This window comes from Rhipicephalus microplus, chromosome X (assembly GCF_043290135.1).
Source record: "Rhipicephalus microplus isolate Deutch F79 chromosome X, USDA_Rmic, whole genome shotgun sequence".
Lineage (NCBI taxonomy): Eukaryota > Metazoa > Arthropoda > Arachnida > Ixodida > Ixodidae > Rhipicephalus > Rhipicephalus microplus.
The window spans coordinates 381,196,615-381,340,793 of NC_134710.1; the positions used below are offsets into that span (position 1 = coordinate 381,196,615).

General features: G+C 46.1%; 1 protein-coding gene and 1 long non-coding RNA gene across 2 annotated transcripts; one reads left to right on the top strand and one right to left on the bottom strand.

Moving 5' to 3' along the window:
* Window positions 1-215: 215 nt before the first annotated feature.
* On the bottom strand, window positions 216-63,007 carry LOC119161043 (uncharacterized). Its single transcript, XM_037413366.2, has 5 exons — window positions 62,859-63,007; window positions 50,573-50,634; window positions 38,767-38,874; window positions 5,499-5,609; window positions 216-429 (listed from the first exon to the last, which is right to left on the bottom strand). The coding sequence occupies exons 1-5, from the start codon at window positions 62,942-62,944 to the stop codon at window positions 296-298; spliced, it is 501 nt and encodes a 166-aa protein (XP_037269263.1). The 5' UTR covers window positions 62,945-63,007; the 3' UTR covers window positions 216-295.
* Window positions 63,008-64,442: 1,435 nt separating this feature from the next.
* On the top strand, window positions 64,443-104,895 carry LOC119162290 (uncharacterized). The gene is made up of 4 exons (XR_005108533.2): window positions 64,443-64,636; window positions 72,749-72,797; window positions 104,034-104,139; window positions 104,276-104,895. It is a non-coding gene; the product is annotated as an uncharacterized LOC119162290 (long non-coding RNA).
* Window positions 104,896-144,179: the final 39,284 nt, after the last annotated feature.

Genomic DNA, 144,179 nt, shown 5'->3' on the forward strand with positions numbered 1-144,179 from the left:
AAAGGGGCTGAAACTGACAACTTTACACGCACTGCTGCAGTAACCTCTAGATCGAAATTGAGATGTTAAACAGATGTGAAAATATGTCGCGTCTTCTCCATGGAAAAATCCAAAATTTACAGTGTTTTTTGCGATACCTAGAATGAGTTTCATATATTTGACAGTACTGTGAAATTTTTGGGAGCCTGCTAGAAGACAGCCAGGTATTTGCATTTTCACGTTCTTTATTCATCACGCAAGAAACCATTGACACTTATGGCTCCTCCTCCACCTTTTATTGGTGTTTACTCCGTTTCTATAGTGGTGGCGCCGATCTGCAGATACAATCCCCGTTCACGCATCTCGCCCTGACTGACCAACGATAGGCATCCTCTTCAGTCCACCTTAGCTCTCTCTTGCACGATTCTATGCACTGCGCGTAGAAGCACCCTGAAAGAAAAAAAAATATGGAAGCTTGTACTACCATCTCCCTTGTATGCATGAACGAAAATTCGCTTTTATGCGGGAACTCGTGTTTGTGTTTTTACTGTGTTTGTTCAGGGAGTGGGGGGGGCAGTAACGGGAGGAGGCCGGTATTCCAAAGGCAGAGGGTGCCACCTTGGCACCACTCCAGCTAAAGTATAACTAGTTACACGCAGTTTATGGCACGCGCCAAGCAGTGTTGTCTTGAGGCTCAATATAAAATGTTGTCTTGATGTAGTAGAAAAAATAACGTCCTCCCGTATAACCTGCACCACCTAACTTCATCAAAATTGCGAATGATTCACAAGTTCATCTTAGAGGCAAAAAAACAACGTGCTCAATGAAGACCGCAGTTCCTCTTTTGCAGACAAGTTACCCTGCTTTACGCTGCATTCATGCCTAGAATTCTACGAAAATCAACTCAGCAAAGCCGTCAACTTCAAGAAGACTCGCCGGCGTTCTTAAAGAAGACTCCACTGTCGACCTCATGTCATATGGATTTGATTCTGCTGCTGCGTGATCATGCGTGTCATGTATGTTTGTAAGCACACTCTACGTGCCCTTCAAAAAAAAGGCAAGGCAAGACAAACCTGGGGTGCGTTATGTCTCATGGCAGTGTGTAATGTGCAGCTTCATTCTGATTCGTCGTAACGTTATCGTACAATACCCGTACGACCACTGAACAGCATAACAACGCGTATGTCATGTATTGCATTATTTTCTAATTGGATTCACACAGCTTTTGCTGAACGTTTTTTTCCACGTTAGTGAGGGTATATGCACATCCTGGCGCAATTCTGTATTCTTTGTTAATAAGTCATTACATTCGTACTGTCGCCACCTTGTCTAATATTAGGACCATTTATAACACTCTTCTTTGTTTTTTCTGTGGTGTTTTGTACATGACTATAAGTCAATGAAAAGGCTTGTTTTGTTTTCTACTGCAGACTTCTCCACCGTCTCTGCTTCAGGTCAGAACAACCAACCGGCTTTCATACTCCTTTGATGACTTTGCAACGACGATAAACTTGCGATGGCTGTAACCTCAATTTTCACAAAATTGAGGGAACAGTAAATAGAAGCAGCAAGGGTCGTTTACTGATAGCCTTTATTCTTTAGGTGTTAATCACCGCAGTTATTCATAGAAGTAGGTAGGGTAAGCTCACAGACATACAGTTTTTGAAAGCCAGGTGTGTTTTTTACTAATAAACAGGAAAACTACTGGTTTGTCTCTTCGCTAAGCTGTTGTTGCCAGACTCTCTGCTATCGTAAAAAATGTCACCATGTCCTGCACTTTTATATGTGTTGTGTGTGAGGGAATTGGCTTTTGGAGCAATTATGATTGCTCAATAAGCAATAAGTAAGGAGATGCACAATAAGCAACAAGATGTTTCGACGTTGTCCGACCGCAGTGAATTTACGCCTTGGAATCGGCATTACTGCTTGCACTGAACTTCAACACTTCGCATGCTTTTCGGCATGTTCTGGTGGCTTTTAAGCATCTTTACACGTCTACAAATCACAATCACAAAGGCTTGTACCGTAAATCTACTGTCAATGCGAAAAGTTTCTAGAAGAGTTCCACATTGTGTCGCCGCCTTCTGTGAAAAGACGTAAGTAATAAATGGGTGGAATACAACGATCATTATGCCTTTTTCAAAAATCTAGAATAAATGTACCACAACTATTAATTCTTAGATTCGTTCAAGAAAAGGCGTAAACACATTATCACTTACAATTATTTTCGCATAAGTCATCATGAGGGCAACATTGCTACCCATAGTGGTGATAAATGCTGGAATTTTAAACCCCAATATCCTTACGAGGGATGTCGTAGCGGAGAACTTCAGAAGTTTTGTCTATCTGAGCCATTATGCAGGATCAGTGGAGTTGCGCTAAACTCGCGAATTCCCAAGTGGTCGAGACAGAGCCTTATGAATGAGCGAACACTACGAAAAAGTCAAATTCACTCTTCAGCACGCTGCGTTTATTTAGTTACGATGAAAAGGATCACCCAGTCGAGCACATTGACTAAGTTCGGTGGTGTTTTCAAACCAGAGGCATTTTCTTTCATTTGTTTTTCGTTCCACTTAGTGCACAAGTGCACTCATGCAATGAAAGGGTCAGAAACTTTTTGTGGTGATATTTTTTAGAGGCATGGGGTGTTTATGTATACTTTGAAGCTTTCAATGCCTGCACAGAATATGTTTTAAAATAATCAGCATGGTGGCTTCTGAGATTAGCACCGGCCGACCGTCTTAAAACATCACGACCGCAGCTAAATCGGAGGCCACGTGTTCGTCATAATGCTCAGCCGGCACATAGCCGGCGTCATAATGCTCATTCAGCACGCTGCTCAGCCAGTGCGCCTCGTCTTTGTTGCCATGGCCCGATAGCACCTGAGCACGTGCGGCTGGCTCGTTAGCTATTAAGGGCGAAGCTCCTACAGCCGGCGGTCTGTCCCTTCTAGCTCGTGGTACTTGACCGCTCAGTTCGATGACCCACTCAGCAGGGGCGGACGGAAAGAGGGACAGATGATTCACGGTTTACAAATAAAACCCTCCGAAGCTTCGCTTCTCTGCTCATCATTCATTCCGTGGATACGATTTGGTTTTTTTTGGCTTGGTGGTATGCTTGGCTAGGTAGGCAAGGACATGATATGAGCAAGCTAATTACGCCTAGTCATAGTAAGGCTGAGACGATTACGCTACGTCCTAAGAAGACCGTGCTAATGAAGCCACGTAAAGCTAGACCCAGGATTACTTAGGCATGCTCGTGGATGAGCTGACTAAACTATGCTAATTAACGCGGCGTTCACCAAGAGCATGCTAAGTAGAACCCTAATTATTAACGCTTACTAATCTGGTGGTAATTAGTGTCGTCCTAATCAGTATTACGTTCAATAGCTCCATACTGATCATGGCGTTGCTAATTGCGATCATGAGGATTGCCTAATAATTGAAGCCTAACAATGAAGACAAGACAGCTGAGTGTAACTGTCGTTAAGCATCAGCCTAATAATACAATAAAATTAGGGTAGTGCTGATATAGTCCTCACTTCGTAGTCGACAACGCACATGAGTTGTCGACCATTAGGTTCTTTAGCTTTTTAAGTACAGGACGTACTTAAAAACCTACAATATCATGTATTGTTCACAAGATCCTCTATTGTTCCAGCCTTGCACAAGTAGTGTAGGATCACCAAATTATTTTATAGGCAAAGAAGCTGCCGCGTAGCGTTCACTGCATAAAAATGCTTGACAGTCACACAGGCATCATCACAGTCCCGAGCTGAACTCGGGCCTTCTCAAAATCAACGAGTTTATATCCGAGTTCACGCATCAATCAGTTTGATTGAAAGACGGCCGCGGCGAAGATCCGGTACGCCCACCACGTTTACTCTTGCCGAGAAGCGCTACTCACGTTGAGCAGCATGATTAATTTATCAGCTTCATTGCGCATACTAGGCACACACGTACGCAGAAGTGAAAATGATATCACCACGTGGCTACGATGTCTCGCATTCAATTTCACCACGCTCACGACGTATTCAATCACAGTGGCGTTGCTGCCATGATGCGAGTGCTCCTAGTGACTACCTGGCCGTATATTCATCTGCAATATTTCATTGAAGTGAAATCAACAGCACGAGAGTGCTGCGTGTGCACCCTTGCTGTCTTCGAAAGTGAAATTTACATGCTATAGGTGGAACGAAAGAATATCTACGAAAGAAGACAGACGCCCACGAACACTCCAGTCGGGGGCACGTGTTGAGTTGGCAAAAAGATAGCGCGACAATCACGCTCACTTCGCTGCGCTGTTAAAATGTTTGACAACCGCCGGAAATGTCCCACATGCATTTCCATAGCCGCGCGCATTCCTGCAGCCATTTTTATCAACGGTGCTATCACGTGCTCCTCACTGCCTTCTTGCCATGGCCGCCGCAGAGCCAGCTCGGAGCCCACTCGTCTGCCCGAGAAGCTCGGGCAATCTTGCATAGCACCCTTGGTATTTTTAGCGTGCCACTATATCTAGGTAAATGGGTCTCTCACATTTGTCTGCCTTGAATTTCGGCCACCACAGCCGTGTTTTCATCCTGCGACTTTTGTGTCAGCATTTGAGCGCCGGCCCCACCATGGTGGGCATTCTTATTGATATTGTCATCACCAAAAGTAAGAAACACAACACCATGCTGTGGCTTGGCATATTAAATGGTGGCTGATAAAAAATCTCAGCAGTTCAGTTCAACCTGAAAGCTGTAAAAGTGCGGTGTTGGGACGTGCTTACCATTCGGCAACGATGGCGTTCAAAACGTGCACCCTGCTGGGCAGCTCCGAAGTGACAGGTACGACGACACATTTACTTCTTCACTTTTTTAACCCCTCCCCCCTCTTGGCAAAAAAGAAAACCTCGGTTTATGGCGCTGTGGCACCTTCTACCATCCTTTGTTACCTCACCCTAACCGCTTCCCAACCCCTTGCTATACTGCACTATAAAAGGCTATGCTGATGTTTCCTCCTCCTCTTGACTCTCCTCCTCACCATTTTTTCTCTTTTCCACCCCTCAATAGCTTTACTATACTACACACGGGTATAAAATGCTCTACTCTTCCTCTTCTCTATCCTCTCTTCCCTCGCACCATTCCTCCTCATTCTCACTTATGTTTACCAGCCGTTGCTAACTACACGTGATTATGGTCGGTTATTCTATGCTTTATCTTTCTCCTTCATCTTGAAATAGATATTTTTCGTAGTAGCAGTGATTGTGGGTCAGCTTTTTTCTGGATCGCATATCATTTTCCTTTGTTTTTGCAATGTATGAGTGCTGTTTTCAAGGCAAATATTTCTTACAAGAAACAGGACTGCAGCGTTTTTTAAAGCATGCGGCACAATAGGAAGGTTGGCTTAGAATACATATAACATACATACACTGTTACATATACACTGTTACAACGTTACGCAGATTTTTCAAAAAAAAATAGAAGCAGTAGAAGAACAAACAGGACAACTCAGTTGACATGCTTGTTGCGTACTTACTATTTTTCCAGTCGCAGTGGCAATCTTCTCTCTGGCATATCGCCTTCAGGCCAAACTTACGCGTGTCTTTTCTTTTTCTGCACTCACGGATGCACCTCCTGAGAGTGCACGCTGTCAAGGGTTTGGTGAAAGAGACAGAATTCAAATTTTGATTTTTTTGTGCAACATATATATAGTTCCAAGGAACACCGTCTGTTTCAAGCACAACTTCTACTTGTTCAAAGGCGACACTCGCGCTAAAGCCACCTTTCCGACTTTACAATCAAGACCTCGGATAAATAGGTACGCATCGTTGTTCAAAACTCATAAAAGAGAAACCCATGCATACGAAGAAAGTGCAGGTAACGGCATATTTATAGCAAGTAATTCCAAGAATATTCAGGTATATAAAATAACAAGTACCTCCAACGGCATGAATTGCACATACGAAGACATTAATATGTGAGTATGCCGGAGATAATATTGCAGGTGGCCGCAGTAGGAACAGCAAAGACAGAATGACGATAGCACGACACCTCAAGAATGATTGCGAAAATTTATATAATTTGACGGCTGGCGATAACGGAAGCTTAAGGCAAATCTCGTACTTGCAAAGAATTATGTCTCGTAGACCTATCCAGGAGTGACACGTCGTAAAAATTGTGCGAAGACTTGCGTTGACTTAGCACGATTGTATGGTATGATACGTTTACTGTGATTTCCTTGCTCCTTTTTATAATAAATTTATGGGAATTTCTTGAAGCCTGATATATAATAATGTGCACCTTTCCTTGGCCTCTTAGGCTCCAAATGGAGGCAGCGTGATGAGGCCCCCCCAAAAAAGTTGTGAAACTTGATATTTGGTGCACTTGTGCGTTTACGGAGAGCGATTCTTTATATTCTTGCAATGCTAAGCGGGAATACTGAAGAGATGAGGTTCTTCAGGTGAAGCGTAGCGTGTTACCAACAACAAAAAGGTGCAGTCACATCGCAGATTACATACTATGGCCATTTTTAGCAGAGCCTGTGTGCATGTCACCAACACTCTAAACAAGAAAAATAAAACGTTGAGACTTGCTGTTACTTAATTGACAAATTGAATAGAGCACTAAAGACAGAAATCACGGTTTCACTAGAAGTACAAAACTTTCATTGGTAGCGTTACCAACATCGACGGGGTCACACGGTGAAGGAAGATTGGTGATTGATATGTGGGGTTCAACGCCCCAAAACCACCATATGACTATGAGAGACGCCGTAGTAGAGGGCTCCAAAAATTTCGACGACTTGGGGTTCTTTAACGTGCACCCAAATCTGAGCACACGGGCCTACATCATTTCCGCCTCCATCGGAATTGCAGCCACCGCAGTTAGGATTCTATTCCGGGACCTGCGCTTTAGCAGCCGACTACCTTAGCCACTAGACCTCCACGCGGGGCACCGTGAAGGAAGAAGGGGTTGGGTGTGATCTTGTGCGCCGTGGCAGCAAGGCGGCTGTGAGGGGTGCAGAAAATAAAGAAAACGTTAGTTGTCATTTGCCTTCGGCGCTATTGAAGAAGGTGTCGACCCATTTCTTCTGTGTTCTCTGCTAATTGGTGTCACGGCCCCGATAGACAATACGGCTATAATTTAGAGACGTAATAGCCAAGACATCTATTGCCGCACCAGCTTTTGCGAATGCTGTTTGGTCTCCAGAAGGCCGCTCAGTCATTTCAACGTTTCATTGACGCAGTCACGCGCAATCTACCCTCCATCTTCGTCTACCTCGACGACTTCTGGGTGGCCAGTAATTGTAGAACAGCATTTATAAGAGCTTTGCTGTTTGCTACAACGACAATCTGACAACAGCATTGTCATCAACGTCTCGAAAAACGAGTATGTTGTCTTTTAATTGGTCTCTCGGGGACATCACTTTGACGTTGGTGGCATCCACCCACTTCTATTTGAAATCTGAGCTGTCCAGAGGTTCACTAGGCCCATAATAATTATGAAGTTGCGGCGATTTCTCAGCATGGTTAACATTTACCGCCAATTTTCAAGAACTGTGTAAATGTAGTGGTGCCTCTGGACCATCTGCTTACCCACAAAAACACGACGTACTTGCTCCCTTAAGAAACCACTGCCCAAAACGCGTTCATCAAGATCAAGGGTGCGTTGCCAACGTTGTCTTTTTGCCCATCTCATATTCCACGGTTCTTTAGCCCTCATGAGTGACGTGTCTAACACACCCGTGGGAGCGGTTCTCCAGCAGCGTGTTGAAGACTCATCACAACCCCTAGCCTCCTTTTGCAGGAAAATCAGCCACACAAAAGCTCGATACAGCACCTTCTGTCAAGAGTTATACAGTTTGGTATTCACCTGGCTATTCGACACTTTCGCCTTGTCGAATATTGGTCAATCACAATTCTCACGGACCACAACCCGTTGACGTATGCGCTTTGCAGAGAGTCGACGATGCATACGCCACGAGAAATATGCCATCTCTGTTTATGTTGGAATTTCCCACTGATATCCGACACGTCAGCGGCAATTAGAAAATACTTGCTGACACTCTCAGCTGGGTGTACGCCGTGATATCACAGGCAAATCCTGCGTCACTCGACGTGCAGACGCTCGCAGCACACCAAGCTTTCTGCAAACCTTCTACAGGCACAGCCACACCCTTCATACTTAGGCGCTGCGCAAGCATCTCATTCATTTGTTGCACCAGCTCGCGTACCCTGTCATTCGTTCCTTGCAATGCCTTGTTTCATCACACTATGTGTGACCCCCGATGTACGCAGATGCGCACGATTTGGTACGTGCACGCACACTCGGTAAACGTGCCAAAATTCACAGGTACCCTAATCTTCAAACACAGTAGTTTATGCAGCCTGTACGCAGCCTGAAGATTGTTTCGACCTTCCCATGTTGACATAGTCGGACCACAATCACCGTGTGATAGATTTCGCTACCTGCTCACAACTGTCATGAGAGTTACGCGTTGGCCTGAAGCCACTCCGCTTCTAGACAGCTCTGGAGCAACGGTCGTGGTAGAATGCGTCAAAACATGACTTGCGTGTTTCGGATGCCCAACCAAGGTAGTGACTGACAGAGGATAGCAACTTGAGTATGCCCTCTTCCACGAGCTCCAGGGTTTGCTTGGCACGCATCGCCTTCTCACCGCCACCTAGCATCCCCAGGCTAGTGACCTCATGGAACGCTTCCATCGAAAACACAAGGCACCACTGATTGCCCATGGCCCACCATCGCAATGTCTTCAACACCTGTCACTAGAATTTCTGGGTATCCGGTGCGCCTTGAAATAGGACGTCGGGTGCTCGAGCGTACGGCTCATCTTCAGTACTCCGCTCCACTTTCCTAGTGACTACTCCTCAGAGCCGCCGTCGGCAGCGCTGTCTACTCACGAGTATGTCCACATTCTTCGAGAACTCTTCCGAGATCCCAAACTCTGTCTGACCCGTCATTTACGAGAACCCCACACCATGCATTTTTACATGCGACTTGACCACTGTACCCGTGTTTTCATGTGCTTTGCACCCATTCGACTTGCTTTCCGTCCACATCACCTCAGGCCTTTCCGGTACTGCAGAAACAAGTGTAGACATATTTCGTGAATGCTCACGGGAAACTGCAAATCATCGCATTGGAGTGCCTGAAACCGGACTACTGTGAGATGGCTCCAACAGTAACATGACGAAATCAATTATACATGTCGACGTTGCCGTGAGTGCGAACACTGCTTACGTCCTCATAGTTTCCTGCCAGTGCTTAAATCTTACGCAGACCACGCTGCCATATTCGCAACTTTCAACTACGGTGGCGCCGCCACATGGCGAGCGGTGAAAGCCGTGTTGCGGTGATGGAACGAAAACTTGTTTGGCGACAACGTGCCAGAAGTGCCTCGTCGTCGTTGTGTCCCGCAACTTCTTGTGTGTGCGGGAACTGAAGTGCGATATATTTTGTTAGTGAAACGTTGCAGAACCTTTCAGCTTCAATATTGGGTGAATAATACAAGATAAATTGCTTGTGGGGTGGGCTTCAAGGCTCAAACTGCACCGTGAAAGATGTCATTTGCGTGTTTGATTTTATTTTCGCCTGAAGATGGAAAAAACAATGAGTTATCAAGCTATACATGTGAAACTTCTAACTTACTGTGGTTTTCAGCGAGCATTTGAAATCGGATGACTTTTGGGATGGAACAAAGTTGTTCAGATTTTATTTACCAAAAACACGACCTGATAAGACACGCTGTAGTGGGAACGTCGGCATTTATTTTCGCCTCTTGGGGTTTCTTAAAGTGCTCCTAATCTAAGCCCATGGACGTTCTTTTCTATTTAGCCCTATCGAAATACCGCTGCCATGGCCGGAAATTGAGCCCACCGAACTCAACATCCAGTTTTGATGGCACTCAAATACAGTTTCGATGGTACTCTAAGGCACTCAAGTGCAGACCCGCAAGTGGCGGGATATAATCCCGGTCATGGCGGCCGCATTTTCGATGGAGGTGGAAATGCCTGAGGCTCATGCTATGCGCTTATATTTCGGTGCACGTTAAAGAATCGCAGATGGTCGAAATTTCTGGATGCCTCCTCTACGGCGTATTTTATAATCATATGTAGGTTCTGGGACGTTCAGCCACAGCTAATGATATGATCAATCCTTAACTAACAGTTGAGCCGTCATGCTTTTGGGGGTCTAAAATAACACAGTTAATACTACTATGCTTTCGCGTGCGAAAATCACTCTAACACAGCTCGCCGCAACTGAGACATGCGAGCAGCGGCTGGGCAGACACCGCTGCCGTCCGTAATCGAGCAGAAGCCTGTCTGGAGCGCTCAAAGTTCAGCAACGTGATAAATATTTCTAGTCTTATGCCTGCGTAGAGATACACTAGCAGTTTTCTCCACAACATTAGTATGAAGATCGACGCAAAGTAAGTCGGTTGGGCGAGATGGCCTGCGGTGTCTCTTGTTTACCTGCAAAATGCCCAAGCATCGTGATTCCCGATCTCGCTCGTAGCTTGTAAGCCGGCGTTGTTTTGAATTAGGGACATACTGGAGCACAAGTTTAACGGGTTAAGGATATGTTTGTGTAATGAAACATTTGTAACCAATCTTCACTGGCAATAAACCAGCATCCTCGGTCATAATGATAACAGTGGTAAAGAAATGACCGGCAGCACAAGCGGCCCTCGTCACCTGTCTCCCGTGTTGTTTACCCTTGTCGATATACGGCCGCGCAATCGCTGGACCGAGTGGATGACAAAAATCTGCCGAGCTTAACGCACGTGATCCGGCAATGAAGTGCGACAGAACGTCACCAACTCTGCTGCTATATATACACGAACGCGTCGGACGTTGAATCCGTAAAAAGATCATACCGCGTGTCCCACACTTCATGCACTCTAGCATGAGCTGCGTCCTTCATCGAAATATAAATGCAACAGAAAATTATCCTATCTTAAAGCGGTGGCAACCATGCAGTGAGAAAACCTGTGACGAAGGCGCCGCGCAGGCAGGGGATCACCCCATCGACAGCTATTTTGGTTTTCTTGTGGCGCCCTCTATATAGTCCCTGAAAGTTGCGAATAGGGGGATGAGCTATGTAGCATTACCGAAAACGATGGTTGGTGGTTTGCTTGGCCCTTAGGGGCCTAGCGCATTCCACCACGAGGGATCGATCAAGTATGGTATCTTAAAAATCAAACTGTTTCACAAGCCGAATACGCATCGCAAGGTGAAGGAAGAGGTCGGGCGTGATTTCTTACGGTGCGAAACAAGGCTGTTGTGAGGGGCGTAGAAAATAAAGAAAACGCTGGTGGCGTTTTCACTTCACTGCTAAAAGATGGGTCGAGTTCTTTATTATGTGCTCTCAGATTGTTATTCTCCCTCTCTGCCTTTCCCTCCTACTCACTGTGATTTCTCTTTTTACCCCTTGCAGAATTATAAGCTACATGTCTATGCAATGTATGACATAGCACGTGTTTTTATGCTCTTATGTGTTGTCCTCATCACACAGTTTTAACTTGTCTGCTGAACTTGTGAACCAACTTGCAACTAATAGGCGCAACAACGCACCGCTTCCTGCTTGTGGGTGCTTCTAAGTTCTGGTGGGTTGTCTTTTTTGAGCTCTTAATAGTTATATCCTGAAAAACACTGCGCCAACTAGAACTCGGCTTTGACATTTCCGCTGTTGAGTGCTACAGTGAAGGAATACTGCTACTGAAAGAGAGAAGCGGTTTTCGTGCAGTCTTGTCTCAGTGGGAAGTGGTGAGAGCACACTATGTAGAAGGTCATACGGGTCGTTTACTTATGTTTGCCAGATAGAGCACCGTCGGAACTTGGGACCATGTTCGAAAGGTCATTGCTCACACTTGCTGCTTTAGCGACTCAGCAACTTTCTTTTGGTGTCCATGCTTCTTAGCCCGAATAAAGAAGGATGGGTGATTTCGTCTTAGCTTCAGCCATGCTCGTTGCCCCCGCCCACACGCTTTCACGAGTAGGTGGAACATACAGTGCGTGATGCGACGTCATCAATTACTGTTTTAACCAACATGGGGCCCACCACAACAACAAAGGCAAAAGACCGTAGACCGTGTGTATATAGATGCTATCGCAGTAGGACTATTGTTCTTTAGAATTTTCGCGAAAATAAAAATGATGTACTGGTGCTCTTGTTTTGACCGGTACTTTATACATATAAGCTTGGTATTCGAAAGTAGAAAGCACATTTATTTTCAAGGAAGTTATACAAGGCAATTAGTCCAATAGTGCAGCTTAATACAATATGATCCAACTATTTGGACGTGTTTGCTTATAAAGAAAAATTACGACAGCCGCATTGTCGTCAAACATTTGTTAGGCAGCACCGTAGATTCCGGGTTGCAAGCAAAATTCAACCATTAGACTTTAATGCCATCGAAAACACGGGAAGGGGAAGTTTTGCGAATGACTTCTTCGTTTCCAAATATCGTTTACTTGCGCGATGTGAATTTAGTTACCCGGATTTTAGCTATTCGTTTCTGCAAAGGTAAGCGGGCACATTCCTGGGGAAAGGATACAATGCGATCACCCGTTTTCAAGAAATAAATATTCGAATGGTGCTGCTGTTCTCCCTCTCTCTCTTTTATATATATATATATATATATATATAAATATATATATATATATATATATATATATATATATATATATATATATATATATATATATATATATATATATATATACGACACGTTCGTTGTGGTATGTGACAAACGAGCGCTCAAAAAAGCGCGCGCCTCCCAATTTTGGTGACGCGACGATACCGCGCGACACATCGTCGCCCTCTGAAGACGGCGTTAAAGAAGAAAACGAACATCAGAGGACTCCTCGGGCGTGCCAACCCTCCCCCTCGGACGCGCTGATGCGCTGATGAACCGCCTTGCATCGGTGGGCGAGAGATCATTAGAAAAATCTCGATGACTCGTGGTGATGCAGAGTTGCGTCACGTGTCACGGATGGTTTTTGAAACGCCTGGACCTTTCCCCAACCATCTTTTAGCATCGCGCCGGCGTTACGATTCAAACTTTCTGGAACCCAGCGCGGAACGTATTTTAAGCGAGCAGCGGAGAGTGGTGATCAGCAGATGAAGACAGGGCATTGGATGAAGGTAGTTTTGCGCAAGTGTGCGTAGGGCTGTCCCGCCGTTGGGCGAATGATTTTGTCATCGGTGACAAAGCAGGTGATAAAGAGTGTTCCCACCCGAAGGGTGAAGGCTTGTGCTACAAGCAGAAGAAGAGTGTGTGTCTACCCCCAGAGAGCGAAGACGTGTCCTATCATTGCAGCGCGTGAGACGCCGATGTGTTACCGGCGAAGAAGTTTGGTGATTGGAGAGCGGACATTTGAAAATGCGAAGTTTGCTTTAAGAGAAACTTGGGGGCAGCGGATTGACAACAGCGCTGGACTTTGAGTGAGTGGTTCATGGAAGAGTATAATTCAAACTTTGTTTCATGAACTTTTGACTGAATAAGTTTACGAACTTTTTAGCCTTTAAGTGTCTTGGTTGTTTGATGCATGTGATTGCAATGTAGCGCGTATTGTTGTTCGGGTCTATTGTTTCGAGTGTAGCTGATTTTATTGTGTATTCCGTTGTTTGATAGGTGACATATATTGAGTTGAACTATTACCGAGTCTACATATTTGTGTATCGTTTGATCTGCCATATTTGAGAATATACTTCTCTTTTGTTTATCGAAATTGGGCTCTGACTCGTTCTTTGGATCATAGCGGGCACCCGCTGGCGCGCCGACTAGGACCACTTCAAAATAGTCCTTGCTTTCGTGCTGTAGTTCGGGGAAACGATACTTCAGCCCTTTGAATTAGCCCACCGATCACCTCCCAAAATAACGGTATCAGTGACATGGTTACTGCTGTGCACGAGGTCGGCATTTCTGTGAGATCGGCGCTACCGTGACAGGCAGTCATTACTGCCTCCACAAAAAAATAATCGTCTCACAACATTCAGTGGAGGCTTCAGCAATCCCTACCTTGAAGCTGAAGCTGCGCAACCACACGTCGCCAGCTGCTTCAACTGCTGCCATGACTGGCAGTGCCCACCATAAGTTCTATACCACCGCGGCTTTTAACTCCATCGGCGCCATTCAGCGTTGCCGCGACCCTTCCATCTTCAGCAGATTAGGTGAGACCTCCGTGGACGAGTGCCATTCAGCCTATGAGTGTGCTAGTGGGGCGAACAACTGAGATTACCCGGGGAAGCTCTGTTTTATCATCCTGTACCTCTCTGACGTGGCCAAGCTTTGGCTTCAAGATCACGAGCGTGACATCTCCACTTGGCCCAATTTCAAGAAAGCGATCCCAGAGGACTTTGGTCACCCAACCTTACGGAAACTGCACGCTGAGCAACGCCTCCGCAGCGCACTCAAATGCCCGGTGAGATGTTCAAGAGCTACATCGAGGATGTAGTGAGCCTTTGCTCACGCGTCAATGCTTTCGTTAGTTAAGAAAACAAAGTAAAGCGACGAAGACGAGGCAATTCAGATGCTCCTGGTGCAAAATATTGCTTTTGTTTTAGACGCCGTCACTCTTTGCCAAAGTTTTGATGAGCTGCGTCCACAAAGGTTCCTTCCGCGTAGCGCTCTCGCTGCTGCCGTACCACTTTCGAGCCTCACACAAGCTCCCATCCTCTCGTCCGATGCATCACAATCAACCCAAATCAAAGACTTCATTCAGAAGAAGGTAACTCAACAGCTTTACGTGCTGCCTCTAAGCGGCCGACCCCGACACACTGGCGCACCACTGGCTGATAACATCAGGAGTGGTGCGCCGCAAGAGTGATCATTGCTGCGTCATTGCTGCGTGCACCGCAAGAGTGGTCATTGAAGAGATTTTATACGTTGTAGAAGTCTTCACGCTTTCTTCATGCTCCCATGAGATCATCCTCGGTTGCGACGTCTTGTTGCAACATCGTGCCATCATAGACTGTGCCGTAGGTGAAGTTGCGCTTTTCTCATTTTCTAGATCTGTGTTGCCAGATGTTGTGACGAGTGATACCGCCGAGCTCACGAGCAACTTGTCGAACCCATGCCTTTCACCCAGCCCTCTCTGCCTGTGGCTGCCCCACTAACCCAGCCATCTGTGCTTGTGGCCACACCTCTGACCTTTGCAGTGGATTCGCGGTGTCAACTCCTCCGCCGAAATTGGTCTTCCCGGACGCAATGCACCAGCGAACAGACCAGCCTTTTGCATCGCCGTCAATGCCAACTCGGAGTCATTATGTCCAGAACCACTGGCTCACGCGCGACAAATTTCCTTTGGCTAGTCACCTGACACACTACTGGAACCGTCGCATGCCGCCCGCCCACCTAGCTACTGCATCACCCAGATACGGCTACTCACACGCTGCTGAAGATCACAATCCACATCTTAGCTGCGACTTTTCGCCTCCTCTGCGATGACAATTTTGTAACCATCGTTCCCCGTCACCACGTCGTCGCTCGCCTTCACCCTTCCGTAGTTCGCAGACCTCTCGCATGACAGACTAGTTGCTGCAGTTCCACTGGCATGAACTGCCAGCTTCGCGGCTTCAACAAGGCCTGCAAAGTCATCGTGCAATTTACTGGACGTTTTTCCGCAGGCACGAACTGCCAGCTTCGCGACTTCCACAAGGCCATCACAGTCATCATGCAATTTATTGGACGTTATATTTGAAGGAATTCGCGCAATAGCACTTATTGATTCTGGGGCTGTAGTTTCAGTCACAGACGAGAAACTTTGTAGAAAACAGCTGAAGGGGGAACTCCGTTTTAAGGCATTTTACTGCGCACTGCAAGTACACAGCATGTAGCATTGCGTGCTGCGTGCACCGCAAGAGTGGTCATTGAAGAGATTTTATACGTTGTAGAAGTCTTCACGCTTTCTTTGTGCTCCCATGAGATCAACCTCGGTTGCGACGTCTTGTTGCAACATCGTGCCATCATGGACTTTGCCGTAGTTGAAGTGGCGCTTTTCTCATTTTCTAGATCTGTGTTGCCAGATAATAGCGCCGAGCTTACCGTCGAGCTCACCGCTATACTTTACACGAATGTACCACCCGAAATGTCTGTTCTTGTGGCTGTATATTGCTCTGATGCGGTGCACGCTGATACAGACACAGATTCTGGAAACTCCTGATGATAAACTCTGTTACCAGCTCGATGCCCTTACGTCTTCAGAGTCCTGTAAGTCACCAACGACGTCAGTGCCCTCGTCAGGCGTTATTGAACTGAGTTAGACGCCGATCTGCCAAGTACATACCACCACCAAGTCCGCACGCTCCTTCAAAATTTTCAGTCAGTGTTTGATTACGACTAACCGTCTTTGAGACGTACGTCGAGTATTACTCAGAGCATCTACACAGGTTTCCATCCCATGTAGATGCTTCCTACGCTAGCGCCCAATACCGCGTGCCGGCTACAGAATGACGAGTAATTATCGAGCAAGTTGACGATATGCTGCAGCGTGGCGTCATCCGCCCCTTCCACAGTGCCTGGGCGTCTCCCGTGGTATTGGTACGCAAGAAAGACGGGTCAATACACGTCTGTGTAAATTATCGCCGGCTCAGTAAGCTCACACGCAAGGCTGTCTACGCGATTCTCGAATAGATGATGCCCGCGACTGCTTGCAGGGTGCGGAGTGCTTCTCATCTGTGGATCTTTGCTCCAGCTATTGGTAAGTACCCACGGCTCCAAATGACTGAGAAAAGACAGATTTAGTCACGCCGGACGGCTTGTACGACTATACCGTCATGCCTTTCGGCCTTTGCGACGTGCCATCTACCTTAGAGCGCATGATGGATACCATCTTTCGCAACTACAAGCGGAAAACATGCCCGTGGTATCTCGATAATACTTCCATGTTTTCGACCAATTTTGCAGCGCATTTCGTTCGCTTGGGTGAGATAATGACCTGCCTCTCTTCTGCCGGCACTCAACTGAACATCAGAATGTGCCGTTTTGCTGCCCGCAAGTTAAAAATGTCAGGACATGTTGTATCAAAGGATGGTGTCCTTCCTGACCCTGCCAAGCTTCGAGTGGTCACAGATTTCCTATAGCCCACAGCGCTTCAGGCATTCCATAGTTTCATAAGGCTCTTCTCTTACTTTCGACGATTTGTGCGCCATTCAGCAGGCATCATAGCCACATTGACGAATGTGCTTATCGGAAGCAACGACATTGTCACGTGGTCAAGCTCGTGTGACCAAGCTTTTGAATAACTACGGTGCCTACTAACCTCCCCACCGAACGAAACCTCTGTCATAATTACCCCCAAGTGCCTACCGAGATACATACGGACGCCAGCGGCATCGACTTTGGTGATATCCCAGAGCAGTGGAAAGACGGCTACGATGAGGACGTTGTGGCGAATGCCGGTCGCACAATAACGAAGGCAGAAAGAAACTACTCTGTCACAGAAAAGGAATGTTTTGTCATCAAATGGGCTCTCATCAAATTTTGTCCTACCCACATTGTCGCCCTTTCGACGTAGTTACTGATCACCACGCTCTTTGCTTGATGTCTTCGTTAAAAGATCAGTGAGGCCACTTCAAGCGTTGGGCGCTTCGCTTTCAAGAACGCGACATCCACGTTTTCTACAGATCAGGCAAGAAGCACTCTGACGCCGATGCGCTTTCCCGATCGCCGATACCTTTCAATGTCGCTTTCACATCAATGTCCTTACCATATCTGTCACCAAAATAACGTAGCCAACAAGCCAGTAGAGCAGCGCCAAAATCCCACCCTTTTAGCTATACTGAACATCCTCCAGGATCAAACCACCACACTATCCCGTACGCTTTGTCGCCAAGCTTCTAACTTTGCTGCGCACGATAGTGTCTTTTACCGGCGAAAGTCCCCCGATGGTCGCCAGTGGCTACTCGAGATTTCCCGGCGCATGTGCTTTGAAATATGTGAAAATGTCTATGCTTCTCCTCATAGCGGTCATGCCGGTGTGCTGAAAACATATACTAGGCTACGGCAACACTTCTACTGGGCCGGAATGTATGACTTGATGCGCCAGTACGTTGGCGCCTGCATGACATGTCAGCGATGAAAAGTTCCCCAGCAGCCTTCTGCCAAATTGCAACCATTGCCCTTTCCGGCTTGTCCTTTTGACCGAGCCGGCATACGCCTATATGGCCCACTTCCCTGCAGCTCTTAGGGTAACCAACCAGTCATCCTAAGAGTCGATTATCTGACGCGCTACGGCGAGAACGCAGCATTTCGGGCCCCTACAGCACGCGAACTCGCGTTTTTCATTTTGCGGAACTTCATACTTCACCATGGAGCACCACAAAAACTGATTAGTGACCGAGGGCGTGTGTTCCTTTCCAAATTATTACAAGCCCTTGCTGTGGCATGCAGCATCTTTCACCACAAGTCAACATCATACCATCTGCAAACTAACGGCTTGGCGGAGAGGTTCAAACGCACTCTCGGCGACATGTTGACTGTGTACGTAATCTCGGAACATAGCAACTGGCACGCTGCTTTGCCGTTCGTAACCTAACCTTACAACACCGCCATAAAAGCTACCTCTGGCTTTTCGTCATTCATTGCGCTCTACGAGACAGCACCCTCTAGCAACATGGATATAATACTTTCGTACCAACCCGACACATCCCGAGTACCCGAGGGTGTCTGAAGTGGCCAATTACGCAAAGGAGTGTAGGCAGCTTGCTCGCACACTTACAAGCGCTGCCCAAGGTCGCTAAAATCTCGGGAATGACAGCGACGTTGCTACACAATATTTTGCGACTGGTTCGCTCGTCTGGTTGTCCGTCTAACCAGACAGCCCCGCACATTCAACGAAGTTTGTAGTCCGTTATGATAGCCCCTACTGCATAATTGGCCACACGCCCTCAGTCAACTACGTTTTTGAACCTGTAACGCCAACCCACAACTTAAGGCATCGTGGTTGTGACACGGTGCATGTTAGCCTGCTCAAGGTATATTATGACCCTTTATTCCTACGAGCGCCTTATTCACCATGATGGCTCATCTTCAATCGCGGGGGCCATTGTTGGGTATGTTTGTTGGGAAACTGATGAGAATATTTATTTCCCAACAGTTTCAAGAAGCGTCCTCCCTTCTTCAGGGGATGAAATAATATCTAACCCATACCTTGACGAAGAGAACTAGCCCATCAATATATATATATATATATATATATATATATATATATATATATATATATATATATATATATATATATATATATATATATATATATATATATATATATATATATATGTTTGCAGAACTCTTCAAAGTACTCCCTTGTATAACGCCCCATTTGTTATCGCTTCGCCTTATTATTGAAGTCACCTTAGAAGCCACTCACGAGAACCCCTTTCAGCGAGTACGCTGAAGATACGCCAAATCAAGGCCGTTACAGTGGCTTGAGCAGCACTGCCACACCAATTTCGGCATGCAACTTGAAACCAGGCAATATGATGTGATTCCTTCTTTATTTCACAAGCAAGGTGTTCTCACAAGAGATTCCCACAGACTTCTTAAAGGGGCCTAGAAACACTTTTTCAATAACCATTAAATGAATTTAGTGGAAGATCTTATTGCCTCATGAATTCAACACCGCCAAGAGATTAAGAATCTTTCCAGTGCATGCTTAGTTACAAAGATTTGTCGCATGCTGCTATTGCATTTTCTTTTCTCTCATCCCAATGAAAGCGCTACAGCCTATACCGAGAGGGGTGGCAAGGGCACAGAAACTTCATCACCCACGCCTGGTGACCTCGAGAACGTTTTTCTTTTTTTCCTCGAAGGCGTAGCTTTTTCAGCGTGATAGTGCGCGCACGCGTGGACAATTCGCGGCCTCCCGTGGCGGACTGTGTTGCGACCGAGCACGCTATGCTCAAATTAGCCAATGGCTGATAGATGGGCTTGCTACGTATAATTTTTGAGAGTATTCTGTCATTTTTGGAGATAAGAGAAATGAATTTTTAGGTGAATTCGATAATTTATTCTGATTTTCAGGCCGCGTGCTGCGGTGTAATATTTGGCTAGCGTGTTGTCGGGAGTCAATACTATCGATCGGCAGTGTTTTCTGACCAAGCTAAAAAATGTAATACACGGCTTCTTTAACATAAAATTGTTTTATGCTGGGTCACTGATATGACGTTCTACGATATATGCTAACACATTGCAAAGAATAAAAACAAGAAGCAGTTTTATAGCCGGGCCTCGCACCTATTACATCTCGCTCCGCAGCACGTGACGCAGAACCACTCCGCCATGGAGCGTAACTTGTTCAGCTTGCTGACTGCGAGCCATTTATGAGCACCACATACTTTTGGCAGCTCTCAGAGCTCAACAACTTTAGCGTGTTTTTATCATCAGTAGCGAGATATTGGAAGAAGAGCCCGTTGGGTGCGCTGTCAAGGTCATCGCTCCACGCGTTTCGAGGCGAGAGCCCCTCCACAGGTTGTGCGCTTTCATCTCTTGGTTTGGGCACGTTCTACTTCTCGCACTTGCACCACAAGTTCTTTGTAGTTACATGGGTTAAAAGGGCAACGAAGGTAACTTCACTTGCTGCCACGACCGCGTTTACGCGAAGTAAGATTTCTGGACAGGTCGCACTCGTTCTGTCTATATTAGTGCGTTCGTTTCGTGCATCTTTTTTGTGTTTAAGCAGTGCACTTTTAGTGCCGAGTTGTGGCAGTTGTTAGTCTGTGCTCGTCCCTTGTACGGCAATTTCGTGCGCGCTTTCTGGTTGACCTGCCTGCTCCAAATTTCAAGCTGCTTGGTTTTCTCGGTGTGAGATTAAAATTCGTTGCTGTAGCGTTCATTCCTTCACCCTTGTGGCGAAAGCGTCCATAATTCTTTCTCAACTTCCTCTTGAACACACGTTTCGCTTTTGTGTTATGCCGATTATTAGGCAAAAAGATCAGCCACATTTTAAAGATGTGAAGCGTCTTATGGTTGAGCACTATCCAGTGTGCGACGTTACCACCCTTAGAGTGTATGTGCGTTCCTTACCTTCTCTCCTCGCTTACGCTCCCCCTCCCACCTCACAACGCCGACGCCAGCAGCGTAGCCTACACTCCAAGCCGAAAAGAACTAAAGTGGGGAATTCCATCGGTCCTGCTCCAGTTACACTAACTGTTGAACTGTCTTGACGAATGCAAAACAAATGGCGACCTTGTACAAGTGGGGTATATTTTATGTTCATTGCAATTTATTCAACACTGAAGAACGAAGTATATTGATATTCCAACACCCCCCAAATATATATATATATATATGTATATATATATATATATATATATATATATATATATATGTATATATATATATATATATATATGTATATATATATATATATATATAAATATATATATATATGTATATATATATATGTATATATATATATATATATATATATATATATATATATATATATATATATATATATATATATATATATATATATATATATATATATATATATATATATATATATATATTATATATACTTTAAGGCAAAACTACCCAAAAGACCCGCCGCGGTGGTCTAGTGGCGAAGGTACTCGGCTGATGACCCTCAGGTCAAGGGTTCGAATCCCGGCTGCGGCGGCTGCATCTCCGATGGAGGCGGAAATGAAGGAGGCCCATGTGCTCAGATTTGGGTGCACGTTAAAGAACCCCTAGTGGTCTAAATTTCCGGAGCCCTCCACTACGGCGTCTCTCAGAATCATATGGTGGTTTTGGGACGTTAAACCCCACGTATCAATCAAAACTACCCAAAAGAAGAGTAAAACAGCCCAATAGGCGCACGCGATGAACGGATAGACCGTTGAGGAGCAACCACAAAGGGAAAAGTGGAGCGCGAAACCAAGAGATGAACCGTCCGGGCATTGCAGGCAGCGCGAAAAGCATTGCCAAGGTGACCATTCCTCCTTCTCCACAGAACACATGTCGTTCTCCTCTGCTGGGTCAGTCTTTCCCCGTATTTTGCCGGCGGCGGTTGCGCAGCGGCGTGCTCGGAGTGCTCGACCACGACCACCTACATTCGACGATCTAAGAACTACGACGTGGTGCTTGTGTGTACGCTTGGATGAGCATGGGCTGCTGCATTAGCGTTTTGCTGCACCCATGAACTTTGGAGCAAGCCTCGACAGGTCACCACGCCACGCTATACATCTCTGGCTTCAAGATAGTAACGACCAACACACGACAGCAACAGTTGGGAAGGCCAATATGGCAGCCGAGAAGAACAGGCCTATCGGATATATACTTCAATTTGACTTAGGGCAGAAAACAGCGCTGGATTCTGAGGCAAGTAGGTTATCATACTTCATTCTACTCTACTTGTCGTGTGTGCGATACGGATCGCGCTTGCCGGCAACGTGCTCGGTCGTGTTGCATATTGCATGCACGAAATGGATCGCGAAGGTCAGCTTCGGCGTCTGCATTTTGCCTGTGCTTTGCGACCAAGGAGGTTATACTTAGAACTTCTGGAGTGGCGGTCCCGCATACCCGCCCATGTATCGAAGTGAAGCCGCGGAAACCCGTCGGCGGCCATATTGCTCAGGGCAGAAGGAGGCAGCGACTGCCTTGTGCCGCCGTTGTGCCCCGTACGCTTGCAGCCGTGCCTTCTGTAATAGCAATGAAAGGGCCGCTTTATTTTTCTTAGGACGCGAGGGAACTTTGAAACGACTAATATACATCCTATTTATTTTTTTCTTGACACTTACACTGAGAGTTAAAGATGATGCGATAGGATATCAGTTTGTATTATATGTTTACACTGTTGTCTCACGGCAGAAGTACCGCTCGAGATGATGCAACGAAAATAAAATTTAAGAGCGGGAGAAGTTGTAGAATGCTAGCTGGAGACGAAAACAAAAATATGAAACCAATAACGCAATAAAGGAAACTGAAGGTTCACGGTACAACCATATTTATTCACTTGTCCACATTCAGCACCACGGTTACCGGCCGCGGCGGCCACTTTTCTAATGGAGGCGAAAAGCGAAAACGAGATTTCGGCGCAGGTTAATGATCCCCAGATGGTGAAAATTAATCCGGAGCCCTCCACTACGGCAAGGCTCATTGCCTGCAATGCGTCGGCCCGTTAAACCCTACTGTTAGTCACATTCAGCACCAGATGCATTTGACTAAACCAAACGTTAAATCTTCCAGCAAAAAATTAAAATTCTGACTAAAAGAACAAATGCATCAAACACTAACAGTGAGCTAAATTAAATAGAAAAACACATCAATCAAGTTCTCGCACTTAGAGATTTTTGAAAATAATCTCTCTTGTTAGGAGTGTGCGCACGTTTTTGTTACAGTTCTCCTGGTTCATTCTCCTAGAAATGTGATGAAGTCTTGTTCTGATGTACACGCTGGCAATTTTCTTTGATAAGCTATATATATGGTTATCAAGGGGGTCACAGTTCAGCAGGTGGGGCTCCAGCTGCGCGAACAATGCTTTTTCAAACACTGCAGTCATCACATGTACCAAAAAGGCTATCTGAGCTAGTATTAAGGGATTTCAAATTCTTGCATTCATGCTGTAGTACTCGCAGTCCCTTTTCTGCAATACTGCAGATCTCTAAGACGTCCTTGGATGGTGCGACAAGTCCACCTCTGTTTTTTGCTCTGACAAGGTCTGGTTCTTCGCTTGATTCCAGCGCAGCACAGCACTCCTCACAATTCGTGACAGACCGCACCTTGCGAGCCACAAATCCCGCTATATACGGCACAACAGCACTCGTCACCGCTGAAAGGCTCTGGGGGAGATCCACACGATGAGTGTAGTCATGTTCATCATCCACAGGCTCCAGAAGCGACGACCTCCTGTGTGACGTAACTGCTGTTGGTGACTCGGCAAGGCTGACAGCACTGGACATGTTTAGGATAGACACCACATCTCGGCAGCAGTTCCCAGCGTCAGACGATGTTACCTCTGTGTAGAAGAGGAGGCGCTTATAGGCGGCTCTGAACTGGCAGGCTGTGGGGTTGTTGTTGTATCCCCCCTTTCCCCTCACACAACCAAAAAACGTTTCCAAATGGTCTTGCGACATCTTGTGCGTCAACAGATACTTCAAAATTTTCGTGGCCACAAGGGCATCGAAAAGGGCAGTGACACTTCGAATGCAAATGATGAGGCCAACAAACCTAGTTTTTTTCAGTCCATCTATCACTGGTCGCCCACTTGCATCCTTCAGCCCCCTAATATACTCCTCGGCTTCGTGGAAGAACGATTTCCAAGAAGCTGCATTCTGCTGCCGCAGTGGGGCTTTGAATGATCGCGCCAGAGGGTTCCTCGAGTTCAGAATATCGAAGAGGCGATCAAAGATTCGAATGAACTCCGCTGTTGCGTGGGCACCTTGAAACTGGGGAAGCTTCAGTTTATACTCGCAGAAGTCCAGTGCATCAGCAACAGATGAGCTAAGGGTCTGCACAGCCAGTCGAACCTTCATTTTTTGCTTTGCCCACTCCAGATGAACTTTCGTCAGCTTGTTTCCAAGGTGCAAGCCCTCTTTTTGTTGCAAGGCCTCAAGAGCTTCAATGTATGACCACTTCATTTTGCGCCCTTGAATATCAGTGAGGTGGTTTACTGATCCCAAGCAGTTACGCACAAGCTTGATCGTGTGGCAGGCATCTAGAATCACAAATACTTTGCTTGGGCAATCTTCTAAGCACTGGAATGAGGTGTTAAATCCCGGAGAACGACAGCGGAGATCAGCACCAAGAAAACTGGCCATTGAAAAGTTCGAGGCCGCTCCATCAAAAGTCAGTGATGCTGCTATGACACCTGCTGAAGTCACGCGCGAGATACACTCTTTCGTTAGCTGCGCTCTTTCAGAACCAGAGAGAGAATCAATGAAAAAATACCCAAGGGGCACCTTCAGCCTCATATTGAGTGCCACCAGCATGAAAACACAGGCATTCGTTGCTTCTGGGAGGCTGTCATCTGGCATTTCCATGCCCAAGTCGACATATCCGAAAACTTTGTTGCCCACAAGTTGGACATGTTTTTAATAGACATGTCGTCAACCATTATGGCAGCGACCAGTGGCTCATCTCTTCCTTGCACTATGTTCTTGATAAACTCGAATGATTCTGACGTGAAGCCAGGATCACCATTCACTGCCTTGTACCATTCGCGAAGAGTTCGCTGGTTTGGCAAAGCATTGTTAAACTTAGCTCGCACATAATCATAAGCCCTTGGCGAATAATAGTGAAGCGTCAGTGCAAATGCTCTTAATTCTGGGGGGTATTTGTTCGTCTTTTCATGAGTTCTCTTGAGAAGCTGCTGGATATCCGGAGAAAATGACGCTTGGAAAACCTCCAACCCTTTTTCCGACAAAAGGTTCTGCTCCTTTAGCTGCTCAATCAAATCCTGAGAAGCATCAATGCGTTTTGAAAGTCTTCGTTTCTTCTGGTGCAACGTCTTGACCTTCTTTTTCAGCTGCTGTACCTCTTTCGCCGATTCATGCACTTTCTGCTTGTACCACTCCTTCGGGGGGGGGGGGGGGGAAGTTTGCAGGGGGGAGACTTCGGCAGCTTCATCCAAAACAGGCTCCTGAGGCGAAGGCATCTCCCGACTTTTTGGAGGAGCTCGTTTTCTCTTCTCCTACGCAAAAAGAGGAATAACGCGACAGCGTCAGAAATTTAGGCATTTAGAGCGAATGCGCAACTAAATATTAGAAACTGAAAATCCCAGAGATGCGGAGCTAACGCTACAATAACTACATTTGGTAAACGAAGAGCTCACGAAGCGTACTCACTGGCTTTTGTAGGTGCGCTGGAAACGCTGCAAACTTGGTAGGGATGCTACCAGCTCGTAGTCTCGTTGTTTGCCCTGTTCTATCGAAGCAGTCTGCTTCAAAGTGCGTTGAACACAAGACGTCATTCTTCTTCGGAGTCCAACCTTCTCGCCTCACAGCGCGCTCCCATGCACTGCGCAATTCGCAGTCTTTGGGAAACCTGCAAAGCACAAAAATGTTTCACAGTGTCTCCATGGCACCCGGACGTAAATGGGAAATGCTTGTACGCGCGAAGGCATTCGTAATCGCAAAAATATGCGAGGGAAAGCGAGCGAGCAAAGCACGCTACTTACACGTGAAAAGTTATCCCCGGTGTTTGCTTCACGCGATTTGCGCAGCCAAATGCTGCGCAAGAGCCCACCATCGTCTTCAGAAGAGGTCACAGTCGTCTGCCACAGCGGCCTCATTCGATTAGAGGCACCGCACTCAAGAAAAACAACGGAGAGGCCGCACGCACATGCACGCGTTACAATGCGTTCGACCGCTTTCTGCCCTGAGCAATATGGCGGCGCGTGGCGTCAGCCGCGGAGCCCCTCCGCCACTCCAGAAAGTTTAGTATAACCTCCTTGTTTGCGACCGCCTGAGAATTGGCTGCCATTGCCGTCGGCCTCCCGTACGCTCACTCATCGAGTGGTCGCCTGTCTTTGCGGCCGCGATGAGCTCCGTGCTGACGATATCGGGCTGAGAGCTCGTCGCTGTGTTGGGAGTCGTCGAAAACACGTTGCGGGTTCTCGTAAAGAGCTTGGTTGTAGTATGTCGCGCGCTGTATGTGCACCAGCACGGGCTGGCGGGGCTTTCGCTAGCGTCGGAACTCACTGAAAATTGCTCACCATTACAGCTGGCTTCCCCGTCAGTCGGTCGCAAGCAGCTTGGTGCAGTCCGTTGGCCGCAGCAGCGATTTCGCGTTTGCGCGCTGCACTCACTCGAGTTTGTGGAAAAGGGCGGCATTGCCATCGATATCTTCGGTGCTAGCTCCAAACAAGCTCGGTGCTGTTCGTGGCGGCGGCCAAGCATACGCTCGCCCTCCTGTTGGAAGTTCGCTGGCAACAGACACTCCGCGTGCAGTGCCGTGTTTGGTCTCGTGTTCGCTTGCTCGAGCTGAACGACGTCACTCGCTTAGGACTCGCGGACTTGTTAGCGGCACGGTGGTTCGCGGAGTTGTGACTGCGGCCGCCGCTTCTAAGCTGTTGCGCTACGGGGATCAAAATGAGTCTTTGACGATGTGTGACATCACGGTGAAATTATCAGCATGTCATATCTCGCATATGTTTTCATTTCACCTTGCACGTATTTCTCATATGCATTTGTATTCATCCTGTTATCACGTGTGATTGACTATTTTACATACTTATTGTGCAGCCATGGGCATACACCGTGCTGAAGACTGTGTGATGGCGTGTGCAATGCCCGTCATCCATCTCTTTCGTCAGAGCAGCTTCAGTAGGACTGTGCGAGATGTGAAGGTGAAGTTATTTGTGTGTCAAATTTTAACGCTTGTTTTTATAATAACGTGAACTTACTTGTCATATGCGTGCATCTTCATCTTCTGTGACGTGTGCCTAACTATTTTTACTATACTATTGTACGTGCAGCCGTGGGAACACAACAGGCAGAAGGCTGCATGCGCTGGCGTCTGCAATGCCTGTCATCTATCGCTTCAGTCGGAGGAGCCCCCGAAGGAGTGAACAAGATTTGACAACGAGACTGGACTTGTACACTTCACCATGAATTCACTTAAAATAATGGGAAAACTTCATGTGTATGTAGAAAAATGAAAGATTTCGATGTCTCACTTTTGTCTTTCGTTGTTGCCGTGACTGTGAAAGCAGTTACACATAAGTGGCTAACTACTTTTTTCGCGTGTTCTTTTCTGCGAAATTTGTTGGTCACTGCGCACAAAACGGACGAAAAAAGTATTCGGCCAGGCGGAAATAAACAAAAAACATTGTTTGAACTGGGGACAAAAAGTTCATCACATTGGAGTACTTGAGTGGATCAACCGTTCATCCGGCAAGGTGAAACTGTGAGGACTAACGATTGTCCGGTAAGGTGTAAATGTGGGGGTTAACAGTTGCTCTATAAGGTGCAAATATGAGGACTAAATGTTAGTCCTTTAGGGTGAACTGTGGGACTAACGGTTAGTCAATAAGGTGTAAATGTGAGGACTAAATATTAGACCCTTCTGTGAACTAACTGTTAGACCCGGTGCCATTAGTCCTTAAAGGGAATAATTGCTGTGGCAGCCACATTTGTCCCCAAACGGACGAACCACATAGGCTTTTAACACCCTTTTGCCTTAGAGTGTTCAGTGCAACTTTTTGGCAATTAGAATCAGCGTCAACGCTCCCGCCCGCGTAGGCGTTAGCGCGCGCTGCTTCGCATTTCTACGTGGTTCACTTTAGCAAGAGAAGGTGTAACTATTTTTCATAAGGAGATCCTTCATCACAAGCCGATGAACAGCTGTTTTAGAAATTTTACGCTCCTTCAATATCATGCGAACTTTTTGTCATTGGTCATTATCCAATACTTGACGAACTTTTTGCAACGAATATTCTGTGAATGGCTTCGATAGAAGTTTAGAGTGCTGCTTCTTGTTGAACGACTTTGGCGTAACGCTTGGGTGACATCAAAGTGTGTCTTTGTTTCATTGCATCCTCACCGTGGGCTTTCTGAAGCGTTTGGAGCGTCCGCATCCTATTTTCTTTGTTTCACACAAAACTTCGATGCCTAACACTGTTCAAATACTCGTAAGTTCTCTGTTCAATGGCTTGAGCTGCCTCAAAGACTACTCGTGGGTAACTGAAATAGAATTTGTTTTGAAGCCTATCTCCCTCACTAACTTCTGCATACGAATAGCCACCCGCCAGATGGCACTGCCGGTAAAGGAATCAAACTTTTGGGATCCCCTTCCACTGAACTTCTTAAGAAGTAGTTGTGGTGGCCGATACACGCCTAGTGGTGGCCTTGGGGGTGGAAGGGGGGAGGGTGAGATTGTGCAGCTGCCGGGGCATCAGAATCAGCGGGTATAAAAAAGTGAATACATACATAAACGTAGGTAAAAACGACTGTTGACGAGGTAAGGTGACGGTCTTTGCGTACGTGATAGGTGCAGTGACTGGAGGTGGTTCATGGGCAGGATTAATAGCTTCAGTACTGCTCATGCATGAACTCGCGGGGCATAGGGGCCAAGTTGCCTGGTTCGCCGGATACGCTGGACATTAGAGAGAGTTGACAATCGTTCTCAGAACGGATGAAGTCGCAGACTTTCAAGAGAGTGTGAGCGTCATACCTACCATGCCATGGCTGAACAGAGAGGCGTCCGGTGCCCAGGGATGTTGTATTTGAAGACGTTGCCTGTGCACCTCGTTGTAACTTTCACATACTTTGGTAACTTCAATGACAGTGCGAAGACTATTATATATAGCATCATTTAGAAAGCGCCGTCCTTAACATTTTTATCTTCTCTTCTTCTGACATGGACGTGTTTAACCGATTGGAAAGGATGTCCTAAATGTAGTAGGATAAATTTTTACCAGGTTTTTGGGATCGAGTACAAAAGCGTTGTTCAGTACGGTGTCTGCATACTTCGGGCCATTGGATATTCTGGGTGAAGCTTCTTTTGGACATGATCACGTAAGAAGGTCCGTTTTGTGGTTTATAACCCACAGCAAGGCCCCGCCTGACACAGGGATTGAGACGTAGCGAACTTAGCTTCGTTGTCCCATTTGTTGTGGACACACACCACTCATACGGGGAAATCAAATCATCAACGTCCATGTAGTCCAAGGCCGAGAAAACAGGGGGATCTCGCAGAAGCAAGGAACCAGTGCACAGTACCGTTGGCAGTGCTGCAGGAGGGGATGGAGGAGTTGGGCTTGCGTCGTTGAGCATGATGGATGATAGAATGTGATTCTGAAGGTCCAGGGTGATTAAAACAGAGGAGCCTTCTGCACTTCTTAAGGAATTTATTGGCTGAAGATGCTGGAGAATGGGTTGTGGTGAGTAGCGTTCTGCCAAGCGCCGCAACCACGAGCTCATGCTGATGGGTGGGGCAGAGGCACAGAGCACTGCAACGGAAGCCACTCTTCTTCACTTCAAATATATATATATATATGAGATTACCTTTAGGAGCCGCAAGCTTATAAGTATAAAGTAGATGCGCTGTCACATGACAACTTGTTTATTCAGCCAAAATTTCGATGGCAGCTCCGTCTTTTTCAAGACATGATAATATTTACACATATTCATGCCTTCTCATAGCATCTCGAGACAGGAGGAAAGGACACAGAAGAAAAAATTGTTAACAACAAACGAAAAGAAAAAAAGCAGGAAGAAACGTTAGAAAGAAGCAACACATGGCGGGATTGGGAAGGAACAGGAACTCAACAGAGTAAGGCGAACGTAAACGAGGTATGCCATCTTTGTCAACAATACCTCCCAAACACCCACCCTTCCCCCAAGTGGACAATTTGACCACCATTTCTGGATATCACCTTCCGGTGCAATCGGCTGGTGGCTTGCCCTTCTTTGAAGTTTAGGACAAATCGGTGGGGAGAGCTTAGGTGCTTCAGTGCATGTTTGTGGCGTCGAAAGATATAAAAGAGACGGTAATTTAAGCGCCGCTATCAATATTAATCATGTTCATTGGCTCCTCTCAATGAAGTTAAAGAAAAACAAGAAAAAAGAGAAAAAATAAAAGGAAAAAGAAAGAGAAGGAAAAAAGGGGAACTGTACGACCACTTATTGGTGCGTTCGGGCTCTGCTTGAAGCGGAAAAACCATTTCTCTATTGTCAGATGTATGTGCTAAAGGCTTTGTTAGGGGGAAATATTATTGTTGTATTGGGAAGCTATGGGCAAAGTACTGATTAGGGGGGGGGGGGGGGCGTTTGCGTTTTTTAGTGATCGTAACGCTGACAGAGTGCCTGGGTGTTCATTTGTTCTGTTTTTCTGTAGAATTTGTAGACAAAGTAAGATTGTTGTTGTTCCCGTTCTCTGATTGTTGGAAAATAGCTTTCCAATAGTGTAACTTCGATGTCATCAAAGCTGTGGTCTTTTAATGTACTGTGCTTTGAAAGTGGAAGGCCTGGCAGGGAACGTACATGTGCCCAATGCTTGTTGAATCTAATTCTAAATGAACTGTCTGTCTGACCACATATTGTATGTTACATACACCATATTCCAGAACGTATACGACGTTATCCGAGTCACATTCCAGTACACCTCTTATCCTGTGCTTAAAGTCCGAGCGGGTGCTTTCCGCCACTTTCGTTGTCTGCATGTGTTTGCATACTTTGCATCTGCTTTTTCCGCAAGGGCGACACCGTGTTTCAGGTTTCACACCTATATTATTTTATCAAATGATCCCTCACACTTTTCGGCCACCGGTATACCACACAAGGAGGAGAAGTGAAAACTTGGATAGTCGCACGCTCTGTTCGAATATGGTAAAGTTTTTTCTTAGGAACTTGTTGATGTTAGGTGAGTTGCTCGTGAAAGATAATAGCAAATTTGTGTTACGGTGCTGGTCGGCATCTTTTTGGTGGTGTAGAAGAGTGTGGCAAGCCCGATTTCCCGCTATGTGATGGCGTTATGAATGATAGCTGACGGGTATTTTTGATGAAGGAATACTTCCCGCTTAGGTGTGCTGTTTTTGTGGAAGTCTTCAGTGCGGGAGCAGATTCGTCGGGATCTGTGTGCTTGGGAATAGGGAATGCTGGTCTTGCAGTGTCGCGGGTGGCAGCTTTTGAAGTGCAGGTATTGTTGCCTGTGTGTATGTTTTCTGTATACGATAGTTACCCACGCACCATCGTCCATTCGAATAAGTACATCAAGAAAACCTAATACAGCATTGGAGTAGGAGTGTGTAAAATAAATGCTAAATAAAAGTGTACTTGGTTAAATGCCTGTATGAATTTCAGCAGCAAGTTTTCCGAATGTGTACGAATCAAGAATATATTGTCAACCTACCATTCATAGAATAATGGTTGGATATCATAAGGTGAAATAAATTTAGACTCTATATGGTGCATGAATATGTTAGCCTTGTTTGGGGCCATGCTTGTACCCATTGCCATTCCGTTGATTTGAAGGTAGTACCCATTGTTAAATTCAAAGCTGCTCAATTCGAGTACCATCTCGTTAAGATTTCAATTACTTTTTGCTTGGATATGCGATAGGGTTGTGGGTGGCATACGATTCAACAAGTGCGCTTACGCCATCCTCATGTAGGTTATTTGTGTAGAGTGAATTAACACCCAATGTTAGGAGGAATGCCCCTTTTGGAATTTTCACGTCCGGTATTTTCCGAAGGAAATGGTTTGTGTCACGCAAAAAGGACTCATGTGTGGGTGGCATGTCTTTGATTAAACAGTCACTATAACTGGAAATGGGTTCCATTAACGTTCCGGTGCCTGATATAATGAGTCTGCCAGGGTTTCCCTCATGAATCTTCAGCAGCATGTAAAAACGACCAGGCGCCAAATGTACCATAGAAAGTGCCTTTGACGCTTTGAATCAATGGCGCCTTCACGCGTAAGATCCTCTAGGGTTGTTACAATGATCTTTTTGGGCCCGGTGGTTGGGTCTGTGTCGAGGTGTTTGTTGAATTGTTTGTCATTTAGTTGTCACCTGTCTTCCTCGATGTAGTCCAATCTATTCAGAACAACAATCGCGCGTCCCTTGTCTGATGGTTTAATCACGAGATCTTCGCGCTTGCTCAACGCGAGTAGTGCCTCTCTTTCTTTCCTTGTTATGTTATTCATACTTGGTTTATGCACCTTGTACGCATGTATTACATCTTTCTGAACCACGTCTATATATAGACACAGATGTCAATCTCTGTTGGCGTCTGGGGTTCATTGGCGTCCGATTACCCCACGAAGTAGTGGGTTGTCTTTTCGGGGTTAATTGAAAAATATTCCTCCAATCGTAAATTTCGTGCTAAGTCGTCTAGGTCTTTTATAAGCGTGAATTCATCGTACTTTTTATTGCCAGAGCAGAATGTAAATCCACGTGATAGTACACCAAGTTCTTCGTTGCTGTGTTCTTTATCAGAAAAGGTAATAACGCTAGGTTCTTAAGAATGTGGTGGCCAATCTTTCTGAATGTGAGGTGGCTTGGTATTTTTTATGTAAGCAGCAGTGGGCATAGCTTGTGGGGAGACATTGTCCCACACAAATTTCTTTCTCTTAAGTTTTTCTATTTCCTCCGTTTTTTTTGTGCTCAAATACAGCGAACTTTTTAGCCTCCCTTTCCGAAAGAGAAAAGTTATTTCTTATATACCGTTCCTTCTCTGTGAGTGCGTTCAGAGTCTTTCTACAGTGTTCAATGGGGACAAATGGGGACCCACCGATTTGGCGTAAACTTCAAAGGAGGGCAAGCCACCAGCGGATTGGACCGGAAGGTGAAACACAGAAGCGGTGGTCAAAATGTCCGCTTGGGGGAAGGGTGGCTGCTTCGGAGGTATACTCCTGACAAAAATGGCATTGCTCGTTTACGTTTGCCTCACTTTGTTGAGTTCCTGTTTCTTCGAGATCCCGCCATGTCCCTCTTGTTTTTTTCTAACGTTTCCTTCTCCTACTTGTTTTTTGTTGTTGTTAATATTTTTTTCCTCTGTCCCCTTCCCTCCTGTTCTGAGAAGCTATAAGAAGACACGAAAATGTGTAAATATTATTATGCTTTGAAAAAGACGGGGCTCCCGTCAAAACGTCCGGGGAATAAACAAGTTGTTGTGCAAAAGTGCATCTTCGTTTATACTTATGACCTTGCGGCAACCCAAGTTGTTCTTCTGCATATAAGCTTTATCACAAATGCATGTTGCCCGGGCTTTTCGCAAACAACTGACATGGAGGTTTCCGATCCACAGAGTCTCAATCCCAATTATCAGCGGTTTGCAACTCAAGTACGTTCATGAGCACTCTGATTGGGCCAACCCTCATTCCGCTGCCTTCATCTGCCAGCCTGGCGCATACATTGGCGGCATCAATGAGCTATCGGACTTCGTCTCTAAAGGTATCTCTCACCCTACTCAGCCATCTTAACTAATGACCTGGCCACCACGGTCGCCCCTACAGCATTCGACTGCTACGTGACCCTTCTAGACCACATCCGGCATGAAAGACCCGACATCACTATGATGTTTACCACCTTAGTGCTTCCACGAACCCCCATTAGATGACTTCACCGACACAACTAGCGTGTGGTGAGGAGATTCAATTTCGAGGCTTGTGTCATCAGAGAGAGGGTGTCTTTTAGGTGAACCATAGGATCGACGCGCTCCCGCCATGGACTGTGCTCGCGGCCGATGGTCTCCACCCGAGCTTCGCCGGAGCGTCCCTAATAGCGTGGAACATCTACAACCTGCTCCTCGACCTACGGTGGCCCTACATCCACAACTGATTGGACCGCGCACCACAGCCGGAGGCGTATCAGCTTCGGGATACGCCATCCTATTTCAGGCTTCCGGCATGACCCTTCCAGTCACACCTGTCGAGGCGGCGAAGGGCAGAAAGAGAACCAGGCGGCCCCACAAACAGCCGCTACTTTTTCTACTGGCCAGCAGATCCCGTCGAGACACCCATCACAGAGTGCGCGACCACCATCACGCGTACCACATCCCTCGACGCTGCCTACGAGACACACCCCGAAAAATGCGACGAAGGTTAATCCGGGCCAACAACGCCAGCCAGCTGTACCCCAATCAACAGCATTCAGTGGCCAGAATCAACCATCCCCAAGCAGCAAAAATCAGCAGCCAACATTAGCCAAGAGCAACCAGCTGCAGCCAACAGCAGTCGCCTACAGGCTATCTCGTCACGGGAGGCACAACAGGATGGAGCTCCAACCCAAACCAGGTACGACCTTCGGGTACCTTGTGATTCAACTCACCGCGTCTGTGCAAAGTGACTTACGGGCTGTGCGAATAGGCAAACACCATCCGCTTCAGATGAACTAGGCCACAGAACAGGTCCAAATTTTCTTAAACTTAGAGAAGTTGTTGACAAACAAATACAGCATGAACTTCACGCGCGTAGGCTCGAAAAGTATATACCGGCGGGTACGGCTCCGAAGGGGCTGCGCTTGTCGCTAACACCACTGACGCATAATTTTGCCAAAGGGGAAATGAAACAGCGGAACAAAATTCTCGATCACGCCACACAGGAGCTAACTAAAGTCACCATTGAACATTGTCAACGCCTCCTTTATTAAGATGGCTGAAGAATGGCTCGTGTTGCCAGTGGAGACGTTCTGCCTCACTTTTGTGCAAGTGCCGTGCAGTGGCGCTCGAGACCCACACTATTATCATGGTGTATTTTACTTGTTGCCCCTAGGGGCGCGTCACTCGAGAGTTATTCGAGATCTGCAACCGTACATGAATATTTCGGAGGCTATGGAAAATGTAGAGTTTTGCACCATCCGGCACAGGTGATGCTAAAGACCGAGAGTATTCAAAAATGAAGGAGGGAGATGGTGTGGCAGCTGTTTTTGTTCTCACGCGGCACGGCAGGCATCCAAATAGAGCAGACGTTGACACTGTACAAAGACTCTGAACACACTGACAGAGGAGGAGGGGTATATAAGAAATAACTTTCGTGTTTCGGAGTGGGAGGCTAAAGAGCTCGCCGTATTTGAGCACAAAAAACGGAGAAAATAGAAAAACTTGAAAGAAAAAAAATTACGCATTTATATATTACAAAACGCAAGAAACAAAAAAAAATACAAAAAGCACTCCTGTGTGCGTAATCGAACGTGGAACCTCTGCGTCCTGAAAGCGAGGCGTTAACCACTGAGCCACCCTCCGGAGAACGTTGGGCACCATTCGAACGGCAATCTGTCATATCTACCACTTACGGCTGCTGTGTTTTCGGCATTACCAGAAAGAACGCGCAACAAGCGCAGGTCGCCACATCACGCAGCGGCGCCTGCTCTAATCTCCTACGCGTACTTTGCCTGGCTTAGAAAAGGGGAGCGACGCTCCCTTACGCGGCCTAATCTCGCGGTGGAGAGGAGGGGAGGATCATACGCCTTGGCTGGACTCAGGCTTTACGTGGAACGATTCTACTGTAGTTACCGTGCGCACAAAAGCTACTTCAATCAATGCAGTCTTCATTCGCGAAAAGCACGCGCTTTTCAGGCTCAGCGAAGTAAGAAATGAGACACTTAATCGCGTGCATCCGTACTTGTGAGTACGTCTCGTGCGTAATATTTGTACGAATAAACGCAGACCACGTTTCGATATTCTTTCCAATCTGTGCGTGACCTTTCAAATTGTTGCTATCGCGTTCATTGGTTCGCCTTTGCTGTAAAGCTGTGACTTTTTTGGTTCCCAGCCAATAATGGCTCATATTGCTTCACAATAACTGTAGAAGGCAAATAAGTGTTGAAAAATGGCGTGTGAAATATTTGATGGCCAAGCGAAATGTTGATGAGAGAATGCTTTGACTTTTCAGTCTATACTAAGTGTTCACTATAGGTTCGTACTACCTATGCAAGTGATATCAAATTTTAAAGGACCTTGTTGCACCCTTCACATGCTAAGCAATATGTGGGAAAAATTTCATGCTCATTGCACTACCAGAACTAACGAAAACATGATGTCAGAACTCAAAAAGTTGCCCAGAAATGGTCTTGAGAAAAAATTTATAAATGTGTGTGATAGCTCATCTATGAAGATGCATTTTTGAAGATTACTTCTTCAGTCATCAGAACTCGGCAATTATGGTTATTTTGAACAAGTGGCTTTAGTGAACCCTCCATCTGAAATGCAACGACAAGCAGCCAGGTGAAAATTTCCACAAGATAGACATTGAGGTTCTTTTAGTTTTATTCACCTTGTGCTCTTTGAATGCTACATCTTCAAGTTTACTTACATTTTGTTTTTGTCGTAAAAGTACAGAAAATAAACTTGGGAAAAACAAATATAAAACGAAAATACGTATTTCCGAAAAAAAAAACGCGCTTTTTGATTCGCATCTACGTTATACTTTACAGTCACACATATGCTCCTCTTGTAGAGCTATAAATGAGCTTCTCCGGTGCGTTCCGGCTGTCGGCAAATAATGCAAGGTGGGTAGAAGGGGGTGTTAGAGTGCGCGTAATCACAACGCCTCCCTCATCAACGGGCGCTTTCAGCATGCTTTCAGTTTCTCTGCGGTGGCTTGAACCGCACGTTCCTCTCAAACGAAGTAGTTTTATGACAAGAAGCCAGTGCTGCCAGATTACTGCAATTATACTATAACGGCCCACATAAACTTATTTCCCTTCAGCGTTATTACAGAAATGCGGGCATAATAATATTTTGAAGCATATTTTAGTGCTTTAACAGCTAATTAAGCCTCGCAATTAGCAACTCCGGAAAGCGCTACGTGCACTGGCAACGTTGGTTGAAAAAAAAAAGATGGCTGCGCTGAACAGGGTCAACGCGGCACTTTTGCGTGGCGCTGTGCTGAAGTTTCTTGATTTTGGCGTCGCATCATCGTGGTTCAACGAAGGCTAAAGGGTGCTGGCCGTGGACCGCCTCATTTTCATGAGCATGAAGGATTTCACTGCCAAAGCAGCGGAAATAGTTATGCTGTGCGCGCAAAAATCGAACCTTTTTGGTGAAGCGCATAAGATATAAAGTACCTGTCTAGCGAGCCCGAGGTTGAAGAAGGCAACTGCTCTAGTGCAGCAGGCCTCTCCTAAAGATGCTAGCACTTTTGCGCTGCGTAAATTGCTACACTGCTACAGACAAGGCCTTGGCAGTTTTCTAGGTAACTACGTGGTGACTGGTGCTGCCGATCACATGTATCCCATTCAGTTTCATTGTCACGTCCAAAGCTGAATACGCTTGGCGCTCATTTGATTACAGAGCGTATATAGCTATACCTGCAGTAGATTGACATAAGGCAAATCGTTGTTTAGATTGTAATAAGAGTACTCTTTTCTTTTTATACGCCGATCCAGGTTACGAGGTTTACAAGGGATAACGCCATGTGCTTCCGAACACTCGCTTGTTCGTATTGGCAGTAGTTGATATTCGAGGCAGATGAATTCACACACTACGCAGGCTACGAATGCAGAAACAGGATATACACACCCAAAAACATACACGCATGCTACGCACGCGCGGCCTTTGCGCATGTGTTTGTGCTTGTATATAGACACATGTGAAATCAAAAATAATTGGAGGGAAGGCTACATCATCCTAAAGCACTAAGATTTGCGTAGAGAACAAGCATGCGCGAGAAATACATTCACACACGTAACGCCACAAGTTTCCTAAAGCACTCGCTTATACTATAAAATAAACTATACTCCACGCTTAGAGATGCCCTAATATTGATAAGTACACACACACGCTAAGTTACAGGGAACAGACCGAGAAGAATTAGGTGGTCGCTTGCGAACTGATTAAAAAAAGCTACCGCAATGTCCGTCACCTTCTTTCCAATGCGTAGGCTTCTGATTTTCGCCGTTCTCCATCGCGCGTCGTCTGCATTCTTCAAGAATGATACATTGTCATGTTTACACCACAATTCCATGTTTTCTGCACATAGCAATGGTCTTTGGTTATCACTTTCTTCTTCTTCAGGCTCGCGCGTGTGGCATGCGAAAACAAAAGAACTATAAGGTCGTTTCTCAAGGCGCGCAACGTCATCACATATATCCTTTCAAGGTTGACCCTTTTATCGCTGTTTCCAGGCGCGGTCACAAGGTGGCCAGCGCTCACTTGAAGTTGTGATTTACAGTTTAAAAAAATTTTAAACTACACTTATATTTGGAACACTATTAATGACATCTGAAGCTTACGTTCTTGATTGGCTCGAGCACTATACATTTGTACACTACAAATCTAGAGGAACAAATTTTGATGGTTCAGTGACTGTATTCTCTATCCAATATTTAGCTCAAACTTTCTGTGCTGCATCATGAGATTACTGAAGAATAATGAATAAAATTAGGATCATCTTACGTATTTTGAACTGACAAATGCATGTGAAGTAGTGGCACTGTCCTTTAACGTCATAGGAGTCTCTGTGGTTATCGTAGCATCTTTGTTGGCAGTCCTCGAATCTGCACTCTGTGAAAGAAAAAGAAAAAAAAGTCTGTGAATACACATAAGCGTAAATCTCTACTCATGTGAAATGCGGAGCCTGTTTAGCACGCGGCAAAAGCTCTGTCTCTTTCACAGGCATTTACTGATGTCTGAACATTCGCTCCTTGAACACCATCCGGACACCCGATAATTTAATTGGCAAAAAATTCGCATGTTATCCACCCGACTCCCTGCAATTCAGGCCACACGAAGGCTCCCATTGTTATTATTTTGTGACAGAAGGCATTAGATTATACAATACAAATATAAGTGTCCGGTAGAGTTTGCGCTAAATATTCCATAAGGCGCTTATCATGTCGAATGTTTACAAATTCAGCGTCACTGCGCTCCCACTTTTGTGCAGTGTGTAGTATGAAGAAGAGCAAAAAATACTAGTTTCGCAACCTTCACAGTAGATTCTCGCAGCTGTAAACCGCAATCAGCATACCAATAGAATGAGAGTTAACAAAACGAGCATAACCAACTTTATGAAATGATATTCAAGGACATTTTTCAATCAAGAAAATGGAGACAAGAGGAGCCAAGTATGTGCTTGAATGAGTTACTAAATAGACCCTTTCAATAAATACGCCACCTGAGGGTGAGCATTTCGCCAGTTTCACTTCGCAAAGGAGCGTGAGATGGCTAGCGCCATCATGAAGGCATGGAGAGCGAGCGGTCAAATGAGTGAGTGCTGTGATGTTTGTGTTTTCGGCTAGTTCTCCGTGTTATTCGCTGCAATCGCACCGTTTTCTAGCTTGAACGAGCTCCTAGCACCCTCCCATAAGCTTTCTGAGCTCCTTCCACTGCACTATGGGCAATATTTTGTACCCTTCAACGGATTCGACGAGCAGCTTGGCTTGTTAAGAGGGGCACTGCATGGATACAGCCTGCAAGAGACTCTCACCGGCGTGCCCTCCCGACATGGTGCGCGTCCTGCAGGAACGCAAGAGGTGCCTGTGTGCGCTGCAAGAAACTCTCATCAGTGTCGCTAGGACACACAGCCTGCGTCGTCTGCGGCAGTGCCCTCACAATGGCGGTGGACTGCAGTTCTCGTCCGCGGCGCTAGGGGCACCCTTTTTCTAAAAGGGTCCATACCATCCTTTTTCTTCTTTCTTTCTTTCTTTCTTTCTTTCTTTCTTTCTTTCTTTCTTTCTTTCTTTCTTTCTTTCTTTCTTTCTTTCTTTGTTTCTTTCTTTCTTTCTTTCTTTCTTTCTTTCTTTCTTTCTTTCGCATTGCTTACTGCGCTATGCTTCTTCCTCAATGCCGAGAATCGGAGTTTCATCTACGTGCTTAGTAGAAGAGCACTTTAGTTGTTACAGGTAGCAACGAGAGTGATGCATTCATGTCCACAAATTAATAAAATGTGGTAACGAAACATGCCAAATCACCGTGATACATAGCATATTGTCGTAACATAAATGGCTAAATGGCTCATCGCCAACGAAGACCCGATAGATTGAAGAAAACCCGGGGTTGAACGTCCCAAATGCACCATATATAGATTAAGAGAGACTCCATAGTGGAGGGCTCCGGAAAGTTCAACCACCTGGCCTTCTTTGACGGGCAATGAAATCTGAGCACACAGGCTTACAGCATTTTCACCTGCACAGAAAATGAAGCCGCCACCTTCGGGATTCGATCCCGCCATTTGTGGGTCAGCAACTTGACCACAGCCGTGGGGTGAGGCCACGATAGAGAAAGCATCAAATATGGCAAACAGTACGTACAAATACGCATGTGGCCGTTGCACCTTCGATGGCAGCGCATTTTTGTACGTACGTGAGTGCCATGTTTTCGCGTACGTTCATGCCGCTACCAAGTTAACTTACTCACGACAAGCTTTACTTGTGAATTTTCAAGACATATAACTTAAATTTACATCAGAGAGCGGCAAGAGAGTGCTTCAATTTATTAGTATAATTGGACGTTGCGGCTACAACTGAGCGAAATACAGAGGTTAACTTATATTCTTACTTCAAGCGTGACAATCACATTTCACTTCAACAGATCTACCGATGACGGAGTGCATTGCTATTTGAACCGAACAATGCTCGTTGTTGATGGCTGTGATTTTTTTTAGGTGAAATGCTGTCAAGTGTTTGATTTTTATTCACGCAAACACACATACACAATTATCTAGACCAATGACAGCCAGGGAAGGCTAGTTTCTAGTCGAGTGCAAAGAATCAAACAGAGGTCAGTTGCAGAGTTTTAGCAAGATGGTATTCAATAACATCACAAATAAAGCAAACGTTATATTATTCATAAACAAAGTTCTTCTTAATGTAAACCTAGCCAGTGAATAAAAGCTTGTTAGATATTCTGGTACGCAATAAAAAACATTTATAGGACTGTGATATTTTCTGTGTTGTTTTAACCCTCTAGTGATAAAATTATCCAGGGGCGCTGTGCAGGATCAGCCGAGTTCTGTCAAGCTCGGGATATTCCCAAGCTCTGGAGACATCCCCTTATAAACGAGCCAACAGGACAAAAAAAAGCCAAATCCATACCCTGAGCACACTACGTTTCATTGGTTACGATGGGACTAGTCCACGTCAAGGACGGTCGACAAAGGTGGGCGGTGTTTTCAAATCAGAGGTATTTTCTTTGATTTGTTTGTCGTTCTACTGAGTGCAGAAGTGCACCCATGCAACAAACTTTTCGTGGTGATATTTGTTACAGGCAGGGGTGTTTAAATTTATTTTGAAGCTTTTAATGCCTGCCCAAAGTCTGTTTAAGAATAATCGCCACGGTGGCCTTGGAGATCAGCAAGAGCCGAGCGTCTTACAACATCGCGACCGCACCTAAATCTGAGGAACCGTGTCGGTCTGTACATTCTAGCGAGGTCACATTTCAGCCTTTACATTACCGAGGCCACGTGTCAGCCTGTACAGTGCTCAACTCGGCTGTCTATAACGACAGAGCATCGCGCGCAAGACAGCACGAGTAACATCTGTGGTCAAAAATACGCCACATCTGAGCATGTGCGGCACCAATGATGTACCTGCCCTGCAGTTTTCACCCTTCTTTATCTCCGCAGCCGCGATGGCTGCTTTGGTCGTCGAAGCGCTGTAAACATTACAAAATGGAAGTAAAGCAACAACAAAAAAATCCTCGATTCGTGATATCATATCACAGTGACAACGGTTTTACTTCGTCTTTCTTTCTTATTTTGTTTTTTTTTTGCTTTTTCGCGGAATTGCTCAGAGCGCTTTCGACAGTCAAAGCGGTTGTTGAGTCCATAGCAATAAACAGCGATCAGTATTGCGAGGCAGGCACATCACTGGCGGGGCGCACGTTCTGATGTGGCGTATTTGCGACTTCAGAGGTCGCCTGTGGTGTTTCCCGTACGATGCTCCGTCGTTATAGGCAGCCGAGTTGAGAACTGTACATTCCAGCGCGCTGCTAGGCCAGTGCGCGCCATCTTTGTCGTCATCACGCGCTAGCACCCGGGCATGTGCGGCCGGTGATTTAGCTATTTGGATGGATCATACACTTCGCTAGTTACGCAATTACATGCTGTAACAAAGCTAATTACGCCAAGCCATGGTTAGGTCAAGGTACCTACACCTCATTTTAGGAAGACCGTGCTGATGATACCATGTAAAGCTGGAACCAGGCTAACTGAAGCATGCAAGCTGATGAGCTAACTTATGATCATCAGCCTGACTACGTCCACTGCATGACAAAGGCCTTACCCATGTTCCGCCAGCTAACTCGGTCCTGTGCTTGAGGCGGACAATTTATACCACAAACTTGTTAATCTCATCTGCCCACCAAATCTTCTGTATCCTCCTAACCCACTTGCCTTCTATGAACATCCAGTTGGTTACCCTTAATGACCAGTGCTTATCCTGACTACGCGCTACATGCCCGGCCCATGTCCATTTACTCTTCTTGATTTCAACTATGATATCCTTAACCCCCGTTTGTTTCCTAATTCACTCTGCTCTCTTCTTGTGTCTTAAGGTTACACCTACCATTTTTCTTTCCATTGCTCGCTGCGTCATCCTCAATTTAAGCTGAATCCTCTTTGTAAGTCTTCAGGTTTCTGCTCCATAGCTAAGTACCGGCAAGATACAGCTGTTATATACCTTCCTCTTGAGGGATAGTGGCAATCTACCTGTCATATTTTGAGAGTGCCTGCCAAATGTGCTCCACCCCATTTCTATTCTTCTAGTTACTTCAATCTTGTGGTTCGGCTACGCAGTTATTACCTGCCCTAAGTAGACATAATCTTTTACAACTTGAAGTGCACTATTACCTATCTCAAAGCGCTGCTCCCTTCCGAGGTTTTTGTACATTACTTTCGTTTTCTGCAGAATAATTTTAAGACCCACGTTTCTGCTCTCTTTGTCTAACTCCGCAATCAATAAATGCGATTTGTTCCCTGAGTTACTTAGCAATGCTATGTCATCGGCGAAACGCAGGTTACTAAGGTACTCGCCATTAACTCTTATCCCTTACTGTTACCATTCTAGGCCTCTGAAGACCTCCTGCAAGAACGCCGTAAATAGCATTGAGGAGATTGTATCTCCCTGCCTTACGCCATTATTGATTGGTATTTTGTTGCTTTCTTTGTGAAGCACTGTGATAGCAGTTGATCCCCTGTAGATCTCTTCTAAGACGCTTATATATACTTCATAGACGCCCTGATTCTGCAGTGTCTGCATGACTGGTGATATTTCTACTGAATCAAACGCCTTCTCGTAATCTATGAAGGCTATGTATCGTGGTTGGCTGTATTCTGAGTATTATACAATTCTGATTTAGGGTATGAATGTGGTCGATTATTGAGTAGACTGTTTGAAATCTTGCTTGTTCCTTTGGTTGATTGAATTCTAATGTTTTCTTAACTCTGTTAGCAATTACCTTTGTTAATAGTTTGTATACTATGGAGAGCAAGCTGATCGGCCTGTAATTATGCAAGTGCTTCTCATCTCCTTTCTTATGTATAAGGATGATGTTAGCATTCTTCCAAGACTCTGGTACTCTTCCCGTCAGGAGACACTTCGTAAACAGGGTGGCTAGTTTTTAACACAATCTGTCCTCCATATTTCAGAAGATATGATGTAACCTGATCGTCACCAGCAGCTTTGCCTCTTTGCATGCTCTCCAAGGCTTTTCCGACTTCTTCTATCACTACTAGTGGGGTGTCATCTGGGTTACTGCTAGTTCTTATAGTATTAAGGTCGTGGTTGTCCCGCCAAGTACCGATGCCATAATCTCATACTGCCTGGTCTCCAGCCTGCTTCTTCCATACTTTTGTTTTAAGTCTCCCATCAGTATAGTAAACTGCGTTTTACCTTACTCATTGCTGATTCCACGTCTTCATAGAAGTTTTTAACTGAAGTGTCATCATGACTGGATGTTGGTGCGTAAGGCTGTACCACCTTCAACTTGTATCTTTTATTTATTTAATTACGCTGCCTACCACTCTTTCATTAAAGGTATAGTATTCCTCTATGTTGCCAGCTTTGTTTCTGTGAATTAGGAACCCTACTCCCAGTTTTCTTTTCTCAGCCAAGCCCTAATAGGAAAAGACGTGCCCATTCTGTAGCACCGTATAGGCCTAATCTGTCCTCCTAACCTCACTTAGCCCTATTGTACCCCATTTAACACTCTCTAGCTCCTTGAATAGTACAGCTAGACTTGTCTCACTTGATAAGGTTCTAGCGTTAAACGTTGCCAAGTTCAGGTTCCAATGGCGGCCTGTCCGGATGCAGAAATTCTAAGGACCCTGTGCTGCGTTGCAGATCTGACCACCACCATTGTCAGTTGCTTCGAAGCTGCTGGGGACTGATGGCCGTGAAGTAATTGACGTATGCATGTTAGAGGTAGTGGCCAGATACTGCACAAGGATGGCCAATCCTTCTCTGGTGAGGGAGCCCGTTCCCTGTGATGATTACCGGTGAGGCCGCACCCCAGACCTCCTAATGCAGTTCCATCACCACGCGCATTTTTTTATCCGGTTGGGAACTGCGTGGCACCGGGATTAGAACCACGGATCTTATGTTTGCGAGGCGGATGCTCTAACGACCAGACGCTATAAACGCCAGAGGAGAGCTACTAATAGAATTCGCAGGTCGCAATAATTTACGGCTTTTGAATACCTTCAACCGAAAACAAGGAAGCCGCATGTCCACATGCGGTAGGAAATCACTAGTCCACCTAGACTTTATAATGACTTTATAAATGCAATTTTAATGAGTGCATACCCAGGCATCGTGCAGAATAAGGAAGTGGTTGATTGATTGATATGTGGGGTTTAACGTCCCAAAATGGAAGTGGTTGGCTAGGCACGATGTAGTGACCATTGAATGGTACGGTCTCGAATTCGCCTAGACTTGAAGAAGAAACGACAGAAACTGATACGCGAGAAGCCATTGAATGAGCTAGCACTGAGGGTAAAGTACAGGAATTCAAAGTCTCGCTTCAAAACAGGTACTCAGCTCTTAGTGAGGAAACCAACCTCAGCGTAGATACAATGAATGATAATCTAACGAGTATCCTTATGGAGTTTGCACTGAAAGTTGGAGGCAGGGTAGTTAGACAGGACACTGACAATCTTTCCCAGGAAGCGGAGAATCTCATTAAGAAATGTCAAATCATGAAAGTCTCAAGTACAACAGACAAAATAGAAGTGACAGAGCTTTCGAAGTTGTATAATAGGCGTAAGTTATGCGATGTAAGAAGGTATAACAGGGAGAGAATTGAACACGCTCTGAAAAACCGAGGAAGCGTCAAAGCAGTGAAGAAACAACTTGGGATGGGCGAAAATATGATGCATTCAGTAAGGGACAAAGAAGGCAAAATAACTACCAATGTGGATAGGATTGTTAAAATAGTGGAGGAGTTTGACAGAGATCTGTACAGTAGCCGGAACAACCATGACCTTGATACTATAAGAACTAGCAGTAACCCAGATAACACCCCGCCAGTAATGATAGAAGTCAGAAAAGCTTCGAGGAGCATGGAAAGAGGCAACCCTGCTGGTGAGAATCAGGTAACATCAGATCTGCTGAAATATGGAGGACTTATTGTGTTAGCAAAACTAGCCACCCTGTTAACAAGGTGTATCTTGACGGGAAGATTACCAGAGTCTTGGAAGAATGGTAACATCATCTTAATACATAAAAGAGGAGATGACAAGAACTTGAAGAATTACTGGCCGATCAGCTTGCTCTCTGTAGTACACAAGCTATTTACAAAGGTAATTGCTAACATAGTAAAGAAAATATTAGATTTCAATCAACCACAGGAACAAGCACAATTTTGAACAGGCTACTCAACAATCAACCACATTCATACTGTCATTCAGGTAATAGAGAAATAGTTGCAAAAGACAATGTCTACTTAGGACAGGTAATAGCCGCGGAGCCGAACCATGAGACAGAAGTAACTAGAAGAATAAGAATGGGGTGAAGCACATTTGGCAAGCACTCTCAAATGATGACTGGTAGATTACCGCTATACCTCAAGAGGAAGGTATATAACAGCTGTATCTTGCCTGTACTTAGCTACGGAGCAGAAATCTGGAGCCTTACAAAAAGGATTCAGCTTAAATTAAGGACGACGCAGCGAGCAATGGAAAAAAAAAATGGTAGGTGTAACCTTAAGAGACAAGAAGAGAACAGAGTGGATTAGGGAACAAACGGGGGATGGGGATATCATAGTTGAAATCAAGAAGAGGAAATGAACATGAGCCGGGCATGTAGCACGTAGACAGGATAACCGCTGGTAATTATGGGTAACCAACTGGATTCCCTGAGAAAGCAAGCGGTTAAGGGGGAGACAGAAGGTTAGGTGGGCAGATGAGATTAAGAAGTTCGCGGGTATATATTGGCAGCAGCAAGCACAGGACTGGGTTAGGTGGCGGAACATGGGAGAGGCCTTTGCACTACAGTTGACGTATTCAGGCTGATGATGATGATGTCCCGGCTACTGTACAGGTCTTTGTAAAACTCCTCCGCTATTTTAGCCATCCTACCTATATTGGTTGTTATTTTGCCTTCTTTGTTTTTAGTGCCTACATCAGATTTTTGCCTATCCCAAGTTTCCTCTCCGCTGCTTGGACGCTTCCTGCATTTTTCAGAGTGAGTTCAATTCTCTCCATGTTATACCTCTTTTTTATCGCATAGCTTACGCTTATTAATCAACTTCGAAAGCTTTGCCAGTTCTATTTTGTCTGTTGTACTTGAGACTTTCATGCTTTGACGCTTCCTTATGAGAAGAAGCTTTCCTGAGAAAGCTTGTACTGTCTTGTTTAACTACCGTGCTTCCAACTTCCACTGCACACTACTTAATGATACTCGTCAGATGATCATTTATTGTATCTACGCTAAGGTTGGTTTCCTCAATAGGAGACGAGTACCTGTTTTGAAGGGAGACTCTGAATTCCTATACCTTCCCTCTCAGTACTAGCTCATTGTTTGGCTTCTTGCGTATCAGTTTCTGTCGTTAGTTCTTCAAGTCTAGGCGAATTGAAGACCGTATCATTCTATGGTCACTGCATCGTACCTTGCCAACCACTTCCTTATCCTGCACGATGCTTGGGTGTGCACTCATTATAAATTGTATTTATAAAGTCATAATAAAGTCTATGTGTACTTGTGGTTTCCTACCGCATGTGCACATGCGGTTTCCTCGTTTTCGGTAGAAGGTATTCAAAATCCGTAAATTATTGCGTTCTGCGAATTCTACTAGTAGCTCTCCTCTTGCTTTTATAGCTTCAGGTGGTTAGAGCATCCGCCTCGCACGCATAAGTTCCATGGTTTCAATCCCGGTGCCACGCAGTTCCCAACCGGATAAAAAAATCCGCGTGGTGATGGAACTGCATTAGGAGTAACATGAAACGCACCGCTTATAAAAGCACCTGAAAGAGGTATTTATCCTAATAGAAAAAGCACAAATATTATCCTAAAACGTTTTCTTGCATCTTCGCCAGAGCGTGTGTCACATGTAGCGATGTCTTAGTTTGAAGCTCTGTGTGGGATTCGTTGTGCTATCTCCATTGTAATTGGAGAACGGAAGAGTGTGCGCTCGTTCCGTAAGTGGTGACAGTGAAGATGTTTATGGTTATGATCGCGATAAAATATGTCTGGTGTAATTAAAAACACACTATGGACGCAGGTGCTATCGCGGACGATACCTTTTCTAGTTTCTGTGCATTTTGTGTTTTTTTGTGGTTGACCAACAGCCAGGGCAAATCTTTGGTCACGTTATATATCAAGGGGATCACCTGGCCGCCAGAAGTGAACTACTATAGCACATAATCTGACACAAGAGATGACTGCATGATGGCACCCTTGATCACTCTTTTGTCGACGGTGTGAGCCTTGATAGTGCCTTGAAACCCGCTGGGAGCCTTGATAGTGCATATGTTCAGTCAATGCACGAAATGAACAACAGCTACAGAAGAGAGACACTATGTTTGCGCATCAGTAGTCCCTTCTACGGGTGTGTTGTCTATTTTGCACATCACACTATTAGATGCCAGCATCTGCGTCTGATGCGCGAGACAGACGGTGCGATTTTTCATTCGATGTGGCTTTCGGTGCTATATGGATCAAAAAAATAGATGGGTGCTTCGTAATCTCTGTGGTGGTGATTTTGTTTGCCTGCTGACAACCCACTGGATGATATGCGGGATTTAACTTTCCAAAACGATCGTATGAATATGAAAGACGTTGTGATGGAGGGTTCCGAAAATTTCGACCACCTGTGGTTCTTTAACGTGCAACCAAGTCTGAGCACACGGGCCGACAGGATTTTCACCCGCTGGTTACTCGTAAAGATATAGACGTCGTAGATGTAACTCTTTTACTTTAGGTCTCTCTACTTCATGTGGCATTATTTTCTAATGCCACATGGCCGAATACTTTTTCCTTTAATTGAACAAGGAGCGGCATGCTAAAAGTAACAAAGGTGCAATCAAGATAAAATTCAAGACAATCAGTGGCCAGAACATAGCTGATTTTTTGTCACTTCTGGAGTTTTTTTTTTATTCCACCCATGCTACTTTTGAGAATCAGGTCTTGTTAAACGAAAGGGTGTATGTAGTTGGTCGAGCGTGAAGCTTATACTAGCTGATTATTTCTTGGCGAACATTGATCGTGACCTGATGTGCTGTCCACGAATCCCGGCTGCGGCGGCTGCATTTACGATGGAGGCGCAATGTTGTAGGCCCATGTGCTCAGATTTCGTGTGCACGTTAAGAACCTCAGGTAGTCGAAATTTCCGGAGCCGTCCACTGTATCTCTCATAATCCTATGATGGTTTTGGGACGTTAAACCCCCCCTATCAATGAATGAATGATGTTCTGTATGTACCATGGTATTACACTTTAATTTTTTACATGCTTAGATTACTACGTGATTATTCTTAAAGAAGGACCTGGTTCGACACTCACTAGTTTAGTGCAAGATGTTTTAGCAACCTCTGGAAGACACGGGAGAAGTATGACCTTCACGTTCGTACTGCCTGACAGGAATAAAATTTAGTTTCTGTATATAAAATTATCTGGCACCAGATCATGTGTGCTTGAAGTACTCGCTGCGAGCAAGAAAAGAACTGTAATTGTACAATCCTGCACTTTGCAAAACCAGTCAATGAACAATTCGCATGTTCTTTTTGAAGCGAGGCTTGGAAAAGGAAAAGTCCCGTGTGCGCCTGCTTAATGACAGAATAAACAATTAGGTTGCCAGGTTCGTGAATGCTGGTTTCCATTCGGCAGTCATAGTTGCTGCAGCGGAATATCCCCTGCAGAGCTTCAAGGCTAGTGCAACTCAAGGTGGCCAAGATGGTAAAAAAAAGTTGACCGGTGGCTTTGCCTTATAATCATAGGGAGTCTTACAACCTGAAGAATGTTGCCAGTCGCCGCGGTGTGCCGGTGGTGTTTTCTTAACTGCGCAAGCTGGCCTCACTATGCCCCCGTATCACCTCTGGAAATAGGAGCGTGCCAAATCGCACTAAGAGACACGCCACTCAATTCGTCGACTACTCGACGGAGTTAGTATATTAAATCCCTCTGACATGCGGGAAAGTGTACCCCGTCAAGCGGGTTGGTGTATAAATAAGAGACTAAGGGAACGCCAACTTCTGATGAAGCACGGACCAGGATCTAATCTGCCTCTCACTGCGGCTCATTATCGTCGGCTGCCCATGGTACACCATACCAGCCTTTGCCGGTGATAACGAAAATCTCGAGGTGTAGTCAAGACTAGTTGGCACGTGAACTTACCAAGGCTTACTTCATCACGAAAAAAAAAGAATATACATTTACGCCAGTGACACCTCCATAAAATTGTACGATAATGAAAGCAGGTTTCTCGAAAGCGCCTATATGAATTTGTTTTTGGTGTCATATATATATGCGTTTTCATTCTATTAAAATCCAGTCGCCAGTCTGCACCCATCATCGTTCACTTCCTCGTCCATGTTTCCTTTGCGCGGTACTTTTTTTAAAATAAAAATACAGTGCGAAGCAGGCCTGATAACGCTGTCAGACTCAACTTTCGAAGGCTAAGCTGAAACGTCTTTCAAGTATCTGGTTCCTCTATTTTTTAGAGAAAAACAATACAGACCGATATTTTCGCGTACGTATTTTATGAACAGTACTCAGACTATTGCCGCGGGTTGTGAATGGCAGCATCGTTTCTTGTAAGGTCAATATACTTACCTTCGCTGAGGGTAATATTCTGGTAATTCGGGGGAAATGTGACTACAGCCGTTGTGCGACCCCTGCGCAAGATCATAGAAATAAATGGTAAGGTTTCGTGTTAGTATATGCCAAGTAATACAACTGTGTTGTTCATGGTAGCACAACACTCACTCATGAATTCACATGCAGCAAAACAGTCGTCAAAACCAAATTACAACCCATGCTCGATAACTACCATTACTTCATCAGACTAAAAACACAAGAAAGTCACAGGGTGCCTTACGCGAAGTACAACACATGCTCGATAACTACCACTACTTCATCAGACTAAAAACACAAGAAAGTCACAGGGTGCCTTACGCGAAGTACGGCTCTGTCATTAGAAGCCCCAACAATAAGGATAAGCTTTGGGCCAGCCGGGAAGCTGGCAATGTGGCAGTAAGACTTACCCGGTCCGCCACAACATGGGAGATGCCCACCGCGCGCAATTAGACAGTAAATCGCTTGGCGAACCACCCAAAATGTCTTACGTCTCTTCTCTTTCAAAGGGAATAGCTTTTCTTGGGATACTTAAAAACAGAAATTTTGGTCTTTCTGTTCCACGGTTTATCAACTCGGTTTCCAACTCAGCACAAACAAGGTTTCCAACTCAGCACATCATAGCATGCATGACCAATAATCGCTTTATTGAACTGTGCACCACTTTAAATATCATTTACAAACATGAGTGGTCAATCTGAAAGGTGATTTACGGTAACACTGAAGGATCCCACTGTTTCGCCCACTCGTCATGATTCACTTCTTGGATATGCCGTTTTTTTCGCACCACTCGTTTTAATGGTAGCATCACCGATGGTTGCTTTTCGTGTTTGACCATGCGTCCAGGGCTTCCGCCTCACAGCGTATACATCATAGGGACCCCTGCATGGACGATGTCTTTCAGTGTACTCATGTAGAATGAGCAAAAATTATGCATAACTTGCATGGAGAAGTTTCTTGAAAAAAAAAACGAGGAGTTATCATAACTTTTCACAGCTAAAACTGTTACGAGATGAAAACAGCCTACTTTAGTGCAGCAGTGGTCCACCGCTAACATTCCTGGTGTTCATAACCGCTATCACATGAAATAAGAAAAAGACGCTAGGCCTACCGGAAGACGCAATGCAGTCACAGCGAAAGCTGGAATGTTTTTATGTTGTGAATTCTTTTGGTATTTTAGGTAGCCTTTCAAGGTACCTATTATGCCATAACTCATAAATTCTTTGAAGTATAAAAGCCCCCACATGACATCATTTTTCATTCTGCTGAGAAACTTGCCACCACTTACCCATAAGTCAGGTATTATATGTGCCTTGTTAAGGCTTTGGTTGGCGCCGCCGCGGGAGTCTAGTGGCTAAGGTACTCGGCTGCTGACCCGTAGGTCGCTGGATTGAATCCCGGCTGCGGCGGCTGCATTTCCGATGGAGTCGGAAATGTTGTAGGCCCATGGGCTCAGATTTGGGTGCACGTTAAAGAACCCCAGGTGGTAAAAATTTCCGGAGCCCTCCACTACGGCGTCTCTCATAATCATATGGTGGTTTTGGGATGTTGAACACCACAAAATCAATCAAGACTGTGGTTCACGACGCTGAAAAATTATGGCTTAGCACTTTTAATGGGTGGGAAGTATTAGCTGACCTACTCATTACCGTATTCGCATGGTGTGACGCTTCGTTTTCATTTTACTCTACTACAGCAATATAACACATACGGTAACGCAATTTTTTACTCGACATGATATCTGTGTAGGGCCTTTTAGCAAGGAAATTTAAAGCACCGGCATTCCTTTGTGATATACTAAAGCCCTTAAATCTTCGTAAAGTACTGACACACGTGGAAAACAGTGTGCTTCTTCTCTTTTCTCTCTTCTATTTCCTCTCCGAGGCACATGCCATGTTGATACTGGCCAACAGCCGCCACTTGGGACAACGCAGAGCGCTCACTTGTTTAGTCAATCTTGACTGCCATCTTGTTGTATAAGTGTAGACTTGCTGGTGTACAGCGTATCTTGAATGTGTAAGCACCTGTTATTTGGTGTGGTTATCCTGTGAAATATGTTTCACACAAGACCAATGTCGCTGTTGGTTTTATTGCTGCATGGTGTGTTTTTGATGCCAGAACAAGTCTAGCGAAAGCAAAAAAGTCATTGATTATACTACTGGCAAGCGCAAAGAAGGACGACGAAAGATTTAGTTACACAAAATTAGAACTTCGGGCCGACATTTTCTGCTCGCCTTTGCGAGATAAGTTGCGGGTCTCTCACAATGAATATACGTTGACGTTCATGTGATTCAATGCCTACCCAAACGCCGTAGCCATGCCACAATTCTTTGTGTGGTGCGACGCCATCTCTCATACACACTTTATTGCTTCTTGTGTGGGGTCCTAACTTCATTTCGGAGGGGGGGGGGGGATAACATTAAGTGGTTACGTTTTCTGCTTGACGTGATGCACCGACTTCTTCAAGTTAGTCGTACTGGCTTGTGAACCTGTACATAATGCTTGCAAAATTACGATTGATAATGTTATTGCGAAACTTCAAAGATTCAGCACAGCTATTTTGAATAAAGAAAGCAGGAGTGCAAAGCCTCACATTAAGAACAGTACTCTTTGTTTCTTTTTGTTGCGTGCTAGTTTATTTATGAGCAAAAAACTTTTATTAGATCATGTGCGTTCGTCTAACAGTCAGATGATTTGCCATACGAAGGTAGCTCTGCAAAGCGTACATGCCCAACCAAGTCGCAGGGTGCGGTGACCATTGAGGAACCTCACGTCTGCGTGCTATTTCGCGTGGTTTACGTGCTACTTCGCATGAAGGTGTACATGCGCTAGTGGAGCTCACCGGAATAATTCGTTTACGGTGGCCCGCTAGTCGTTTCGTTCGCTTTCACGTTCATTAGGCACTATAGTGCGTCTGTCATATACGTCCTATTTACGCTTTTGCGCAGTATTACCGGTGCTTCAAATCCCCTAAGAAAACAACTGACGCTTTGATTTGATATGCGTTGTTTAACGTCCCGAAACCACCATATGTATATAAGAGACGCCGTAGTAGAGGGCTCCAGAAATTTCTACTTTTTTGGTTTCTTAAGCGTGCACCCAAATCTGAGCAAACGTGCCTACAGCATTTTCACCTTCATCGAAAGTGCAGCCACCGCAGCCGGGATTGGATCCAGCAGCTTTATGGTCAGCAGCCGAGTACCTTAGCCACTAGACCACAGCGGCGGGGTGAAACGAATGACGCTGTACGTCATTATAAATCTATAAATGATGTAAGCCTTCTGGCACAATATTAACGTCAAATGCCTTTTGAAAACGCTAAAATTGACCGTCGGCGATGGCAGCGTCCTGAATCGGTGGCGTCAACATGAGTTATGCAAATGGTCATCATAAGATGCCGGCGCCATATGTCGTCATGGAATGTCACAGATTACCAGCACTTGCAATGTCATAGTAAGGCCACTATGAAGTCACCATGACGTCAAACACGATGATCTTGTCGTCACATGACAGTTGTCACAGCATTGCCTTCTTGGTTGTTGGGCCTATCACAGAGGCAGTGTAAAACCGGGAGAGGAGCTGAAAGCGGTTGGAGGCGTGCTGGGGGAGACCAACACGTACACTGAAGAAAACCATGCAGACGGCTTTCTCTTTTGAGCCGGCTCAGGCGAAAGAATAAGGGAGACTCTGACTTTTCTCTATTCGTCTGGTGCCCAAGACTTGTTGGTCCTGTGCTGCGGTGACTTGAGGGACTGCAGTTCGGCTAGTGAGTTGTAATTCACCGATGAAAAAAGTACAGCCCATGGCAGCGCACACCGGCTGCAACGGCAACACGAACACTAAAGGACGTTCCTGTTCGTAGTTTCACCTGCTTCGCACTGCCAAGAGCTGCGAAAATCAACCAACTAGCCCCCACATAGATTGTAGCGGAACTTTCTACCGCCTTTGATATTTTTTATATTTTTTATCGCAACAAAACCTTTCCGTCGAAAGTCTCCAACTTTGCAAAGGCTACTCTCGAAAGTGAGTAGAAAATATTTAAACAGAACTTTTCTATCTCTGTTTTGTAGTCTTCTACTGGTGAAGGGATGCGCACAACACTGCTTGACTTGCGTAGTGACGATTGCATTGCCAGTGAAAGTCGAAAACAGGAACCACATGCAGTTTTTCCAGGCTTCAGTATGTTTTGTTCAATAATAAAGCAAACACTGTAGAAAACTCTTGGAAAAAACCAAAAGGCTCTATATTCGTTGTTTTAGAGCTCTGACTTGTCACGTATATGACTTTTTTTACATAGGCATGCCAATTGTTTTGGGGGTCATTATTACTCTTTTTATCAGAGGTCTGTGAGCCACACAAGACTTAACATTCCCCTTTAAAAGAGTTGTATACGTGACAAGTTGGGACTAGACGCAAGAGTCTCACGTACTTTTTTTTCAGGCTTTAGTTTTTTCAGCACGCAAACTTTCACACTAGCTGTTAATACTGAAGTTCCTTCTGATTTATTTATACAGCATAAAACACCATCACAGTCGAGCGGCCAATTTGGTCCGTTGTAGCAACACTGGTAAACTATCATTTTTAAACGAACTTTTGTGGTTCCACTCATGCGAAACTGGTGAGTAAAATGAACAGAAAGTCACTATGTTCAGGTGTTTTTTATTGCATATGTAACTTGAAAGCGGACACGGGCGCCTAGCGCAAATTTTTTACATTCCTAAAAAGTCAGTGTTTTGCCGCGAGGTCGAATCAATCAATGCGATGTAAGAAATTGGAATTTTACTAGAAGAAAGACAAGAATTTTGAACGAGTAAACAGTGCGAAAGAACAAGGACGAATGAATGAAATGACACACAATGGCGCTGATTCGCGATTCTCTCTGTCGTTCCTCTCTTTCATCTTTGTTCTATCACACTGTTTACCCATTCAAAATATACAAGAACTTGCCCAGCTAAAAGTTCTGATGAAACGACAAGCAGTGCGATATTTTCAGCATGCCACTAAAGCGGAAAAAGGGACGCTAAAAAAGAACACACAGCTATACCGAGAAGAAGCCCGAACTAAATGTGTCAGTTTTACGCCTTTGCCTTTGAGCAACGCACTCTAAGTGTCGAATATTTAGAGCCCTATAATCTCAAGTATTTCTTTCTTCTAGACTGTGGCGTCCAGAGTGACCCCTTCGCGCCTCCATCCACATGATGACGTCTAATGCAGAATACCAAGGTGTGTTTGTCATTCTTTTTTAAAAGACGATAGTCTTTCTTGGGGATCGTCGACGCAAAAATTTTTGTCTGTCTGTCTGTCTCTCTGTCTGTCTGTCTGTCTGTCTGTCTGTACATTCGTACGTTTGACCTCCTGTAACGGTACCATAAACGGCACCAAAGTGACTAAATGACACTCCAAACGGCCGAACTTATTTGCAGCGCCCACCCATATTGCTCAAGGTTCAGCGTTCATACTTGTGCAATTGTCCATTAAAAAGCAATATTGCGCATATCTTAGGCACCATAACACGTCAGTATGTATGTGTCTTTGTTACAAGAAAAAGCATACATAAGTAATTTTAAGGATGGTAACCTTTATAACGCTGCGCTGGCCATGCAACGCTTGCACAAAACGGCAAGTGCTTCAAACGCTTTCCTTAGGCGACATGGTGGTGGCAGCTACCCGTCGCCTTGCGTTCTACACCTTATCACCTCAGAGAGAGGCGCGCAAGGCGCGCGCCCCGTTTTCCAGGATAACTGCCAGATAGCGCTCATGTCTCACGTGTGACGTGACTTTATGCGCTCGTTCGCCTCCGCTGCACGCTCGAGGCTCTTTAACGCAGTGCCTCCAGAATAGAATTAACAAGTTTTATAGCGCAGAACATCAAATAAACGTTTTGTTCAGTCTCTCCAGACGCAAAAGTATCATCTTTTGACGACATTCGCGGTGTAACATGCAGATACAGGGCTGATTTTTCCCCCCATTAAATTTATGTACAGAATAAGGTCATTTTTTGTGCGTGTCTCAAGGCCAGTTTTAAAACCGAAAGACAATGTAGAAACTTTCCGTAACAGAAAAGACGCCCGAGCACCTCCAAGATATGCCTACCGCCCGCGTTGTACGTTGTACTCCTATGCTGTGTCAGTGGTTAAGCGATGCAAGAAACGCCGTTACCAGTAACGCGTTACTTTTTTTTCGGTAATTTAGTAACATAATAATTACAATACTAGAACTGTAACGTGTAACGTGCTCACGTTGCAATTTTCATTAACCCGCGGTGTCACACTACTCGTTACTTTTTAGTCTGGTAGGTGCCGTTCTCCCAGTGCTGGAGGCGAACAGTGTCGGACAGCTGTCTGCTTGCAAATTTTGACAAAGAAAGCGTGGCAGGAGTCGCGTTTTCTTTTATGGGCGAAGCTCCTTTAGGCGTGGGTCTGTACATCCTCCGATGTTGTACGTAACAACCAGTGGCACATACCCGCTCTAGAGCGGGTCTGTGCCACAGGGAATGCAAGATGGGAGATGGCGGTACTTAATTTGATTGATTGATATGTGAAGTTTAACGTCCCAAAACCACCATATGATTATGAGAGACGCCGTAGTGAAGGGCTCCGGAAATTTCGACCACCAGGGGTTCTTTAACTTGCACGCAAATCTGAGCACATGGGCCTACAACATTTCCGCCTTCATCGGCAATGCAGCCACCGCAGCCGAAATTCGATCCCGTGACCTGCGGGTCAGCGGCCGAGTACCTTAGCCACTAGACTACCGCGGCGGGGCATGACAGTACTTGAAGAACTGTTCGCTAGATGGACGCACGGATGGGCGCATGGACGGACGGACAGACAGACTAGCAGACAGAGGGACGGATGGATGGACGCGTAGAGCGCGTATGTGCCACAGGGAATGCGAGGTGGCGGCACTTGGAGATGGACGCATGAACGGACGGACAGGCAGACTAGAAGACTAACGGACAGACATATGGACACGTGGACGTACGGACGGATAGACGCATGAGTGGACGAACGGATGCATGAATGGACGCATGGATGGTCACGCGGACGGACGAAAGCAAGAATGAACGGACGAACGTAAGCACGGACCGACTGACGGATGCTTCGCCCCACTCTTCATCATTCACTCCGTGGATATGCTGCGATGTTTTTGTTGTTGTTGTAGAAATTGCAGATAGAAATTGCTGAAACGCCCCGACCTCATGTGGGAAGGTTTGGGCCATGGCCGCACAAAGCTTGAAGAAAGCTGAGAAGCCTCCATGAAAACTGATTTTACGTGCACAAAAGACAGGCTGCCCGAAGGGAAAGCGCATGAACTGGTTTGCTCCATACCCCGTCACGTTTTGTGCAAGAAGAAAAAAAAGAACTTCTTCAAAAGCCTGCAGCAACTTAATACTGATGTCGGCAAGTTAGACTGACAAAAGTGTACACTCGGCGAGCACAGCCTACACCTTCCGAAAATTCTTCAGGCCTGTACATACGTTCCTTGCCCCGCGTGGTATGTCACACGAAGAGCCCGACAGATGAACTGGAAGTGGAAACACGGTGACTGCATAGCAGGGTTGTCAGGTGTGGCTGCTTTGCGTCAATTTTCCTACGTTTTTAGGCCACTGGCAGCAAAAGAAAAAAATGTTCTGGCTACTTCACTACGTTTTGTCTACTTTTCGTTCTATCGATTTTAGCAAATTACAAATATACGTACGCCACCCCTGGTACTCCACCATATATAGTGTCCAAAGCATGGCGGGCATGATGCATTTCTATTCTCAAAATTTGGCGCTTGCAGTACGCAAATGGAAGGGCTTTGAGATGCGGGAGGTAGCCTGAGACCAGAGCTTGCGGACACTCGAGGACGCTTCGCGTTTTGACCACATTTTTTCTGGTGACCGCGAACTCCCGCTGACCATAGCGCTGGCTTATTTGCGTGCGTTTTCGAGCATGCGTGGTAAGCTCTGGATAAGCACGCCTCTTCACAGCGAGTATGCCGCAAGCACTGGATGGCCAAGCCAAAATTAAAAAGTGAGAACTGTTTGTTTGCTGCATTAGAGTAAACTGAAATGAACTTTGGATATTGCGACACTCAGCATGATTCGATTTATGCTGTGGGCCACGTACCTGCTTTTTTTTTACGTCTGCACTGTTTAGTTTCATATTGGATTGCGCTTTCCGAGAATGATTCACAGCATTTGACGTGAAAATACTGCTTTTGTAAAGTAAAGGCCCTCTATACACACTTGATAAATCAATCGGAAACACGTCAACATCGCAATGGTCTTTGCTAGGAAAGCATGCATCTGCGTCTGAAGGATACGATCTCTCATTGTTTAACAGCCGACATAGAGCAGAAGCAGTGTGCTTTGAAAATCTCATTTTTCACAGCTTGTCACATGGCAATAAACTCCGTGGACGAGCTTTCCGGTATTCTCATAGATAACTCCGGCAAGACAGTGTGCTGCACTGGACGAATTGTATATGGTGCCCTAATAACAAAAGTGATAGCGCTATACTTCTTAAAATCTTTAGCACGTGACCTCAGGGGAAAGTCGTTTTTAAGTTTGGTTGATGAAGCCACTGACATATTTGTAAAGACGCTAGGAGGCATATCAGTTCGCCATTACAGCGATATTGTCAAGACGGTCACCAGCACGTTTCTTGACATGAAAGAGATTTCAGATGTACGAGTGGATCTTCTTCGATTTATTGGTGCCAACATGAAGCTGAACTGTGCCTGAACATATTTAGGATAGCGAAGACAAGAATGTCATCAGGGCGCATAGAGTATTTACAAGAGGTGTACAGTGCTCACACACACATTTACATTGTTAGTTCACTTATGATTGCAAATTCAACCCCGATCGTAATAACTTCAGCTAGACATATCACAATAGAGCTGAAAATGTTTCAAGGAACCTCAGCTATATCTTATAAACTAGCAGCTCTCGAGCTGCTCTTGAGATTGTTATGAAGCTCATGCCTAACTTATTGTAAATCTTTAGCGATAGCAAAGCAGCACGCTTAGTACTACCCTCCGCTTTACGTGACGGCTTCCATGAGAAGCTTATAGCGAATATCAGGCAAGCTCACCATGTAGTAGTGGAAAACAGGGTATAAAGTAATATTACAGTGGCTGCTTAGTCACTGTAGCATTCAGGGTGATGACCAAGTGGATACATTTCCTCGATGCGCCCAAAATGGTGCAAGCTGTGCCGGAAATTTGAAATGTGACGTGCCAAACGAACTGCGTGCGCCAGCCTATCGTCTAACGTTGTACTTGTGGCTTTAACCGAAATTCACAAGTGCACGGCTGCATACTTTGGACCCTGATATCAACGTACGTATTCCGTCCAACCTATCACGACATGAAAATACCTTGCTGGACTTTACGTGGCTTGGACTTGCCTTCTCACAAATCTAATCATTTGTTATTTTCTGGTATATTATGGGTTAGCAGCCCACCATTTAAAGTATGCGGATGCAGTGAAATAGTCGCGCACTTTCTCGAAGACTGCAGCCGCTTCAACTCTGAAAGTGCTATTCTCCCAATCAGACTAGGCCACCTAAACAACCGTACCCTCACATAGAATGAAATTCTAGGGTTCTGACCTACGCAGTCTCTGTTACGTGCTGCTCTGAGGTCATTGTTGTTGTTTTTTCAAACAACCGGACAGAGTGACAAACTTGACTGCTTGCAAACAATGTTGCTGTGTAGCACTTGGATGGTGCTCCAGTAACTACATTTTAGTTACAAAGCAGCTTTTGCTCGGGCGTGTTTCTGCCCATCGACGACCGTCTGCTCATGGTGATAAGGGCTGCAGCGCGAGCACGAAGGTGCTAGAAGAAACGTGAAACGAAAGGCGAGGCAAGGAAAGCAAAGAGAACAGCATGAGCGCCCCACTGCGCATGTGTGAACTCTCCCCCCTATTCCCGCGTGAGCATGAGGAGGTGGGAGGACCCTCTCGTCATCCTCACGCGAGAAGCTGGGATAAGGTGGGGTGAAGGAGGCAGCAGAGCACCGCTTCCGCTTCGTCTGTCCTCTACCGTTTATCTCTCCGCCACAGCTGTGCGCTCGTATATAATGTTGCGCACGCTCTCTCCATTGCTCTCTCCTTTGCAACGGCGCTATGGACGCCAACGTTGACGGCCGTGATAGCGACATCGGTAACAACATGCATTGAAACATACAAATGTGTCAGACACCACCGAATGGCACGAAACGCAGAAGGGTGACTCGACACACCACCGTTTTAAAGAAAACAAAATATGTAGGAGCGTTGGGTTCTCCATTGTCAGTACTTGGACCACGTTGCTCAAACACAAATACGTAACAATTGTGACAGTTATAAGATCACGCTTCTGTTCTGTATAACGGCACGTTTTTTTTCAATCGTTTTTTTGCGCCTATTGGTAGTAATTAGGTTTTAAATTTCAAAACTACGACGCAGTTTTGAGAGCCGTCGTAGGGGAGGGCTCCGGAAATTTTAGTCTTCAGGTGTTCTTTAACCTCCGCTGACATCGCACTGTAGAAGGGCCACTTCGATCTTTGTGGTTCTGCGGCATGCTGCAAGTATTGAACTGCTTGGTGTTCTTCGTATGACATTCCAATTTCTTGCCATTACGTTTGTTGTGCTGGCTTGCAAAAAAATTATGTTTTTTTTCAATATAGCCTCTCAGTGCGGATCGAGAAACACTTGATGACTCAAGTTGTGATCATTTCCAATAAGCTAAAACTCTGAAACTACAAAGTATATGGGTTTAGTTCTATGGACAACCAGCTTCTTTCGAAGCCTCCATGCTCCTAAAGCGTGGACAAACAAGTTGAACTAAATAGAACAGTGGGTGAAACAAAAATACATAACGACGCCTAACATGACTAACTGCGTGCTTTTTGTTGCGCCCCACGATGAATGCGGTTGAAGTTTACAATAATATGGTTAATATTATTAAATAAAACAATATTATACCTTGAAACGGCTTCTCAGGGGACTAGATCGCAGAGACAGCTTGTCTGGCATGTTAAGTAACACAATACGACAAAAAGTCATTGGCACCTACTCGAACCACAATTTCATTTGCCTTTTAAAAACACAGTGATTTATTTATTTATTTATCTAAATATTTATTTATTTGTTTAAAAGTGCACTGTACACAAGAAGCTCAAGCAGGGGTTTCATTAAGTAAAGTATTAGGATTAAGCAAGAAAAAATATTTCAGAGCTTGGTCATAATACGAACCTACTGAACTTGTGAATTAACTGCACTACTTACACAATAATATACAGGTCACAATCGCTGAGAAATGCTTCAGCTTATTCCAGTCAACCATTACTTGTTGAAAGGAGCAGTACCGGAAGGTGTCAGTCCTTGCAAAAACTTGTGTTGCAAAGGAAGGAACCAACTATATTTCAAAAGGTTAGTTATATAGTTTTTTTCTATGATTGGATCTCTTTTAAATAATCACAATCTTATACAATAAGCTAGAGTAAGAGCATTACGAGACTCGTGACATAATAATCTTTCAAACGCCAATGTTGAAACGTATTTCATTTATTTTCAATTCTTGAAATATTTTGGTACGTAATGAAAGCAGATAAACATTTTTTGCATATCATTATGGCTATGATATGTTTTCAAACATTAGTCATACATGATGCAAGGACTACTATCGCACTGCCTTTTCAACAAATATGGCTGCCCATTTTTGATGTGATCATGCTGCGGACCTTCACAGTAGTGTGGCGCCCAATGGCTGTAGGCGAAAAGTTGTGACAAATTCAATCTTGAAAGTCAAAACAATTTTCGTACAAACCATCTTGCAATATGCTTCTATTTCTGCAGCACATCTATAACTTGTACAGAGTCATACCAAAAATACAACGGAATACTGCGACTTCACATGTTTAATATTTACTGCACTAGCTTGATACGGGCTACAGAAAATGATTTGTCCAATATACTGTTCATGTTTTGCAGCTGAATTGGCCCCTACTCCCTCATCCCATGGCCATTGTCAAGCGAACTCCACACCAGGGATGGATGGTACGATTGCACTTCACCGTCAAAGATCTCCTTGAAGTGATCGCCGTCACTTCACGAAGATCTTCAAACGAGCCTTTTATACCAACCGCAGTCAGCGAGGTGAAAAAACCAAATTGACCAAGCTTGTATAGGTGAGGCAGAGTGGGTATGATTATTAGTAATATGGAGAAAATTCTTGAAGTCCTTCTTATAATGGAAAGTCTTTTGCGAAAAGAAGTGTTTCACACTTACGAACTTTTCTTCCCGTTGGATGAGCTTGTCATGCAGCACAAGAAAAACATTATGCTGGATAACGCCACTAAGTTTGCCCGATACATGTTTCACACTGGAAGTGATTGTGAACAGCAAGTGTAAGGCACACCAGACTTTCACAATTGCATCTACATATAGGTCTTTCCAGAGAGCTCTATATCTTACATGGACTATACACTATCCATATTTTAGAAGGCTCGATAGCCGTCAAAGGCACTCCTGACGCTACTTTTCTGCTGAAGGTGTAACAAGCAAGTCGCCTAATAAGTAAGCAACATATACTGTAAACAGCAGGGTTCATAAATACACGCAGTGGTTTGCCTTCCAGGCCAACGACAATCACTGTAGCATTGTCGGTTAAATAAGAATCTGTTATTTATGGTGCCCCACTTTTTGGCACCAAGTAATATACGACTTAATCCTGGCCTTGGCTGAAACTTCATTTTTAGACTTGATGTACAGCCCTGTTTGAATCTCAATGACGACTCTCATTAAGGGAGGCGCCCACAAAAGAAATCTCGTAAATTTTGCCTCACTGAAATATGTCCCGCGCAAACACCTGCTGGAGCGGCGTGAAAAACTTGAAGCTTTTCATGGACACTGTAGCTATAGTGTCCTAATAGGAAAACTTCTGAATGGTATCACTGCCGAGCGCCCTCATTGTAGAACGCTTTGTGCACATATCAAAAAAGAGCGCTCACAGCCTTACCCTGCTGTCAAATAAAACCAAGACAGAAAAAATACCGTATACATTTTGTAGCAAAGTGCTTAACCAACCGATTCCAAAGGCTACTAGGCATTTCTGCTGTAGTCGACTCTTCAGGCATGATTCTGTTGCAAGATATGATTGGCAGTGAGAATAATAGAAATCGATTGCCTACTAAACCAGACTACTTCACGTCGACTATCTCTCGATGAAGGATACTGTGTTATTAATGACGGCATTCTGGTGACATATTGGACAGTTAGCAAGCTCTCTAGGAATGAATATTTCACCTATAAATCATCAAATAGGTGAAGAGATATGCTGAATGAGATGTTAAACATATGTCTCTTACTGGTGTTTTAATCTAACACGCTTGTAATGTGATTTATAATTACATAGAGTTCCTAATGCAAAAATAACACAATCCCTGTCTTCAAGGAAACCTAGGATTTCATAGCTAACAGTTATGTTCATATTTTCCCAAACATATCACTCAGCTTCCACAGTTCCATTTACGCTCAACCCATTTTCTACGAAAGGAGCACGCTACTTGCAGGCTATGTTAAAAGCGGTAGCGCTAAGGAGCTCGTTTCGCAGAAGTTATGGCGTTGGCGTCGTTGCTTTGTGAACAAAAAAAAAAACTTCAGAACCCACGCATGGTGTGAATCGATGATATGCGACGCACTAATGAGGAAGGTTGATATGACACTTTAAGATCAGCGCAACGTCACGAAGTGTGGGAAGGCCGCGCACAGTAAACAGAAGTAGAAATGTTGTGCGAACTCAGGTATTTAGGTTATAAGACTGATTTATATATAAGCTTAAGGTCCCAAAACCGCCATATGTTTGTGAGAGATGCCGTAGTGGAGGGCTCCTGAAATTTCGACCACTTGGGGCTCTCTAACGTGTGCTCAATTCTGAGCACACAGGCCTACAGCATTTTCGCCTCCATCGAGAATGCAGCTGCCGCAGTTGGTATTTGATTCCGCGACCTGCGGGTCAGCAGCCCAGTTCTTTAGCCACTAGACCACCATGGCGGGAAGGTATTTAGGTAAGATGCAAGTGTTTTGTTTATAGTCGCATAACGACGGCACCACTAACGTTTGCATTAGCAGCGCCAGAAGTGATAAATATGTAAAATATGTCGTACATGAGTACCATGTCATGATTATCAATGACTATCATGTTTGAACACGACATTTGTCTTCGTCGTCTATTCACGTCACGTAATACCAAATTTGCCATATATGAAGCTAGCGAAACGGCCACTAGCGCGCTATTAGCGCACCATGTGGTCATGTTTTAGACTACACGCAGGTCTTTACTATCATGTTTGGACCTGTTATCTGCCTTTGTCGTCCATTTAAGTCACGTAATAACAAATTTGGTATATGTGATGCCAGCGAAACGGCAGCTAGTGCCCTATGAGCGTGGTATGCAGTCAGACTCTTACAAGACGCGCATGACATGATTATCATGTTTGCACCAGTAATATACCTTCGTCATCAAATAGCGTCACGGAACACTAAATTTAGTACATGTTAAGTGAGCGAAATGACCACGATTGTACTATGAGCTATGTTTTACATGACACGCATATCATAATTATAATTTTTTAACATGTCATTCGCCATCGTCGTCTATTCATGTCACCTAATAATAAATTTCGTATATGTGAAGCTAGCAAAACAGCAGCGAGCACATCATGAGCGTGCTATGTTGTCATATTGTTACATAACACGCATGTCATCATTACCAAGCTTCTACCAGTCATAAGCCTTTGTCATCAATTCAAATCACGTAACACCAATTTTGCTTATAAAAAGCTAGCGAAACGACTGCTAGTGCACTATGAGCGTAGCATGTAGTCATGTTTTACATGACGTGCATGTCATGATTATCATGTTTGGGTGTGTCTCTACTTTCATCGTCCGTTCGCTTCCTGTAATACTAAACTTAGTATATGTGAAGCTAGCAAAACGACTGCCTGCGGCGCATAAGCGTGGCATGTAGTAATGTTCTCAATGGCACGCAAGTCATGATTATCGTGTTTTCACCAGTCATGTACCTTCGTCATTCATTCATGTCACATAACGCCAAATTTGGTATATATGAAGCTAGTGAAACAGCCGTGAGTGCACTATGAGCGTAGCATGTCGTCAAGTTTTACATGAAACGCATGTCATGATTTTCATGTTTGGACGTGTCATTTACCTTCGTCGTCTATTCGCGTCACGTTATACCAAATTTGGTATATGTCAAGCTATCGATATGACCGACCGCAAGAGTACCATAAGCGTGGTGTGTAGTCACGACTTACATGTCATGCATATCAGAATTTTCACGTTAGGGTCTGTCACCTATGTCAGCCAAGCTCTCATGTCATACCATACCAGTTTTGCAAAATGTCTTGTGAACAAAACACTGCAAAAGGAGCGGGACTATGACATGTGAATCATGACATTTATGACATACATGTCATAGTTTTTATGTTATGACTAGTCAGTCATAACATAAAAACAGTCATGTTATGCCATAGCAATTTTTGTATCGATCCCATCGTCGAAGCAGCCGGTAGGGCTGAAAGTCGTAGTTGGCCGATATACAGACAGATGGATAGATAGATAGATAGATAGATAGATAGATAGATTGATTGATAGATGGATAGATAGATAGATAGATAGATAGATAGATAGATAGATAGATAGATAGATAGATAAGCTCAAAGGTACCGAAGTTCGCTAAGAAATGCTTCACATTTATATGTCACAATATTGCGCGTCACCGAAAAATAAAGAAAGGCGCAAAGATAATAAGTTATGAAGATGACCGCAGCCAAGTTAGGAACGAACACATGCCGTCTGAGTGACAATAAGCTGTTGTATCACATAGACACTTTATTTGTTGAAACTCCTATGGAAAAACACACTCTATGAATGTGATGTAGCAGAAGAAGTCTTTTCAACACATCTTAAATTACGTGGTAGAAGCGTAGATTAGCGCCAGGTGTCAAAAAATGGGTATGAAGCCAGCCATTACAAAGCACTCATACATATTCTATCATCATCAGCACAAGAATCGTAAACAATGGGAAGAGTTGCGTAGATTTGCGTATTACCCTACCAATGCAACCGGTTCCTTCCCTTATTCACAAATGAAATAATTGTCGAATTGAGTAGAGTAATAAATGCTTGCAATAGCATCAATGATACTTACAAACGACCAGGGTTTCGCACACAGTTGTTCGTTTTTTTATGGCTTGGTTTGAGCATGCACCGAGAACCGCTAGCAGCTCAGAAGGCGCTGCGCACGAGACCCGATTACAATATGGCGATTTACTCTTCAAGGGGAAGCTCAAACATCCTCCAATTTCGCGCAAGATTTTGTCTATCTTTGCAGGATTTACCATGCGTGAAAGAACGGCTTCGTGATGTTACGCTGTTGCGTCCCCCCCCCCAAAAAAAAACACACGCCCCCATGCACTCTTCTTTTATAAAGGGTATACAGCACGTGCAAAGATTATCCAAGTTTTTCGTTATGAAGTAAGTTCTTGGACGATAATAAACAAACTATAATCCAAGAGCAAATTTGGCAATGAAAGTTCATCACAGAAATCAACGTTGCAAGCAATGGGACTAGCACCAGTTTATAGTGTCAATTACAGCGAACCGTTGGGCCTCATTTTTTTGTCTTTTAAATTCATTTAAAGGCCCCAAATATACGAGATATCCTCATGTTGAAAACTATGGTACACATTTGCTAACGCTGATTCTGCATGACCGCTCAATGGTTATTGCATCTGGTGTAAGAATCTGCATTGCTTTGCAGACAGTAGTTCCCTTCTTTATTAGTAGTGCTGAGCAAATTTCTGTTTTGTCCCTTTCTTGTGAATAATATTAGAAATTGAGCAGTGTACTGATGACTATTAGAGGAAAATGAGCAGTGTACTAGTGAATATAAAGTGAATAAACCTGCTTTTGATATCTGAGAAAGAAGTGTGCAAAATCGTGACCTACAGGAGTGCGCATTTTCTTGGGAACCCTCCATCACGTCTATTACGAATATATTTAAACTGCCCTCCAGCGAATGCTGTTCAACTTTATTCACTGCGTCGTAACACACTTATAAGGCAGGCTTCGGCTGCTAATCTAAACAAAGGATCTCTCAGGTGGACAACTTTGCTTTACCGTCTACCTAACTCTGCAACGCAGACCGAAACTGTGGTTTTCACAATAAAAGTTTTATCAACCATGCATCAAGTTGAAGTTCTGAATGTTCATGCATACTTTGTTATCGTCATTGAAAGCGTCAAAAGCAATCCTGACTAACAATAGCTTGTTTTCGCTTACTTTGGGAAGAAGATACTAGTCGTTTACAAACTTCGGCTACACATCGCTCGAAAGGGGGTAAACGCTTTGTTGTACAACACTAAGACTCCGTTCGGTGTGGTTGGCGCTCTCGGTGCGAACGAGCAGTGAACTAGTACATCTAGTGCTGGCCGCACGAAAGGCACACATAAAGCTGCTGTTTATCTTCAGAAAAGTTCCTCTCTAAAGTTTCAGTGGAAGTTTTTTGCTAGAGTTGACCTTTGCAGGGCTTAATGGTCAGATTCCCTCAACGAGGCAGGGTTTGTACTGGGAAGAATGAAGCTATAGCTCTAAAGTAATGCACAGCGTGTCTAATCGATGAATCTAACGTGCCTCTCACAGACAAAAAGCTAATGATTAGGCCACTACGGCTCGCATGCTTTCACGAGGGTGAACTGCGGTGCGATATTGTACTTTATGGTTTATTGAAGTGCGCAAGAATAGCAAGGTGGGCGTGGAACTTCTACGGCAGCAGAACAAGTAAACGAAAATATGTTCGCATTGCCTACATGCTGTTCTAGTGTTTTTCTTATTGCTTTGGCTATATTTTCGTGAATTAGAGCAGCTCCCAAGCAGCCATTTCGTTTCAATTTCAAAGACAATAGAAGGCATGCTAAATCAAGCAGCCAATTTCATATTATCTGGATACAGTAGATGGTAAAGTATTGTAGACTTTAGGTATTTTTAGATAAACTGCATTGGAACTTCATCAAAGAAAAATCACTCTTTCATGTATTCCGCCAATATTATATAAAAGTTCAAATCTGCGGCCTCTTCTGAACAAATATCGCTCATATATTTGTCTCACTGTGTCCTTTCTTCGGCAAAAACGACACTTGAAAACTTGTGTAGTGTCCAAATGCACCCCCACATGTTACGTGCATTCGAATTCAGCCGCGAATACCTATAAATCCTTCAAAATAGGGAGAATTCAGTTTCAATTTAGTTGAAATAGGTTATAACATAAGGTCTGGCAACAAGAGCTTGTGCAGTCGAAGTAAGCTTTGAGAACAACAAAAAAAAACAACACTTTGAGCACATTTTATACGTATTTCCATGCAGCATTGTATCGCGAGACAGAGACATCTGTTTTTATTTCATTTTGGTACATGATTCAATGCCAGCACTTAAGAATGTATCATTAAATGCGGCTTTTATGAGATCTAGTATGTGTGTGCTGACATTGAAAACCAATTGCACCAGAGAAGCCCTACAGCCAGAAACGCACCCATGACGAGCACGGTGTCATCAAATCTTCTACATTCACCAATGAAGCACTACAGATATAGTTCACCTTCTTAAGGTAAACGAATTCTGACCCAGTTTCATTCGGCATAGAATACCTACATATCCTGGATATTACCGCTGGGAAACTTATCATATTTCAGTTGGTACCAGCTCAATGTGGCATTCTCGCCAACGAAAAAGCAGATGAAGCAACACGCAAACTTCTTCGACAGCAAAATTACTGACGAACGTATTTCACAAAGTTAGATGCGTGTCAGATAGCTGAGACTTGCGTTCGAAGAAAAGGAGAGGCGCTGGAACCCTCCGATACTCCATTATGTCTTTCTTTACTCAATCTAAGCCTACCTCAGAACAAGATTCATTCAAAATTCATCGGCATCTGAAAACGCTATATCATCGTATTCGTTTAAGCAGTACCTATGTAAACAGCTAACGATACCGATTCGGTCAGTCAGCGAGTCCGTATTGCGACAACTGTGGCTCCATCGAAACTGTGGAACATAGCTTTTTTGAGTATAGAGCGTATGCTGTTGAGCGTGCGCTCTATGAACATTGGTTGCATTCGATAACTGAGAGAACTTTCTCCCTTGACTGTGTATTGGGACCCTTAGCCTGCCCCACGCTACAGAGGCGTACTATGAAACTTTTGTTCCCGTATTTAGACAGCATCGGTCAGCTAGTCAAACGCTAGCTGTAGCTTGACACCACGGAAAAACTATCAATGCACGTCATCATTCAACGGTCAAAAAGGTGGCCTTTTTTATTTTTCTACATCTCTATATCTTGTCTTTTTTTTTTTCTCTCCTTCTTTGTACTTTCAATCCCTAAGCCTCTCCTCCACACAGAGTGGCAAGTCAACGATTTATATATGCCGGCTAAATTCTCTGCTTTTCAATAAAGAGTTCTCTATTTCTCTCTTACACTCGCCAGCATGTATTAACAGTGAACAATTTGGACGATGCTTGAGCTTTGCCTCAAAGGAGCCCTGCAACACTTTTTGAGCATTGTCCCAAAACGCTGCCGATCGGTAGCAGAGGCTCCTGACAACACGCAAGCCAAATATTATAGCACAGCAGGTGCCCTGAAATCCACAATAAAATAACAAAGTCAGCTAAAAATTGATTTCTTTTTTCTTCACACATCACCATCCCATCTATCAGCCATTGGCTGATTTGAGCATGGTACACTCGCTCGTTACAGAGATCGCCAAAGGAGACCACTGTTTGTTCATGCGTGTGCACGCAATCACACTGGAAAAGCAGTGTATTCGAAGAAAAAGAAAGAAAAATAGAGCTCAAGGTCGCGAAAATAGAGCTCAAGGTTCTCTGTGTCCCTGCCATCTTTCCCTGTTTAGCTTCCAGTGCTTTTGTCGGGACGAGAGAAGAGAGAATGCAATTGAAGCATGTGACAAACCTTTTTAACTCCACTCGCACAGGATGGATTCTTAAAAATTTTGTGGCTTAGAATTCGTGAGGCAATAAGCTCTTCCGGTGAATTCATTCAATGGTTACTTGAAAAAGCGTTTCAGGGGCCTTCTAAAACCGGCCCAATAGCGTAACGGGGCCCAACGCCCCTCGCCTTTTCAGTCGTTAGCCTGGCTTCAGTTCTCAGAATAACTGCGCGCGTAACATTGGTCCTTTCAAACACTGCAAGTACAGATGTTAACTGCCCACTACATCGCAATTTTTCCTCGTGCGAATCAGTAAAGGGTCCACTATTTCTTCGTAAGGCAATGTACTAACCTACACAGCTGATCATTTTGTTGATGCTTTTGCAGCAGATAATGAATAAATATGTATGAACACTTTATACTGGATGGGCCTTTAAGACAGCTGCTCGTCACACAGTAGATATGTTTTGACACCCGGTGACACCGGGTGCTCCTAGAACGAGAACACGGAAGAACGCACCAAGACGCTTGTTCCCTACCCCGCTCGCCTTAAAGCTTGCCCGTGCTCAACCTGCTTGGGTGTTCTTGGCTGAGGATTAAGTGGTTTTCACTTTCTGTCTTAGAGTCCGGTTCTTTAGCTTAACTGTTATTGAGTCTAACCATATCTCTAGTGCTCATGTCGACTACTTATCCTGGCCAGGCGCGATCCGCCTGGTCAGCGTCCCTACCGTCTAATGAATTACCGCTAGACTCCTTTTTCCGGAATGGTATCGACAGCATTCCCGTGGCACTGGTACCTACAAATGGAGGCTTCGTCAGACTTACAAACCCCCAGGCGGTTCAAAAGGAACTTAAGACAACTTCAAACCATTTCCAGACCATCACAGATGTGCGCCCATTTGGGCGAGGAGGTATCGTGTGTAGGTCGCCGCATCAGACCTGCGTGCAAGCTCTTCTCAAATGCACCTCTTTTGCTGCTACCCTTGTGAGTGCTTTTATTCCGCCTCACCTTGCATGTACCAAAGGCCTTGTACGGGGATTCGACTCCAAGATGAGTCCAGCTGAGACCCTAGACAGGCTCTCTGGAGCAGGCGTAATTTCAATTTACCGGTGTAATCGCCTAGTCGACAAAGAGAGGGTACCAACCGAATCAGTCATCGCGACATTTGTGGGCACAAAATGCCCGTCAGAAATAAAATTATGGCCACTGATTTTCCGAGTAGAACCCCTCGCTTCTCGTCCGATTCAGTGCAAGAACTGCTGGAGATTCGGCCACAGTGCGGTAGGATGTAAATCTAAAGTTCGTTGTAGCACCTGCGGTAATTGTAATACAAAGCAACCTTACACAAGTAAGGGGCGAAAGGCTTGCTACAGCCGTCACTTATTCAGTCTCATTAGCCAACTGCGTTACCGTGGCAAACCAGATGTCTGCACAATGATTTAGGCAGGAGAATCGAAAATTTCGAGTCAGCCCGCAAAACTAATCTGGTGTACTTCTCATTGTGTCGTCTGCTAGGTGAGTTGGACCAGCACCTTCTCTGTTTTTTCAGTGCTCGGGCAAGCGCTCTTTTCAGGCCATCGAGCGGGTGCTCCGCCTCCACTCGCCGCTGCCGCGTGGTGGCGCTGCGCTAGTAGACTTTGAATGTTGGCGCTGAACGGCTGCACGTATTAGGAATCTTGCCGATTTGTGTTTTCACGCGAGTTAATTTGCATTCGTGCTTCTTGGCGGCATTCACGGGTGCAGGGGAGATGAAAAGTAACATGAACAGAACGGCACGCTCTTTTGCCCGGTGTGTGACTGCGATGACAACAAAAAGATGTTATATGGTGTCTCTCAAATATATGAATTCGTCTTTTTTTTATCCAGGCTACAACGCTTAGGAATAATTGCAAAACAGAAAACGAGGTCGATAAAACATGTCCGAGTTTTTTTCCATGCTCACTGTGCCTATTCCGCCAACCGGCTGTCAGGCCAAGCTACCTGTACGAAATTTGCATTCGAAGTTTGAAACATTGAAGTTTTACAGCATTCGCGTTTTAGTTTCTTTTTCAAGCTATTGCGATCGCATCATTCGCACACCTCAGTACATATTACTTCTGTGTACCACTCCGCATATGTGATGGAAAGAAATTAAAAATTCTTTTTATTTCTCATCAGTGATAAAGAAAAAAGGAATTCACAGGGGTTCACCAGAGATGACTGAAAGGTAAGAGCCACCTTCGTTTTCTTCCCATTCAATGCATTGAATGTTTTTTTCTTCACTCCGGGATATTGCTGCTCCAACATGGTTTTCTTACTGCCCAAGGATTTGACACAGAAGTAGCTTTCTGCCCCCCAGCTGGTTTTGCACTGCCATCGTCATCGGCTCATTTCAACCATGCGAAGGTGTAATATGATGCCGTCAAGCTAGATGACCTTTCGATGCGTCACAAAACTTTATGATCTGTGAATTCATACGATGACATCTCCACGTAATAATGATTTCTTACATCACTCGTGCTGACGCCACTGACTCAAGAAAACGCTGGATGCCACCGGCGATCAATTTTCACCTTTGATGAGCACTTAAGGTTTTCGCCTTAGTACACTGTACGGCTGTCGTTCCGTGAAATTGCAGCTGCCGCTGTGTCCGCGGGAGGGAGCGGGCCGTAATCAGGCTAGATAATTGGCCTCCTAATACATCTTCGTACTACACTCAGATATATATGTAGCCATAATTTACAACCCAGATATTTTATAGATTATAAGAAATGGCGGCTGAAGCCTACACTTCACGTACCGAAGCAGGGCGATTGGTATCACTACGCGGGACGGCGCTGCGTCCGAACAGTAAAAAAAAAATGAGTCTTTCACTAGCAACAACGCCTCCCGATCACTGCCGTTTACAATGCTACCATTACGCCCCGAAGTTGAATGGAAGCTCATGGGCACCTGAAAGTTATCGGTGAAACTATCGACAATTATATTGTAGTGTGTCGTAATGAACGCGTGATTTTGCCAGAACGCATGCGTGAGGGGGCTCTATGCCATAAAAGCGCCCAGGTCGACAGTCATTCGGCCTCGACTGTGCTCAGTACCGAATTAAGAGGCAAGAGGGAAGATAACAACAAAGCTGAGGAGTCGGAAATGAAGGCTACAACAATACATGTACGAATGCGCAGACAAACCCAAGCAACAGACATCAGGCCACATTTTTCACGCCTGTCACCTTGGCTAGAGTTGGCAGCCGGCATTAGACTTTGAACTTTAACAGCGCCTGTTCCAAACATAGACCATGGTTGCAAGAATCGTGCAGCATATGCAGCTGCTTTTGTTTGTTTCAAGACGATGTCAATGCTTACGCTCTCAAATGGTGAAATCACCTGGCACAGTTCCTCAATTTCTGGCACTTGCTTTCTCTCAGAGGCAACACATATAATACTTAAAAACTGCGAAAATACCGGAATATAATTTATGTCCCAGGAAGCAGTCTACTGTCAATTTGTGCTATGTAGCACATGAACTCCAGGCTTGCGTTTAATGTGCTACACCACTACAGTAGGAAGCATCAGAAACTTTAGGAGCTTAAACATTTAGTATTAGCGCCTCGCAAAGGCTTCTCTCAACAATCTACTTTCAGTGAGCCAAAAAAGCAACGTTTAGTGAAGCAAACTTCACGGTGACAAAACAATCTACCACGGATTACTGGCATGAGCTATCTGGTATTGGCCTAGTAGATGACGAGCGAGCGCCTCAATCAAGTAGCAGTGAAGGACACATGCCTTTGAAATGAGCTGGGTGTCCAGAACAACAAGTGCTTTACGATTTTTGTTTACAAGTTTTCGTTATGCTTTGAACAATGCGAATACAGCAGAAAACCAAGCCGTATAGCAATTTCGAATGCAGCCGCGGCATGCGTTTGCGCGAAAGACAATACAGCAGCATGTCTTCTCCAGTTGCGGTGCCCAGCGGTGAAACGCTGCACTAGCACTGAGGGCCACCTACCATAGAATCCGCTCTTTTGCCTGCAGCTCTGGAAAAATAGAGGAGGCGCTTGCTGGACTTGGGTTGGCTTCACCCGCCATGGTGGTCTAGTGGCTGACGCACTTGACTGCTGACCCGCAGGTCGCGGGATCAAATCCCGGCCACAGCGGTCACATTTTCGATGGAAGGAAATTGCTTGAGGCTCGTGTACTTAGATTTCAGGTGCACGTTAAAGAACCCCAGATGGTCGAGGTTTCGGAGCCCTCCACTACGGCGCTCTCATAATCATATCGTAGTTTTCGAACGATAAACCATAGTGAAGGACTCGTCAGGAGACATAGGAGTCTCCCTTTGCCTTGCCTCGTGGACATATTTCATGTCATGTAACTATGTTCAAAATAAACTGAAACTGAAACTGAAAATATTACAAAACTGTTTTGACTTTGTCGTGTGCACACAAACGTATTCGCCATCAACATGAATAGCTTAGTTGGTCAACCCCTGTTGCCCTCCAGGAGTCCTTCAACGCCAGGCAGCGAGCACGTTTCCCGACTTAAGTCTCATGAACTCCCAAGAGAAACACGAGTTGTCACATTTCTTAAGAGCATGCTTTGCGCTACGCTCAGAGGTGGCGGCTCCTCTTTAGCTGGATTACACATGCATGCTGCCACGTGCACCATACATGCACCTTTAAGATATGAATAAATATATACACATCTCTCTAACAGTTTACTAGAACCATATATATGCTGATACCTGTAAATATAGTTTCGGCGTTACTTATACTTCATTACTGGGGTACGCATGATGCATTGCAATTATTTATAATTCAAGCAGGTGAATTAGACGGGACAATAGTTAAGCGATGAAGCATCATTACCTGCTTTGAAAATGCGTGTGTTTAACTGTGCGTCTGTGGTTTTGTGTGGGACAGGTTTGCAGTGATGGAGGAAAGAATACATAAGTCATGTCTCCATCTCAGGAATTGATACATAATAAAAGTGCAGTTTTTCGACAATAATACTTTTTGTTGAGTAGCCATTAATCGAGTTTGTACAGTGTATTGGTGTTTGGCATGATCAGCACTGTTTCACGTGCAAGCACCCACGTTAACGCCTAGTTGCATGACTTCGTCGCGGTGTCTAACGCCTGCGATAACTATTTAGCCATTTTGGTAGACGAAATTTAGAACCCATACATGCACCTATCCGTAACCTGGACACAGCGCATCGTGTTTTAAGCGCCACGAGTGTAACAAAAAGTTTGTAATACACACTGGTACTCGATATGTAATTCCTCAAAACGTTGTAATTTGAACATAGAGGCGGCACGGTGTCACGGACGGCTATTTTCGGCGACACCACGTCACGGCAATTAACGGGCGCCGTACTCCCCGACTGACCATGAGAAACGGCGGCACATGAAAGGGAACCGATAAGTGCGAAATGGGGGTGCTCTCCTTAGAACGTCGCCGCCGACAGTTAATCCTTTTGTAACCGTGGCGACGTCTGCAAGGTCGTAGAAGGCCGCGGTATACCCCGTACAAGGATTAGACTACAAGACGCCCGGCTGGACTCGCTTGCTGGATTTCGGGCCGATCGGTCGTGCGCTCGCGCGCTCCGCGCGCTTGCGATCTCCCGCGTCATCGTGGCTCTGGCCGACTGGGCTCGCCCTACGTCATCTCCTGCCGCCGACGACCTTCCACCTCCGACGACAGTGCAGCTCTGACTTACTGGACTTGTTCTACGCCATCCACCGACGCCGAAAGGAGCTCTCGCAGGTGCGCCCCGTCCTCGGACTCCAGTGACCGTGCTCCATCTTTCCTATCTCTTCTATCCCCTCGGTTTGTCCTCGCTCGCTGTGGCTTACCACCACACGTCTCTTCTTCTCTTCTCCTTCTTCGGCTTTCCCACATCTTTACTCCTATCATTTTTATCCCTCCTCACCCCAATCCCTCGTGAGCTACTGTGGCGGTGTCGCTCATTGAAGCAGACAATAACGGGGCTCGCTTTTCTCTTCTTTTCTCTCTTTTAATAGCCACTCCGCCCGGCTGAGAGCTAAGTGGTTGACCGTTCCCACGGAGAAAAGCGTGGGAAACGCTCTGGTGGCCAAGCCGTATGACAACAACCCGACAGGTTGTCACTCTCGCTAGTTGCGGGCCCTCTCCCTATTAAAAAGGGGTGGGGTCAAAATATTTTTGGGGCGGAGTTTCCCCTCAATTAAACGCGCATGATTGGACCCAGGTAGAGGTCTCGTGTTCCCAAGGAAGAGAGCGAGGATACACGAGGGGGATTTAAGCGCAGGATTTTGCCCTGCTAGGCAGACTAGTCGCTGACCAACATGGTGTAGAAACAGATCATCAAGCATCTCTTCTAGAAGTTTTTAGTGTGGCTCTGTATCGGCTGGCCACCTAAACTTAGCCGTTCGTCTAGTTGTGACGCGATATTAACGTCGGCAACGTAGACATCGGGACTTCGCCTCGAGTTAGCTCAACCTGCTCGAAGTCACCTGCAAGCACTAGCCTCCCGGAGCCACCAGCGTTGCAACACCGCCGGCATCGCAGTCGTGCCAGAACTCTCTTCGACTTCTCGCATCCGATCGTCGGGGACACAGCGCTGCCGGTCATCACACGTATGCCTTCACCTGTTTATATCTTCGAACTTTCTCCTCCGTTGTTCTATTCTTGTTAGTTTGTGATAGTTCTCTCTCGTATGCTGATTTATTGTTTCTGTTATATATTTCTTTAGTTGTATCAAGTGTCGATGTATTGTGTTAGTTGTTTTGAAGTGTTGTATTAGATCCCGTGTGCTGCAATATCACTAGAGTAAAGTTTGTTTTGTTTTCTCACGTCTCTGATCTCTTCACTGCCTCTGCTTGCGTACGGAACGAACCAACCTGCTGTCATTCCCGTCGCCGACTTCGCGCTGGCGACGCTAGAGTGGCAGCTTTTAACAAAACTGGCGTCCGCGAGACAGGACGTTCCGTACAAGAGTAAGACAGTGAGGGGTGAACGAGAACCATGTGGACAGCGTGGTGATAGAGCCGCACAGTTGAAGCGGTTGCATCCTGCAATGATTGCGCTGTTTTTATAGTGGAATTATAGTGAAAGTTGCAGTATGGAGTGTATGGATTTTGATAAGTGGATCACGTACGGTAAACAGTTAGGCCTCGAGGGCGCCGAACTGAGACAATGTGTTAAGGAGCAGCAGGAACAGGCGCAGACGTTAGCCAGAGAAGAGCGGGCACGGGCCCGGGAGAAAAGGGAAAAAGAAAGGGAGAGGGAGCGCGAAGAAAGAAAGAGAGAACGTAAAGAAAGGGAGAGAGAGCTCGAAGAAAGGGCGAAAGAACGAGAAGCGGCAAGGGAAGAAAGGGAGAGAGAGCGCCAAGAAAGGGCGAAAGAACGAGAAGCGGCAAGGGAAGCCGGAGAACGAGAAGTGCAGTTACTGCAATTCAAGACTCGCCTCAGTGAGGGTAGCAGGGTTAGCCGATCCAGCAGTGAGCACGGCGATGCCGGCGCGGAACTGGCATTTGAGCGAGACACATGGGGTCAAGGGCTACTCACGGTTCTGCCTTGCGAGGCAAATGAAGCTGTTACGCGACTCAGTCAGCAGAACGCGAACTACTACGAGGTAGTTAAGGCAGAGATGTTCCGGACATTCGGACCTTCTGTCTGGACAAAAAAAGAGCAGCTCAGACAAGAGTCTGAAAGAAAGCGCGAAACAGAAAGACAACAGTCTGAAAGCGAGGCGCGTCGGAAAGCGCTGGACGTTAAAGTGTGGCAGGAAGCGCTAGAACCAGAGATTGCGCCAGAAAAGGGCCCGCGTATTCTAGAATGCATCAAGGTAGAGTATGCTGAGAACGAGGCCTTGGCCGGTCTAGAGACGATGTCGAAAGACGCTCCTTGCGTGGATGAGGAGAGTGCCAGCAGCCCTAATGGGCCCAGTAAGATGCTGGAAACCTCCTTCGTGCCTCAAGAGTACGATTCGACATCGTCAAATGTAGGCATGATTAGCACAGTGGCGAATCACAGCGAGAACGCGACGCTTCAGGAGTGCAGCGATGCCATCGGAGAGGGCCCAGTTAATGGTTTCATCAGCATTAACAAAGATAATTTGGCCCGGCAGTCCGTCGTGACACCGAGTTCAAAATGTTTGAGCGTGGGGAAAAATGTAACACAAGCTCCAACGAGCTTCCCGACTTCTCAGTTCCCGACGCGACTTGATGATGGCATCGAGAGAAAGGGGGCAAGCAAACATCGCTGGAAACGAAAGAAGCGGAAGCGCACTGCGCTGCGCAAGCCTAGGTCAGGCCCCACTCAGTCGCAAGAAAGACGAGAGGGTAGGCCATTAGTCCGTTTCAAGGAACGTCAATGGTGGCGTTCAGGGAAGCACAAGCGGCGAGCCAGGTGTAGAGGGAGGAAACAAGGTACGCCACCCCAACGCAGCGTGCGGTTCAGTTCGACAAATTCGGGAAAGCGGCCTTTGCCGAAGGGTCAGAGTCGAAAGGGCAGAGTGGCTAAATACCGCATAGGGGAGAACACAAAAGAAAAATGGCACAGGCTTCCCCCCTGCTTCTCGTACCCCTTTGACATTACCGAAGAAAGCCGGCCGAAGTGCAGAATGAGGCGTGACGGCAAAACACAGCCTAACGTTGGTGTGTTTAGTAGCCTAAGGCCTGATGGAAAACCGCCGGGACCGCGACCTCATCGTGTGCGATTCAAAAGAATCTAGTTGAGAAAGGGGGAACGGTCAGTTCTAGTAACTTTTGCACAGGCGTGTTAAATATTGTTACTCAGTTGTACGCCAAGATGTGTATTCAAGTCTTTTAAATTTTGTAAGTTACGTGATGCGGCGTAATTTTTTTTAAAAGGGAAATCGCCGAACCAAAGGCTGAAAAATAGCATCGAAGTAATTTAATCATTGTGCGAAAATTTGCATAAAGGTAAAACCAAGAAAATGTGTTATTTTTCTAGTGTTCATAGGTTTAGTGTTATGTCGCATGCCTTCACTGTCATGTGGATATGGCGTGAATTGGCATTTAAGGAGGAAGATGTGAGCATAAACCGAATGATTTCGTAAATTGATTAAGATTGGCGTGACCCAGTACAGTTGTCGTTGCGCGCATTGAGAATTGAGGGCTATGAGCATGTTGTTTTTTTTTTCTCCTTCCGTCGGTTGTTTTCTGTTTGTATGTACGTATTTCATTGTATAAGAAGTGTATTTTTGAGTTATTTTTTTTTTGCTTGGTGCATTGGTTGTTTTTACTTGCTGTAATGCACATTTAAGGATTTCACTACAGTAGAGGAGCGCACCTGTTCTGTTTTGTTTCGTAGTATACATTCGTGCAGTGTATTCTGTATTGATGGCTGCCATACACGGCTATTTCCTCTTCTTGTTTGTATGGCGCATTGATCTTGTTGCGTGTAAATGAAGCTGGTACTGTAACAATCGTTTGCTTTTTCTTTTGTTGTTACTTTGATGCACTCTGCCTATGTATGTTGTGTATGAGAGGGACAGTCCTCATGCCCCCCTTGTTGGGGGTGTTTTGTTCCTTGTTGTCGAAAAAATTCCCCTCCGTGCGAACAAATCTTATGAATAACATTCTGAAAGTGGGGGGCAATGTCACGGACAGCTATTTTCGGCGACACCACGTCACGGCAATTAACGGGCGCCCTACTCCCCGACTGACCGTGACAAACGGCGGCACATGAAAGGGAACCGATAAGTGCAAAATGGGGGTGCTCTCCTTAGAACGTCGCCGCCGACAGTTAATCCTTTTGTAACCGTGGCGACGTCTGCAAGGTCGTAGAAGGCCGCGGTATACCCCGTACAAGGATTAGACTACAAGACGCCCGGCTGAGAGCTAAGTGGTTGACCGTTCCCACGGAGAAAAGCGTGGGAAACGCTCTGGTGGCCAAGCTGTATGACAACAACCCGACAGGTTGTCACTCTCGCTAGTTGCGGGCCCTCTCCCTATTAAAAAGGGGTGGGGTCAAAATATTTTTGGGGCGGAGTTTCCCCTCAATTAAACGCGCATGATTGGACCCAGGTAGAGGTCTCGTGTTCCCAAGGAAGAGAGCGAGGAGACACGAGGGGGATTTAAGCGCAGGATTTTGCCCTGCTAGGCAGACTAGTCGCTGACCAACATGGTGTAGAAACAGATCATCAAGCATCTCTTCTAGAAGTTTTTAGTGTGGCTCTGTATCGGCTGGCCACCTAAACTTAGCCGTTCGTCTAGTTGTGACGCGATATTAACGTCGGCAACGTAGACATCGGGACTTCGCCTCGAGTTAGCTCAACCTGCTCGAAGTCACCTGCAAGCACTAGCCTCCCGGAGCCACCAGCGTTGCAACACCGCCGACATCGCAGTCGTGCCAGAACTCTCTTCGACTTCTCGCATCCGATCGTCGGGGACACAACGCTGCCGGTCATCACACGTATGCCTTCACCTGTTTATATCTTCGAACTTTCTCCTCCGTTGTTCTATTCTTGTTAGTTTGTGTAGTTTGTGATAGTTCTCTCTCGTAAGCTGATTTATTGTTTCTGTTATATATTTCTTTAGTTGTATCAAGTGTCGATGTATTGTGTTAGTTGTTTTGAAGTGTTGTATTAGATCCCGTGTGCTGCAATATCACTAGAGTAAAGTTTGTTTTGTTTTCTCACGTCTCTGATCTCTTCACTGCCTCTGCTTGCGTACGGAACGAACCAACCTGCTGTCATTCCCGTCGCCGACTTCGCGCTGGCGACGCTAGAGTGGCAGCTTGTAACACACGGTCTGCGCTCTAAAAAAAAGTAAAAGGGTAACCCATGTCTGTGCTTATATGTACTCTACCACAATGGGCGTCCGACACAAGATACACAATGTTTTTTTTAGTTTGAGCCGCGAACGCGGGCAAGCATTTCTCGTCCCGTTGGCGTCTTTCTCGCTTCACCAAGGCACAAAAATCACTCGTTGGCATCGCTGTATTGCTGCAACTCTTAGTGTAGCAGTCCTATTTGCTCTGTCGCTAAGAGTAGTTGCTGCCGAAACAGCGTTGGGGCATGTAGAAGCTGCCCTACTCCGACAACAAGCCGTCAGGTGAAGGGAAAGGCAAAGAACATAGCTACGCATCTGGGGTGACTCCACGATTCTGGTGCGTCGGGTAATTTTTGCTGGTATTGACGCACTTTTAACGTGACATTTCAAAGTGTACACTGACGTTCAAACTCAGATGTCATGCTTTAACTGCGTCGTCGGGGAATCGTGCTCTATCGGTGCTAGTAATTGTGTATGGCGCATTACTTCGGGTCATCCCTCACAGACGGTGGGTCCGTGCCACCCCGCCGCCACAGAAAATCGTGCAAGAGAGAACGCGTGCGAGAAATAAAGCGCGTTTGTAAAGTGTCTTTTATCTGGTGAGATAGCTCAGGCAGTTGAAGGTGGCGTGCAAACCATTGCGACTGAGGAGTCGAAGGTTCGATTCTCGGCTGAGATTTGTACTGAGTGTTCTTTAGTTCTGACTTTGTCACATACACATTATCAACGTCATACTTGTGACTTAGTAGGTCACTGAAGTTGTGGTGAACGCCGGCATAAAATACTTTCTTAAATAAAATACATACAAATAAATACGAGTAAGTAAACACATTGCAGGGCTCACAAATTTTATATCAAATTATAGATGACGGAAAGTGATAAAGGTTTCAGGATTTCTTATAAGAGGTGAAACACAATGCTCAAACGTCACTACCGCATGCACTCGCACTGATAGCTAAAATATTTTGCCAATTTATTGACGTTTTATTGAGTGAGATTTGTCAAAAACACATCATAAAAATTGAACATGATTTAAGATTTGATTTATTTAATTGATATGGGCGGTTGAGCGTCCCAAAACGACCGCATGATAAGGAGAGACGCCGTAGTGGAGGGCTCCGGAAATTTCGACCACCTGGGGATCTTTAACATGCACCCAAATTTGAGCACACGGACATACAACATTTCCGTCTCCATCGGAAATGCAGCCGCTGCAGCCGGGATTCAATCCAGCGACCTGCGGTTTAGCAGCCGAGTACCTTACCCACTGGACCACCGTGGTGGGGCCATGATTTAGGATATGGATATTACTAGCTCTTGAAACTGTTTGATTAGTGTCAGTTCAAAGTGACGTGTTCGCCTTACACTAGAAGCGGCAGGAATTATTTATTACCATGTGTTATAAGTTATGAATAAAAACTTCTAGTTGATTGACAAGGTCAAAGCAATGAATGCGATTGTAACAAACTGACATTTTATACAACATAGGGCTAGCAGCTAACTATATTTGGTTTCTTATCGCGTAACTCTACAGAACGCTGATTCAAGGTAATGGCGCCGTACCTGGGCAAAAAAATAATGGCATATCCACGATGTGAATAATGATGAGTGGGCAAAGCAGTGTGATAGAGGTAACTGTCAGTCACTCGTGTCATTCATCACTCACGCCGTTAAATGAGTTAGGAAGTGGGCGATGTTATGCCGAATTTTTTTGTCATAAATAGCATGTTGTGTATAGCTGTGAATTTTGTTTTGCCTTCAATATCACTGTTTAGTGGCATCTTATTTAAGTTGGCTTTAAGTTGGCCACAACGACGTCTGTGCACGTTCTCTTCGTGGTTTTTGGTTCTTTACGAAATATACGATATACTTGACAAGCCAGTCATTGTCTATGAACCTTATTATCATCAGCGTCATTGTCCTGAGGTATAGTAGGTAGCTTGCATGTGCTCGGCTACGGCGAACAACGCCAATGCCGCAAATGGACAAGGATCAGTCTTAAGGAGCTTCGCCTCTTCAAAAAGTTGTTTTATTTCCATAGCAATTATATGGACAATCTCGGCTGGTTTTTGCCGTTCTCGTCATCTCTGCCGCAACAGCCGCCGTAATTGACAGTCACAAACGAGTGCTCAAAAAAGAGCGCGCCGCTGAATTCTGGCGACCAAGCGCAAGAGAGATGTCTCAAGGTCAACGATAAAGAAGACAACAAGCATCCAAAGACTCCCCGGGATCGCCGTCTTTCCCCCCTCGGAAGCGTAGCTTCGCCAAGCAAACTCCTCACAATGGCGGCCGAGCAAGCCCTGGAACGTTCACGAGGAAATCAGTGGGGTGGTGCAGAGTTGCGTCACGTGTCATAGACGGCCCTCGCCCTCGAAACGTCTCACTCTTTCCTTAGCCTTGGCTGTGCATCGCGCCGACGAATGATGAGAACTTTCTGGAATCTACCGCGAAAAATATTATAAGCGAGCAGCTAAGAAGGGAAATTAGGAGAAGACGGAAGTTAGCGCAGGTGTGCGTAGGGTCTTTCCGCTATGTCGGCGAAGTCTTTTGTCCTCAGTGACAAAGGAGGAGAAGAAGAAAGTTTGCGCCCGTGTGTGTAAGAGAAGAAGAAAACTTGCGCCAGGGTGTGTAGGGTGTTCCGGCTTGTCGGCGAAGGCTTCTCTTTTCAGTGACAAAGCAAGCAATGAAGAGGATTTCAACCCGAGGGGTGAAGAATCGTGCTACAAGCAGAAGAGTGTGTCTACCGCCAGGGATCGAAGACGCGTTGTAACAGCTGCACCTGAGATGCCGACGTGTTACCGGCAGAAGTTGGTACTTGGAGAGCAGCCAATTGAAGACGCGGGATTTCCTAGAGGAGAAACTTCTGGGGCAGCGGAGCTACAACAGCGCTGGACTTTGAGTTAGTGATTCTTGGAAGAGTATCATTCAGACCTTGTTCCAAGGACTTTGGACTGAATAAGTTTTCGAACTCTGGTCTTTAAGTGTCTTGGGTGTTCGATGCATGTGATTGCATTGTAGCGCGTATTGTTGTTTGTGTCCATTGTTTCGAGTGTTGCTGATTATACTGTGTAGCACGTTGTTTGATTGGTGACATATGATATTCAACTATTGTCGAGTGTGCATATTTGTGTATCGTTTGATCTGCCATATTTGAGAATATAATTTTGTTTTGTTTATCAACTCTCAGCTCTAACTTGTTGTTTGGGTCACAGCCGGCGTCCGCTGGCGCGCCAAATAGGACCACTTCTGAATTGTCCACGCTTTCGTGGTGCAGTTCGGGGGGCCTATTCTTCGGCCTTTGGAATATCCCGATGATCGCCTAACCTAATTAACGGGATCTGTGACAATTATTCTGGCGTTTGCTACAGGACCTTTTTGGTGCACAGTGTGTCCAAAGTAGCGAGAAAGAGCGTGGAGTCGGTGATAGCGCGATTGGAACGATTTCTTTGCGTTGCTCAATGTTCTCGTTAACAAGTGTGCAGAGAGTGTTCAGATAGACTGATTTAGGCAGATACTTTGTGCACGCGTCAAGGTTTTATATGCGAGGCACCATGTATCTCGAAAAGTTCGTAGCTCTTGGTGAGAAGATGGGTCTTTCTGGCGCCGAACTACGGAAGTGGGTCACCCAGAAGAAAAAAGAAGAACAAGAGAGGTTCAAAGAAGGAAAGGCAGCTGAGCTTGAAAAAGAAAGGTTGGCTGTTAGAAGAGCCAATGCAGAAAAAGCAGCTGAGTTGGAGAGCGAGAGGTTGACAGTTGAGAGGGCCAAGGAAGAAAAAGCAGCTGAGTTGGAGAGAGAGAGGTCGGCAGCCGAGAGGGCGAAAGAAGGATTAGAGGCAAAGCAGCAACAGCTAAAAGAAGAAAAAGAGCAGCAACTGAAATTGGAGCTGAGAGAGAAAAGCTGGCAGCTGAAAGGGCGAGAGAAGAAAGAGGGGCAAAAGAGCGACAGCTGAAAGAAGAAAGAAAGGTGGAGATGGCTGAAAGGGTACGGCAGTGGCAGCACGAGATGGATCTCGAGCGGCTCCGTTTGCAACAGCGAAGTTAAGCTCCTGTCCAAACTAGAGTTGAAAGCAGCGAACGGGAAGATCATGGCTTCTACTTGAACCCAAGCAAGCTGCTCGTAGCGTTCGATGAAAGGAAGGATGACCTTGACTCGTATTTTCACAGATTTGAGAGGATTGCAAAAAGCCAGAATTGGACGGAACATCAATGGGCAACTGCTTTGAGTACCTGTCTGAGTGGCTGTCACAAAACGAGCGCTCAAAAAAAGGGCGCGCCGCCGAATTCTCACGACAAAGCACCGGAGAGACGCCTCGAGGTCAACCATAAAAAAAAAGAAAACAGGCATCCGAAGACCCCCCGGGCTCGCACCCCTCTCCCCTCGGAAGCATAGGGTCGCCGACGAACCTCCTCACACCGGTGGCCCAGCAAGCCTTGGAAAGTTCTCGATGGAAAGGGGCGTGGTGATGCAGGGTTGCGTCGTCTGTGGCGGACGGCCCTCGAACCGTCTCGCGCTTTCCCCAACCTTCGCTGCGTATCGGGCCAACGAAATGATGAGAACTCTCTGGAATCTCGCGGGGAAGGTATTTAACCGAGCAGCAGAGAAGGTAGATCAGGAGAAGAAAAGAGTTAGCGCCAGTATGCGTGGGGTTATTCCTCGGCGTCTGTCTGTGAAGGTTTTGTCCTTAGTGACAAAGCAGGAGAAGAAGAAAGTATGCGCCAGAGTGTGTAGGTTGTTCCGCCATGTCGTCGGCGAAGGTTTTGTCCTCAGTGACAAAGCAGGAGAAGGAATTTCACGCCAGAGTGCGTAGGGTGTTCCGCCTTGTCGGCGAAGCCTTTTGTCCTCAGTGACAAAAGAGGAGAAGAAGGAAATTTCCACCTCACAGGTGAAGACTCGAGCTACAGGCAAGAGTTTGTGTCTGCCACCAGCGTGCGAAGACGCGTGGCAACAGCTGCGCGTGGGAAGCCGACGTGTTACCGGCGAAGAAGTTTGGTGCTTGGAGAGCGGCCAATTGAAGACGCGAGGTTTCCTGGAAGAGAAACTTCGGCGGCAGCGGAACGACAACAACGCTGAACTTTGAGTAAGTGATTCTTGGAAGAGTATCATTCAGAATTTTGTTCCAAGAACTTTGGACTGAATAAGTTTTCGAAATCTTTAGTCTTTAGGTGTCTTGGTTTTTCGATGCATGTCATTGCCTTGTAGCGCGTATTGTTGTTTGTGTCCATTCTTTCGAGTGTAGCAGATTGTTTTGTATAGCACGTTGCTTGATTGGTGACATATCGTATTAAAATATGGTCGAGTGTGCATATTTGTGTATCGTTTGATCTGCCATATTTGAGAATATAATTTTGTTTTGTTTATCAACTCTCAGCTCTAACTTGTTGTTTGGGCCACAGCCAGCGTCCGCTGGCGCGCCAAATAGGACCACTTCTGAATTGTCCACGCTTTCGTGGTGCAGTTCGGGGGGCCGATATTTCGGTCCTTGGAATTAGCCCGGCGATCGCCTCCCTAATTAACGGCACCCGTGACAGTGGCAAAGCGCTCAGTGTGTATGGTACGCTAACGCCGACCGATGTATCCAACTATGCAAAGGTGAAATCTTCTTTACTGAAGTGATTTATATTTACTGTGGAAGGTTTCCGGGACAGACTTCGGACGGCAAAGCTAGCTGATGGTGAGACGGCTACGCAGCACGCCACACGACTTAGCCATTATTTCGACAGACGGATCGAACTTTCAGATTAGCACAGGAGTACAATGAGCTTAGAGAGCTCCTTATTACAGAGCGATTTCTCACCAGTTGCCACCCAAGCTTGACGCTGTACATGATAGAGAGGAGGGCTAAGTCATTTGAAGACATGCTTGAATTGGCTGATCCATTCTTGGAAGCGCAAGGTGGCACAAATTCGGGCAAAGTCAAATACGAGTGTCCCGAAGATTCAAAGAAATCGAGGTCCGAACAAAAGAAGCGTGCACAGGAGAGTGTCCCGCAATGCTTTCTGTGTAACCGAGTGGGTCATCGTGCTATGAGCTGTCGAACTAGCTTTAGGAGCCCTACGGTTGTAAAGTGTTTTAAATGAGGTCAGACCGGGCACAAGGCAGACACATGTCGTAACAGAGTGAGTCAAACTCAACAAGTAGCATATGTGCAGGTTGCACCGAAAGCCGATGATGATGACGTCACTGACGGTTTTGTGGAGTTGACAAATAGGAAGAAACTTCCTATTGTGGGGGCTGTAATGACAAAACGGCCAACCGGTGTCACGAAGGGAATGCCAACGCTGCCTGGAAAAGTTGCGGGCAAGAAGGTTACGGTGTTAAGAGACACCGGTAGCTCCACGGTTATCGAGCGGAGAAACTTGGTACGGGAAAGAGTGTTAACAGGCAAAACAAAACCGGTCTGGCTATATGACAGCACGGTTCGGATGCCCTTTCGAAGCAGAGATTGAGGTTGAAACCCCGTTCTTCAGCGGGAGGGTTACTGCACTGTGCATGACGACCCCCCTGTACGACGTCATCCTCGGAAACATTGACGAAGCGCGAGGGCCGAACGATCCCGAACGTTTGGGGGAAGACCCGAAGATGGAGCCCCCGGCAACCAAATATTCGAGAGGTACAGTGGAGGAGAATCCCGCGAAGGATTCCACCCGAGCTCAAGGTGAAGCCCGGCTGCAAAAGTCAGTGAATCAGGAGATGATCGTGTTGAACGAGAGAACGTCCCGTGCAACTGGACTTACCTCAGCACGACCCCGACCGACCCACAGTGAAAAGGGGACGAAGTCGGCCAGCCAAGGCCAACGTCGCAACGTGAACAACCTGGTGAATAACCAGACAAGAATGGCTAAACTACATGACACGTTAACTGTATCGAAAGGGTCACTGATGGCTGTGACGCCGCCTCAGGTACCGTCGATTGGAAGAGCTCGCCGGAACAGAACGCGGAAAAATAAGAAGAGATCGAGTGAGCACCGCAAAAAAGGGCGCAAGCACAGCTCGAAGTACACACGATAGGTGCTGAGGTCGAATCAGAGTGTGTGTGGTAGTGTTGAGCCTCAGTGTGTTTTATTGTTTTTATCCTGTGGAACAAGTGTATGTCGAGCGAGTCGAAGTGTTCCGGTGACGTGATGTATAGGATTCTACAATTGTTGTCAAGGAAGACCTTTGTGAATTTTTATGTTTCAAAATGTGGATGGAGAGTTGTACTCAAAAACCTGTGGTTATATTCCATGTGCTGTGAGATTGAATTGCAATTAGGAATTGTATTGAGTGTTCTATTGTCAATGAGACACACCCTGAGCGATGGACTGTGTTACGGACTGTTGTTGTGTGGAGACTGGTCGTGCTCATTTGTGTGGTTTTTAATATTTTAATATATTGTTCCTAAAGTGTGGGGCAATGTCACAAACGAGCACTCGAAAAAGAGCGCACCGCTGAATTCTGCCGACCAAGCGCCAGAGAGACGCCTCAATGTCAACGCTAAAGAAGAAAACAAGCATACAAAGACTACCCGGGCGCGCCGTCTTCCCCCCCCCCCCCCCCTCCGATACGTAGTTTCGCCGACCAACTTCCTCACATCGGTTGCCGAGCAAGCCCTGGAAGGTTCTCGAGGGAAACAGCGTGGTGATGCAGAGTTGTGTCATGTGTCGCGGACGGCCCTTGAAACATGTCGCTCTTTCCCTAGCCTTGGCTGTGCATCGCGCCGACGAACGATGATTTGGAATTTAGCGCGAAAGGTATTTAAGCGAGCAGCGAAGAAGGGAAAAGAGGAGAAAAAGGAAGTTAGCGCCAGTGTGCGTATGGTCTTTCCGCCATGTCGGCGAAGCCTTTTGACCTCAGTGACAAAGGAGGAGAAGAAGAAAGTTTGCGCCCATGTGCGCAGAAGAAGAATAAATTTGCGCCAGGGTGCGTAGGGTGTTCCACCTTGTCGGCGAAGGCTTCTGTCCTTAGTGACAAGCAGGTAATGAAGAGTATTTTCACCTGAGGGGTGAAGACTCGTGCAACAAGCAGAAGAGTGTGTCCACCACCAGCGAGTGAAGATGCAATGCACAGCTGCGCGTGGGAAGCCGACGTGTTAATGGCAAAGAAGTTGGTGCTTGGAGAGCGGCCCATTGAAGATGCGAGGTTTCCTGGAGGAGGAACTTAGGGAGCAGCGGAACGACCGCAGAGCTGGATTTTGAGTGAGTGATTTGTTGAAAGAGTACATTCAGACCTTGTTCCAACAACTTTGAACTGAATAAATTTTTGAACTCTTTAGACTTTAGGTGTCTTGGTTGTTCGATGCATGTGATTGCATTGTAGAGCGTATTGTTGTTTGTGTCCATTCTTTGGAGTGTAGCTGATTGTACTGTGTAGCACATTGTTCGATTGGTGACATATCGTATTCAACTATTGTCGAGTGTTCATATTTGTGCATCGTTAGATCTACCCTATTACCCCGCCGTGGTGGCCTAGCGGCTAAGGTACTCGGCTGCTGGCCCGCAGGTTGCGACATCAAATCCCGGCTGCGGCGGTTGCGTTTCGGATATAGGCGGAAATGAAGGAGGCCCGTGTGCTCAGATTTGGGTGCACGTTAAAGAACCTCAGGTGGTCGAAATTTGCGGAACCCTCCACTAAGGCGTCTCTCATAATCATATGGTGGTTTTGGAACGCTAAACCCCACATATAAATCAATCAATCAATCATTCTGCCCTATTTGAGAATAATATTTTGTTTTATTTGTCAACTCTCGCCTCTGACTTGTTCTTTGGGCCACCGCCCGCGTCCACTGGCGTGCCAAATAAGACCACTTCTAAATTGTCCCCGCTTTCGTGGTGCAGTTCTGGGGGCCGATGCTTTGGCCCTTGGAATCATCCCGGCAATCGCCTCCCTAATTAACGGGACCTGTGAATTGGACGAATGAGTATATGTATGTATGTGTATGTAAACAGGGAAATATGCGCTAGCCTCCTTTTTCTACGGAACATTGGCTTTCGGCCGGGATCATCTGCGCGCGCGCTTATCTAGAAAGCGAACAACGTGAGCGGGTCACTCATAGTTGCTGCGCTATTGCGCCAACGCTCAGTGCACGGCTTTTGCCCCCCCCCCCCCCAGCAGGTGGTAGCTTCAACGGCCTGCACTCTCAGCACGAAAAAACAGTGCCAAAAGTGCACCTGAAGCGGCCGTGTTCTCCTACATCAGCGTTTTAAAGAGTAGCGTGTGATCAGAACTAACTAAATTGACTGCCAGCGTCACTTCGTATAGCATCGCAATTTTTCTAGCCTGGCTTCGTAAAACATTCGAATATGTTGCTATCGCGTACATTGCTTCACCCTTTTTGCGAAACTGTGACTTTTGTGACAGGCTGCCGTCTCAAACCCAAGTGGTCCAAGCGCAACACGTCCAAGCATACACGAACGTGATATAACGACAGCTCGAAAACGGCCACTTTATTCCTGTCGAGATAGTCCACGTGCCAGCGCTCGCTAAACAGCCCTTTTGATAGACGTTTGCCATTGTTGCTCCAGCGGTGCTGCACACCTCCTCCTCCCATCCTTGTCAGCGCCTTTTTATGCTTCTTCACCTGCACCCAACGAGATTGGCGGGGCGTTTTCTTGCAGCTTGATAACGACGGCAGACCACGCATGCGGCCACAGTTCGTCGTAGAAGGCCGCCTAGTTTCATCTCTGCTTCAGCAGGTCCGTTACCATTGGTCAGGTGCTGTTGCATTGGAGTAAAACACAAAATGTGGGAGGCTGAGTATTTTATTAAGATTTTATGCAGATTATGATGGTGCCGACCAGAACCCGCCGAGAGTTCACATATAATTGCGATTGCGGTGAAAATTCTGATTCGCGTGCCTCTCTTAATGTTTCCCTTCCAGTCAGCTTCCCTCCTGAGCGCCAATGAAGTGCTTGAAAGGCATAGCTCCAGAGGCAGTTTAAGCTGTCTAATGCCTTTATATAATGACGCTAGGGCCTTTTCTTATTTCAATGAAGTTTGCTTCTCTCTCAAGGTAAGTTTTATTTAGAGAGGAAGAGAACAAAAAAGTTTTATCCATGAGTTCCACCTCGCCTTATTGTGGATGGCTAGCTCCCTCCTGGAGAGCCTGAGGAGAGTTAACTTTTTTTCCCACGGACAGCACTAAATACCAGTTCTCTGCCATTCAAAGCTCGGCTGTAAATATTCGTAGCTAGTATATTTTACCTACGTGCAGTATTCCTTTTCACACACATTGTACTTACTATAATAGCACGTGTGTTGTCTGATTTTGATGTAATTTTGTTTAACCCACAAAAAGTAAAAAAAAACTGTTCACGTTATTAAGGCTTGGCACTCCTCGCGCAGCCATGCTTGAGAAGTTTTGCGATTGTTTGATATGATTCAGTTGGGATTACATGCAGGACTTGGCTTGTGAACTTTATTCGAGAAACTTTGCGAGCAACAGCGATAACGCTACCACCTTCCAAGACGTGCATGTCAATGCTGACGCGCCTTACCACAGACCAGACTGCTTGACCACTGACGCTGTTGTCGCTTCCGCTATCAGTTCGCTGCTTGAATCTCTTGTAACTCACCTTTCTTTTCTTGGACACATGTACGTACAAAGAAACAGTAGCAAATTTGTGAGTCCTGCGGGAGCTGTCATTCGCGTCACGGCCGCATCACATTTAGCAGAGGGGCTGGTTCCTTCATGTTGTGGACAACCATGCAAACGTGTTAATAAAGCCAAACTCATGAGCCAGAGCACGTGAAGGACATGCCAGGTAATCAAACTAGCCGTAGGAAGCCAGGACTACAGCCAGAGTACGGCCTTTTCCTCGAAACGCCAAGCAAATCATGGCTTCGACACCAATACCACCGATGACCTTTCCCGTGACCCCTACATCTATCATGCTGCATCAACCCAGGGAGTCCCCAATGTACCGCGGGTCATCACTCGAAGACCTGGAAAGCTGGCTAGAAAGGTACTGCCAGGTAGCAGTTTTTAACAACTCGAAAATTGAAGCCAAGCTACTACATGCTTAATTCGCCTGGGAATTCGTGGTTTGAACATGACTCGAGAACGGATAGACCACCATGAGAACCCGGGAGCTTTATCGCGCTGCATTCTTGAACAACTTCGCGAGCGTCGTCCGTAAGGAAAGCACCGAAATACAATTAAATATGCGTGAAGACATTCCAAACGGTACACCAAATCAATGATTCCACTGTTTTGCTGTGGTGTGCCCGCTATGTCTGAGGAGAAGCTCCGCTTCCTAATGTTGAGATTCAAGCAGGAACTCTTAACTGGGCTTGTACACAATGCACCTAAGACAGCGATGAAATTTGACTCGGAGGACCCGTCTGTTGAAAATACACTTGAAAAAAAAATTGTGTAGCCCCGCCGCGGTGGTCTAGTGGCTAAGGTACTCGGCTGCTGACCCGCAGGGCGCGGGTTCGAATCCCGGCTGCGGCGGCTGCATTTCCGATGGAGGCGGAAATGTTGTAGGCCCGTGTGCTCAGATTTGGGTGCACGTTAAAGAACCCCAGGTGGTCTAAATTTCCGGAGCCCTCCACTACGGCGTCTCTCATAATCATATAGTGGTTTTGGGACGTTAAATACCACATATCAATCAAATCAAAAATTTTGTACCAGGCCTAACAAATCCCGTACTCCCACGAGGTTGTACGTGAAATTCGACTGCCTGCGCAAGACTGTTGCAGCTATCATACACAAGGAGTTGTGCAAAACATTGTCATAATTGAAGCGGCAAGTAGACCGAATTGCTGACGTAGTTTGCCAGAAAATGCATTAATTCCTGTGAGAACCGGAACCAGCGCCGCCTGAGCCACATGCGATGAGCTATGATTCCGATTGCCACCGTACCACTTAGTGGTCTTTCTGTGTTCATGCCAAAACACTTCACAGTCACACCACTGTGACCAGACCCACCACCGACACCGATGCCATACCTTTTGACTCTTGGCCAACGCTGCGCGCCAAGCAAAGCAGATGTTTGGCGGGCCCCTGGCTATTACCCTCCCTGCTACTACTGTGTGTACATCACCAATACCTAACGGCACTGCCAGGACCGGTAGATGACGTTATATGGCTTCCCCGTAAAATAACCGGGTTCGCAGCATGGCGAGTGGTCACTACAAAACTGCGCGAAAAATCGACAAGAAACAGAGAAGGCACACACACAAGCGCAGACTAGCAACTGACAGTTTATTGAAAGAAAACACTTATATACCTAAAGAAAAACTATGACGTGAAAGATTAGAAGTTGGCAGTGAGATAATCAATCTCTAGTTGGTTCTTGATTTTCATTCCTGTAACTCAAAGCTGGTCAAGAATGGTGTCGCCACTTCGTGTCTCGAATCTGCTTTGTGCAAATCGTGCCCGCATCAGATGTCGGAGGCTTTTCATGACCAGCTTACTAGGCTTAGGTTATCGAACTTCCCAGAAGGAAGGCTGGGTCTTCTAAGTGAAAGATTATTGAAGAAACTAAAACGGGAAGGTAATGACAGAGCGGGCATAGATAAACGTTTGCCTTACACGTGCATTCCTTATCTTCATGCCTTCTCCCACCGCATGAAAAAGGTGGGACATAGATTCGGTGTTAATGTCGTTTTTTCGTCCAGGAATAAGTTGGGCCGAGTGTGCGCAATGGTGGATAGGAAAGCTGAAGGAAAAGAAAAAAAGTGGTATGTTTGTGTGGTCAAACACCGGGAAACGTTTGTAGAGTGTGGAATTGGTGCGGTGTATCTTATCCCCTTATCATGTGGTAGGTGCTATATTGGGCAAACTGGAAGATGTTTGAACAACCGACTAATGGATCACAGGGCATCGCTGAAGGCCCACCCTTCGTCGAATCTGTGCCTACATTGCAGGGATTGCAAGTGTTCCCCTTTATTTCATGAAACAAGGGTGTTGTCACGGCACAGAGATAGGACAGCGAGAGAAGTTGCGGAGGCTTTTTATATACACAAGTATGGCGACACGTGTGTTGCGAGGCCTTCGGTGACTTTGCACCAACTAGAGATTGATTATCTCACTGCCAACTTCTAATCTTTCACGTCATAGTTTTTCTTTAGGTATATAAGTGTTTTCTTTCAATAAACTGTCAGTTGCTAGTCTGCGCTTGTGTGTGTGCCTTCTCTGTTTCTTGTCGATTTTTCGCGCAGTTTTGTAGTGATGATTTACCAACTCGCCCAGCGTTCAGTACTCTTAAATGGCGAGTGGGCATGCGGCATCCCCAACTGCCTGACTGACACCGAATGGACACCCCGATGTCGGTCACGTTTGTCGTCACGAAGACGCTACCAGTCCCCTCTACGACAACAACATCGTGGTTCTAACCAGGACCATTCCGGGAGCCCATATCAGACAGTTACTCATTGACGTGTGGTTGCTGTACCACAAAATATCGTAGATCATCACTGATTGACGAAGACGTGACTAAACCTAAAGAACATAACACGACCCAAGTGTAGCCCTGACGAAGAAACTAAGCGGTATGAAGAAGACTTGAAGACACGACGTAGAAGCAGTGGCGCAGGCTAGCCTGGCTGTGAACCGACGCCGCGATATAACCGCTACGTAAAAGGATGGTTCAATGACCATGAGTTACTATTACACAGCCACAAAGTTCGCGATGCGCTCGACACTATAACCTACTGTCGTGTTGTGGTGGTTCTTTCGCTACACAGTTGAAAAAAGTTGACTACTTAGGAATGCCCTAAAATTTGGGCCGCTGGAGCTAATCTAGTAACGCTGGTTGAATTGTACACACAGAGAGTCACCATCAATCAACGGACTTATCCTGGGAGCATTGTAAACCTGCTAAGTTCTTTCGAGTAGGTGATATTTAAGTGGAAGTTTCGAAGTCACCAGTGTCATGGGCCTAATATTTGAGTCAATAACACAAGAAGCACTGTCGCCTCACAAGTTGCAAGTAAAACACGCATTGGAAGGGCTTAACGAGCAGGTTATAGCTGCGCCTCTCTAGCGTCTTTGTTTCGTCAGCACCGAAGAAGCAACAAATTAGAAAGACGTCCTCCATGGCGATCACCTCTGGTTGGTCAGTCCCTACATTCGCTTCAAAAGAGGAATAGCCGAGCATCATACCGACAATACATAAGTAATGCTCACAAATTTCAGAAACAAATGAAAGCACATAAAAAAGTGCGGTCACATTTGTTAATGGAACTTTGGAAACCAGCTAAGCTTTTGCCATCGCAGAATTTACCAAAACTAATCCAACAGCGAAAGTTCCCGAACGCGCTGTCGAAGTCAAGCCAAATCTTTCCTCGAATCCGCACAAACAAATTGAACTCTTGCTTTGAAAATACAAGATCTCATCGTCATCCTCATGAATCAAAGCCTTGTTGCCAAACACCCATCATGCCAATAGAGCCCGACGCCAGTCTGCTCCGTCAGAACCCGTACCGAGTGTCCATTCGAGACCGCGAAGCAGTTGCGAAGGAAGTCGACAAAATGCTACACGACGATATTATCTGGTTATCAAAAAGTCCATGGGCATCTTTCATGGTGGTAGTAAAGAAGAAGAATGTGTGCTACGTTTCTGCGGCTACTATTGTCACCTGAATAAAATCATGACGAAGTATGAGTACACTCTTCGACTGGTAGGTGCTGCCACGGCTTGACTCCATAACGTGAAGTGTTTTTCATCGTTCACTTCAGTACCAACTGCTGGTAATTCGATGTAGATAAGAGTGAGCGATAGAAGACTGCCTTTATAACACCAGGTGACCCATTCGAGTTTTAGGTCATGCCCTTCCATTTTTTTCTCTACCTCTCCGACATACCAACGCGTTGTGGATACAGTGTTGAATAGCTTAAAGAGAGAGACATGTTTAGTTAACTCTAATGAACTTGTTTTGTTTGCGTCGCATTCTGATGAACACCTCTGACCCCTTTAAGCAACCAAGACTTACAGCCTCACTCTGAATGAAGAAGAGTGTCGCTTTGCTCACGAGTGCCAGGGTCAATATAAACTCGTGAGTTTGCCCCGACCGGCGGAAAACAGCTGCCGATGTTGCCTTCCCACCTCACACCGACAAGAATACCATACGCATTTTTCTCGGCTTGTGCACTTATTGCAGTACCTTATCAGTGAATTTTCACAAAGCGCTGAGCAACTAACTACCCTCACGAAGACTGACACAAAATTCAAGTAGCAGATGGCACGAACTGAACCACTGATTGAATAATATGTTGGTTTTAATGTTCCGAAACCCCCTATGATTATGAAGGACGCCGTAGTGGAGGACTCCGGAAATTTTGGCCACCTGGGGTTCTTTAACGTACACGCCAATCTGAGTACACGGGCCTACAACATTTCCGCCTCCATCGGAAATGCAGCCACCGCAGCCGGGATTCAATCCCGTGAACTGCGGGTCAGCAGCTGAATACCTTAGCCTAGATCACTGCGGCGGGGTGAACTGAAGCGCTTCAAGAACTGAAACGACGCTTGCAGACACATGCAATACTTGGGGATTTCGATGAATTAGATAATACCTGAATTCAAACGGACACAAGCAGCGTAGCGCTCATCACCCTTCTTCTGCAGAAGATGGCTGGATTGAAAAATGTTATTCATTGTGCTAGGTGGTCATTACTCAATGCGAAATCTACTTTTATAAAACAGAAACGCAGTGTATTGACGTCGCTGCAGCTGTGTCCAAGGCTCACTTCTACCTCTAAAGCAGGCCCTTCAAAGTTGTGAGCGATCACCACGCCTTTTGCTGGCTAGCCAGCTTGAAGGACCCTTCAGATCAACCGAGACATTGGAGCCCGAAACGTCAACATTTAGACATTATTACCATTTACGATTAGGTCCGGCAGAAAACACTCTGACCCCGAGGGCCTGTCTTTGGCCCCCGTTGATCCACTACCGAAGGACGACCAAGATAATAACTGCTACTTGGCAACCATAAGTGCTGACACTTTGGTCAACGACGATGAGCCCACCCGGTACTCAGTGACCTCTGTATTGCATCGAGTGCAAGACCACCATTGTTGCGAAGATGTTCGGGTGAGCCCTGACACCATTATTTTTACAATATGACCTTTTACAAAAAAGCAACGTATCACCACTCAGAGTCGATTACTTTTTCGTGGGACCTTCAGCGCCATGACCAGAAAAAAAAATCAAGCCCTACATGAAGACACGATTGTTGGATACCTCCGTTTTTCCCACGCGCTCACCATGATACACGAAAAGTAATATTGACCGTGCCTTTCCGCCAACGTCACTCGCCACAAAAGGAGCTGTCAACGCTTTCAACGAAGCAAGACAGTGTCAACGAGACCAGCTGGCCTTCTTCAGCCTACCGAGCAACCACGGACACCATTCCAAAAAATCGGGATGAACCTACTTGAGCTTTACTTCGACTTGTGGGAATAAATGGGTTATTGTAGCTACTGACTACCGGATCCGCTATGCTGAACAAGGGACCTACCCAAAGGCAGTGCCACTCAAATAGTCATGTCCATAATTGGGAGCATCTTCCTTGGTCATGTCAACCCAGTGGCCCTCATACCCATCAGAGGTATGCCTTTTCCTCTGATAAATATCAGGAGATCTCAATATAAAGCCAGACCAGTGCCTACTCTATTTTTTCAGTGGCCGGGGGGCGAAGGAGCGGATTTTAATAGAAAGTGGCCGTAGGCGTGAGTGCGGCTTTTAGCCACCAAGTGCCGTCATCAGAGTAGGCCCGCCATCGAGTCGTCTTTCGCGCAATACAGTGCCGCGGCTGTCTTATAAGCTGCTTACGGTTCAGTTTTCGGTAGTATTCACACTGTTTCAAATATAATGAAATGTGCTAAACCTAAATTATGAAGAATTGTCCTTCTGGACACCGAACCCATTTCAAAGGCATCTGTCGTTCGCGGCTGCTTGATCGAAGCGCACACACGTCGTCTGCTAGGTCAATTGCCAGTTATCCACGGACGTTCATCTTGTCGCGGTTATGCTCGCGTGACTGAGAGTTGGTTTTTTGATGCATCAAAAGCCAATTTTCAAAAACACCAGTTACCAGGAGCTCATAATGAAAGCTCGGTGGCTTAATTTTCACTGATGCTTACTTTTGTCAAGTGATATAGCCCATTATACACAAACCTGGAGTTCATGCGCTAAATAGCACAGCCACTAGACTGCTTGCGGAGATATGCGTGATCACCCGTTGGCTTCGTAAAACATGAGCCGAAATCTAGCCATGGGTGCCCATAATATTGCTCTCGCAATATTATGGGCACCCTCGGCTAGATTTTGCCGCTGGTGTCGACGTCGCCGTCAATAACCGTATATGCAACATATCTATATATGTATGAAAATGCAAGAAAGAAAGAAATCCAGAAAAAAATTCCAGCTCACGGAATCAAACGTGGGACCACTGAAACGCAACTTCGAGGCGTTAATCACTGAGCCAGGTAGCAGCACGTTCTTAAAGATACAAACGCCAAGCTATTTATATTTACCACTTACCGCTCGTGACGGGCATCTCATGGTGGGGAGGGGGGCATAACCGATTTTTTAGCATTACCAGCAAGAAGGCGCAATGAGAGCGCGTCACCATATTGTCATGACGCGGCAGCACATAGTCTCATTTCCCACGCCTACTTTGCCTCGCGGAGGGAAGGGGTAGGACGTACAGCCCTTGGACGCTCACTCATGCGCCCTTATCTTGCTGTGGAGAGGATCGTGCGTAGTGGCTGGTCTTTGGCTTTCACTGGAACGATTCTATCGAAGTCACCGGGTGCATAAAGGTCATTGCAAGTCTTGGACAGTCTCCATTTTCAAAAAAGAGCGCACTTTCAGACACAGCGATGTAACGATTGAGACGCTTATTCACGTTCATCTCTACCTGTGAGTACGTTTTTCGTGCGTTAATTGTGCGTGAAAAACGCGGGACACGTTTCAATCTGCTTTCCATTCTGCACGTAACCTTCCAATTCATTGCTATCGCGTTCAGTGCTGCACCTTTGTGGCAAATATGTTACGTTTTTCAATATGACACGCGTTTTCACAGAGAGAAAGGAAGTGCCAGCTAATGAGAAACAACGCCGAGTGGTTCGAACATTTCCGAACCTAAACCACTGAAAACATTGTGGTATGAAAAATAAAGAAAAAGAGCTGCATATGTGGTGCGATTTCTTCAACAATGTTCGATGTATAGAACAGGTGCTGTTTTTCAAGCATGAAGTGTGATTGCGACTTTCAACACGAGACAATGTCACAGGTGTGTAAAATGCGGCCTGTTGTAAGTTGTTTGAGCTCGTCTGTGCATTCGTTGACAGATTGATGCAGCCGAAACATGCGGCTCCTCAGCTCTGCTTCTTTTTTCTTCCCTCTGACTTCTTCGGTAGTGTGCGAAGTAGAAGCCAAATGGTTGTTCGCCTTGATGCCCTTGTCGCATGGGGTGCCCTGTTATGCTTAGGCACGCAATCATAACAACCCTGTATACGTGATACTTATCGCTGGTTTTGCGGAAAACTGATATGTTGTAACCATCGACTCCTATTCAGCTTCAGGGCGTAATTTTAGCGGTGCAAACGGTAGTGATCATGAGGCAGCGTTGCTGCAGATAGACTTCTCCGTTCACTGTTCGGATGCAGGGCAGTCACGATTAGTGATACCAATTACCATGCTTGCAAACGCAAAGGGTAGTCTTGAGCCACCACTTGTTATAATACATAAAATACTCGGGTTCTGTATGACAGGTACATAATCGAGCATAGTGCAAAGATTGATTACGTATTAACAGACCAGCTATCCCGCTTGATTACTGCAAGCGCCCTCCCCCGTACACCAGTGGCAGCTGCTATTCCATGAAATGACCACCGTATGTGTCTATTTAGGCAAAGGCCTGAAATGCTTTGTCCAAACGGAAATTGATCGTTGGCGTAGTCCTACATCGTCTCGCGTTGGTGGCATCAACACGAATGATGTAAGCAATCTTCATTACGAGAAGACGTCATCATTAGACCTCACAGATCATAAAGTTTTGTGAGACGTCAGAAGGTCAGATATCGTGACGCCATCATGTGATATCTATCTTCACACTATCAAAATGGCTCAGTCATGAAGGCAGTGAATAACCAGATGGGGGCGGGTGGCAAAAGCTTAGCATTGTCTAGTTAATAAATATTATTATTATTATTATTATTATTATAATTATTATTAAGGAAATGTTGTTGCTTTTGTTGTGGTTGAGGTTGTTATTACTATTACGTTAGGGCATTAACTTGCCCTGAATAAACAAGGAGCTTCTATAAAACCTCTGAAGTGGCAGTCCCGGCCGGGAGCAAATGAAGCCGCCGGCGGCCATATTGCTAAAGGAAAAACAGGCCGGAACCGCCATGAACCGCAATAGTATACGCACGTTGCGCGCGTCGGTTTGCAGTTCCACAATAAAAAAAATGAAATGGAAACCACTTTTAGGTTCCAACAACGAATAGATGCCTCTTCTTGTTTTAGGAACAAATTATTTCGAGTACCCATTGTCCGCTGCACGCTTTCAGATCAATCTGTTGTAGACGGATGCTTCGCATATTGAACTAGCTGGCGCAGTATTGCGGTAGATAGATATGTGGGGTTTAACGTCCCAAAACCACCATATGATTATGAGAGACGCGCCGTAGTGGAGGACTCCGAGAATTTCGACCACCTGGGGCTCTTTAGCGTGCACCCGAATCAGAGCACACGGGCCTACGAAATTTCCGCCTCCATCGGAAATGCAGTCACCGCAGCCGGGATTTGATCCCACGACCAGCGGGTCAGCAGCTGAGTACCTTAGCCACTAGACCACCGCCGCGGGGATACTATTGCGGTACAAAAGGGTTGTAGTATATATTGGGTGTTTTAAAAATGTGCCAGCAGATACTCAAGATCAAGGGAAACGCGACATTTGCTCGCCGCTTTCATATATGTGCTTGTGTGTGTGTCGGCAGATTACCGGATATATATGAGTAGGGTGAGATAATTAAAGCTAAAGTTAGAAAAGAGTGGTAATTGAGTAAACTCGGAGTCACCAGTAAGTTTTCTAGAGTAATGAACTTCTAATCAGTTTACAGGTGGAACCAAAACTGAAGCACTGATGTCGCGTGCACCCGACAAACTCCAGGATAGGTACTCTAGAAGACGTACTCCAAATAAACCATTTATAAGAACAATTGCAGTGGCGCTAGTCATGCAAAATTTTTATCATCTTCTGTTGGCGTCGCATGTTTTCATGGCAAGCGCAGCTTTCAGAGTCTGGAAACGAGGTAGCTCGAAGTTTGATATAACGCCACTCACTCATTTTGGCAACTTCGTTTATCGGAGTTTTCGTTTCGGTTCAGTCGGCAAGATAGAACAGATTTTAAAGGTCTCTCATTTTGTTTCAGACGCGATTGCTTATTTTCTTGACCGAATTCTCTTGAAGCTACGTCAAGCAGGTAGAAACTAACAGGTTTTTGCAGGTGCGCTGGGAAAGCAGGAAAAAACGAAGATGCACTGCCAGGCTGCAGTCTGGTTGCCTGCCCCGTTCTGTCAAAGCAGCGTTCTTTGAAGTGAATGAAAAGGTGGTGGTCACCATCCGTAGCCCTTCAACTATTTCTTCGAACAGCACGTTCGCGGGCAGAACGCAGCGCACTGTCTTTTGAAAACTTGTACCACGGATAATGACGACATTGAATATCCTCCACGTTTGCGAATACCTCAATAAACATGCACCAAATTCAATATTCACTCACAAAAAATAAGCACGCACGCCATCTTTCTTGCCTTGTAAGACAATACAAGAAATCTTAGAATTCAAAGGGAATTCATACGTCTTACTCGTTTATATGTTTGATACGTACAGTCATAGACTACAAGTGCTTCGTCCATACACTTAAAACTCATCGACAACGTCTTGTCAGCGAGCACTTAAACCTTCAAGTGACCTTACATACTGCTATACGCACGTATTACACGCATGCGCTCCTTTCATATTGTTTTTAATTTAACAGCATACGCGAAAAAACAGGCGATCGTCAGCGAAAAAAGCGAGAATATTTACACATGAAAAGTGATCCCAGGCGTCTTCTTGGGGCTATTTGTGCAGCCATAAGTGACGCACTAAGTCACAATGGCCTTGTAAAATATTTAACTGCTTTACAAAAACTTGTTACAGCCTTGAAAGGCCACTGTGAAGGCGGAGCTACGAAGCGCACTTTGTCGTCTGCTTCCGAGTCTTTCCTTTTCCAATATGGTGGCGACCGGCGTCACTTATCGGGGCGCACCTCCACTCGAGAAGACATAGAATACAACCTCCTTGTGAATGAATAAGCCTCTCTGGCTATAAAATCTTTGGAGCTTTAGCAAAGATTAATGTTATTTACTGTTTTTCTTTTTTTCTTCTTGTTAGCTGCCCAACTTTTCACTACGAATCCCCTAGTATTCTTTTACTCACTGCTATCACTCACCTATGCACAATTCCAATGTTGTTCATAAAACGCCACGGATCAGGTATGTTAGCGCTCTAACATGCACTCGGTTAGTTGTCTTTACATTCAATTCAAGTTAATTGCTCGCTTGCTTGTTCCTCTTTTCTGGCTTTTAACAACAGAGGAATGTTGGCCCAAAAGCCGGTGGTTATTCTAAGTATTCTAAGTAGAATATTCAGGAGTGTGCACAGGCCCCGGAAACTCTAAAGTTCAAGTGATCACCTGTAGGGGGCGAAAAAAGCAACCGCCGCACGTTTCTGTTTCAAATACCCGGAATGGATCTACTAATCTATCCTGCCACTTGCGCTATTGCACTTTCTTGTAAGGGCGCCCTCGTCGGGGCACAGTTCCAATTCTAAAACGATCAAATACTACATCTTTGCGTACCACTACCCATAAAAGACAACTTGTTCGTTTAGCAAGTAGTTTTTTCATAAACATTTGCTGCGTTTTCAATTCTTTGTAATATTTTTTGCTCCTGTTGACTCGAGCTCAGCAGCAGCCTATCGACACCATTATCCTCATTTCAAAATATACGGCGGCCAACGGTTGCGACACAGGTAACGGCTCGGGGTACGTTCGGATGTGTCTCACACTGTTTCGTTTCGCTGTAACTATCTCGAGCCACTGCCGAGTGACAGGCTCTTGTTCGTTCTGTTTATTTTGACTCGTTTAAATGCTTTCGCGAAGGGAATTCAAGTGACTTACGGGAAACGAAGCGACCGTTGAAGCTTTCATCGGATTAACACCGTTGCAAGCCGGGGCCGGGGAGTAGAAACTACTTCAGTTTTTCAAGGACGGTGGCTTACTGGGCTAGTTGGTTTATTTCAACATATGTTGTTTTTTTCGCCAATGACTGCGTAGGCGTCACGTCGCGGGCGCGCATTGTAATAATAAATTTGAAAATTTTTTAACATCTTAATCTGTCACCGGAAAAAACGCGTTACTTGCAGCGTGGCTTCACGTAGAAAAGAGTCATTGAATCAAAAGTTAATTCTGAAATTCTTTCGCCAGGTAACACAAACCAGGCCGTTGCGATGAAAGAAGGCAAATACATCACTGTCGCCTCGCATGTGTCTTCGTAGCTAGCCCATGTATTAGTGAAAAAAACCTACGAGTTAGTAGTTCACCGGAGTCGCATTTGAGAAATATTATATATTTATGAGTGTGGTTTTGCTATAGTGTAACAAAGAAAGCGTCCCATAAATCAGAATTACTTTTTCTTGCCACAGCCTCCTAGCCCGCCTGACATGGAAGCAGCTGTGTACAATGGGCAAGAAACCTGCTACATGACATGCCTTGTGAAGAAGCAGCCCTGAGTGATACATATGTTATGAGGTACCATTACATATATGTCTAAAATACTGCTGTTTACTAGTTGAATGAGGTTATTTGTTAACTTTAGAAAATTTTATGCATAGAGTATGCATTGATTTTATGCATTTATATCTAGTGATGTTAATTATTTTTCCAGACTGCCTTGCGACGACAGGATGAGTACCCCCGAATGTCCACTCTGCAAGCACGCTGAAACATCTGAACGTCCATTACAACAGGTCATCTCGAACCTCACACATGCAATGCTGTATTTGTGAATATTTTGCCGCGCATATTGTGGAGGGGTATTTTAGAATGGCCACAAGCACGGAATCTACTCTTCAATAACGTTGAAACTGTAACACTATTAGTTAGATTGTGTGGCACTGCTGAGCTCAACAACACAGGTTGGATTCCAGCCACAGTGGCCATAATTCGATGGGGGTGAAATGCTGAGACGCTTGTGGGCTTAAGGATTTGTTCGATTCGCCTGCACCACATGATCTATTTATAAAGTGCTGCACCTAGCCATTCGTTTCAGTGGTGCAGAAATGACATCTTCTAAACCGTGTCATTCATTTCAAACAGCGCAGGAGAGGTACAACGCTAAAACTAGTTCATGATTTTTCTGTACTTCCTAATCTGACAGGGCTGGTTTGGTGCAGCCACACGTACAGTTTAACAAACAATATAGCATTAGATGTAGATGCCGTACCAACCTCTACAAATGCGGCATGTTTTGCCAAGATGTTTGCACCTCAATAAATTAAGCGAACAAAAATAAGGATCCCAACTTGTCGGTACCTTGTCGATCACTTGTGATACTGCATTGCTGAACTCATGCTGCACAAGTTCTGAACTTCTCGTGCACAGCTGTGAATCATTTCCTATTGGTGCAAGTGAACTAAACTTACTCTTAAAAGATGGAAGCTTGAGAATACGAAAAATCTGTGAACATGAAGTGGTCAGAGCAAATGTTCGACAAGCAGCCTTGTCTCCGGCAAGGCTATAATGTCATTTGTTTTAACCACTGGAAGTGAGAATCAATCAAAATTTGCTCACTACTGTAAGACTCATGATCACTTCTTAGTTGGCATGTGAATCGTCATAAATTTATAATTGCATTACAAAATGAATACTTTTGCAGTGAGGGGCATCAACAGGCTTTCCAACATTTATTTTTATCTTGTGAGTATTTACGAACTACACACAGAACTGTTTTGTCTTAATTAACCGTGCTTAGCTTATACAAGCTTACAAAAACATGTACCAAAGCTCAAAAGGCTGTACTCAATTGCTTTAGCATTGGACATATGTTCAATGGGCTCCTAAAATGACAAATCATAATGGTGACGAGCACTTGTAGCACAGCTTCCTCAAAGACGTGAATGCTGTCGTGAAGAGCAAGATTGTGTTCATTGGATGTGGTACTGTTTTTTTTTTTATGTGGCAGAGAACCGTCCCAGATTTCTTTGAGCACATCTGCTTCTGTTTAAACTAAGTTGTCATAGCTATAGCGTCTACCCCTACGAAATGGAATTCTATGCACTACCGTCATGAAAAAATCTAGGAAATCACACAGGTAGCTGAAACGTACATGATTTTCACTTACCCGCAGCCACACTGCAAGATAGTACGTATTTCAAGTCCTAATCTCTAAAAGTAGCAGGTAGAAAACAACTTAACCTTTGAAGTACAAGTATACTGAAAAAGTAAACACAACGACGAGTGTGTAATAAATGTGGTCTTTATTGATCCAGTATTTGGGCACATTCACATCATGTACAACCAACTGATTTCAGGAGTGCTTGCTTGCAAGAGAGTGCTCAATTTCTATCGATATGTCTACGCAAAAAAAAGATTGTGCTCAGAGCTGAGGAAATAGTGCACTTTGAGAGCACCAACAAAGATGTACAAGTAAGAAAATTGTATAATGCATGCCTAAAGCTTATTTTCTTAGAAATGGGCCTTTACGATCTGTAAGCACACACCTCATAACTATTCCATAGGCATACATGTTCGCTGCATACTCAGCAGACCGGTCATTACCTGCGACGAGAAATTCTAGTTGTAGGAACTGGGTAACTTAACTCGAACAATAAACGCAGGAAGTCTGAAATACTTTTAGGCCCATCACCTAAATACATATTACCTATGATATGGGCTCACGGGTGAGAATTAAAACTAGTGCCTACCGTATCGACACAGCCCGACATTGCACAATTGTGAAGTACTCAATGTTGCATTGCAGAGCGTGAAAGGTTCAGAACTACAGACATCTGCAATTGCTTATTTAACAAATTTAGCAAACCTAAATTGCTCTCACTGGGCAAGCTATTTATCGGTAATGTGCAAGTTTCCTTTCTGATTTCACATCATGCATTCGCTTCACTTCAGAATCAACACTACAGGGCAAGCGCCACATCTGACGGCAGAACGGGACCCTTGCCCTGAAGCCACGCTAATAAATTCGAATGCCGCAACACAATGAGGGCGACGTTCATTCAGAAATCTCGACGTTCAGCTATATGCATATGCTTGTTAGCTTTCAAGAGCATGTACACATGGGTTGAAAGCTCTCGATATGCATGAGTGACTTGTTTTCTTCGAGCCCGACCGTATACATTGGTTGTACTGTGTTGGACAATCGCAATAAAAAATGCAAAACTTACTTGATTGACGTTGTTTTGCCAGTCGAGGCCAGTTAGGTCACCTGGCGATAATTAAAGACGCAAAGCGCGATTTAGCATTTAAGAAAATACCAGAGGAAGCGAGTAGCACGAACCAGCCGCGAGCACCCCAACCTGCAGCAAAAAAATTGCGTCTGTTTATTGATGATGATAGTACTACCAATGCCATCTGGCCTCCTAGTATTGCCGTTCAGTACGCCACCACTACGTATTGGCATGTTATTTTGATACAACAGCCTAAAGGTACATTTGGATTGGTATGTAGGGTTTAACGTCCCAAAACCACCATACGTATATGAGAGACGCTGTAGTGGAGGGCTCCGGAAATTTCGACCAACAGGGGTTCTTTAACGTTCACCAAAATCAGAGCACATGAGCCTACAACATTTCTGCTTCCATTGGAAATGCAGCCCCCGCACCGGGGATTCGAACCCGCGACCTGTGGGTTAGCAACCGTGTACCTTAACCACTTGACCACCACGGCGGCGCCAAAGGTACAGTTTCCGTTTTCTAAACTGGTAGGTGTTCTGTGGTATGCATGCTAAAGAAAATATTTTTTTAACAGGACAGCGTCGTTTTAACACAAAAAGAAAGATAGTAGCATTTTAATAGCATTTTTACAAATGCTAACATTAGAAATATTAGCATTTGTAAAATAACTTTAAAATATTCAAATACACGAGTCGTTTGGGGCAAATCAATGCAGTGTAATAACGAAATGCAAACTATAAGCTTAATTAGGAAAGAAAGCTCATCAATGATGCAGCATCGTAACTTTCCTGTGTCACAGATGAATTAACAGAGGGCCCCGCAGACGTTTCTGCAACTAAATTCCAATGAAGCAGCACCAAATGGCAGAATATTCAGAGTACTGAGTGAAACTCCTAGTGTTTTTATGATAAAACTTCGAAACAGCTAATTAGTATGACGTATGCAGAGAGCAGGCTCGGCCTCCAACCAGAACTGACACCGGAGTGCTGTATTAGTTTCTTCAGCGGACAACGGCTTTTCCTTCGCTCTGCCACTGAGCACTCAAGTCATCAAGGGGCATCCTTTCCGAGCCTGAAACGCCTTCTTTCTTTAGCTAATGTTGAAGCTAGTCGAGGGTTTGTGATTTAACTGATGCAGTCAACGGAGATTGGAGAGCCCGCAGCGAGAAAGACGCTTGAGTCAACGGAAGCTGACAAGACGCTCGCTGTTTTTGGAACCTGCTGGTGCCTTGCGATAAGCAGCAGAGGCATTCTGTACGAGCTTCCTGATAAACTTAGGAGCCAGGAGTTGAACGGCGGTAGTGCACTGTGCGTCAGTGAATGAGAGAAGAGCCGAAGGCCTTCATTAAGCGACTGACTCACCAAAGAGTCGCTTCAGGGTGCTGCTTCAGGAGCAGAGCAGCAGAAGCCATCATGTGATCACTGACTGAGGCAACGGCTGGGATAGTTTGGCGGAGCACCTGGAGCATTGAAAGAGTTTGCCGGAGCTAGCGTAGGCCACGAGACAGACGCAGTTACAACTGACAAGGTCATCGGGCGACACATCAATACAAGGTGAGGCCTCCTTTGTTCCCTCTCGTCCCCCTTCCTTTTTTTATCCTGAACGCCATTTCTTTCAGGCACACTCTGGGAGGTAGTGAATTCAGAGAGAGATGTGACGAAAAGTGAATATGTTAATGAGTCGTATTGGAAGCAAGAGTTGATGCTTGAGATTTAAGTGTTAAAGCTCAAGCTTCAGCTAGAAAAAATGAGGTCGTAGCGTGCCTCATCTGAGGAGCCGGACTACCAGAACCAGCTTACCAGTATTGGACGGTACGAGAAAAAGTTAAAAGCAGTTATTTCACCCACGCCCACTAATGAGCCTATGAGGTCCACCTGAATTATTAATGTGAACGCTCTTTTTGCATCATTGAGCATATAACTCGAGGGAATTCAGAGCACGAATATACTACTATTTTTAAGTGAGAGGATGCGTACATTCATATCCAATCAATCAGGAGCTCGAGTACGGCCGTATTTAGATCTTATATATATAGCAATAAAGGAGCTGCGCATCATTACAAGCCAGTACCGCGAAAGGTTTTAGTAAATAAAATGAAAGGCTGACCAGTCTTGGAGACAGGTCATGGCGCGCCTGAAGACGATATTCACCTACTACTTTAGAAGCTGAGAGGTGGAGTCATTTCAAAGTCTTCAGGAATTGCTTATATCTGACAGGTTAAAGCAGTTAATGGCAAGTGATCTCCGCTAACTGGTCACTCAGCACTAAGTAAAGGGCTGGTTCAAGCCCAAGATTACAGCAGAGTTAGCCGCTAGTTTTGAAGAAAACTTCAACAGCAGCCGGCAGGGCAGGTACCACGGTACTGCAGCAATAAATTCAAAACATAGGGCACAAGCCAAGCGCTTGGCTGTTGCGAGCTTCAACGCTATTTCAGAAGCGTGTTTACATGTGCACGAAAGGGTTACTTTCAAAGGAATTGTGAGTTTTCGCATGACACTGCTCCCAATAAAGCAAAGGTTTTACGTGTAGCTCTGCAGAACAGCAGTCATTTTAGAGCCGAACTGCACCATTGCGAATCTTTGCCGTTATTAAAACTCATCGCAGATCAGGGATCCATAGATTGGATTGAACATTTTGTGTGAAACAACCCTCTTTCACGCACGTCAACTGAGGTATAGGTATAATTGCGTAAAATGACACGAGGCGTGTCTATTTAGAATATACATTGACACTGATGCGTATAGCATCGACTTAGATGGAGGACAGCCCGCACAACCGACCGACCACTTTCTCGTTGTCGTATTGTGACCGCTGATATGTCATCTACGTAGACTCACTCACCCCCCCCCCCCCCCTCCGTGGCCTCACTCTGATAAGCCAACTTGACGAACTGGGCACCAAAGGAGAACGAGCGAACCGGGTGAGAAGCTAATGTCAACATCCCGGCTGTCGTAGACGGCTTTCTGGGTGGCTTGAGAAGCCAATTTTCTACAGCGGGCGATCTGCGTGCGTGGTCGGCACGAGCAATAGCGTCGCGTGCGTATTCGGTTGACGGCTTTGTAGTGGTTTGAAGTAAGGTGTGGAGTGGTAACGTCGGATCTCGGCCACAGAGCAAATAAAATGGTAAATAACCAGTGGTGTCGTGGCGCGAAGAATGGTACGCGAAGGTCACATGAGGTAGCGCCAGGTCCTAGTCATGGTGGTCGGAGGACACATACTGTAGCGATCAAGCTATGCCTTGACCCAGCGGGTGATTCTCCACGTCGGATTAGTGCCAAAAGGATAGTCTCGCCACGGCTGGACGGAGGAAGCAACTGGGGCCGACTACACGAGACGGCGCCCACTGATTGACAGCGGCGCCAACTGTGTGGATTGTTGCCAAAGAGGGTTATGGAGCCGCCGCTCTATCTCCCGCCTGGCGAAAGTTATAGCGCGAAAATAAAACGACGACACAGAGACAAGAAGGACACGAAAGACACGTACTTCTTGTCTCTGTGTCGTCGTTTTGTTTTCGTGCTATAACTTTCGTCATGCCATACCAACAAGCCCAAGCTGCAACACTCCCACCTGGGCCACGCATCGCTAGCGCGTTAACCAGCAGACGACGACGGCGCTGGTCAAAGGGCTCTCCCCAGAGGATTCCACGAACCTGGCACCTCTCGAAAAGGCGCGCTAAGATCTTCCCGTGGGAACGCAGAGCGAGGCCAGCACCAAAGGGGTCGAGGCGCCCGTGCGTCTTCCGCTCTCCCCCTCCCTGTTCTACGGCAGCGCTGCGACTAGTGGCAAGGGTGTGTGTGTGTATGTGCAAGCCAGTGTTGTGCCTTTATGAACATACATGATGGGCGGTACTTCATTGAGAGGAACTTCCACATCACCATTGGTCCGCATTGTTTTGTGTAGTGATCCCCAACCTAGGGACCTAGGGAACGGGGGTCAACAAAAAGGGCGTGCAGCGCCTCGCCCAACTCTCTTCTCCTCTCTTCTCTTCTGTCTTCATCTCGACAACTCACTGTAAAGATGTAAATAAATCCGTTAAGTTTGCTCAAAGCTCTCCCCTAGTCCTTGGCTCGACGGAGCAACGGCGACCGGCCCCGCTACCTGCAGACAGTGGTCGCCACGACGCCCAACAACTGGTGGCAGCGGTGGGATGCCATCAGCGACAACGCGCTACAACTGGTGGCAGTGGTGGGATCCGAACCCACGCCCCCGAAGAGACTGGTGAGTGCTGGCTTTGGTTTTTTGGTTGCCGGGCGGATAAGATAGAAGTGCAATCTTTTCGCTGGTAGAGGCTACCACAGAAGCAGTTATTTACGGAACTTCTGGGTAGAGAGTGAGCTGCACCACACTAGTTTTCTGTCATGGATTGGAAGCGTTTGTTGAAGAATCAGCTCCTGATTCTGGGGGAGGAGCTGGGAGCAGAAGTAGATGCGGGGATGAAGAAACACGCAATTGTTAGCGCTATTGATGGCTTGAATCTGAGCACTGAAGATATTAAAGAAACGTGCAACGAGATTCAAAAAGAACAGGAGCGTCAGGAAAGGCGAGAGCAAGAAAGAGAGCAGTGGAAGGAAAGCCTAAAAGTAAAACAGGAAGAGACAAGAAGATCAATACAGTGCCTTAGATGGTCTCAAGTAAATTCGAAGATCCATGCATTCGAAGAGGGCGAGGATATAGAGAGTAACCGAACATCTTACGAGAATGTTTGCACCGACCTTGGGCTCGACGAAGACTATTGGTCTATCGCCTTATTGAGTGTCCTTCCGTGCGACTTAATGGGTAGAATAGGGTACCTTTCCGAGGAGGAGTTCAATAATTACAATGTAGCTAAGGCAGCCTTACTGCGGTGCTTCGGCATCAGAGTGGACAGAAAGCAAATTGAGTACAAGCTCACGAACGCTCCGTTGAAGAACGCGCGACGGTGTGCTGGTATTAAAAGCAAGCCTGAGAGAGCTCCGCGTGTCTCTCATAGCACCAAGGTGAATAGTGAGCGCAAATGGGAGATAGAAAAGCGGGAGCGAGGTGAAGAGCTTGAGCGAGCACTCAGCCTAGAGATTGAACTGTCGGAACAAAAAGTCGAGGCAACGCGGTGGAAGATTCAGTCATCCGCAAGTGTAGCGCACGAGAAGTGCGATGTGCAGCCGAGAGCTTTAGAGAAGGCTAGCACGTTTAAAGACAGCAGCAGGTTCGATGAAGAAACAAAATCGAGTGCTGCGAAAGATGCTGCACTGAGTAGAGAGGCCGACTAAGGCCAGAGCGAGTGCGACGAGGTGCTGTGCCAGTTAGCTGTTAGCGAAACAGCTAGGGTCGCTGTAGAAAAGCTGGTACAGACCTCAACTGTGTTTATCGCGACGGTAGATTTGCGAACAATGAGGAAGTAATCAAGAACACCAGAGAAAGCTCAGGAGAAGCAGCCAAAGTAGATAGTGAGGGCAACAACGCGGTTGCAGATAGCTCCCAAGAATGCCAGCGAGATTGTTCAAAGAGCTGCATTGTTCCTTTTCGTGTTAACCTGTCCGCCAGTGCAGTGTGTGAACAGAAATATGATTCGGTCTAAAATCATTTAAACTGCGTGGATGAGACAGCAGACAGGAGCAGTGAGTGTGTTAACGAGCTGGAGGTGCGATTGGGAAGCTCGGAAACGAGTCGCAAGAAGCGGCGCAGACGCAAGAGACGTCGGAAAGGCGCGAGAGAGAGAAAAAGTGCTACGCGGGAAAAAGACACAAAATCTTTTACCGTAGCAGGTAGGACCAGGAGCTTTGGAGCAGCGTCAAAACTGCGTTGCACGCGTCCGTACCGCCGGACGAAAAATAAAAAGAAAGCGGATTCGCAAATCGTATCTCGTGTAGAGCGACAGTCTTGCGATTCCGTCCCCAGCAAGTTTCATGGTGCGCCCTTGAGCTGTAAAACCATTGATGACTCAACCTGCGACAAATTTCAAAGCGGTGCGGTACAGGTCGGTCGCAGACGTCCCCGTAAAAGAGGGAAGCGTACGCGAGCGACAAAGCGAAGGGGTGAAAGAGGTGGCAATCAGCCGAGTGAGCGACCGAAGAGTAGGTTACCAGCCAGTTCAAGGAAAGGTTCTTTGTGGCGTAAAGTAAGGTTCCAACGGCGAAAGGATAGACCATGGCGCAAGTCCTCGCGACGGAATGCGCGGTGGAAATTTAGAGCTTTTCGTGGACAAGAGTGTCAACGTGGTCCTAGAAGAAAGGCCACAATTGCTAAACGCAGCACAGGAGCAAGCCCAAAAAGGGCATGGCCACTCTTTTCCACGCATTGCTCGGGTCCCCTTCGTGAGCCTGACAAGGGCAGGCTGAAATCGCAAATGATGCGTGACTGCGCCGTTCAGCTCGTAGTACATACGCGACGTTGCCTCGGGAGTTCTCGGAATCCGGCAAGACCGCGACCGCCGCGTGTGCGATTGAGGTGAGGGACAGCTGTAAGCTGGAGAAGGTGACAGGGGAATTTACTGGGAAGCATGTTTGTTTGCTTATTTTCGGTTTTAAAGTAATATTCCTTTGTCATCTCTCCGGCTGGTTTGTTTAGTTAGTTTTTAACTTCAATGCTTTTTTGTAAACTTTGTGAGGACTTCGAGTTGAGTTGTTGAGCGTTATGAGGAAGCATTGGCACACATCAGTCTGCCGACTGCGTGAAATTAGTTCTCTTCGAGATAAAAGCATGTAGGTCCAGGATGATGATTTGGTACGTCCGCTATATTTGAAGGAGTGGTGGCTATAGGTTATCGCGGTATGACCTATGATTAGGGGTGTGTTAGTATGTTAGCGTTCTTTGGATGAGAGTAAGATGTCGTGCTAGAGCGCACAAAAAAGTCTTGTGCATTCTTTAAAAACATGGGCTGACATGAAACTACATTCAGCAAATAAGCGTCTTAGTACACGAATTGCATTACCCTTTATTAGTTTAGCATGTGCTCAAGGATCAGTTGAATTCTTTAGCTGAGCGTCATGTTATACGGAACATTGAGGGACGTTTTTCCGTAATGATTTTAAGGGGTCTTTTGAGTAATCGAAATTTTTGGCTATGAGCAAGAGTATTGGTGTGGTTGCTATTTAAGAAAAAAAAGCGTAGGTGCATTTCGGCACATTTGAAAGACCGGCCTGGTTGCCGAAAACTCATTGCCGGCGCTTGCTAGTTCTAGCGGTTGGTCTTTGTGGTTTCAATGATGTTGGGAGACTGCGGTTACTGTGATCTCTCCCGTCAAGCAGCTGATACTACCCGACGTCCGAGATCTTCCCGTCGGTGGAGGAGCTGTAGCGATCAAGCTATGCCTTGACCCAGCGGGTGATTCGCCACGTCGCATTAGTGCCAAAAGGATAGTATCGCCAAGGCTGGACGGAGGAAGCAACAGGGGCCGACTACACGAGACGGCGCCCACTGATTGACAGCGGCGCCAACTGTGTGGAATATTGCCAAAGAGGGTTATGAAGCCGCCGCTCTATCTCCCGCCTGGGCCATGCATCGTTAGCGCGTTAACCAGCAGACGACGATGGCGATGGTCAAAGGGCTCTCCCCAGAGGATTCCACGAACCTGGCACCTCTCGAAAGGGCGCGCTAAGATCTTCCCGTAGGAACGCAGAGCGAGGCCGGCACCAAAGGGGTCGAGGCACCCGTGCGTGTTCCGCTTTCCCCTTCCCTGTTCTACGGCAGCGCTGCGACTAGTGGCAAGGGTGTGTGTGTATGTGCAAGCCAGTGTTGTGCCTTTATGAACATACATGACGGGCGGTACTTCATTGAGAGGAACTTCCACATCACCATTGGTCCGCATTGTTTTGTGTAGTGATCCCCAACCTAGGGACCTAGAGAACGGGGGTCAACAAAAAGGGCGTGCAGCGCCTCGCCCAACTCTCTTCTCCTCTCTTCTCTTCTGTCTTCGTCTCGACAACTCACTGTAAAGATGTAAATAAATCCATTAAGTTTGCTCAAAGCTCTCCCCTAGTCCTTGGCTCGACGGAGCGACGGTGACCGGCCCCGCTACCTGCAGACAGCGGTCGCCACGACGCGCAACAACTGGTGGCAACAGTGGGATGCCATCAGCGACAACGCGCTACAACACATCGCGAGCATGTCCGTGAGAGTAAGCTTTAGCTGTTAAGTAAGGCAATTTTTGGGGGGTTGAAGAGATGTGAAAGCACAGAACCTATATGAGTTGACTGCTGACGTCTGCTGACGGTGGTGGATCGACGTCCCGTGTCTACTGGATATATGTTCCGTGATGCTTCTTCTTTGTGCGAAAGACGGGCGCGGTGTTCTTGTCTGCTTGAGGAGCCATGAATGGTGAGCCTCGCGTGTTGTTAGATGTTATAGCCCTTTGTAAGACAAAGCTCGTTTTATGTACCTTCACTCTCGTTCGCCCCCACAACTCATTGGTTTTCACTTATTATATCATGTAGGGTTTTACGTCTCAAAACTACCATAATGCCGCATTCGACCTGCAGAGAAGAGCTCGCGTACCAAGAAAAAATACGAAGTTTTTTTCCGGTCCTCTTTACGAGCTCCTGGCATGTAATGAAAGTAAGCTCTGCTATATCCTACTTCGACTGTGTCTGCGTCGAGACACTTGTAAAAGAGTTGAGTACATGTCCATGACACCTTCCAACAGCCCGAGATCTAGTCCACGAAGGCTTCCGCTCGTCAAAGCACCCGTTCACTACGCCAGCCACCACTTCTTAGGCCTTAGCATAGAGTTCGGTTCTTGGGCGGAAAACATGACCAGCTCCGGAAGCAGTAACCCCGCCATGACCAGCCGAAGCACGATACAGGTGACTGTTCTCACCCCTGAAATACCTGTGGACATCCACGGCAACACATATAAGAACACAGATGACTGGTTTGAGGAGTTCGAGCGCACAGCCAACGTGAACGGGTGGAACCCCACACAGAAGATGGGATACGTGTATTTTCCTTTTCAGGACGGGGCTCGCACATGGTTCGCGAATCACTTGTTGTCATCGTGGGACGAGTTCTGGCGAAAGTTGCTGGACACTTTCGCAAACAGGGAAGGCGGGAGCAGTACCGTCAGGAACAGACGCCGACAGTGCTTTGGAACTACGGAGAAACGTCGCCGCTGATGCGGCATCCACTCCGCAAAACCGACATCGAGCGTACCCCTGACATCTGGCCCGTGTGCTTCCATTGTGGGGAAGCAGGCCACATCATGCGGTACTGTTTTCATCGTGTCGCCGGGTACCAAGGATTTTCGTCCACTACCCCTCATCACCATTTCAACGGAAGACGCAACGCTAATACGAGCACAACGATACCGCGGGACGTTTTTCCGAGGTTCCGGTCACGCTCGCCCTTTCCTCGTTGTTTTCTCCCATCTAATAGAAGTTGCGCCACGGACATGGCGAGAGGAAGATATCGCCGTCCACACCGGGGAAATTAAAAGCAGCGACCTTAGGGGGAAAGTTGCGAATTGCCGAAGAGTTGAAAATCTCCAATTACCTCCACATGAAGCGCCACACATTTCAAATGAATAGACGATAGACGAGATTGTCACCACCGACATTACATTACCAATTGACGGTGACGACGTGATTGCACTGGTTGACAATGGTACGGACTTTTCAATAATGGGTGCGAATCGGGCCGACAAGCTCAAGAAGGTGTAAATGGAATGAATGTGACCACAAATTATAGGAGCTGGAGGCCAGCTGCTGACGCCTACCGGATAGTGCACCGCAAGAATCAAGATCGGAGTTCATCATTCGTCACAACCTTTCGTTATTCTTTCTGATTGTTGTAGACAGGCCATCCTTGGTAAGAATTTCTTGCGAGAGTACTGTGCCATCATAAATATACCGGACGGCGTACTGACCTTTTCAGCAGAACATAGCGCTGCGCAAGTCCACGCGCGTCACTGACGACATGACCATACCACCTTTATCATGCCACCTCGTCTCTGTCACGTGTAACACGGAGCATACTGGAGGAGACGTCACGGAACAAGTATCGAAGCTTTCACTCTCTCGAGGAATCGCTATTGCCAGAAGTCTCGTCTGTGTAGTGTCTAGGCAAGCCGAGATCCTGTTGACGAACTTTAGCAACGAGTGTCGACACATTACAGAGGGTACTATAGTGGCATACTTCGACGAAATGGTAGATTTCCACTCAGTGCTTCGCAGTGCCACAGGCAGAAACGCCAGCCGCTTCAGCACCACCACCTGTCAACGTGAGCACAAATTTATCGCCAGCGCAGAGGCAGAGTCTTCTAGATGGTTTCGGCCAGTTCTAAGATTGTTTTTCATCGACCTGGAGGGTAAATCAAATGCCACTGACAAAGCATCTAATTATAACGGAAGAGACGACAAGACCAATTCGACAAAACTCATACCACGTGGCACCAAAAGAACGCTAAGCATTCAAAAACAATTCCAGAAAATGCTCTACGATGACATCATCGAGCTGTCGAAAAGCTCTTGGGCATCACCGGTAGTGCTGGTTAAGAAGAAAGGTGGCAGCTTCCGTTTCTTTGTGAAATACCGCAAGCTGAACCACGTGACAGAAAAGACGTGTACCCATTACCCCGTATTGACGATTTGTTTGGCAGGCTGAGGCATGCACGCTTCCTCTCGTCGATGGACTTGAAAAGCGGGTATTGGCAAATTGAGGTCGATGAGCGCGACGGAGAAAGGACTGCTTTTGTAACACCTGACGGGCTTTACGAGTTTAAAATCTTCTTGTCCTTCGGATTGTGCTCAGCTACAGCAACATTTCAGAGGCTGAAGGATACCGTCTCATCAGGTCTTAAGTGGCAGATGTGTCTGGTATACTTCGGCGACGTCATTGTTTTCTCAGCAACATTCGAGGAATATCTAAGACGGCTGCTATTAGCATTTCGAGCAGTATGGTCCGCCGGCTTGACGCTGAAACCTGAGAAATTACATATTCGTTTGAAAGAACTCTGGTTTTTAGGACATGTGATGAGCCATGTAGATGTTCGCCCGGACCCGGACAAGATCGATGCCGGCCGAAAAGTTCCGGTGCCAACGGATGAAAAGGCCGTTGGACGTTTTCTTGGTCTCTGCGCCTACGGCCGCAGATTTATCGCCAATTTTTTGCATAGCCTCACTCTTGCACGTATAACGAGATACGATGTTCTAATTTTGTGGGCCGAAGGGGAACAAGCAGCATTTGATGATCTACGACAGTGCCAGCTGACACCACCTGTGCTTGCTCACTTTGATGAGGACGCTGCTACCATGATCCATACCTATGCCAGCAACGTAGGTTTAGACGCTGTACTCGTCCAGTCCCCGCAGGGGCGCCTGCGCAGTAGGCGTTTGGTGTGTAGTGACACCACGGACCCGAGCTAACGGGGGAGTTTCTACTCCCTCCCACGCCTAGCCGTGCGTGGCTTTGCCGTGTCCGGGGAAAAGGGGATCCTGGGGGTTGAGCCGACGCTGGGTGATTGGACCGTTAAGGCCTCCCGGCAGAAGCAACACACCCCTTTGGCCCCGGCTTCAAGTAGACGGCACCCCTGGGCTGACCCACCCAGGGGAAATCGGCAGTCGCCTTTTCCTATCTCCCTTACCCTACATCTTCGTCTTTATCTCTTACTATTTATCTGTCCTGTCTTCTACTCTCTTCCGTTTACTTCCAAACTTCCTGGTGGCTAGGGTTAACCCTGTGCAAATAGCCTACCTTGGTCTAGGTGCATTGGGTTATAGTTGCGTTGTACGGCTGGCGTCTGCAGGTTTTAGCATCCACAAACTTGTAGCGTCCCCTCGTTGGGCTCCGTGGTGGGTGGCCGCCAACGCTTCTGAAGTAAATTAAACTGGCATGCATAGAGCATTTCCATTATTAAGTGATCGTACCGCCTTAAAGCGTGTACGCACCGAAGACTTAGGCTTTTTCAACCGATCAAGTGAAAACTTCCCCCATTTTCATGTTATACATAGTGAGATAAGCAGCAAGCAAGCCAGAACCGTATCACTCTTTGTAGTAGCCAGATGTCTCACAGAAACTCTTGGAGCCGGGTACAAAGTTACCAAAATGGCCAGCGGAGACCTCCTCCTTGAAGTTTGAGAAAAAGAACAGTTTGAAAAGCTACAGAATCTATCAACTTTTGGTGACACTCCCATCACTGTAACGCCACCCAGAACGATGAACACAACCCGTGGAGTAGTATCTGATGCTGATTTGCTCGGCTTGACTGAAGAGGAACTTCTGGAGGGGTGGAAGAGTCAGAATGTGACCAATGTACAAAGGATCACCATTAGAAGAGACAACAAGGTAACACCAACGAAACACCTGATACTCACGTTCGCTTCCAGTAATCTGCCAGAAAGCATTCAAACAGGGTACACAAAGACGTCAATCAGACCATACATACCTAACACGCGTCGTTGTTTTAAATGCCAGAAGTATGGCCACGGCTCACAAAGCCGTCGTGGTCACCAAACTTGTGCACAATGCGGAGTGTCAGGCCACAATTCTGACAATTGCGAAAAACCATCACACTGTGTGAACTGTGGCGGAAATCATGCCGCGTACTCACGTTTATGTTCTTTCTGGAAAAAAGAAAAAGAGATCATCACTTCAAAGATAAAAGAAAACACTACATCTAAAGAAGCAAGAAAAAGAGTCTCGCCATTTTATGGCCCCACATATGCTGATGCGGCGCGCCAGGGGGCAGTGTCGCACCAGCCCTCGCCACTCCTTCGGCCTACGCAGAGCGAGCCATTGGCTGTGGCGCCTGCCCCCAAGGCGGAAGTAGTTGAGTCTACTCCGCCTAGTTTTGAACAGAGACCAGAGACTCCAGGGTCCTCGGGTCTCAAGGCCTCACCTCGCCAGGCGAGGCCCAAGCTTTGAAAAACCAGCTCGCATGAGCGGGCATCCAGTGCCTCCGAGGAGGCAATGGATACGGCGGCACCCCTGGTGCCAAAAGAACGGCGCGGCTCTCTGGAGCGCGCCAAGAGAACTAAAAAGCTCATAACAGGGCCTGACAATGGCCCTGGTACTTGAGCTCGACCTTCCAGCTTAAACAAGTCACTCGCTTAACGTACACACAGCACTACTTTACTTCCAATATGGACACACAAATTATACATTGGAACGTCAGAGGACTGCTTAAGAACCTCGACGACGTACAAGAGCTTTTATACAAATACTCACCTCAAGTGCTGTGTGTACAGGAAACACACCTAAAATCCTCCAATACAAATTTTTTACGTGCTTACGTCATATACCGAAAGGACCGAGATGATGCTGTGGCGTCATCCGGTGGCGTAGCCATTATTATTAACCAAGGAGTAGCGTGTACACATTTACCACTCCAGACATCTCTTGAGGCGGTGGCTGTTCGAGCGGTACTGTTAAACAAACTCGTCACCATCTGCTCTTTGTATGTACCTCCCCACCACCGTCTTGAAAGACGTGAATTTCAGTCTTTAATAGACGAACTGCCAGAACCTTATTTGCTTCTTGGGGACCTAAATGCACATAGTGGACTGTGGGGCGATTCTCGCTGTGATGCACGAGGTCGTCTCATTGAACAATTTCTCTTCTCTTCCGGTGCCTGCTTGTTGAATAGGAAAGAGCCAACATACTATAATGTTGCCAACAAAACTTACTCGTCTATCGACCTCAGCATCGTATCACCTTCACTCCTACCCCTAGTCAAATGGAAAATCATAAATAATCTATATGGTAGTGACCACTTTCCTGTAGTGTTGAGTTCACAAACAACATATGAAAGTCCTCTACACGTTCCCAAATGGCTGATAAACAAAGCAGACTGGGAACAGTTCCATAACACTACACGTTTGAGTTGGACAGACATATGTAGGTTAAACATAGATGAAGCTGTGCAGTATTTCACAGCTTTTCTATCTGACGCAGCAGCCAAGTGCATACCGCAAACATCTGGAATGCCCGGCAAACGACACGTCCCATGGTGGAACACAGACTGTCGTAATGCGCGAAAGGAACAGAACAGGGCACGGAGGTTGCTGCGGAACTCGCCGACAGCGGAAAACCTTGAGAGCTTTAAGAAAATAAAATCTCGAGGCAAGAGAACGCGTTGGCAGGCCAGAAGAGAAAGTTGGCACAAGTTTTTATCAGGGATAAATTCGTATACACAAGAGGCCAAAGTCTGGAACATGGTTCGTAGGGTAGCAGGAAGAAAAGTACATTCACTACCACACGTAAACACTCAGGGTGAAACCTTGGAAGATCAGGCAAACTTCCTCGGGGCACACTTTGAACGGGTATCCGGCTCGTCCCACTATACTGACACTTTCAAAAAATACAGAACAAGAATAGAAAAGCAGAAACTCGAACACAAATCCACTAGATACGAGGCATATAACCAAGCTTTCAGTCTAGCTGAGCTCCGAGCATCTCTAAACTCCTGCAGTACTTCTGCCCCAGGTTCTGACCGTGTGGTGTATGAAATGTTAAAAAACCTACCAGCCGAAACACGAAAAACCTTACTTTGTTTGTACAATGCTATCTGGTTTTCTGGCACTATCCCTACCTCCTGGAAAGAGGCTATTATTATTCCCATTTTGAAAGAGGGCAAGGACCCTTCTTTAGCTTCAAGTTATAGGCCTATTGCACTTACAAGTTGCTTGTGCAAAGTATTCGAAAAAATGATAAACTGCCGACTTGTACATAACCTTGAAACAAACAATTTGCTCGACCCATTTCAGTGCGGGTTCCGAGAAAGTAGATCCACCACAGACCACCTTGTTCGTATCGAGGCACAGATCAGAGACGCCTTCGTTCATAAGCAATATTTTCTCTCTGTGTTCCTCGCTATCGAAAAGGCGTATGATACAACATGGCGTTTCGGAATTCTAAGAGACCTGTCCCACCTTGGTGTGCGCGGAAGAATGTTTCATAAAATCGAAAGTTACCTGTCAAACCGGACATTCCGTGTCCGTCTGGGCAGTGTTCTCTCCCAAACATTTGTCCAGGAAACAGGCGTGCCACAAGGTGGTGTGCTCAGTTGCACACTTTTTATTATCAAAATGAATTCTTTGCACTTGTCCATTCCCCGCAATATGTTTTATTGTACATATGTCGACGACGTTCAGCTTGGCTTCAAGTCATGCAACTTGGCCATGTGTGAGTGGCAGGTTCAGCTGGGTTTAAATAATGTATCCAAATGGGCAGATGAAAACGGATTTCGACTTAACCCACAAAAAAGCACGTGTGTCTTGTTCTCCCGAAAGAAAGGCATGCACTCGGAACCTGACATTTGACTGAACGGGAAACGTCTGTCCGTCAAAGCCGAGCATAAATTCTTAGGCTTAATCTTGGACAACAAGTTGACCTTCGTACCGCACATCAAGTATTTAAAAACAAAATGTTTAAAAGCCATGAATGTTATAAAAGTGTTGTCACAAACTACGTGGGGTAGTGATAGGCAATGCCTCATGAACCTCTATAGAAGCCTCATTCGCACCCGCTTAGATTATGGGGCCGTTGTCTATCAGTCTGCTACTCAAAGTGCCTTGAAGATGCTGAACCCCGTGCACCATTTGGGCATCCGCCTTTCTACGGGTGGTTTTCGCACCAGCCCCGTAGAAAGCCTTTATGTTGAGTCAAATGAGGGGTCGCTTCATCTGCAGAGAACTTACATATCCTTTGTTTATTTCCTTAAGGTTAAATCAGACAAGAAGCACCCCTCATACTCTACAATTAATGATTTGTCGAGCTCAACTCTGTTTCAAAACAGGCCTTCGATGAGACAGCCCTTCTCAGTTCGCCTGAAGTGTCACTTGAACACAGTTTAATGGCTCCTGTAGCATACCCGCCACCGTGGCAGTGGCAGACTATAGCCTGCGATGTGTCTTTCCTAGAAGTTACAAAACATGCACCTATTGCCCATATCCGAACATACTTTCTGGAACTTCAATACAAATACACACGTCCTGAGTTCTTCACAGATGCATCCAAGACTAACTCCTCTGTGTCCTACGCTGGTGTCGGCCCATCCTTTTCAGATGCTGGCCTTCTACATCCACGCACAAGTATCTTCACAGCGGAAGTTTACGCGATACTGGTGGCAGCTAAACACATCAAACAATTACAAATATAAAAAGCAGTAATTTATACAGACTCCCTCAGTGTGGTAACGGCTCTGCACAGTCTTAAAAACAAAAAAACCCAGTCTTTGTCTCACTTTACTCCATTTTGTGCACACTCTACACACTCAAACAACATGTTGTAGTGTGCTGGGTGCCAGGGCACCGTGAGATCCAAGGCAACGTGAGGGCGGATCAGCTCGCTGCATCCGTCCATGAGAGCACCGCCATTACATCCATATCAATCCCGGCCCTTGATCTTAAGCCGTCTCTCAAACGAAATCTCAGGGACTACTGGCAGAGCAAGTGGGATACACACACACAAAACAAACTACACTTTATCAAGCCACACCTTGGCCATTGGCCACCAGTATCAAAATCACGCCTAACACTGGTAACACTAACAAGACTCAGGATAGGACACGCATACACGACACACACACATCTTTTGTCCGGTGGTGATCCACCATTGTGTGATAAATATGGTGAGGCATTAACAGTTCTTCACGTTTTAATTCAATGTAAACAGTTAGACACTCTAAGAAGACAACACTTTCCTTTATCCTACCGACAACATATACCTCTACACCCTACAATGTTCGTTGGCAGGGAACCGCTTTTGAGTAATAAATCATTGTTAGCGTTTTTAAAAGAAATTCATTATTTTCATATCATATACCCGGGCATTCCGTAGCACAACCTCTCCAGAGAGGTTTCTGCTGCTGTGGCTACACTGGAAAGCACTTGCCTCACGGCCCTTGGACGCAAGGGTATGAACGTGTAAGGTTCTTGTGCTAATGCCATGCATATCCACCATCGTCTTTTATTATCACCAACTTTGTTCATCTATTCGCACCACACACACCTTTCACGGCATGGTCATGATTTTATTACTTGTATGTTTTTACCCACCTTACCGCGAGGAATTTGATGGTCCTTATACAGCCGCTAATCACAATCATCGTCCACATTCCTGTCTCTTGAACTGGCGCTCTTTGGCCATCAAATGGCCTTTGCGCCAAAAAACACCATATATCATCATGTACTCGTCCAGTGGCAAGAGTCAACCGAGTGAGTAATCGCATACCCAAGTGGGACGCTTTCCGGTGCCGAATCTCATCATTCCACAACGGAAAAGGAATGTCTTGCTGTAGTATCGGCAGGTATCAAGTTTCGCCCATGCATCTCCGATGGAGGCGGAAATGTTGTAGGCCCGTGTACTCAGATTTGGGTGCACGTTAAAGGACCCCAGGTGGTCGAAATTTCCGGAGCCCTCCACTACGGCGTCTCTCATAATCATATGGTAGTTTCAGGACGTTAAACCCCACAAATCAATCACATCAAGTTTCGCCCATACATTTACGGCCGTCCCGTCCACGTAGTCAGCGACCACCGCTCCCTTTGCTGGCTGACCAACTTGAAGGACCTGTCTGGTCGGCTAGCGCTCTGGAGCCTATGCTTACAAGAATTCATTGTAACAGTAGTCTATAAGTCGGGGTGGCAGCACTTTAATGCTGATTGCTCGTCCAGGTCACCTATGAAGCAAAACAATGTCCAAGAAGAGGATCAAATGGCGTTTTTAGATGTGGTCGACAGTGTCACCATTTTTTCTAAGCAGAAAGAAGACAGCGAGTAGCTCCCCCTTATTGTTTTCTTAGCGGCCAGTCTACAAGCGTTCCCAAGATATTCGCAAGGAGCCTGCCGTCATTCTGCTTGAGCCATGATGTCCTATATAAGAACTTTTCTCTAGCGGAAGTGCCCACTTACTTGTCGTCCTGACATTCATTCGCAATGAGATCCTGACCACTTGCCATGATGAGCCAACCTCTGGCCACCTCGGATACAAGCACGCATTGGCCAGAATCCAGCAGAAGTGTTACTGGCCCGAGCTTCCAGGCACTGTAAAGCATTACGTCGACACGTGCCTCGATTGTCAACGACAAAAATCACCACCTTCAAAACCAGTCGGATAGTTGCAACCAGTTCAAGGGCCCACCGTTCCTTTTGCACAAATCGAAATGGACTTCCTTGGACCATTTCGGACTCCGCTTACTGGAAACAAGTGGTTAATTGTCGCTACCGACTTTTTTACTCGCTACGCAAAAACAAATGCTTTATCAAGCGGAACCACAGAAAAAGCGGCACAATTTTTCATTGAAAATATCATTCTGAGGCATGGTGTTTCTAGGTTTTTATTATGAACAAAGGTACCGCTTTCACGGCTATGCTCCTTAAGTCAGTGCTTGAGCTCAGTGAAGCAGTGCATCGAAAAACTACCTCCGACCACCCACAACCCAACGGCTTAAAAGAACGCCTCCACAAGACAATCGCTGATATGCTAAGTATGTACATAGACGGGGATCATAAAAATTGGGACAACGTTCTAGCATACGTAACGTTTGCTTATAATACAGCGCAGCAGGAAACTACCCAAAGCACGCCACTTAGTCTTCTCCATGGCCGCGAAGTGACGACAACGCTTTATGCCATGTTGCTCCACGACTGCAACAATATAGGCACGGATGCTCAAGCCTTTACCCAACGAGCTGAACAAGTGCTGCAGCTTGTACGCGTGCAAATCGCCCGGCAACAGAGTTACGACGCACAACGTTATAACCTGCGACACCGATACGTCACCTACCAACAAGGCGAGAAATTGTTGGTCTGGCGCCCTATTTGCCGACGCAGCCTCTCTGAAAAGTTACTGAAGAAGTACTTTTGTGCCTACAATATTGCATGGCGCCTAAATGACGTGAACCATGAGGTCATCCCTGACAGTACCTTGCGAACTCGCCAGCAGACATCAGAAGTCGTACACGTTGTGTGCATGCAGCCATTTTGCACTAAGTCAGTTGCATAATACGTCAACTATGTACACCGCGTATTTTGTATCAGAGCATCGGGACAATGTTCTTCCAGAGGGAGGCAAATGCCGCATTCAGCCTGCAGAGAAGAGCTTGCATAGCAAGAACTGAACATGAAGTTCTTGCCCCGTGCTCTTTACGAGCGAGTTGCATGGAAATAAAGTGGGCTTCCCTATATCCGTCTTCTGCTGTGTCTGCATCGTGACAATACGTTTACAACAGACGCCGTAGTGAATGGGTCCAGAAGTTTGACCCTCTAGTTTATTTTGATGTACATTAACATCGCACAGTACACAAGCCTCTACCATTTCGCCTCCATCGAAATGCGACAACCACGGCAGCGATGGAACCCTAGACATTCGTGTCAGCATTTTAGCACCCTACAGTTACTGTTCCAACAAGGCGGACCATCAGCCTGCAGTGGCGCCTAGAGAATACTATGCGCGCCAAGGCAATCTTGTCGAACTCAACTTCATAGGTACCACAAAAGTAGCGGCAAAAAGCCGTATAAAGATGTCCAGGTTCCCTCGCGCGTTTTCTGTATTCTCTTTTGTTTCAACTAGTTTTCGCCCACGAAGCCTTTAATAATTCTCAGCGCGAACTGCGTCTCATTGCTTGAGAGAGTGCACCATCATTATAGATCATTCTGTTAAGAATACAAGACAATATTCCAGAGCTTACGCGACGATCAGTTATAGGGCTGGAATAGTCAAGGCCACAAGCATTAATGCTGACACTCATCGCCGTTTGTCAGGTGTTCGGCAACTGATGCTCCGTTCGTCGCTACCAGTGCCAGTGTACATCTCTGTAATCTGTCTTTCTGTATACCAGCCACAAGCTCGGTCAAATAAATTTTTATTTTGGACAAGTTGTGGCCTCTGTCGTCGATTTCATGATCCTTGACATTTAGGGAGGTAGTTCCCGGTCCGTTGGCCGAACACCCTCATCCAGATGTGAGTGAAGTTCACGCCGTGAAGGAAACGCTGACACCAACCTCGATCAGCGAGATGGTCGCATGCAGTAAGGGCTGCGTCCAGAGTACAAGGCTCTACTCCATAACGCTCGCCAGCCCAATGCCACCTCCAGAACTGTGACAACAATGAAAGTCCCTGGCAAACACCCGCCATGGTTCTGATGCAGCAGCCATGGAAGCCACCGACAATCCGCTGATCAACGTTTGAAGAGCCGGAGTCCGGCTGGAGACGTACGACCGAGTGGCCACCTTCAAGCATACTTGGCGCAGCTTTTCACTACTAAGACGTGGAAGATGCGGCGAGGACCTGGTTTGAGAATCGGGAGTCGTAAGTTTCTTCTGCGGTGCATTCCTGGAAACGTTCGCAAGCGTCAATCGCAAAGAAGGGCCGCTGTTTTGCTGGAGACCCGGGTGCAGCTACTAAACAAACATGTAAGCATTTTCATAGAACCAATAACACACCTGTTTCTACGCCAACGCTGCCATGGCTTAGGACGAAAAGCTCCGGTTTCTCATACGAGGTGTCAAGCAGGAGCTGCTTGCGGAACTTGTTTGCAACATGCCCAAGAGTGTGGGGGAATTAATTACAGAGGCCACAACAATTGCTTCATGTGAAGACAAGGCAGCACTACCGCCGCTCCGCAACGACAAAATACGCTGAATTTCTAGCCCTCAGCACCGACCACCTGCGTGAGACAATCTTAGCGTTCTTACTTGAAGAGCTGCGTAAAATGTTTCCCAGAATCACCGCCTTGTGTGGACTCAATTACCAACGTCGTTCATGAAGTACAGCAAGTGTTGGGAATTCCCGAACTACCACAGTTTCTTCCGGAGGCTGTGAGCTAATCCGCTGCAGTCAACGCTCCTCCAAAGCCGCGTCAAGGTGATGCCCCTCGAAATTCACGCCGCCAGACTTCGTCACCACCACCACCGTCGCCACACCATCCACCTTCAGGCCATTCATATGCTCCAATGAAGATTGATGTCTTGCTCACCCCTGACCACCGTCCACAGCGGTGAAGCCGGGCACACCCACCACCACCGCCAGTACTGCAAGTTGGAAGGCGTGGTTTTGCTTTCAACGCTCCGGCTCCACAGTGACATGAAAGACCACATAACATCACCGACTGTCTCGCAGGTGCACAGCGGACATCCTGAAGATCTTCGCGCTCACCATCACCCAGCGCTGCCAGTACACTGGTCCTACTCGGAGCTATTTCCCGTGTTTTTACTCAGAAAACTAATTGCATCGGTCGCTAGAGGTACGGTTGCTGTACGACGAACGTTCGGATATCTTCCACCACCTCCACTGAGGACGACGACGCGATAAAACCTCAACAATCTGCCACAGCCCGAACACAGCTACGACGTTCAAAATTTGCTACCAGAAGAACACCTGATGACGCAACGTGGAAGCAGCCGAATAAACTGACATAGCCCCGGTGCGACACTACGACCCAACCGAAACGCACGACAGCGAACCAGAGACCGCGACGCGATATTCCACGGCCACCACTTCACTGCTCTCGTCAACACCTGAGCCGACTATTCCGTCGTGAGTTGGTCTTTCGCGACTAAGTTGAAGAATGGGAAGACTGCCTGGCAAAGCTCCACAATGTGGTTGGCTGGACGCCATTTAAAAACGCTGACCGAAGTCTGTACAGCAGAAGTCATTATCAATAACCACACTTATCCTGTGAGCTTCCTAATCCTACAACGTTGTTAAGGGGACGTGATACTTGAAACAATACTTGGGATCAACACGGTGGTGTCATCAATCTAAAATCTGAATCAATAACACTGACCTGAGAAAAGAGTCTGCTGATCCCCACAACGCCAAGGAATTACGCATTGAATGTGTTGGAAGACGAAGCTACCAATGAGCCTTGTTCAAGGTTCTTCGTTTCTATCGGCACGGAAGCTCCCATAGATTTTGAGGGCATCATCGAGGGCAACAAACACCTGTTCTTAAGCCGTGAAATGTTTTTTTAAGAAGCATTGCTGAGCTGAGTCATGAGAAAGCGAAGAAAATCGTGACAAACTTCAACACAGGCACCTCAACATTTGTGCGACGGTCGCCCATAAGGGAGAATTTGTTGACGCCAGCGATTGTTTCGGCTCTCCAATGCTTCCCAATTCAAAACTGCCTCGACTAATTGACGTTTCCAATCCGATTTCAACGTCAACTAGAGCCTTTCGAAGCAGCAGCAAGATTAGCCAGATGAGATCAAAACTCTGTTCCCGCCGTCCAAGGACTGCTTACCATTGACATCAAGAATTACACACACCCCAGTCGCGACACATCATATGATGACAGAAAAAAGTGCCCGACCAATCCGCCAGAGCTCTTCTCGAGTTTCTTCGCAAGGACGTCAAACTAGAAAGAAAAACATCGATGAAATGCTACGCGACAACATAATCCGGCTGTCGAAGAGTCCCTGGGTGTCTACCGTAGAGTTGGTGAAGAAGAAGGACGGAATCCTACGTATCTCTGTCGACTCTTGTCACCTAAACAGAGTCACGAAGAAGGAAGTGTATTTCCTCCAATGGTTGAGACGACATCCTGATTTGACTCCACAACGCTAAGTACTTTTCTCGATAGATTTCAAGACATGCTACTAGCAAATGAAGTTTGACGAGAGAGACGAAGAAAATACTGCCGTTATAACACTAGACGGCCTGTTTGGGTTCATGGTCATGCATTTGGGTCTTCAATCGGCCCCCGCTACCTTCCAATGCGTTATGAATACATTACTGGCCGGCTAGAAGTGGCAAACAGAACCCCAGGTAATCGAAGTTTCCCGAGCCCTCCACTACGGTGTCTCTCATAATCATATGGTGGTTTTCGGACGGCAAAACCCACAAATCAATGAATCGAAGTGGCAAACTTGCCTTTTTCTTGTGCCTGACTAGCGTCGTTGTGTGTTCCTTAAACTTCAACGAACATTTCAGGCGCGTTAAACCTGTACTGCAAGCCAACAAGACTCCCGGACTTAGCCTAAAGCCTGAAAAGTGCCGCTCGCTTATGAGGAGCTCTTGTTCTATGCCACGTCACCAGCAAATCTGGAGTTCGCCCCGACCCGCGGAAAACAGGTGCCACTGCCCCTGCCGACCACCCTCCAACAAAAAGGCCGTGCGTCATTTTTTTGTCCGTGTACCTATTACTCGTTCTGAAATTACTCGTTAGATTATTTCGTCAGAAATTTTGCCCGCATCGCCGAGCTACTCATTGACCTAACTAAAACCAACGTGGAGTTCAAGTGGGAAACGCCACAGCGAAACGCAGTTCAGAAACTAAAGCAACGCCTGCAGACGCCTCTGTTACTTGCGCATTACGAATAATTTGCGAAGACATAAATAGACACCAACGCAATCAGTGTAGGACTTGGCGCAATTCTTGTGCAGAGGCCTGACGGACTGGAAAGGGTAATCAGTTGTGCTAGCTGGTCACTTTCAAAGCCAGAGTACCACTATTCTAAGACAGAAAAGGAGCGCTCGGCTGCATCAAAGTTTCGCCCTTACGTCAAAGGCAGGCCCTTCAAATTTGTGAGCAACCATCATGCTTTGTGTTCCCTAGCTACATTTCCGGCGTTTACAAGTTTGGTAGAAAACACTGTGATGCCGACTGCCTAAATCATGCTTTCATCGAACCACTACCGCAGGACGACAGGGATCATGATTGCTTTTTGGAGCTGTAAATGCCGATGACTTCGCCGAGAGACAACGAGAAGTCCCGGAACTCTGGAGCCTTGTGAAATACTTCGAGGGTAACAGCGCCAATGTTCCAAAAGTATTCGAGAGGACTGTCATTGTTCTTTCTGCGAAACGGAGTTATCTTAAACAACTTCTCGTCCCTTCGAGCGAAACAGCTTCTCATTGTTCCCTCAGCGGTGAGACCAGATATCCTCCAGGCTCTAAATGGTGACCAGATGACTGGGCACCTCGATGGTTCCTGTACACTCACAAGAATACAGGAAATGTACTACTGGCCCCGACTTGTAACCGACGTCACTCGTTACGTCAGAAGAGCCGAGACTGTCAGCGACGAAAGATACCACCAACGTGACTAGTAGACTTCCTTCAGCCGATCTAACTACCTCACCGTTTCTGAAAATCAGTTGGACACACTGGGAACGTTTTCTGTGTTAACTTGTGCGAATAAATGAATCGTCATCGCCACCGCATACTTAACCCGCTAAGTCGAAACAAGAGCCCTGCCCGGAGGCAGTGCTGCCGGGGTAGCGCAGTTCTTCATTGAAGACACTGTCCTTTTTGATGGCACCCCAGAGGTCCTAACCACTCACAGAAGTATGACCTTCACTGCAGAATTCACTTAGGTGATCTTGACATACAGCAAGATACGTCACCGACGGATGAAAGCGTACCACACACTGACCAACGACCTCACCGAGTGAATAAACAAGACCATCGCCGACATGCTGGCTATGTAAGTCAACATCGAACTTAAGACGTGGGAACACCATTCTTCTGTTCGTGACCTTCCCATGCACTTCGGCCTCGCTGCAGATGATGTACATGTCGCCATACAAGTTGGTCTACGGATGTAACGCGGGAACGACGCTTGACGCCATGCTGCCATAGGTCACTGACATCGAAGTCACCGTTTATTTTCTGTGTGCTGCAGAAACTCGTCCACTCGCCCACCTCCACATCAAGAATCAGCAGATGACTGACCACCACAGTTACAATGTTGGATGAAGCTTCGTGGAATACCAGCCAGGCGTCCGTGTTAAGATTTGAACGCGGATACGCCGACGTGGTCTCAGTGAAAAAACGGTGCCCTGTATCTGCATGTTAATCTGATAATGTCGTCAAAAGACGATATTCTTGCATGTGGAGAGAGTGAGCAAAACGTTTATTTGATGTTCTGTGCAAGAAAATCGGTGACTGGTATTCTGGAGGCGCTGCGGTAGAGTGCCTCGAGCGTGCAGCGGAGGCGAACGAGCGAATCAAGTCACGTCACGCGTAAGACATGAGCACTAACTGGCAGTTGTCTTGGAAAACAAAGCGTGTGGCTCTGATACGGGCTAGCGTGCCTGTCTCAGAGGTGATAAGGTGTAGAACGCAAGGCAACGGGCAGGTGCCACCACAGTGTCGTCTTAGCAAAGCAATGGTATCACTCGCTTTTTCGTGCAAGCGCTGCATCGTCGACGCAGCGTGATAAGCGCTACGGTCCTAATAATTACTTATGGGTGCCTTTTGTAGTAAAATACGCACATACAGAATATATACATACAGACGGACATACAGAGAGACCAAGATTTTTCCGTCGAAGGTCTCCATGGAAGACTATCGTCTTAAAAACTTTTGCAATAGTACTTCGGATGGCAAAGGATAGTTCACAGTCTCGGCACACTCGGCTACGAGGTATCATGAGCTCTGAGTGGTGGCGTGCACGACCGTAAGTCATTCCTGTCGTGTGTCTCAAGTCAACTATGGGCGTTAACGAGCGTTAACGAACTTAAAAGCTGTGTTCTTTGTTGTGTCTCTTTATTGTGTTTTATTGCTTGTACCCACTTGTTATTGTACTTTGTTGTGTTATTACTACTTTTCCCTTCACGCATGTTCACCCGTGTTTTGTTATAAGCATCGGGACGCGAGCCCTCGGAATTATTACAGAGCTCACACGACAAAAAGTGATAACAATGAAATATTCGACGACACATGTATAAGTGCCAACGCGTTTCACCGCTTGTCAGTTGATAGATGGCTGATGGTCTGTTCACCGCTATCAGTGACAGTGTGTATCGATGTAATTCGACTGTGTGTTTACTGGCCTTAAGTTAGGCCAAATTGACAGTTACATTTTGGACAAGTCGTCTTTGCCTCGGCCGTATTCCCGACGCCGTGACAATATAAAAAATATCTCAATAAAAGGGCATGCACCTGATGTGGTACCCAGTCGTACTCATTGCTGAATGATCCAGGCATGCCCGGTCAATGGCACAAATGCTGATTATCGCAGCAAACGCGGCACTTTTATTAGAATTCCAGCACATCCACGAAACTAATGGGTAATGATGGGTGTGGGATCGAATCCTCTGAAAGCGATGAGCCCACTGTTCTTTCTGCTGTTACCGGTAACACCCAGAGAACTAGTAAAGGAGCCACTTAAAATATTCTGGCAGATCGAGCGCACTGTGTAAATCTATTTCATGTGAAGCATTCAGGCAGTCGCAGCATTGGCAGCCTAAGGTGAATTTATTGTGCAAAGAACTTTAGGAGCCCAAGCTCTCGTCTGATGTCGTCACTTGCAATCATGCTCAAAGTACCCAATAGATCATAAGAAGGCACTACCACTGAAGTAAGTACCAAAATACGTCGAGAGGATACTACTACTCAAGCGATTACCAAAATAGGTCGAAGCAAGATTTCCTTTCTTACTGCGGAGCACTAATATACTGCACATTTCGAACGCCAGCACCCTCTCACCCAAAATTTCGGACGTTTCTAAAGGGGTAATTCATCAGTCCGATCCAGGAAAGCGATACTGATATGCCAGCGCGACAAGTGCAACACAGATCTACGGAAGAAAGAAACAAAAGGAAAACTACAGTGAATGCGAGGGAAAAAGAAGTGTTCAACACTTGCCATGATGGCGAAGGGCAGTGCTAACAATCGCAGGTTCAAAATTCACAGATAAAACCCAAAAACGTGCACAACAGCATGGATGAATATGTGAGGTTTATCGTCCTAAAACCATCATATGATAATGAGAGCCGCCGTAGTGGAAAGCTTCAGATATTTCCACCACCTGGAGTTCCTTAACGCGTACTCAAATCTGAGCATACGAAATTACAACATTTCCACCTCCACTACGGCGTCTCTAATAATCATATGGTGGTTTGGGGAGGTAAACCCTACATATAAATCAATCTTTGAATTGACTTTCTGTTAGCTCTCATGAACTTTGCGTCTAACAAAAAAAACGAGCCCTTGAAATTCCCCTTCACTCCTGCATTCACAGTGAGGGTCCCGTTCTGGCAGACTTGATTAAGTCAGGTAGCGTGCGCGAGATTGTTGAGCAGCTTGCAGCTCGTAAAAGCACCACGTACTACGTGACGTCATCGGGCAACAAAAGTGGTCCACACTCACCGTCATAGCTACGAGCATTCTAACACACCCAGGATGAAAATGCGCTGATAAACTATATAATGTGTACGGGAGGACTACCACCACCGTAGCTCAACTGGAGGGCAGAGAAGTATCAAAGATGCATGTGTCTGAGATGCATGTGTCTGTATGGGCATCTTGTATCTGTATCGCGATGTGTCTTACAGGACGGGTACCTGTTTTTCTGTTACATTCGATAATTATTCTTGTTTCTGAAGTTATAAGATACTCCGATCGTAACACTATACCATGCCCTGCATTAATCAATAAATGAGCTCAGCCTCTCACGCTCATAGTATTCCCTTTAGCCACCTGAGTAGAGCTGAGGGCTGCGACAATTTTATCTTTTCGCAAAGCTCCATCAGTCAGGACAAGTGATGAGGTGTGCGTGTCCTTTTCAGTGAGGCAGAGCAACCCGACAGAGCTCGCACAGTCTCGACAGAAACGAAGTTCGTGTGCTTTCAGATATGTCCTTTTCAAAATGTCTTCCTTTTTAGAGGTGTCAGTGCCATGACACTTACCATTAGCCACTTGCAAGCACCGCGCACCACAATGAGTGTGTTGATTATCATACAAATACTGATTCTCTTCTTAAGCGTGCAACTATACCACTGCCGGTACTGATGCTGTAATCAACAAAACAACTCAAAAATACTTGTTTTTGGGCAAGTTGGTGCTTACTTGGTGCCGATGACTCACATGCAAAAACATTTCGTGAAACGAGAAAGAGCTGAAGAGAAGAAACACCTGCGCCAGCTACCAACCGTTTATTGACAGTCTAAAAAACGCGCAGGAAAAAAGGAAATTGTGCGCATGTGTGTACAGCCAACAAATGACATACAAATATGAGTTAAGATGAGCAAAGGGGCTGCCAGACGCAGCACAAAAAACTTTTCACGTGCTGCGCATAAGGGGTGGTATAAGGGATACCCTTTAGCTGCGCCAAGTCCTACGTGAAACAAACGGGAGGTTGCATCAGTGACAGATTGAAGGAACATGCTGATAGCTTTAGTAAAAGTGATCATGGGTATCTTCTTGAGCACTGATTCATGAGCCTGCCAATGTGCGCCATGTTTTCAGTAAACGGCAATTTTAAGAGTAGCAAACAAATTGCTAGAGGGCTCTTGTAAGCATTTTTCATCCAAAAGAAAGGGCCCAATTTTATCAATGAAGCATCTATAATGTTGTATTACACAGAAATGCGCTTTTTCAATAGCTCATTGCCTTGACCATGTCGCTGTACGTCGTTCGTTGGCTGGGCTCGCAAGCACGGAATTGTCTTCTTTTCTCTGGTGGGTGTCTTACTGTCATGAAACAGTTTGTAGTTGGTGCTGTTCTCTCTTTTATTCTGCTCTCCCCGTTTCACGCAAATATTTTGTGCCTCTGTCGGTGGGCGGAAACTCTCTATAACTCGCATGTATTCGCTTTCGCATGTGGATAGGCAGCGGCCGTGCCACTTTTACAACTGGCGGCTGCCGACCATCTTACTAGAAACAAATCACGCACAGAACATTTTTATGACGTCACTATTGAGGTTGCCAAATAATGGGAACGGACGGAAATTGAGAGGAGGAGGGTTGCCATAGAAGCCCCCTTGCCCACTTTGCATGCAAGCGGAATGCGTTCGGGTCTTCATACAGGTTCCCTGGCTGCTTGGCCGTTAACTATATCTTTTAAAGATGATAGTCTTTCTTGGAGACCTTCGACGCAAAAATTTTGGACTGTCTGTCTGCCTGACTGTACATTTGTCTGTTTTCCTGCCCTTAGCGGTTCCCTAAATGGCACCAAAGTGGCCAAACTATACTCCAAACAGCCGACCGCATCCGTAGCGCCCACCAATACTGCTCAAGATTCGGCGTTCATACTTGTGTGATTGTCATTCCAAAAGCAAATATTGCGCATGTTCGAGGCGCCATAACAACACGTCAATATTCTGTATGTGTGTCTCTTACTAGAAAAATCATACATAAGCAATTATAAGGAGTGTAGCGTTTATCTCGTAGCGCTGACCATGCAACGCTTGCACGGAAAGTCAAGCGTTTCCAACGCTTTGCTAAGACGGCACGTTGATGGCACCTACCCGTCATCTTGCGTTCTACACATTATCACCTCAGAGATGGGCTTGCACGCCGTGCGCTTCAATTTTCAGGATAACTGCCAGATGGCGCTCATGTCTGACGTGGACGCTACTTGATGCGCTCATTCGCCTCCGCTGCACGCTGGAAGCACTCTAATGCAGCCCCTCTAGTACACCATTTACCAATTTTCTTGCGCAGAATATTGTGATGACGCGGAATCGACGAGCACACGAAGCGCCTCAAACAAATATGCTTTACCAATCGCAGGAAAAAGTTGTTTGTTTGTTTGTATCCTCTAATCCATGGCTCGTACTCACTCTGGGGGATTGGCCAAGAAAGACTGCAACGACTTCTTTGTCTTTTGATGATGATTATGATGATGATGATGATGAACCTTCAGCTTTGCTGGCACTCGCCCACAAAGGGGGATCGGCCAAGAACCGGGCGGCAGGATCGTCAAGTGTGCTAAGTCAGGCATTCAGGTAGTCTCGTATCCGTAAATAATAACAATAGGCTAACAGGGTAATCTCTTTGTTGCACTTATGTTCTCGCACACAGCAGAGAAAACCTCCCTGTGGCTATAACCTAACGTAATCCTTCCGAAGGATAAAATTAGTTCCACGTTTATTTTTAAACCTAGCTTCTCAATTGGTTCGACCAGGTATATTTTCCTTTGATAAGCATAACGTTGACAGGATAAAAAGAAATTATCTATTGATTCCGATTCCTTGCAAAAGAGACACAACGGAGATGCTGTTAGTCCAGCTTTATGTAGGTAGTAATTCAGATGCGGAATTCTGCATCGTAATCTGGTGATTGTAATTTCTAACTGCCGAGATACACACCACTGTTTGTTCCAGCAATATCTAGATGTACGAAGTCTCTGACTTTATCCAATGATAATTTTTTATTTCTTTGTGCAAACAAGCCTTTCTATATCTGAGTGCTGTTACGTAAGTGAAATCAGGTAAAATAGGTAAGAGTGGTCCGCTTAAAGATGCTTTGGCTAACGAGTCTGCCATCTCATTTGGATAAATCCCGCAGTGGCCAGGTATCCATAGCAAGTGAAATTTTTTCAGGTTTTCTGGTAATAAACTGCTTTTGTTCTCGGTCAAGGACACTCACGCTGCTTCGTTCTCGCCACCCCTGGCACATATGGGCGGCAATAGAAAATAAACGTTTTCTTCACTCGCTTCAGACTATCGTCTTTCGATGACATTTGCAGCGTGAAATGCAAATACAGGGCCAATATATGAATGATTTCCTAGTATGATCTTAAGTGGCGAAAGAGAAGCTGACTGGTTTCTCAATGAGACTAAGATCGATTGGCACAAATAAACTTGGCTTTTTTATTGTACGTGTTATGTGAATAAACACACACACGCGTAGTGGAAAAGCTTGATCCTCTAAAGGCAGCTTTAGTTACAACCGACAAATGGACTTGATGAGCTAACAATGAACCCAGAATACCCAAAATCAATGTGAAATTTGCGAACGATCACGAGTCGAACACGCCCTATTTCACCCAGTCACGTTTGTGATGACGGCGCACATGGTTTTTACAGAACTTTCGTACCAATTTAGGCTGAAGTTTAGATGCACGAAAAGGCTTGAAGCGATCAGAAGGTATTCAAGTGACAACGTCTCGGAAACAATGTTTCGGCATTTTGACTTGTCCTCGTAAGAACAATAGCGTTGCTTTGACAAAGAAAACTTACCTTGTTAAATTGTTGCCTCAAGCGACATTCGCTGTAATAATTGTCAAAAGCGTTCAGTCCATCACATGCACTTTACTGACAGTACCAGAACTAAAACTGAAATCACGGCTACATGACTTTTATGAACAGGAATGAGCCTATAAAAACTTGATGTCAGTGGTGGTTCTTGGACTCTCTGACGCAGAAACTTAAGACAAGGATTAGAAAAACATTTATCGACTTCACACACAAAGCAATCACAACACTGTAGCTATCTGTACAACACACTGGCTCCATAACTCAGTCCTACATTTCTTACGTCTAGGCGCACCCGAGTAACCCACCCGTCCTCACTACTTGGAAGTCTTATTCCGTCGGGTGTCACTCATGCTCCCGCTGAAGACGATGGCGTAGACGACGCAACATTGCCACGGGATGTTGCCAAGTGAACGGGAGAACATGAGCAGACCATCAGCTGCTCGTGCTGGACCAAGCGGCCCCACGCTGTGACCGACGCAGGACCAGGGTCGCACCTTCAACTCGCTGTTGCTGCGCACCGGCCTCGACGTGGCACCGTGGCTACAATCCCGGTGACTGGTTGTTCCGGACCCGAGTATGGACAGGCTCAGCCACTCGCCCTGGCCCACACGCTCCTCCGCCACAAGAACAGCATGTCAGGCTTAGCTCGGAAACGCCACTGGTCTCAGGAACACGCCACACTCCTTCCGGTTGGGTTGGTGACACTGGCTCGTCTGTTCGGTCCCCTGAGGCCCGATGCATAGAGCTCTTGCTAGCTGGCCGCGTTCTTCCTCTGCCCATCGATGTTCTGAAGCTTACGCACTCACGTTCGTCTGACCCCACGCACACCTTCGTTTTTCTCGGTTGTTTTTCGCTGTTGGTTTTACTTCCACTTTCGATTTTGGTTGTGGGAAGAACTCTTACCACGCTCCCCCAACTTCCAGTACATTCTACACACGTAACACACACGCAACACACAGTTCTAAATTATAACAAAGATTCAACACAATTTAAATGTCTAGAGATGAAAAAAACGATTGAACTATCACGACTTGATAAAAAATGTGTACAACAGCAACAAGTCACTGCTCGGTAAAAGCCGCACACTCATAAAGTCGGCACCAACGTTGTCCTCACCACGAATGTGTTCCAGTGAAAGTCATATATTGCATAACAAGGAGACCACCGCAGGAATCCAATATGTAAGTGCTTAGCTGATTGAATTTAAGTCAATGGCTAGTGGTCACATTTGAACGTGAATGGCTTGCCATAGAAAAAAATGTGGTGCGAACAGCCCAGACTACGGCAAGGCCTTCTCTTTCAACTGTGGAGTAGGCTGCTTCGCGGGGTAGTAAATTACGGCTCGCGTAGGAAACTGGGTGCACACGGCCTTGGTGTTCCTGGAGCAATACTGCTCCTACGCTCCGCAAAGACGAATCCGTGCGCAGAACAAATGGCTTATGCAAGTCGGGTGATTTCAGCACAGGCTGCACGTACAATAGATTCTGCATTGTGCCGAAACGCTCCCTCATATTCTTTACCACATGACATATTGGGGTGGCCTTTCTTTGTGAATTCCGCGAGCAGAAATGTCAACTCAGCGCAATTAGGCAAAAAGTCGTGGTAAGAACCTGGGAGACCAAGAAAGGCTTTCAATTTCTTCTTGGTGCTTGGCTGCACAGCTGCTTGGATCTTATCAGTAATGCTCTTAATCGTCTGCAGCATACCCTGCCCAGCAATGTGGCACAAAAAATGGTATTCGGACAGCCGACCTTACGTTTCGGCACTTTTATAGCAAGATGAGCTGCTTTGACGCGCTCAAACAATCTCTTTAGGGTTACCAAGTGTTCTTCCCACGTTTCAGTAGTGACGAGCACATCGTCAAAGTAATATAGCACATTGGGAATCCCCTCGGTGACGACCTGCATTCACGGAATGAACACTACCGGTGGAGTCTTAATGCCAAAGGGCATACAGTTTAAGTGGTACAAACCAGATTCACATGAAAAGGCTTGAGCTCTTTTGACTGACTTGCCGTAGGTACCTGTCATTATATTTTTGCTAAATCAGAGCGCGAGAAGTAGTTGCATCCCGTAAGCTTAGCCAGCATCGTATCTGTCCGAATGATCGGCTCACAATCCGGAAGTTTGGCCTTGTTAAGTTGTCGGAAGTCAATACACTAACGCATGGTGCCATCTTTCTTCTTGACGACCACTATTGGTGAATGATAGGCTGACGTTCACCTTTCAATGACACCTAACGGCAGCATGTCCTTCATTTCCTCCTTGACGGCATCTGTGACAGCGAAAGGCAGCGGGTACTGTCGCACCTCTATGGGAGCTTCTGATGTAAGCTTCAACTCACATTGAATAATGTCAGTCTTCCCAGGTACATATGAGAAAACGTCTTGGAATACTTTAAGAACCACTGTGGCTTGCTGACGTGCATCAGCGTTGAGCTGTGATCATATGGTTACATTAGTCTAGTCCTGTGTCTGTTCTAGTGTGATATGGGGCTATTCAATGGACTGAACCTCGTCTGTGTCACTTGGTAGCATCGTGGTAGCGCCTGCAAACGTTCGTTGGCTTAGTGGTTGGCGCTCCTCATACTTCTTTAACATGCTGGTATGAAAGAGCACAACCATATGGCCCAGGTTTACGAGGTAATCCAGTTCACTGCGTTTCTCAATAACAGGGAAGGGGCCCTTCCAGGAAAGCACCAGCTCGTTAGCATCAGCTGGTAACAACACCAGCACCAGGCCACCAGGGAGAAGTTCGAGCTTTCTTGTCGTAGTACCCTTTCTGCAGCTTTTTCGCCTTCCCGAGTTCTTCGTCTGTGAGCACACAGGTGCGTTCTTAACAGCAGCTCCCACAGCTTCATCATATGCCTGTATGTCGTCTTGGTCTCGTCATCGAGGCGAGCGTTCATCCAGAGCTCCTTAGGAACAGCCATTGGCCCTCGCGCGTGTTTCCCATATATAATAATTAAAATGGAGAGAATCTAGTGCTACATTGGGGAAGCTCTTGGTAGGTGAACAGTAATAGACCGATGTAACGATCCCAAATTTTCTGACGCTCTTAACTCATGCGCCCTATCATGCGTTTTATTGTCTCAATTAAACATTCAATCAAACCATTGACCATCGGATGGAATGGCGTAGTAGGCAGTCGGCTGAATTAGTTCGTAACTGCTGACATGAAAGACTTGCCATGATCGCTGATGATCTCTTTAGGTATTCCAACGCGAGATAACATTTCCATGAGACCTTTCGTAACCTGTCTCGATTCAATGGAGGGTAGTGCTACCGCGTCAGGCTATCGCATCGCAAAATCTATCATCGTCTCTACTTAGTGATTGCCCTTTTCAGATGTTGATGACAATGAGCCGATAATATCAATGCCAACTCTCGTAAATGGTGTCTCGATGATAGGCGTGGTGCCCAAGGGAGCGCGTTCCAGCAGGTGGCGTGGCACCGTCCCTTGACACATGTCGCAAGATTTCAAAAAGCGTTCTGTGTCGGATTGGACACCCAGCCAGTAGAAGTTTCCAGTGACCCTGCTTATACTGTCTTCGTGATACTTTGACGGCCCCTTAAAGATACCTTCGTGGGCTAGTGTAAGCACCACCTTACGCAACTGTCGTGGTACAACAAGTTGCTCCAAATCAGCTCGATCTGGCAAGTCGTGCTTTCGGAATAAGGTTCCGTCCCAAATGGAAAACACCTTTTCTCCATCATTCGACAGATTTTCTCGCCAACCGCCTCGAAACACTTACGCAAAGTTTCTTCATCCACTTGATATTTTTAAGCGCCTCACTTCCCACTTGTAAAGCAGGCAGAGTCATCACAGGTAAAAAAGTATTTATTGCAAAAGAACTTTTGTCTCTGGGAGGTATCGCGCAGTGAAGTCTAGTAAGTGCACTGGGCTTGTCATACCCCTGAACTTCTCCTTCGCTACCAAGCATTGCCGCACGACAACCGTGTTGCAGCCGGTGTCTCAAAGTACATGCACTGGTCTGTTCTCTAAGAACCCCTCTACAACAGGCATGTCAGCGACTCCAACGTTCGCGGATCGTCGACTTGATGTGGCGTTGACGATAGGTGTTCTTCCACCGTCTCGGAGAACAACGTAACCACTCTTATGCTGTTCAGGCATCAAATCTGAGTTTTTTCGACAGCATAGATATTGCCTAGTCTTTGTCAAATTTTTTACCGGGGCATCTGTCACTGATGCATCAACTTTGTTTACTGTAACGAGGGCAGTGGGCATGTAGCTCGAGTATAGAAAAGGAAGAAGACTTGGTGTGATCACAGGCTTGCGTTCAGTTAGCCCTTGCGCTAAATAAAGCTCTCCTTCGCCGAGTCAACTCCTGCTTGTTCAACAACCCGTTTCAAGTGGTGGAGGTGCTGGGTATATCTGGTCCTCACCCTGGAACATCGCAGCCGCACACTCCAACGGCCTCTTACAATGACTGATCCGGGGCCATCTCATGCTGCTAATCCAGATCTCGCACCTGTGCCTGTCTTCTGCGCTGGCGCTCCCCGGCAGCGCGACTTCCCCATATTTGGTGGCACAGAGGACCAAGATGTGGAGAACTGGATTGCCGAGCATGAACTGGTGAGCGTCAATATGTGGAACGCAGCCGATAAGCTCACAAATGTGAGTTTTTACCTGACCGACGTGGCAAAACTATGGTACAGAAATTATCAAAGTGATTTCAGTACCTGGTCGGAATTGGCGAAAACCCTCGCGGAAGTCTTTGGCCGTCCTGCTGTGCGCCGCCTTCGTGCTGAACAGCGCTTGCGGGGCAGAGTACAGAGAGCAGATGAAACTTTCACGAGCTACATCGAAGATGTGCTATTTCTCTGCAAGCTCGTCGATTCGACTCTGGACGAGGCAGGCAAGATCAAGAACATCATCAAAGGAATCGATGACGGTGCATTCCAAATGCTGGCTGCGAAGAGTCCCCAGACGGTCGCTGAGGTGATTCAGCTCTGCCAAAGCTATGATGAGCTGCGTAGGCAGCGCGCTTCTACACGTTGCGCTGCTCAAGACACGGCGGACATCTCATCCCTCGACTATCGCCATGACACCGCCGACCACTCTGCGTTGATGCCAGTCATAAAGCAATTCATACGCGAGGAGGTCGCCCGGCAGCTATCTATAATCACAAGAACTACCGAGCCGATGGCACCCTTGTCGCCTTCGCTTCGCCAGGTCATTCAATCGCAAGTTGCCGAAGCATTTACGCCAGCTCAGGCTCCACCAACTGTTACCGCACCACTAACGTATGCAGCCGCAGTTGCTCGGCCACGTGCGCCAGTGTTTCCGGCCATCTACGAAGCTACTCGCCACGTTTATTCGTCGACGCCACCTTCCCACTCAGTGACCGTCCCGTCTCCGGCTGTATATGAAACAGGTAAGAACGTTTATATGACGCCGCCGCCTGCACGACCATTTACGGTACCTTATTCAGCGAACAGTGCCCCTATCATCAGCCAATGGCGCACTCCGGATAATCGGCCGATCTGTTTTTCATGTGGCATCCCAGGCCACGTAGCTCGTCACTGCCGTCGTCGCAGCTTCCCTTCTTACGACACTGCAGGGGCCTCACATTACATGCCCACCATGTCCACACAGCCGCGATATCCCGTTCCTGCCGATCCACCTCTAGACGTAGGTCCCGGTCGCCGACCATCTGGCTCAAGTCGTTCACCTTCTCCTCGTCGTCGATCTATTTCTCCGATGTTACGTCGCAACAGCCCACGGCGAGGGGAAAACTGACGGGCACAGTTCCGGAGGCAAGAACTGCGTCGGAAGCGAAAATTTCAAGACCTAACTGCTGTCCTCCGAACGAAATCGAACTCTATATTGATGGCATTAAGGTGCACGGACTTGTTGACACTGCAGCTGCCGTATCTGTAATTAGCGAGAAACTGTGCCGAAACTTGAAGAAAGTGACCACACAACTTACCGACCTATCTTTGCAGACAGCTACGTCCCATCATATTCAGCCTTCAGCTTTGTGCACTGCACGAGTCGTCATTCAAGGTGCGATGTACGTCGTCACATTTGTAGTTTTATTCTGTTCTCCGCATGACGTTATCCTTGGGTGGGACTTTCTTTCGTCAAATTCTGATTTGGTCGACTGTGCTCGTTCTGAACTCGCGTTATCTGTGCCGTGCTATGACCCCGACGATGGTGCTTCGTGTAGAGTATTTGCTGCTTCTGACGTTGATATTGCGTCTTTCTCAGCTGTTGTTGTCTCGGTGTCGTGTGCCTCCCCTCCGAAATCACCTGTGTTGTTTATGCCATCGGTCCCATCTGCGTGCCGCCGAAATATCATGCTTCCGTTTGCCATCGTCATTTTTCGCAATGGTCACGCTGCCATTTATGTGTGCAATCCTTCGGACAGCCCGCCATCCCTACTACGTGGAGAATGCGTGGGAAGCTACGAACCTTACGAGTCCATTCTTCCGGCTACCATACCTGATTCTACGGTTTCGCTCCCAATTTGTGCTGTCACTCCTACCAACGTGCCTAATGGTGCTCTGGACGTATTCTC

What these genes read in the sequence shown, in the direction of transcription:
- LOC119161043 (XM_037413366.2), bottom strand. Translation starts at nt 62,944, where the DNA reads ATGTATCGGGCAAACTTAGTGGCGTTATCCAGCATAATGTTTTTCTTG. An exon ending in TCCAACGGGAAGAAAAGTTC is followed by an intron (nt 50,635 to 62,858) that starts GTAAGTGTGAAA and finishes GATCTTGCGCAG; the next exon opens with GGGTCGCACAACGGCTGTAG. An exon ending in CCACTGCGACTGGAAAAATA is followed by an intron (nt 430 to 5,498) that starts GTAAGTACGCAA and finishes TTTTTCTTTCAG; the next exon opens with GGTGCTTCTACGCGCAGTGC.